Raw genomic sequence first — 127,637 nt, forward strand, 5'->3', positions numbered from 1 at the left:
GACTTACTTTAGCTTATTTGTGCAGGAATATGTATTCCATGTTCAGGTGTGTTCAACATTCAACTGTTTTTGGCTTAGATGATCTTCTGGAGCAAAACTGATGCCATTGTCCATAGATTCACCTACAACTGTAAATCCTACATTACTCTAGAAGACACTCGCCTGGGCCATATCCTAAGTGGTCTGGCCAGATGGTGTGGAAAGAAAGACAGTAATGGTAAGACTTTTGAGGGACTGTGCAATATACATGTTTATTTGCACAGCAATAAAACATAAAAGAGAAGTGACGAAACAAGATGATAAAACACAAAACCGAGAGGGCGTACATTTATTTGAGTGTACTTTACTTAGTAGTTACTAGTATTTATTGTTGTTTTCATGACTTTAACTCCACTACATAGAAAGACAAATATTGTATTTATTTCTAAGAAAGCTGTCAAATATCAAGTAACTTTCGATGAGTAACCACATGTTTTGTAACACTGCACTGTGTCCACAAATGTATACACGTTTATGTTACACTTAAACACATGTCAGGACCTGTACATAAATGTGGATGCCAGAGAAGGGAAGAAGAAGAAAGAAAAAGTAGCTGGAAAGGGCTTTGGATTCAAATGAAAATGTAGGCTAATGATTAACAGCTCACAGTTACAAAAAGTCTCATTTATGTCTCCTACCTCTACCTACCGGTCTGCTGGTCATCAAATTATTGGCTTAGGAATGCGACAAAAACTTCAAAAAGATTTCAGGTTACTAGGTTTCACTAGTTGATATGTAATTTTTAATTTGTAAAAAAAGTAATAAATAAAATTATTAAATTCTGCAGTTGCAACTGTTCATTTGCGAACATGTACACATGACAAAGGCAGCACCCCATAATAATTATAATAATGATAATAATAATAATATAACCTTTGTACACTGTAAATGTGGGATAGTACAACTTCATAATATTGTCCAAAAAGGTACATAAATTAATCATTTTGTTTTAACAAATGCATGTTGTAACCTTTTTACCAAGTCCTGAACTTGTTATTATAAAGTGTTACATCATGATCTCATCACATGCCCCTGAAACCTTTTGCGAATCTTATTTATTTTGATGTACTGTGCGTGTGTGTGTGTGTGTGTGTGTGTGTGTGTGTGTGTGTGTGTGTGTGTGTGTGTGTGTGTGTGTGTGTGTGTGTGTGTGTGTGTGTGTGCATGGCGTGTACTGCGTACGCGCATTTCCCCAGGAACATTCAACAACATTCTCCATCCACATCAATGTCCAAACCAGGACAAAGACTGTCCGAACACCCCTATGAATTCATTCTGGGACAGAGCCTCTGAAGGAGTAAGTATCTAACAACAGAAGCGCCCAGGATTACAAGTTTAGGCATTGGCACTGGGTGAAAAATGGGTTACAAAATCGTAGGATAATTACTTGTATTCTTTTTAAATAGCATTCACATTTATTCAGTGTCACTAATTTACCTATTATGTCAGCTTTACTACAGTAAGTTGTTCTGTTGTTTTATTAACTTTAGTTTATTATGCATTTATTAGTGGTTAACTATGAAGTTATTAACCTTTTAACCAGTATGTTTGCATCTATCTGGTCTAAAGTGGGAACAATGCCTTAAAAGGCTAATCCTTTCTAGGCTCTGTGCATAATTGTAGTCCTGGGTCTCTTGAATGTTTCCTGTTCCGGTTCATTTTCCCATAGCTTTATTTGATTGGCTGATTTGATTGATTGCAGTCGAGCCAATTATACGAAGTTATGGGAAAATGAACCGGAACAGCAAATTGCCAGCAAATTTGAATAAAGGATGTATTAACCTTAATAATGCATTGTTCACACTTTAGACCAGGTAGATGCAAAACGCATAGTTAACTGATAATAAGTGCATAATAAAGGATTTGTTTATAAAGGATGTGTTAACCTTAATAAGACGTTGTTCCCACTTTAGACCGGGTAGATGCTAAAATCATAGTTAACTGTCAGTAAGTGCTCTTTCCAGAAGCTGCCATATCCATTTCCTATTCCGGTAAATCTCCCCATATCTACATAAGATTGGCTCGACTGCAATCAATCAAATCAAATCAAATGAAGCTATGGGAAGATTTACCAGAACAGGAAATAGGTATGCCACCTTCCAGAAAGCCGGGACTGCATATATGCACAGAGCCTATTAAGGATTTATGAACCTTAATAAGGCATTGTTCCCACTTTAGACCAGATAGATACAAAAATCGTAATTAAACTGTTAATAAGTGCATTACAAATTACTAACCTTAAAGGGCTATTTAACTTTCAAACATGTTTGGTCTCATTTTATCGAGCAGCTTATACTCAGGATTTTGTGAGCACCCCCGACAGTTTCTAGGTTGCTTGATTCAGTATTTAGATATTTGATATAAATTAAATTAAAATAAATTGTCGCAATGGCTCAAGGGAGAATTAGTTCCTTCATTCTTAAAATATGTGAATTGTTTTCTAAATATCTTTGTCAACATAATCAAATGTTTTATGGACATAATTAACCAGGAGCTTGATTCCAGGCTCTGCCCTTAATACACAGACTTTCTGAAATGTGTATAATTCCAATGGGTGGGAAATTAATTTTTGGAATGTATGTCATTCTAAATGTCGACGGGCACCCTATTGAGGGAGATTTGTGCATACTTACAACTCATAGTGAAGATATTTCCAGGTCAGGTTTTATCCAGTTATACAGCAGTGTGTGAATCCTCTTAACATCATCTATATGTCTAGTTTGCAAGAGTTGCCTCTGGTAATGTCACTGTAATACTCAACGGGGACCATCAAACACCATTCGATCAAACCAGGTGAGTAATGCTAAATGTCAGTTATACACTGACATTACAGTAACTATTTGAAGATATGTTTTGAACATGTATATTTTTCATGTATTTATTTTATTTTATCATATAATATATGCATGGTAAGATTTGAAAAACATTTAATTGTATATCCTGTATCCTAAATTAAAATTGGCTACTGGGAGGGTTGGACGGAATACCACGACCATGTCACTTTGACTCAGAAATAACCATAAACCTGGGGATTATTATAGACTCTGAACTGAATTTTAATACACATATTAGTCATGTTATCAAGATTGCCTTCTTCCATCTGAGGAATATTGCACGAATTAGAGCATATCTGTCGCTGGATGATGCAAAAACATTGATTTTCTCTTTTGTTTTCTCTCGCCTGAATTACTGCAATGCACTTTTCTCTGGCCTGCCAAAGAAAACAACCGACAGACTACAACTCGTTCAAAATGCGGCAGCCAGAGTTTTAACAAAAACTAAGATGAGGGAACACATTACTCCAGTTTTAGCTTCACTACATTGGCTCCCAGTTGTTTTTAGGATCGATTTAAAAATTATTTTACTTGTTTATAAGGCTCTCAACGGTCTGGCACCCTCCTACCTCTATGACCTCCTCCCCAGATACGTTCCAAACCGTCCCCTCAGATCTTCTAGTGCAGGCCTACTTGAAGTGCCTGAAATGTCATATAAAAAATATGGTGAAGCAGCATTCTGCTTCTACGGGCCGACGGCCTGGAATAAGCTTCCTTTACACCTAAGACAGGCACCCTCTGTAAACAGTTTTAAAGCACAGCTCAAGACTCATTTCTTCACTCTTGCTTTTAGTTGATTCTGTTTCTTCTGAATCTCTGTGTTGTTATTTCTGTCTTTATTGTTTTGCTTGACCCACTGCCTTTTATTTTTTGCCTTTATTTTTTGCCACTGTATTTTGCCATTGCTCTATTGTTTTACTTGTTTTTGCTTGACCCACTGCCTTTTATTTGTAGCCATTATTTCTTGACATTGTTTTTTGCCATTGCTCTATTTTTGCCATTGCTCTAATGTTTTTGCTCTGTTTTTTGTTTTTATTTTTTGTCTTTCTTTCTCTGTAAAGCACTTTGAGCTGCATTTATGTCATGAAAGGTGCTATATAAATAGTTTATTATTATTATTATAAAACAAACTCAATACGCCCATATATAGGCAGGACAAAGGCCACATCAGTCTCAGACATAACCATAAAAAAACTGATATGCCCATATAGAGATCCGGTTGTCCATAGCCACAGATCCGACCGCTTTGCCCATATATGGTCATGTGCATATGGGAACGACTCGACGCGCGCATCAGCAAGGGTTCGCTGCCAAAAATGTGCATGCTAATATACAGGGTATGGGCATATACTAATGACATCAGGGATCTCCATATATGGGCATAAAAAGGACACAGGTAGACAGATATAGAGATCCATATATAGACACAAAAGTGACAGACAGACGGGTACAATGGGTACACTATATGACTCAGACATAATGGTCCGATCGGCGGTGCAACGTGGGTGTGAACTGTGAGGGCCACTACCGGCCCGAACCTCTAGTTTTATAAAAGTGTTTTTCTTTTTCAATATGTCTTCATAAAATCCATATAGGAGTTTCAGCATAGAAACCTTACCACACAAAATGTTTGGTGCTCACAGTATGCAAAACCACATATTGGCATACGACTTGATACAAATGATAATTAAGTGATTCTAAATATATGCTATTACAAAAGTAATATTATGATCAAGTAAGCAGTGTTGTGAAAAACAATGACCCACTGAGCCCTGAAGGCAAAGATCTGAGTCAGATTTCTTCAACAGGATAACCTGAAATTGGAGCACATGCTCTAGTAAGCATTTTCTCCTCGAAGAGCAGATCTGTGTGTGTGTGTGTGTGTGTGTGTGTGTGTGTGTGTGTGTGTGTGTGTGTGTGTGTGTGTGTGTGTGTGTGTGTGTGTGTGTGTGTGTGTGTGTGTGTGACCAGGGAAGCCAATGTAGGAGCCATATTATTCCAATATCCATCTTTGCATGCTGCATTATGGCAATCCAACATCAAAAGAAAACTCCACATGTCATTTCAGTTAAAGCATCATTGAACACCTCAGAACCCTCAAAGTCATGGTGTTATTTTCTTTACAGTACTTTTGGCAGAATTGAAGCCCCGAGGTTGAACCCAGAAGAGATCACCAATCTCAAAATTCTTCTAGTCTATGAGAAGAAACCTGTGTAAGATTGCATATCATACTGCATGTTTCCTATACAGAATTTTGAATTTTGAATATTAATATGTTGGTTCTCATTCATCAATGGTAATTGTTCCTGTGTAATACAGCGTTATATAGTGGTTATTAAAGAAATGGTAAAACGTGAAAAATGAATAAATAAATGTCCAAATGCTCTGTGTAATCTGCCAATGACATTTTGTTTCTTAAAACATTTATCCAGGTCAACTTGTTCTGATCCATCATTAAAAGTCTTGCGGAAGGTGCTGCAGGCAGGATTTAATAATAATAAAAAAAAGAAATACACCTGCAAGGAAATAAGGAAGTAAGTACATTTCTTTAGGACGATCAGTGCAGGTAATGAAATCGTTGGACCTTGAGCTTTCATTGTGTCATTCTGTCTGTTCCTTTAGGGCCGATGTCAATGCCTGTATCAAAGACAACTGTAATAAGGCCTGTTGGTAAACAGGGCACAGGACAGGACAACCACCCATCATGAGATGATCACATGTATAGGCTACTATAACATACAATACAACATTTATAGAAATTACGTCTATACAAAATGTTCGTCTTGTTTGTTCTACTTTCATGTTGAACTTCATGCATTCATGAAGAGCATAATACATTTTCATTAACACTGAGAGCGTCGTGCTTATTGTTATTGAAATTGATCTTTATCACTTCTTGCTTTTTGATGGAATTTCAAATATTACTGATTAAATAGCTGAAATGAGAAAAATGATCTTAGAATTGGTTTAGAAATGTTCTTTTGCCCAAGACGCACCAAAGAACAATACAAAAAAAAGTGTTTTTTGTTTGTTTTTGTATGTTTATTTTAATTTACTAATGCCAAATTAAATGAAAAAGATAAACAACTATACTATTCAAAAAATATGTATTAACAAAATAATTCAAGAATTGATTTGAAACTTTGCTAAATGACATCAAAGCATTAAAGGAGAATTTTGGACTAAGGTTTTCTTACCTTTTCTATGATGTTATGATATCTTAGGATGAATGGTACAGTAGAAAATTTTCATAACTCCATCCCGGGTCCGCCACAGCTTAAAACGTGCGCGGATAGGCCTTGTTTTTTGGACAGTGTTCTGTCACTATGAACGTCAGATCAAAAAAAAAAAAAAAAAGCTATTAAAATATGCGATCTAACGCAAGGCCTATCCGCGCACGTTTTAAGCTGTGGCGGACCCGGGATGGAGTTATGACATTTTTCTACTGTACCATTCATCCTAAGATATCACAACATCATAGAAAAGGTAAGAAAACATTAGTCCAAAATTCTCCTTTAACAAAACCCATTTGAAACCAATGGGTCACAAATTAGTCCTGTAGCAGAGGCCCTCAGATTTTGAGATACCCCCACCCGAGTTAGAACAAAACACAACCATGTTTTTTCTTATCTTTAGGGTCACCCATTAATGAAATGGATTGTTGTGAAATTTTATTTTGGGGCAAAATTAGTTTTTTGGGCTATTCTTTAGAACTACCCCAATCTCTAAAAAAGGCAAATCCGAATAGGGCAAAGGTGACCAAAAATGCTATAACTTGAGAATGCTCACTCTTATCTTCATCAAATTTGCTGAGGTACAGTATGAACCAGGTGTCTACCCTACATCACCAAAGAGTCAGAATGTAATTTACATAAAGAAATACTGAAATATAGTCCTTTAAACATACCTTTAGTTTAGGCGGAAATTGTACTTTTGTAGTGAGGACTCCTCTACTTTCCCTCATTTAGAAAAAAAACATACATTTATGTCAAATAAGCTGTTACTGCATAGCCTAAGATGCTATTAAACAATAACCAGTGGTTGTATGGAGAGATCTAGTACAGTTTTATTGCAAATGAGACTTCTTTAGACATACCCCTAATCACAGTATTCCATTTGTGTAATGCTTCTCTGTATTGAGGCCTGCAATTCTCAACAAAATGAATTAATCTATGCACCTATGCAGCAATCATGTGTGAGTGTGATTGAATATGGTGCTGTACTTTGCTCACATACATAATTGCCTCAACATTGCCTGAAATGTTGCCCCAAAATCACAAGAATAGATATTCAGGGAGGGTTAAACAATGCCAACTGAGAAGAAATTTGACTTTTAATTTGATTTGGACTTTTATTTGGTATATCTAAAGTACAAAAAGTAAAGTGTTATTCCAACATAAAAATAATAGGCGGGTGCATATATGAAAAAAAGCACTGTACCCTAAAAAAATGGAACAAAAGGTTTCTCAACAGTTTTTTGTAGTATTCGGTGTCCTAAATAACATACTAAAAGTTTACCAAAGTTTGACCACTTTTAAGGTGTTATTTTCAAGATGGCGTCCAAGATGGCCAAAAAAACATTAAAATAGCTTAATTCCTTCATTATGTATCCTAGACAAGTACGTTTTGTGTCTAATCCCATGTGATCCTGTACCTGGCCTGTAGACCTGTTTGCAATTTGGTGTTGGGGGAATTTCTCACCTGAACTGAGTCAGTGGGTCCCTAGACATGAAAAATCACGGAGGTGCTTGTCCGCCAGAGTGGCACGAATGGCGCAATGGCCAAATCAAAAATGGCCGCCATCGACTATGATGAAAATCCAATGATAAACACATGTAATACCTCCATTTAGACTAATTGTGGTGTGTGGAATTCATTTCTGATATTGTTATGACCATTTTGGGTGATTTTGACCTTGAAAGGTCATGGTCATGGTCATTTTGTTATTCTGAAGACCTTGGCCATAACTTGGCCATTGTTAGGAGTAAAAACAGGTGCAATGAGTCTTATCCAACTAATTCTGACATTTAGAATTCATTTCTGATATTGTTTTGACCATTAAGGATCATCTTGTCATTGAAATATCAATGTGAATGTCATTTTTCAATAATTAAATTACGATTTTGTACTTTACTGTCCCTTTTATTGTATTTTTTTTCATAATAATTTGTTTTATTTACAGCAAAAGACATACATGAGAAAAGTAATTCTAAACATCGCCCTTTAACTTTTATAATTGGGTGTTGAATTTAGCAAATAAGACTATGTAGGAATTAATGTCATGATCTGTGTCTGTTCTGTATTCCTGTTGTGTTTCTAGTGTTCTTTCTTAGTAGTTTTAGATAATGTTTTACTTTTTTCTTGTGTCCCTTTGATTTTGAATTATTGTGTAGTCCTTGTTTCTTAGTTGGAGTTTTACTTTACACCTGTGGCTGCAGATATTTACCTGCACGAGACAGAACAATTCAAGGATCTTTTTCTCTGCATGGGCCCTTTCCATTGGACCCGTGTTCTGTTCAGATGCCAGGGAAAACTGCTTCGAGGTTCTGGCCCGGATGACGCACTGGTTGAGTGTGCCGTGTTTGGACCTGGTGTGATAGAGTCAGTGTTAAACGGCAGCCATTATGTCCGGGCTCTCACTGGGATGCTGATTGTGGAGGATGTAATCAGGTCGCTCCAGTGGAAGATGTTCTGGCACCACAAGGACAAAGCTGCATATCCAGTGCTAGCACAGGTAGAGGCACTGCACACTACGCTAGCTGCAAATCAAAGTTGCCCAGAGCAGTTTGAGGCCCTGATTGGACAATTGGAGAAGTTGAATCAGGACTTTCTGGAGTTTGAGAAGGAGTGCGAGGCCAAGTCAGAGCTCTGACAATTCTTTGGAGTTTGGCTAGAGTTGGTGGCCGTCATCAAGAATGCTGTAGTCTCTGAAAGAGAAGGAAACTGGGATCTACATGCGGCTACTGTCGAGGACTCCATGCCAATCTTTGCAGAATGTGACTGCATAAACTACCTGCGTCATGGCTCATGGTATCTTGAACAAATCAAGGTGCTAGAGTTCACACATCCTGAGCTCTACCGGCGCTTCTCTATAGGCCAGTGGGTTGTTCAGGATCGACCAGGCTGGTTCTGCGCTGTAGGAGGTGACATTAAGGTCGAGCAGACCATTCAGCGAGTGTCGAAGGGTCCAGGAGGTCCCTATGTAGTAGGAGCCACACACAATGCAAATTCTGTGGCAGAGTTTGAGCTCTTGTTCCACGAGATTGGGTCAATCACCAATGTCCTCAACCTTCTCACCAACAACCACACCATGAAACACACAGAATGCCATCTCCAGCATGCACTGAGTACCACTCGCCGCCTTACATTCAACCGGAATGTGTCCAAGCTGCTGGACTTTGTGCTAGAGCGTCAGAATCCATACTCAATAATGGTCAATGTGCCTGTGCCACTGCACAATCTGCTCACAAAGCAAGCTGTTGACCGAGGGGTCGCTCCACGCTTGCTCAACTGTCTCACAAATGGGGAGCGTGTCTACTGCTCATACAGACAGGAAAGGTTAGTTGAGAAGACCAAGAAAATGAGCACAACCATACCAAAGCGGAAGCTACCGTAGTTCAACGAGCAACCGAAGAAGACACCAACAACCATTCTGAAGGAGCAGAAGTTAGTCTCATCCAAAGACATGGCCGAGGCACATAGGAGTATGGACATTGCTAAGGAGCGGGGCATGAACATCCGGCAGGTACTAACTCATGATGTGCTCTCAGCATCTCCCCTGTTTGAAGGTGACCTTCCAGCTCATGTCAACAAGTCAAAACTTGTCAGTGAAATTGAGCCTGAACTTGACCTCACCCAATGGAGTCCAAAGTCTACTCTTGCCACTCATGTTGTGGTAGACTTCATGTCGAAAATACGGCAGATGCCACTAGCACGATTCCCTACTTTAGGTGCTGTCATCAACGCCATCATCAGCTCAACATTATCCCTCTGTGAAGAGCCAGAGTTCATCCATCTCATACTTGATTCCTACATTGAGATGTCTCTAAAGGAAGGGGAGCGCATGCGGCCCACAGACTCAAGAACAGGAATCGACATCATTGGCATGAACAGAGACACACCTATCCCTCAGCAACTTGACAAGTTCTGGGCATCTGAGGAGAACAAGCGGAATCTCCAGCTGCTAGTTCGGGATATGGTGTGCAGTCGAGCCTGTCGCAATACTACCATCATTGTCAGCTCTGTTGTCTCTGAAGATGAGGTGCTCCCAGCAAAGGCAGCTGGTGGTGAAGAGATCCCAGACCTCTTGAACTGGATTGAGGAGGCTGATACCAGACTGGTGGTGCATGTGGAGTGGGCTGTTCGTGTGAAACAGAGCAAGAGAGTTATCATAGTCTCCAATGATACAGACACCTTCGCATTACTGCTGTACTACACCCCATACTTCCAAGCACTGGGGATGAAGGAGATCTGGCAGCAGTATGGCACTGGTGAGAAGCGGCGCATGCTTCCAGTGCATCAAGCAGTCTCTCATCTTGGAGCACCACTAGCCAAGACAGTGATCAAGGCACATATCCTGACTGGAGAAGACTGCATGACCAAACATGCAGCTATGACTTCTGACCCAGTACAATATTTAACAAACTTTGGAGAGGCAGACACCTTGACAGAACAAGACACAGCATTGGCAGAGAAGTACTTGGTACGTGTCTGGGCAGGGGCTAGGTCAAGTACAACTGCTGAGACGTTTGATGACCTCAGGGTAGAAAGCTATACCAGTGCCAGTGCTGGAATTGATGCTCTCCCTCCCACAAGTAGTGTGATCAGAGGTCACATCAAACAAGGTGCTTTTCTGGTGCATAGGGCTTGCCACCTGCTTGTGACGGCCAAGGAACCTGAGGCAAGACTAGAGGCAATGGAACATGGATGGGAGGAGCACTTTGGTACACTCCTGCCATCCAAATGTCTGAAGCCCTTACCACCGAGTCTGCTCACAGTATGCAAGTGTGCAGGCAAGTGTGACACTCTGCGATGTGGCTGCCGTGCTGCTGGAGTTCCGTGCATTATATTCTGCCATGGAAAACAGGAAAAACCTTCATGTAAAAACCCATCACACTAACCTGCATGCACACATATATGCTGCACTGTATGAGAAAAAAATTAATTTGATTTTGTCTTATGATTTTATTTGTATATCACTTTTATTTTCATGTCTTGTTTTCTAATTAAAGCACCCAATTCAAATAAAAGTCAAAGGGGAATATTTAGAATTGGAAAATGTTTCATGTTCATGTCTTTTGTTAAAAAAAAAAAAAAAAGGAAAAAGTACAATAAAAGTGTTAAAAAAAAGAATCGAGTTATTGAATAATGATATTGATATTGATATTTCAATGACAAGATGATCCTTAATGGTCAAACAATACCAGAAAGGAATTCTAAATGTCAGAATTAGTTGGATAAGACTTATTGCACCTGTTTTTACTCCTAACAATGGCCAGGTTATGGCCAAGGTCTTCAGAATAACAAAATGACCTTGACCATGACCTTTCAAGGTCAAAATCACCCAAAATGGTCATAACAATATCAGAAATGAATTCCACACACCACAATTAGTCTAAATGGAGGTATTACATGTGTTTAAACACTCAAAAACAAAAAAGTTGGATTTTCATCATAGTCGATGGCGGCCATTTTTGATTTGGCCATTGCGCCATTCGTGCCACTCTGGCGGACAAGCACCTCCGTGATTTTTCATGTCTAGGGACCCACTGACTCAGTTCAGGTGAGAAATTCCCCCAACACCAAATTGCAAACAGGTCTACAGGCCAGGTACTGGACTAATGTTTTGGGGGCCTGGGAATCCATCCATTGGACCAAATTGCAGAGATACAATTAGATCATTGTGAAATCCAATATTTTGTGACTATTAAAACACTCTGAAATTACATACACAAGAATATTTATTTTTCTCGTGGACAAGCGCAGTGTCATCTTGTAGACACAAGATTTTGAAAAACATTAAATAGATGTTTTAAAGCAAAGAGGGCTGGGGGTGGTTATGGAGGTTAGTGTAGAGCTGTCAGAACCGAGTATCTACTGGGTGCCTAGACAGAGGGGAGTATGGGGGGTGGGTCTGGTCTAGGGTTTAGTGGCCCTAGGGTTCTCCTCAGGTGGGTAGAGGGGAGTATGGGGGTCACTGGATTGCTCCCTGGGCACTTGGAGCGCAGAAGAGCAAAGTTAGGAGCCAAGGAGACCCTGAGCTTCTCCTGTCCCCCATGTCCGACGTGCAAAACCTCCAACAGAAATGATTCACCATTTCAACGAAGACAGTTTTGCAAACGATACATGAAAGATAAACTTGTATCTTTGCCAGATCTCACTCCAAGTGGCTTAGGGAGCCTGCGCTCTCCTCGTTCTCAGCTCCTCCAAAAGCAAATTAGCATTTGGGATACAAACGATTTCTAAGTCACGGCACGCTGAAGGACGGAGTGAGGAGGAGGCAGAAATTAAGGTATTGGAATTTAGCTAATGCGTGAGGCTGAGAGAAGTGTCCCTATGTCGCCTGGCTCACTGGATAGTCCCACTGGTCCCAAGTGGACCTCCACGAGCTTGTACATCGGCTATTTTCACAATGTTTGCCTCTTTCTTACCTAATATTTAGAGAATATTGAGTCTTAAGAGTAATTCAATTGTACCTTTAGAAATGTGCAGATACCCTGTATACACTTATACTGTATGTTGGTTTGTTTACTGTTGAGTGAGAAAACAATGTTGCACATCAAGCTAACCATTGTATAGATTTGTATTATATACCGGGAGCAGTATGGGTTAGCGCCCCAGGCTGTGTCTTCCGTGAGGAAGAAACCCAACAAACCCACGGTGAGGCCTTTAGGAGGGCCATTCCAGCAAACCGCAAGTGGAGCTAATACCATTAGACGGCCCAATCTAGTGGTATCGACCCAAGGAACCATCACGCCAGAAGGAAATGTTTGGATCGGGGCGGTGCACCGGATCTGGCGCAGCGCTCAGGTCCTGGACCTGGTGAGACGAAGGAGGAGCCCGGCCAGGAGACAACCCACAGAGCCTAGTCCCTCCGCATGCCAGAGCCTCCCCGTGTTCAGGCAGAGTACTTCCGGAGAAGCGGACTGAGTGGCCCTGTCTTTCCCTATAGGACTGACCGTGGGTAGCTACCTGGGATGTAAGTTGGGGCTTGATCAACCCCGGCTGGGTCACCTGGGCGAGGGTGTATGTTGCGAGACCCGAAACACCCTATGACCCCAGGCTACAACACTGATGATACATCCCAGGTGCATCCATGTGATGTATTATTTATAGCCAGTCTATCACATTGCCAGCCATGTTTTTATAAATGTCACAGTACCACCCTGTAATAATTAATTTATTCCTTATTGGTATCAAAATAAATCTTGAAAGCTTCAACAGAATGTGAATTACATATGATATATCTACTGTTGATGAATTCACCAATCCTGGGCATTATGGCATGTAGAAAAGGGAGAAATGTCAAATTACATTGTTAAATATGCTTATAACCAATTGCTTTAATATATAATTGTACTTATAATCACTTGACTATAATTTATATATGCTAATTGGATTCCTAGATCACCAAAACATGGGGTTAGGCACCAAAATTACTTGTGTAGGGCAAATAATGAAGGAGTAATGGTCTTTTAAGGAACTGGTGGCGGCCATCTTGGAAATTTGACATTTCTAATGATCAGATTTTGGTAAACTTTTGATATGTTGTTAAGTACACCTGCTACTACAATAAACCATTGAGAAACCTATTATTCTAATTATTTTTGGGTCAAACCATATTTGCACCCACCTATAATGTTTTATTTCCAGAGAAGGGGTATGTCTAAAGAAGTCTCATTTGCAATAAAACTGTACTAGATCTCTCCACACAACCACTGGTTATTGTTTAATAGCATCTTAGGCTATGCAGTAACAGCTTATTTGACATAAATGTATGTTTTTTTTCTAAATGAGGGACAGTAGAGGAGTCCTCACTACAAAAGTACAATTTCCGCCTAAACTAAAGGTATGTTTAAAGGACTATATTTCAGTATTTCTTTATGTAAATTACATTCTGACTCTTTGGTGATGTATGGTAGACACCTGGTTCATACCTCAGCAAATTTGTTGAAGATAAGAGTGAGTATTCTCAAGTTATAGCATTTTTGGTCACCTTTGCCCTATTCGGATTTGCCTTTTTTAGAGATTGGGGTAGTTCTAAAGAATAGCCCAAAAAACTAATTTTGCCCCAAAATAAAATTTCACAACAATCCATTTAATTAATGGGAGACCCTAAAGATAAGAAAAAACATGGTTGTGTTTTGTTCTAACTCGGGTGGGGGTATCTCAAAAACTAAGGGCTTTTTTGAGGCTACAGGACTAAATGGGTTAGTGCGCGTGCGTGCGTGTGCGTGTGCGTGTGTGTGTGTGTGCGTGTGTGTGTGTGTACTGCATGCACCTGACGAGATGGAGAAAAATTGAGAATGGATCATGGAATTTGGAAAGGAGAACTATTTCATATTTTTACATATTAGTATACAATATATAAAATATCATATATTATATATATATATAATATTATTACATATAACAGGTTTAAGTGCTATGAAAACGGTAAACTATCTCTGCTCCTCGTGTATGTCACTGTCCTGTCCAGTTTAGGGACAGCCCGTCTGTTGTTGTCTCCGCCAGGCCGAAAGGCATGGCAAGAGTATGTTTTAGCCCCTGTCCGTCCGTCCGTCCGTCCGTCCGTATGTCCTGTCCGTCCGTTAGCAGCTAATCTCCGGCACCGTTGGCCCGGTCGCTGCGAAACTGTGCACACACACTCCCTGGATGCCAATTCAGAACCTCTGCCCCAAATGTTTCACATGGCCCTGTTTTAGCGCCACCAGGAGGCCGATTTGTGCAAAACCCATTTTTGGATATTACTCCTACACATTTTCTCCAAACGTTATGCAAATCGTTACACAGTATCTCTATAGTCATGTGATAAACACGGATCTGTCCGATTTCCCATATTCTATCCTCATTGCCTAAGGTTGGCTTCTAAAGTTTGCAGGATTGGTCCGTTTTGAACACAATGCCTCAAATTATGCACACAGCTTGCGATTTCCGTGAAATTTCACACCCACATTCCCACTAGGCCGAGGAAGAAATGCCACCCTTTTCACATTGGCCTGTTATAGTGCCACCAGCAGGTCTAATTTAGCAAAACACATTTTTGGAACAAAATGCCTCAAATCATGAATGCAGTGTCCGATTGCCATGAAAGGCCTAAGAATAAATGGCACCCTTTTCACATTGGCCTATTATAGCGCCACCAGGAGGCCACAATAACATACCTGACCTGGCGGAGACCTGTGCTCCGAGGAGCTAGTTTATATCTGTTGTGGAAGGTATGGCATTCCCATGTCTTCAAAGCCTGATCCAACCCTCTCACTCAGATCAGCTAACCTTCCCTAAAACATCCGGGACAACGCTCCGTCCCAAACTCTTCACACTCTTCTCCCTTCTGGCTCCCAAACTGTTGAACAAACTCCCCATTGCAGTTAGAACTGCAGACTCACTCCCAATGTTCCGCCGTAATCTGTAATCCTATGATCCTAGATTATTAAGGCACTACGCATTTGATGTAGGCCTATGTGTTTACCTTGCTTCAATTAGTCGCTTGACCCTGGGTGTGGAATGTCCAGCTGTAAAGCCCAATTTTAGGATTTTGTTGCAAGAGGTTGCAACAAAGCAACATAGCGTTATCATACAAAAATATCATCTATAGGCCTGGACCGCTGGCCGTCACCTAGGCTCATTGTAGCCTAACAGCGCGTCACGGTTCGAGTCCCGAAGGCCTTTGCTGCATGTCACTCCCCATCTCTCTCCTTATTTCCTGTCAGCCTACTGTCCTGTCAATAAAGGCATAAAAGTCAAAAATAAATATTTAAAAAATATATATGTTATCTACAGATATAGAGCTTCTCAAAAATGATAAGTAACCTTTGCCACCTTGAGTGATACAGACATCTCGTCTGGCCCATGGACTATTTTGGCATAAACATGTTTCACAAATCCCCACGCACTTGACTGACCACAATGACTGACTACAATACAATGTGGGGCGGCAGTGGCTCAGGGGTAGAGTGGCCTGTAGAGTGGCCGGATGGAAGCCGTGAGGTTTCCAGTTCGATCCCGGGCTCCCCCAGAGTTCGTGTCGAAGTGTCCTTGAGCAAGACACTGAACCCCTAATTGCTCCCGATGACCAGGTTGGTGCCTTGTATGGTTTCCTCCGCCATCGGTGTATGAATGTGTGTGTGAATGGGTGAATGTAATGCACAATCTATGTAAAGCGCTTTGGATAAAAGCGCTATATAGATGCACCAATTACCATTTACAATGATGTGACTGCGCTTTCACTGTTTCCCATTGCTAGTGTTCTAACATTGCAAAAGCTTTGAAGGGATCAATTAACAGTAACACAATGCATACAAGTCCCATTTAGTATTCCAGGATCTAAGAATATGCCAATATGTTACACCTCAATATGCATGTCCTCTGCCACCACACACACACACACACACACAGGCCCCCACCTGCTTTTATTATTACAACCCAAACAGGACCATAGTGCCACTTAAAAAGACAATAAGGAGGCATAAGGCAGCAGGGAGTCAGTAATAATGGATCATGAGGCAGCAGGGAGACAACAAAATGTAACCTTAAACCATTTATTTCCATTTACTTCCCATGTCACTTCCCATTCCCATGTTGTGATTGTCATGCAAGCATGTACGAGCTCGGCTAATCAGAGGAAGTAACGTAGGATGCGCAGCTCGCCAGTCACAACGCGGGGAGGCAGGACATGGGAATTGGAGCAGAGTGTAAGAGAGAAGCTAAAGTTTTAAAAAATGATTAAAAATGTTTAACGGCAACGCCAATTTAACTCATGTTTCCGCGCTAGCCTACTGCGACGTTATATTTGCCCGAGACCAGACAGTGGTTCCCGCGGGTACCAGGGAGAGTGGATTGACTGTCAAGGGACCCTGGATACCGCCTTCCCAAATACAAAAAATTTAAACAGGGTCCCGAGAGGGGCTAGGTATACCCAATCAGCAAATAGGTCCTGCCCTATGGTCCGATACACTTTATTTATTGATACAGTTTATTCGATACACTCATTTGTTTTAGCTCTTGCTCATTTGATTTTCCTACTTTGTCTCATCTGTTTATGGTTTATGAAAGTAGTTAAAAAAAAAAAAGTAGTAAAAAATATTGCACTTTTACTTTAGCGCTAGGTATACTCTTAGTTGCTTGTCTTACTAGAGAATGCACTTAATACTTCTGGTGATTAGTAGTTTCGTTCCCTACCTATGTTGAATGCACTTATTGTAAGTCGCTTTGGATAAAAGCGTCTGCTAAATGAATGTAATGTAATGTAATGTAGGAACAGAGCAGAGAAGATATGTTTTATTCTGTCTAGCAACAGGACATGAGTGCTGGTAGCCCTAGAATGTCTGTGATATTACATACATTTCAAGTATTCCAAATACACAGTCATAGTCTATAGATCACTCTCGTCGACCCACTGTGTAGTGACGATCTGCGCGGCCATAAAAGTGCTCTAAACTCCGTCTGTACTCACCCAATAATTAATTCCTAAGACTTGGAGTCATATTTTGTCCTCTAGTTTTATATCCATGTGAAAGTTCTGCCAGAAAACGTGTGTTTAGTCAAATATCTCCACTTTTTCACGAGCTGCACACGGACGACTTTCTGTACGGAGCTAGGGGGTGCGACTTGAGTGATGGACCGACTTTACCAAACTTCCTCTCATGACCACAAACGTCATCACAAATTGACAGCTGCGGTGGCGTTTGCTCTGCACCAATCGCGACGCGCTTCTGCGTACGCTGAGTTCATAAAACAAGCACCCTCATTCACAGTCAACCTTTCTCACACCCCAAACTCACATTAGACGTAGGCTATTGTGTGTGGATGTGTGCACTGTGCATGTAATACAACTAGATCATTTATAGACCTATATTTGTAAGAATCGGTTCATTTCTTTTTCTGTCATTTTTTCTGTGTGTGTGTGTGTGTGTGTGTGTGTGTGTGTGTGTGTGTGTGTGTGTGTGCACAATGGCACTCACAGATGGAGAATTAGAACATTTGCTTTTGAGTATAAATGTTCCTTTTCACTTAAAAATAGAACAAAAGCATATTATTAAAGGCCTGTTAAAGGGTCAGGATGTTGTGGGCATTTTACCTACAGGGTTTGGGAAAAGTGCCTGTTTTGGGCTTTTTGGTCAATTAATGGACAAGGTAGGTTTATAACATGTAATAATGAGTGAGTCTCTAATTGACCTGCTATCAACATAATGTAATTATGCAACATCTAAAAGCTACATCCAGGTAGTGAGCACTACATGCTCATTATAAGCCCTCTTAAGGCACTGATGTCAGATCAGGTGACACATTGGACAGAGCTTGGGGTTCCAGCTGCAGCCATCCATAGTGACATCCCACATGACATCAAACTTGGTGAGTAAACCTTGTATACAACCTTATACCCCTGTTCTAATACAGATTGATTGGTGTGCTAATGGTAATGATACATTTTGTGACAGAGATTCAATCAATCAATCAATCAACTTTATTTAGCAGACACATGGTCCAATAAGAACAAGACATAAAAACACATAAAAGCACAAAAATAATAGACAGTACAGTCGTAAAACATCAGCTATAAATAAGGCAATCGTACCAGTGTTCCCAGAAAGGAGACTGATAACGAGTAACACTGTGGCAGGGATTGACCAATAATCCAATAATAGAGTTCTGAGACTCATTCAACCGACACATACATTTATACATTAAATTTCTCCGAAGAGCTTGAAAAGTGCTAATACCCAGGTTGCAGAACAGCTCACTAGCACTGCTCCACCTAGGTTTTCTCATCAGTAGACGCAAGCAGTCATTATAGGCAACCTGAAGTTTATACAAGCTAGCCTGCTTAAACTTAACCCATAGAGGGGCAGTATATAAGGGAGTACAGTAAGCTCTAAAGAGGTTAGCCTTTACCTCAACAGAACAGAAATTAAATTTCCTCCCCAGCATATTAGCTTGAGCATAAAGTGTTCGACGCTGCCTATACAGATCATCATCATCCGTCAACTGGTCTGTTATGACATGTCCCAAATACTTAGCTTTGCTACACACAGGTAGCACTTGCCCAGCAAGTTAGAAGGATGGAAAGGAAAGGTTTTTGTCTTCCCTTGTCCTGCATGCCATGACCACACTCTTTTTTGCATTGTATTTGACATCAAACGTTACACCATACTCTGTACAAATGTTTAGCAGCTGTTGAAACCCAGCACTGCTGGGAGAAAGTATAACCAGGTCATCCGCATACAACAGGTGGTTAATTAGGGTGTCCCCAATCTTGCAACCTGTATTACAGTGATTTAACTGGACAGAGAGATTGTTCATATATAAATTGAACAGGGCAGGAGAGAGTAACCCCCCTTGCCGGACCCCATTACTGACAGAAAAGGGAGCCGATACCCCACTACCCCATCTGACCTGCATGCTCTGGTTAGGCTTCTATATTTTTTAATGACTTCTTTCAGTGCATATATACATAGATCAGTACCATGCTTTGCCTTAAACCCATACTGATTGTCTGTAGTATTAAAAAAAGAAGAAAGTCGATCTAATAGGACTCTTTCCAGGACCTTGGACATTACACTAGCGAGAGCTATAGGTCTGTAATTGTCCAAGCTCCCCACCTTGCCCGCTTTGTCTTTTATCACGGGCACCAGGGTGACAGACAACATGGAATTTGGCAGTACCCCGTGTGTCATAAGTCCAGTAAGGCAGATAGCCAGAAGGACCGCAACCTTAGGACTGGCATGTTTAAGGTGCTCAGCAGTGATATTATCAGAGCCACTAGCTTTATTATCTTTTAACTGTTCTATAGCTTTGCGAACCTCATTAGCTGAGAAACCAATGGCAGAACTACTAATAATGTTGTCCAATTCATATGGGTCACTTTTGACACAATTAAATGCCTGGTAGTAGTGTTCCCTCCAGAGCTCTACTATATTATTCTCCCCAGAGACACCCTCCATGTTGCAAGATAAGATAGCATTATTTCTGTTTAGAGCTCTCACCTCCTTCCAAAACCCATTTACATTATGGCCAAGTAGCTTGTCAGCCATAGAATCTGCTCTCATTTTAGCCTCGTGCCTACTGATATGGCGCACAGCTGATTTAAAAAGAGTATTAGATTCTTGCTGGGAACATAAAGATGCTCTTCATCTCACCTGAGAGCCTGTTTGTGGACCCTTGGTGGGAATGGTTGAAGAGCAAAAAAACTCAAATATGTCTCATCACTGTGGATGAGGCTCACTGTATCACTTCATGGTATAGTACAGTATTTACTTAAAAGCTTATTTTTGATCAAGTAATGAAATAAGTAAACAAAACATACAAATGCCACCAAATGTTTTTATTTGCTCCAAAGACATTCCCTCTTTGAGACATATTGAGTGCACATTTTGTACACATAATGTAGCCCAGATTATTTAGGCTATTTGACATTTCAAGACACAATAAAATACATAATGTAGCCTACTTACATTCCTTACTGTTAAATTCCATTTTTGCCATTTTTATATTTGTAGGGGAGAAACATTTAGAGCGGCATATTTGAGAGTGCCAGAGGTCAGGGGTATCCTAAAATGCCCTGTATTGATGCTTACCGCCACTGCCACACAGGAGATGGTGGATGACATCATCAATCGGATGAATCTTGAGAAGGAATCTGTGTTAACTGTATCAGTCAGCTGTAACAGGTATATCTTAGTTTAATGCGTTTCCTATACTGTATGTAATATCATGATTACTACATGAAGTACAATTTACAACACACAATAAGTAAGTGGCCTTGGGAAACAACAGTTCCCGAGCCATGTGGCCCATAGGTCAGGAACATATCTCCTGTTTCTGTAGCGTGAGATAGCTTGATGTACAAGTACATCCCCTAGACATGATGATGCTAGTATATCAACAGGGACTTACTCCCAATCCACCCCTTAATGCTGAGTGCCAAGCAGGGAAGCATTGGGTACCATTTTTATAGTCTTTGGTATGACTTTGCCAGGGATTGAACCCCAACCTCCCATTCTCAGGGCGGACACATTCTAACCACAAGGCCACTGACCTGCAACACACAATATATACAAAATTTATTTCTTAGAGTTGGAGTCAGATATTGTCCTCTAGTTTCATATCCATTTTAAAGTTCTGCCAGAAAAAGTGTTTTTGTTAAATATTTCCACTTTTCTACGAGCTGTACATGGACAACATTCTGCCCCAATCCACCCCATAATGCTGAGTGCCAAGCAGGGAAGCATTGGGTACCATTTTATAGTCTTTGGTATGACTCTGCCAGGGATTGAACCCCAACCTCCCATTCTCAGGGCGGACACATTCTAACCACAAGGTCACTGACCTGCAACACACAATATATACAATATATACAACATATGACCATGTTTTTCAGGCCAAACATCCATATAACGGTCCAGGAAACCGCCAGTAAAAACATCGCTGCTGAGGTCGGATGGCTGGTGCAGGATCTGAAAGATAAAGGCACAGATGCAGAAAAGTCCATCATCTACTTCAGGTTGTGAAACAAAGTTTATCTCAGTGAATAGACAAATACTAATACAATACTAAACGAATAAACAGAAGTGTATTAGTTTAGGCTCAGGTTTCATATTGTGAATTGAGATTTAGTGTCTAGATTGGTAAAACCGCACGTAAATGATTGGTTCTGCAGAAGCTTTATGACCACAAAGTATCTTTCTTTTTTGTCTTACAGATCCATTTCAAAATTGACAGCAGCCTTTGGCATGATCAAGGAGAGCCTTGGCAGTGCCATGTGTCATGTTGACCAAGAAAAAACAACACATCTCCTTGTGGACATGTTTCACAGCCACATATCCCCTAGAAAAAAGGATGCAATCCTTTCCACATTTGCCAAACATAACAGCCCATTGAGATGTGTGCTGGCCACTGTGGCATTTGGGTTAGGGGTTGATATAGGGGATGTGAGGCATGTTGTCCACTGGGGACCATCAAATGACCTCCTGTCATACTGGCAGGAGGTAGGAAGGTGTGCACGGGATGGTTTGCCTGGAAAGGCACAAATGTACATATACCCAGGGTCAGTGATTAAGCTCTACATAAAGCCTTGTATGCGGTCCCTGGTGGATCAGTTCAGACAAAAACGCTGTCTCCGTAAGAGGGTCCTTGAGCATCTTTTTGTCGAGGGCACAGACAAGTCAGTTATACATGATGTGTGCATGATGCCAGGCTGCTGCAGTGTGTGTGACAATATGGAAACAGAGTGACAGAGAAAATGTTTAATTAAACCCCAATTCCAAAAGCTCTACAGGGCATGTTATGTTTTTTGTTTATCTGGTCCGTTAACTATTAAGAATATTTTCCATTAAGAAATTTAACTGTTGACATAGTCTATTTTTTGTTGTTTTTTCACATTACTTATGGAGTGTAAGTAAGTATCATACTCACGTTACATGTAATTCTTCTGGTCCCACAGATCCATCTCAAATGCCAGACGTTTTATTGTTTTCCCTATCTTTTCTGGCTTTGAGATGGACTGTGGATAGAGGAATTTTTCAAACTCCTTGTGGTGTCGTCCTGGTTTGTAGGAGAACAGGGCATCATTGTTATACTCTTCCACAAAGGCAGCAATGTCTGCTTCTTGTTTTTTGGACGTCTGGCTTGTGGAGAACTGGGATGAGGAGAACTGCCCTATGCCCGAGGACAGGAACAATTGGTCAAACCGTTTCCCAAACGGCCCAGATATTTCCGCACACCTAGCCACCTGCTCGGGTGTGTAGCGACCCCGGGACCACTTGAGAGTTTCTGAGAGAAAAAAACACCACAAAGTTGGCTGTGTACTTTATAATCCAAATTGTTAACTGGCTAAAAAAAGTCAGTACTATAGTACTATAGATTGAAGGCATACCTTTGAATTCATTGTTCATAAATTCATTCGCCAGATCTAAAGGTATATTTTTCCCACACCCACCAGTCATGTTGGCCACTCGACCCCACACCATCTCCATGCAGAGCCGTTCGGGCAAATAACCCTCAATTCCTAATGGATAACATATACCAAGGCATAACAAATTTACAAGACACATAAACCACTATAGATGTTATTGCATCATACTGTAATCGAATTGTTACCAATATGATAATTATACCAGTTAGCATTCTGTGGCCAAGTATAAAGTACTTGTGGTGGTTCCTTTTCCAAAAGGACAGGAGGTCATGTTTCCAGAATTGCATTAATGCTGGTCCATCCCCCTCTCTGACGCAATCCTGCCTGGCCATATGGCAAAGGCCCCTCCACATCAGTGCCTTGGTGTAAGTCAGGACCTTGTCCTGACTTTGGTCCTGATGGCACGCTGGTGAGCAGTACCATTCACCTTTTAGGGGAAATGCAAAAGATTACTCTTAAGTAAGACACATAATACGTTTTTGATAAGATCATAATGTCAGTAAACGGTTTCATTGATGATTAACTTCTATAGAGGTGAAGCAATAGACAGTTAAATACACTATAATACCTCCAGTTTTTTTACGCTCCTCAGGCCTCAAACAACGTATGTGGTACCATTCATTGTGGAGGCAACGCTCCTCAAGCTGGCACTGCACCATTTTGCCTCCTTTTTTTGTGTGGCATGTGCAGTAAATATAGCTACCACTGTCCTCACAGACTGGACTGCAGTATCAATCCTCTGTTGGTGCCGACTTGAGATTTGTACAGGCCAAGTGGGTCCAAATGTGTGGACAGCTGTAGCTACAGCACTGCAGCATCTCTCCAACTTTCTCTGTTGAGGAAACGTAACAGGCTTGGTGAATCACACACAACTTGTCCCCCATCTGAAGTTGCTGTCTTTAGTATAATATTCTGCACAATAAAGGGCAGCTACAACAACAACAACAACAATGTAAAAGAGCCTCCAAATGGGACACTTTCCAGTTTATCAAGCCATGATTTGACCAACCACAATTGCACTTTTGGTGTAACATTTTCTTTACCTTCCTGGCAATGACAGAAAGGATATATCTGTTGGCTACCATTATCCTTTTTGGCAATTGTGGCCACCAAGTCTATCTCCTCCTGTCTAGGTGCTAACCAACAGAACTGCACAACCTTTTCCGCAAGGTCATGCAGCCACTGCAGTTTGTCAGCAGCCCGGTGGAATTCTGGGACATCCTCATCTGCCCTCAGAATGCCCAGGAAGTTGGCTGCACATGCAGTGATGTATGCCGAGCAACTGAACTGAAAATTAAAGAGTGATGAATAATTAAAAACCTAACAGATGATAATACAGTACAAATATTATAAAGCTTATTCTTTTGATAGAATCTCCTACCACCATCATGTCTGCAGCACGTTGGTAGTTCTTCTTCACCTCCTTCTTCAGTGACCTGTGGTCAAATGCTATTTTCAGCTGACCAAGAGTGCCACGTGCTGCCATGCTCTTGTCACTGTACAGCAAATCAAAGTCATCCTGTAGAAGATAGAAGCATAGTATATATGTGATACAAACCAGATGTGATAACATAGATTGCATACTTGTAAATTTGATTTGGTCGCAATTGTCATGCCTTTCCTCTTGTTGATGAAATCACAAGCTTCCTCCTCTGTTTGAATACTGAAAGAATAAAAATGTCTGGAATTAAAGGGATGCTTCAGATTTTAGTTCACCCTAGGCACATTTCCTACTCATCAACTGGGGGAGTAGGATTGCACAGGGGTTCCACATTTTGGAAACATTCATTTTATGGTAGTAATTATATTCTGAATTAAATGTTGTATCATACCGTCTACATCTCAGACGTCCAACAGATCTGTGGGACCTGATGCTTTCTGGGGTAGGAAACATGGATGTAAGGCAAGCATCGCTTACTGGAGCCTTTGAGGCAAGCCATGACATGGTCTCTCCCCAGGAGAACATTTCAAGGTTCTCCATTGAGGGTTCTTTTTGCAGGGGACTATTCTTGTCCTTGACCATTGCTTTTCTCTGAAAACCAATCAAGATATAAAATAAGATTATATCACTGAAATAAATGCTTTTGGAATTTTAGTTGACCTCTTTATGAATATGAATGAGATATATAATCATGTGACCCACAACAGATCAATTGGTAAAAGTAAATAGGATTAGTTACCTCTTGGATGAGTGTTTGGCAAACCACCTTCAACATGGACTCCCTGACCTTTGTCCTAAAAAGAATCTTTACAGCTTTCAAATACTCATTCCTGTATAAGTAGGGGAGAACGGGGTAAGATGAGCCGCCGGGTAAGTTGAACCACCCCCTGTATCTTTAAAACTATACACATGAGTGGTCATGTGACCTTAAAATCAGGACACACCCATCATTTCTACCTGGCAGTGAAGGGGAGACACACATGGGCACTGTGGTAGGCATATTTTTACATAAAAAAGTGTTTTGTGCTGGTCAAAGTAAAATTTTTACTTTTCTGGTATAATGATGTTTATTTTAAAGCAAATGTACCCAGGCCTAAACTTATATATCATGCATGTTGGTGATATTCTTATGTATGAAACCATGTGAATCATTTAACTAAAGCTTAGCCTGAAGCATTAAGCTAGCCAGATTTGTCAAAATGGTGGCCATGGGGCAAGATGAACCAAATGCCTTGGGGTAAATTGAGCCAATTATCCTAATATGAATCACCATTCATATTTTTTATTATGTATTTTCTTCTCAAATGATGCTGTATGACCTTTCATTTGGATGAATACACTCATTTAAGATAAGTTTTCAATATTGTATTAACAATTGCAAATATTAAAAGGTTCTGAATAACAAACATTATTTTATTAGTTTTATATTGTTTACATACCATTAAGAACATAAATAAGACCATTTGCAAAAGGGAAATGTGTTATTAAATTATTGTTGATACGTGAATACATTATTTGTTCAAGTTTAAACTTGAAAATGCAAAATATTATATGGGTAAATTTACCCCTTGACTAGGATCAACATACCCCTTACCTGGGGCAAATTGAACCACATGACCACTTTTTTTTGAGAACCCATATTTTTACAACCATTTGTCATAGATGCACAATCATTATTTCAATTGATGGAAGACATCTTGAAGTTTTAGTAGATGCTTAGATTTTACTTCCATCTCATTTTTCCTTGCCTAGAGGTCAACATAAGTAAAAAGTGGTTCATCTTACCCCGTTCTCCCCTATGTGATGGCTTGGGCAATGGGAGATTTTCCTTTTTGAGACTTTGCCTGCACTCTCCGCTGCTTAAGGGTACTGGCAGATGTGCCAGACGATGGATAAGTTATTTTTCTCCCCTGGCCCTTTAGAACCGTTTTGCTCCTCAATGTGCGAGCGTTCACATTCATAGCAAATGTAAGTGTGGCTCCCTGGATCCAGGTCTGGGAATGTTAGCCCAACAGTCCTTGGACTGGCAAGGCATTCCAAATCTGTCCTTTTGAAACCCTTGCATTTCCTTTCATGTTTTATTTTCGTTCGTTCTAATTGTCTAATCTATTAGTTCTGTTCTGTCAATTGATCAAACCTCAAGGTCAAAGATGCGTTTGGGGTGTGAGAGAGGTTGACTGTGAATGAGGGTGCTTGTTTTATGAACTCAGCGTACGCAGAAGCGCGTCGCGATTGGTGCGGAGCAAACGCCTCCGCAGCTGTCAATTTGTGATGACGTTTGTGGTCATGAGAGGAAGTTTGGTAAAGTCGGTCCATCACTCAAGTCGCACCCCCTAGCTCCGTACAGAAAGTCGTCCGTGTGCAGCTCGTGAAAAAGTGGAGATATTTGACTAAACACACGTTTTCTGGCAGAAGCTTTGGCGGCCCCTCCTCCACACTTCCGCAAGGCGGGCAGCCTCATCAGCAGTCTTTGGATCATGCGCCCGAATCCACACTTCCATTTCTGGCTGCACCATTCTCAGGAACTGCTCAAGGATCAAAAGTTCAGCCATGTCTTTAATGGTGGTGGTTTGTTAAACAAGTCCTTCAGGCGGGCGTACAGCTCACAGGGTGTTTCACCCGACTGAATCTTCAAGGCACAAAATCTATGTCTGTAAGTTTCAGGGGTGATTTCATATTTTGCAAGAATCGCCATGTCCATGAGCACATATGCACTACGGGCCTTCCTCGCCAAGAGGGGAACCAGACGGACAGCCCACTCATCTGGAGGCCAACGGCATACACGTGCCATTCTTTCAAATGTGGTTAAAAACCATATCATCTCCGGGAGACAGTGGCAACAGTTTTGGGTCTCGATGGACAGGTGACCTGTGCCTGGGCCTTCCCTCCGGATCATCATCACCCCCACCGTCATCATCGTCGCTTCCTTCTTGCTCCTCGTCGTCCTCTCCTCTCATCTTCTGTACTCGGCCCTCGATCTGCCAAAACTGGAGCTCCAAACGTTTCCATCTCAACTCCTGGCGAGACAGTTCTTTGTCATGCTTCTGTTCTCTGGCTGCTTGAGTTTTCATGAAAGCTTTCATCATGCCATACAGCTCCTCCAGCGTGTCCCCGGTCGGGACTGCCGTGGCCCCCTGGTCAGTTTCCGACATTACTTCTCCGTCATCAGGCTGCTCCTGTTCCTCATTTCTTCTTCTTCCTCTCTTCATCTTCACCTCCTCACCAAGGTAAAAAAAAAAGAAAAAGAAATCCCACTTCCGACACCACTTGTTGGATTGACCGATCGGTCACGACCAGAAGTGAGGAGGCAGAGGCAGGAAATATATTAAATCCCACTGGTGGGCCTTTATTCCAAAAATGACAGTGTCCATAATATACTTCATAACAATAAAGTCATGTCCTCTGGTACCCTGACCAGCCCTTCTTACAGACTGGCACAGAGAGCAGCCTTTTATACTCCCCACCCTTAGGTGCTACCAACCACAGGGTTGCTCTATCATAATAATTTCCCATAAAACCCCCCCATACAAAACCCAACAATATACCTTCTATCAAAACCCCAAATTGACATCACTTAAGCTTATTCCTGTAAAAGACCATGAAAGTCGATAGCAGAATCCTTGAACTTGACCAATCATGGAGCTCAAAACCAGAGCGGCGTTCTTCTCTGTGGCTGAACAGCAGCACTGCAGCAGCTCATGGAATCATGAGCGGAAGTAAAATGTATAATAAGCAAGAAAGGAAACACGGCCGCAATAAATAGATCCAGGGAGAAAGCGTGGCAAAGTATTGCCGACAAATTAAATGCACAAGTCGTCCAAAAATATATACAATTTATATATACAGTCCATAAATATATCATTCTGTTAAGCCTGTAACTAATAATTAACTAATAATAATTTCCCCATAGCTTAATTTGAGTGGCTTATTTCAGTTGATTTGATTGATTGCAGCCGAGCCAATCATTTGAAGCCATGGAAAAATGAACCAGAACATGAAATGGCCATCTTTTGGAAATCTACGGCTCAAAACTTGAAGTGGCCTGTTGTAGCACCACCATGAGGAGATTTAAAACATTTGGGGTGGAGTTTCCCAGCAACCGGGTGCTGTATTCATGATGTGTGAAATTTTGTGCAAAAAGGCCACCATCACACACTTTGGAAGCTAATCATAGCCAATTGGAATGGAATATGTGAAATGTGACAGATATGTCTTGATCACATGATATATACATTGATATACAGATTTGAATGAGGTGTGGACAAAATCTGTAGGAGTAGTAACAAAAAAAGTGTTTAGTAAAAATCTGTCTTATCGTGGTGCTACTGGACGATTACACTAGGAATGTGCTTGCAAAGTTTCCGGCTGATGGGTCCAGCGGTGCTTGTGGCATGTAGTGCGAAACGGGCCGCTCCAGCAAACTTTGAATACCAGTCATAGTCAATCGGAGTAGAATCCGAAAAATCTGAGAGATGCATCTTGATCACATGACAACAGAGATAATGTGTACCAATTTGGGTGAGGTTTGTAGTACCGGTAGTAGTAGTACTGTAGCAAATACGTAGCTCTACACGGACAAACACACACACACACACACACACACACACACACACACACACACACACACACACACACACAGGGGCCTTCGGCCTGGCAGAACCAAATATCTTAATATTGAATCAAGGAACTTAAAAACTGTATGGGGTGCACACACAAGCCAGAGTAGATGTTAAAATGACCCCAAGTGTTTTAAAGTTAACTTCCTATTTAAATGTTAAATACATCTCAGGATGATTTGGCATTATATTGTTTACAAATAAAGAAGTAGTGGGTATTTTCAATAATACTTTACATATAGCGCAGCGTATCCAATTACTTCATTTACAAGAACAGTAGTGATTCTACTTTGTTTCATTTTTGGTACGGTGTCCATTTGGTTCCGCTTCTACACACTCAGAGTTAAAATAACGGATTGTACAGTGTAGATTGGGGTCTCAGAGTAAAAAAAAAACAATAAAACAAAATAAATATTAAATGGGGGTCTGTGGCCTAACACACACACACACACACACACACACACACACACACACACACACACACACACACACACACACACACACACACACACACACACACACACACACACACACACACACACACACACACACACACTTAAAAAGACAATAAGGGAGCATGAGGCAGCAGGGAGTCAACACAGTTGAACCACCTTGAACCATTTAAAAACAAGACATTAAAGTTGTCCTTTTTCTATCTTGGTTAGATATTAACAAGGTCCATATTACACTGTAATCGGGGAGTGTCCACACAGAAGCTGATTGCCTCATGCAGTCCACAGCCAAGTGCTGAACATTTGACTTCTATACCCTACAGCTACCTTCCAACAGTTCATGATTGTGCGTGCGTGCGTGCGTGCGTGCGTGCGTGCGTGCGTGCGTGCGTGCCTGCCTGCCTGTCTGTGTGTGTCCAGCTAATCTCGAAAACCACTCAACCGGTCTGCGTCATACTTTTAATGCACCCTCCCAGTACGCCAAGGAAGTTAGGTTTTGGCCAATTGTTTTTGAAAAGTTGTCCTTTTTCTATCTTGGTTAGATATTACAAGGTCCTTATATTACACTGTAATCGGGAAGTGTCCACACAGAAGCTGATTGTCCTGCCCAAGATAGTAACAAAAAAACAAAAAAAAACTTTGACACAACATTTGACATAAGATTAAAAGAGAGGAACACATTACCATGAAAACTGCAACAGTAGCCGGAGGTGCGTCTGGGATATGTGCTATAACTGCTATTACCTTAATCCTTGGCCTTACCTTGTGACTCATACCCCTGACCTTCCATTCAAAATTCATTGCCAAATGTCTTGGTTTCAAAAAAGAAAGGTAAACCATTCTATCACTTCTATTCTTATTTGAGGCTATATTGGGGCCTGGTATTGGGGTCACTGGCAATATGTGAGTGTTCTGTTTAATGTGACTGTATTGTTGTTGTGTTGGTTATTTATTTATTATCAGGTTTTATGCAGGGATGAATATTGTACTATGAACACCTCACTACTATGACTACTGTATCACAACTTATGTTTACTTTAGGGGTTAATTCTCACTTAAACTCTGTAGGCTACCATTCCAAATATTTGAATCTTTGTTTAAGAGTTGAAGCATTAACGACAGAAGCTATTTTGTCATGTACAGACATTGTTGCTAATTTATGTCACCTTTGACTGTTAACGAATCCTCATGCAGTCCACAGCCAAGTGCTGAACATTTGACTTCTATACCCTACAGCTACCTTCCAACAGGTCATGATTGCGCGTGCGCGCGTGCGTGCGTGCGTGCGTGCGTGCGTGCGTGCCTGCCTGCCTGTCTGTGTGTGTCCAGCTAATCTCGAGAACCACTCGACCGATCTGCGTCATAATTTTAATGAAACCTCCCAGTACGCCAAGGAAGTTAGGTTTTGGCCAGCTGTTTTTGAAAAGTTGTCCTTTTTCTATCTTGGTTAGATATTAACAAGGTCCATATATTACACTGTAATCGGGGAGTGTCCACACAGAAGCTGATTGTCCTGCCCAAGATAGTAACAAAAAAACAAACAAAAAAACTTTGACACAACATTTGACATAAGATTAAAAGAGAGGCACACATTACCATGAAAACTGCAACAGTAGCCGGAGGTGCGTCTGGGATATGTGCTATAACTGCTATTACCTTAATCCTTGGCCTTACCTTGGGACTCATACCCCTGACCTTCCATTCAAAATGCATTGCCAAATGTGTTGGTTTCAAAGAAGAAAGATCACTTCTATTCTCATTTGAGGCTATATTGGGGCCTGGTATTGGGGTCACTGGCAATATGTGAGTGTTCTGTTTAATGTGACTGTATTGTTGTTGTGTTGGTTATTTATTTATTATCAGGTTTTATGCAGGGATGAATATAGTACTATGAACACCTCACTACTGTGACTACTGTATCACAACTTATGTTTACTTTAGGGGTTAATTCTCACTTAAACTCTGTAGGCTACCATTCCAAATATTTGAATCTTTGTTTAAGAGTTGAAGCATTAACAATAGAAGCTATTTTGTCATGTACAGACATTGTTGCTAATTTATGTCACCTTTGACTGTTAACGAATCCTCATGCAGTCCACAGCCAAGTGCTGAACATTTGACTTCTATACCCTACAGCTACCTTCCAACAGGTCATGATTGCGCGTGCGTGCCTGCCTGCCTGTCTGTGTGTGTCCAGCTAATCTCGAAAACCACTCGACCGATCTACGTCATACTTTTAATGCACCCTCCCAGTACGCCAAGGAAGTTGTCCTTTTTCTATCTTGGTTAGATATGAACAAGGTCCATATATTACACTGTAATCGGGGAGTGTCCACACAGAAGCTGATTGTCCTGCCCAAGATAGTAACAAAAAAACAAAAAAAAACTTTGACACAACATTTGACATAAGATTGAAAGAGAGGAACACATTACCATGAAAACTGCAACAGTAGCCGCAGGTGCGTCTGGGATATGTGCTATAACTGCTATTACCTTAATCCTTGGCCTTACCTTGGGACTCATACCCCTGACCTTCCATTCAAAATTCATTGCCAAATGTGTTGGTTTCAAAGAAGAAAGGTAAACCATTCTATCACTTCTATTCTCATTTGAGGCTATATTGGGGCCTGGTATTGGGGTCACTGGCAATATGTGAGTGTTCTGTTTAATGTGACTGTATTGTTGTTGTGTTGGTTATTTATTTATTATCAGCTACCTTCCAACAGGTCATGATTGCGCGTGCGTGCGTGCCTGCCTGTCTGTGTGTGTCCAGCTAATCTCGAAAACGTCGTTAAACAACAAAACAGGTCTTTCCGATTTTTCATATTCCATCCTGATTGGCTAAGATTGGCTTGGCGAAGTTTGCAGGAGTGCTCCGTTTTGAACAAAATGCCTCAAATCATGAACGCAGCGTGCAATGTCCGTGAAATTTTGCACGCACATTCCCACTAGGCCAACAAAAAACTAATCAGCCTCATGGTGGCGCTATAACAGGCCGATTCACGCTTTTACCTATAACTGTCTGCACCGATCTGTGTAAAACTTTGTATGCGCACTCCCTAGAAACCAAAGAAAAACGTTTGGCCTGCATTTTTCACACCTGCCTTTTATCGATTTTTCATATCCCATCCTGATTGGCTAAGATTGTCTAAAGTTTGCAGGAGTGCATGGCCCGTTTTGAACAAAATGCCGCAAATCATGAATGCAGCGTCCGATTGCGATGAAACTTTGCACGCAGATTTGCACTATGTTGAGGAACAATTGCCACACTTTTAACATTACCCTATTATAGCGCCACCAGGAGGCCGATTATTCCACCATTTGTTTTTATATTACTCCTATAGAAATTGTGTCCAAACATCACGCAAATCAGTACACATTATCTCTATAGTGATCAAGACGGATCCGTCCGATTGTTCATATTCCATCCTGATTGGCGAATTCCGAACATTGCTAGCCCACAATAACCTACCTAACCTGGCAAAGACCTGTGCTCTGAGGAGCACTTTTTCTAGTTGTCTCCGCCAGGCCGAAAGGCATGGCGAGAGAGTATGTTTTACCCTCTGTCCGTCCGTCCGTCCGTCCGTCCGTCCGTCCGTCCGTGTGTCCGTCCGTGTGTCCGTCTGTCACCAGCTAATCTCCGCCACCGTTGGCTTGATCGCAGCGAAACTGTGCACACACACTCCCTGGATGCCAATTCCGAACTTCTGCCCCAATTTTTTCACATGGGCCTTTTATAGCGCCACCAGGAGGCCGATTGGTGCAAAACATATTTTTTGACAGTACTCCTACAGATTTTTTCCAAAAATCTTGCAAATCGTTACACAGTATCTCTATAGTCATTAAACAAAACTTTTTCATATTCCATCCTGATTGGCTAAAAATGTCTTCCAAAGTTTGCAGGAGTGCTCCATTTTCAACAAAATGCCTCAAATCATGAACACAGCATGCAATTTCGGTGAAATTTTGCACGCATATTTCCACTATACCGAGGAAGAAATGCCACTTGAAAATTTTCAAATCAGCCTCATGGTGGCGCTATAACAGGCCGATTCATGTTTTTACCTATAACTGCACCGATCTGTGTAAAACTTTGTATGCGCACTCCCTACAGGTCAAGGAAAAACCTTTGCCCTGCATTTTTCCCATCTGCCTTTTATAGCGCCACCAGGAGGCCGACTTATGTAAAACACATTTCTTTATATTACTCATTCCGATTTTATCCAAATTTCACGCAAATGGGTACACATGATCTCCATAGTCATGTGATCAAGACGGATTTGTTTGATTTTTCATATTCCATCCTCATTGGCTAAGTTTGACATCTAAAGTTTGCAGTAGTGGCTTGTTTTGAACAAAATTCCGCAAATCATGAACGCACCGTCCGATTGCGGTCAAACTTTGCACGCACATTCACACTATGTTGAGGAACAAATGCCCAGGGGTGCACATAACTGGTGCGCAGGTGCGCATGCGCACCCAAAATAAATAATGCGCGGCACATCAGACGACGCGAGGCGCTTTTGCGTACCAACAGCTGGGACAGGAATTTCCAAGCTTTTATTTTTTAGCAAAAATAAAAGCCTGGAGATCGAGGCTAGGAATTTACTTCCTGAAGCCACACTCACAGACAGGGAGAGGACGCATGCTGCACGTGATTGTGTGAGTGTCTCGCATCGCCTCGGCTCGCATTGCCTCGCTGTGCACGCAGCCAGCAGCGGCTGTTAAGAGGCACTCGTCACCGATGATGAACGCACCGTCCGTAATGGTGCAAAAATTACCGTGAACGTCCCAATCTGACGGATAAAAACAGCGCAGCACAGGGCACCAACCTTGGGGGCTTCACCAAACGGCGTGAAGCCCCCCCCGTTGACAAAACTGTCCGGTGGGCACCGTGCTGAATTCCCCCCCCCCCCCCCCCCCGTTGACAAAACGGCACGGGACCATTTATTTTGTGCGCACCAAGTCACATCTCCAGGTGCTCTTCTGAGTACTAGACCTAAAAAGTTATGTGCACCCCTGCAAATGCCACCCTTTTAACATTGTCCTGTTATAGCGCCACCAGCAGGTCTAATTTAGCAAAAAAATATGTTGCACAAAATGCCTCAAACCATGAATGCAGTGTCCGATTGCCGTGCAAGGCCTAAGAACAAATGGTACCCTTTAAACATTGGCCTATTATAGCGCCACCAGGAGGCCACAATAACCTGCCTGACCTGGCGGAGACCTGTGCTCCGAGGAGCACTTTTTCTAGTTTCTACTGGATTGTATGTGGATATATTTAGTGTTCATTTAAAATGAGATATTCCTCTAAATCCGTCTAGAAATGTAAAATAATAATAATAATAATAGGCTACCGACTGCCCTTTTGGACATTTCAGCCCCTGCCCCTCTAATATATAATAGGGTGTGTGTCAATTATTGAAGCATCACAAGGCATCACAAATGTGTTTTCTCAGACAAAAAGGCTAGTCACTTTAAATGAACCTCAAAGTAGTCTTACTGCCAGCTTTGTTTAAGATGCCATTTAACTGTGTGCCACTCTCTTTGCAGCTCTAAACTTTTGACATCTAGTGACTGTGTCAAGATATGGAATACATTTGAGCGTGCCTATGAACGCAAGGATCCATGTAATGTTACAATGAGTGCCTATGACCTTCTCTTCATTCAAGAACCCTTTGTAGCTAGACCCAACAGAGTAAGTATCTCATGACCAGATAGAGGGTTAAAGCAAAGATCATAGTCTCCCATTTGGTGTTCAGGTTGCGCAGGGTTAGAAGTAGGCCTGTACTATGGAGACGAACAGAAATGGCCATGTTCGTGGGTGGGATGTCAGCAGGGTTTTGGATTTATTTTGTTGCTGCATCAGTGGTTACTCCCTCCTGGTGAAATTCCACAGTCAAATACAAATAAAAAAGAGCTGCTGGCAACTCTGTATTAAACTGTATACAATTATTCATCAAATGCTATTTTCTTGTTGTCTTTGTGAATAAATAAGGCAAAATGTGCTAAAAAGATTATCAATGGGGATTTGTCATTGCAATGACAAATGCCGGGTGAAAATCTTATGTAGGCTATTGCCCTCTGCGTTATTCAAAAAGCAAATGCAAAACGATACAAATCCATTCAACTAACCACATCAATTGTGATGTCATAACAATGCAACAATATTCCCATTATCCTTTTTATTTAACCCAGAATCATGTCAAGTTTAATAGTCATCCAGTTGTCTGACAACTGTTGCAGAAAAATGTTAACAATAATAACAACTTTGTTATACAATAACTTAAAAAAGAAGAGTGATCACATGTCGGAGGTGTGGTAATATACTGTAGGTGTTACCCCTCCCACGGAATACAACTACTTTGCTGATTTTAAACTTATGTGTATTTCTACACAAAGTGTGGAAATGTTCACACAATCACAAGGAAATTTCCATTTTTTTCTGAGATATTCACAGATTACATAAGGCAATAATACATAAGATAAGGTATGCTTTGCCATACAATATTATGATCTCACACCAGAACAATACAATTTAGTATCAAAATCAACAACATGCTCCTTTAACATTCCATTTGGGTCCTAATGGCCCTCAAATTCTATCCATGAACCAGTCTGTGTGTATCACAGAGACATATCCTGACTTTGTAGAGAAAACTATGACTTACTTTAGCTTATAGGCGCAGGAATATGTATTCCATGTTCAGGTGTGTTCAACATTCAACTGTTTTTGGCTTAGACGATGTTCTGGAGCCAAACTAAAGAGATTGCCCATAGATTCACCAAGAAGAATGACTTCTACATTACTCTAGAAGACACTCTACTGGGCCATATCCTAAATGGTCTGGCCAGATGGTGTGGAAAGGAAGACCGTAATGGTAAGACTTTTGAGGGACTGTGCAATATACATGTTTATTTGCACAGCAATAAAACATAAAAGAGAAGTGACAAAACAAGATGATAAAACACAAAACCGAGAGGGAGTACATTTATTTGAGTGTACTTTACTTAGTAGTTACTAGTATTTATTGTTGTTTTCATGACTTTAACTCCACTACATTAGAAAGACAAATATTGTACTTATTTCTAAGAAAGCTGTCAAATATCAAGTAACTTTCGATGAGTAACCAAATGTTTTGTAACACTGCACTGTGTCCACAAATTAACAACACGTTTATGTTACACTTAAACACTTATGTCAGGACCTGTACATAAATGTGGATGCCAGAGAAGGGAAGAAGAAGAAGAAGAAGAAAGAAAAGGGCTTTGGATTCAAATGAAAATATAGGCTAATGATTAACAGCTCACAGTTACAGCTAACCCTGTTTAAATTACGGAAGGGGGAAAAAGTTTTTATAGGTGTTTCTTTAGGCTTTGTGATTTTAGCATGATGGTTCTACAAGCAAGTCAGTGCATTCATTAGGTATTCTCAGAGAGTTACATGATTCTGTAAATGCATTGTGAAAAATGCATTGATATGTACTTGAATACCTATGTGTTCTTGAAATCATGAACTCTTGAATACTTAGAGGGATAGTTCACCCCCAAAATGACTTTTTCACCCCATGGAGACCCCATGGAGATTCAAGTAGATTTTTTTGTTTTTTGTTGCATTCCTAAGCCAATAATTTGATGACCGGCAGTGGTTCCGGTGGAGACACAAAAAGTCTCCTTTGTGTCTCCTATCGCTACCTACCGGTCTGCTGGCCAAATTATTGGCTTAGGAATGCGACAAAAACGTGAAAATATCCATGGGGTGACTAATTGATTGAAAGATTTCGTTTTTGGCTGAACAGGTTTCACTAGTTGATTTGTAATTTGTAATTTGTAAAAAATAAATTAAAAAAAGAACATTATTCTGCTGTTGCAACTGTTCATTTGCAAACATTTACACATGATAAAGGCAGCACCCCATCATAATAATAATAATAATAATAATAATAATAACTTCATAATATTGTCCAAAAAGGTACATAAATTCATCATTTTGTTTTAACAAATGCATGTTGTAACCTTTTACCAAGTCCTGAACTAGTTATTATAAAGTGTTACATCATGATCTCATCACATGCCCCTGAAACCTTTTGCGAATCTTATTTATTTTGATGTACTGTGCGTGTGTGCATGCATGGTGTGTACGGCGTACACGCATTTTCCCAGGAACATTCAACAACATTCTCCATCCACATCAATGTCCAGACCAGGACAAAGACTGTCCGAAAACCCCTATGAATTCATTCTGGGACAGAGCCTCTGAAGGAGTAAGTATCTAACAACAGAAGCGCCCAGGATTACAAGTTTAGGCATTGGCACTGGGTGAAAAATGGGTTACAAAATCGTGGGATAATTATTTGTATTCTTTTTAAATAGCATTCACATTTATTCAGTGTCACTAATTTACCTATTATGTCACCTTTACTAAGTTGTTGTTGTTTTATTAACTTTTGTTTATTATGCATTTATTAGTGGTTAACTATGAAGTTATAAACCTTTTAACTAGTATGTTTGCATCTACCTGGTCTAAAGTGGGAACAATGCCTTATTAAGGCTAATCCTTTCTAGGCTATGTGCATAATTGTAGTCCTGGGTCTCTTGAAGGTGTCATGCATGTTTCCTGTTCCGGTTCATTTTCTGCTTTTTTTGCTTTATTTGATTGGCTGATTTGATTGATTCATTTGATTGATTGCAGTCGAGCCAATTATACGAAGCTATGGGAAAATTAACCGGAACAGCAAATGTATATTTTAATAAAGGATGTATTAACCTTAATAATGCATTGTTCACACTTTAGACCAGGTAGATGCAAAGCGCATAGTTAACTGATAATAAGTGCATAATAAAGGATTTGTTTATAAAGAATGTGTTAACCTTAATAAGACGTTGTTCCCACTTTAGACCGGATAGATGCTAAAATCATAGTTAACTGTCAGTAAGTGCTCTTTCCAGAAGCTGCCATATCCATTTCCTATTCCGGTAAATTTCCCCATAGCTACATAAGATTGGCTCGACTGCAATCAATTAAATCAAATCAAATGAAGCTATGGGAAAATTTACCGGAACAGGAAATAGGTATGCCACCTTCCAGAAAGCCGGGACTGCATATATGCACAGAGCCTTTTAATTTTAATTACATTTTAATTAATGTACAAACCTTAATAAGGCATTGTTCCCACTTTAGACCAGATAGATACAGAAATCGTAATTAAACTGTTAATAAGTGCATTACAAATTACTAACCCTAAAGGGCTATTTAACTTTCAAACATGTTTGGTCTCATTTTATCAAGCAGCTTATACTCAGGATTTTGGGAGCACCCCGGACAGTTTTTAGGTTGCTTGATTCAGTATTTAGATATTTGATATAAATGTTATTAGACATGCCCCATATATACAAATCCATTGTAACTTCAAACTCCATTTTAACCATGTTAGATTCATTCAAAACACGTGTTCTTCATGGCTCTGGTATCTGATATTGTCTTTCTAATATGTGAGGGGCTGTGTTTTTCTATTACTTTTTTCATTTAGTTTTTAAAAAATTTTTGGAAAATTAAAAAAATGAATAAAATAATTTAATAAAATAAAATAAATGAAAAACGTAATTGAAAAAACACGGCCCCCTCACGTATGAGAAGGACAATGTCATTCACCAGAACCGAGGATAATTTTTGACAGTTTATGACAAGATCATAAACGATAATTTGGGCTGGAATTGTTGGAAATGGCCATTGTCGCAATGGCTCATGGGAGAAGTAGTTCCTTCATTCTTAAAATATGTAAATGGTATTCTAAATATCTTTGTCAACATAATCAAATGTTTTATGGACATAATTAACCAGGAGCTAATTGGCTTGCTTCCAGGCTCTGCCCTTAATAAACAGACTTTCTGAAATGTGTATAATTCCAATGGGTGGGAAATTAATTTTCGGAATGTATGTCATTCTAAATGTTGACGGGCACTGAAGCCCTATTGAGGGAGATTTGTGCATACTTATATTTCCAGGTCAGAGTTTATCCAGTTATACAGCAGTGTGTGAATCCTCTTAACATCATCTATATCTCTAGTTTGCAAGAGCTGCCTCTGGTGATGTCACTGTAATGCTCAACGGGGACAAAACACCACCATTCAATAAAAACAGGTGAGTAATGCTAAATATCAGTTATACACTGACATTACAGTAACTATTTGATGTTTTGAACATGTATATTTTTCATTATGCAAAAATAACTTTTTATACTTTTTTGATCATAAAATATATGCATGGTAATATTTAAAAAACATTTAATTGTATATCCTGTATCCTAAATTAAAATTGGCTACTGGGAGGGCCGGCCGGCCGGATGAAATACCACAACCATGTCACTTTGATTCATAAATAACCATAAAACAAACTCAATACGCCCATATATAGGCAGGACAAAGGCCACGTCAGTCTCAGACATAACCATAAAAAACCTGATATGCCCATATATAGGTATGTATAGAGAGCCGGTTGTCCATAGCCACAGATCCGACCGCTTTGCCCATATATGGTCATGTGCATATGGGAACGACTCGACGCGCCCATCAGCAAGGGGTCGCTGCCAAATCGTTCAGATATGTGGTTGTCCAGAACTGCCAATCTGACCGATATGCCCATATATGTGCATGCTAATATACAGGGTATGGCCACATACTAATGACATCAGGGATCTCCATATATGGGCATAAAAAGGACACAGGTAGACAGACAGATATAGAGATCTCCATATATGGACACAAAAGTGACACAGACAGACGGGTACAATGGGTACTCTGACACAATATGACTCAGACTCATAATGGTCGGATCGGCGGTGCAACGTAGGTGTGAACTGTGAGGGCCACTACCGGCCCGAACCTCTAGTTTTATAAAAGTGTTTTTCTTTTTCAATATGTCTTCATAAAATCCATATAGGAGTTGCAGCATAGAAACCTTACCACACCAAATGTTTGGTGCTCACAGTATGCAAAACCACACATTGGCATACGACTAAATGAGTAAAATGAATTATACAAATGATAATTAAGTGATTCTAAATATATGCCAATACAAAAGTAATATTATGATCAAGTAAGCAGTTTTGTGAAAAACAATGACCCACTGAGCCCTGAAGGCAAAGATCTGAGTCAGATTTCAGGTAGGATGACCTACCTGAACCTGAAACTGGAGTACATGCTCTAGTAAGCATTTTCTCCTCGAAGAGCAGATCTGTGTGTGTGTGTGTGTGTGTGTGTGTGTGTGTGTGTGTGTGTGTGTGTGTGTGTGTGTGTGTGTGTGTGTGTGTGTGTGTGTGTGTGTGTGTGTGTGTGTGTGTGTGTGTGTGTGTGTGTGTGCGTGCGTGCGTGCGTGCGTGCGTGCATGTGTGTGTGCATGCACACGTTAAACATAATATTACACAACATAATTCCGTCCAAACCTCTTTTTTTAAGACAGAATATTGTTGTGCCATAAGAAACCCTAGGAGGGCTTATATGAGAACCTCACAGGTGATTCGCCCAGGTTGGCGTGGTTTTGAGGTTAGGTTTAGGCATTCTGTGATGTTAGGGTTAAGGTTAGGGTTAGGCATAGCTTTTGTGAGGTTAAGGTTAGGGTTAGGCTTAGCTTTTGAGAGGTTAAGGTTAGGGTTAGAGATAGGCATATATGCACGCCTACCAAGGCGAAACACCAACTTAAGAAGTATTGAAAACATTCAACTAAGAAGTATTGATAATAGCAGATCTACAAGTTCACAACATGTGGCAATGTGATGCGTTGTAAGATCTGCTATTTTCACTAGTTTGGGTCCTAGGGAGGATAATTCCTTTAATAGGTCCGTTCATGAAAGTCCTTGCGGTCTTGTTTCCAATGAGGGCCTGTGAGCAATTAGGGGTTAAGAGTCTTGCTCAGGGACAAATTTCATTTCATCGACACATTTGCTGGCCTGGCCTGGAATCGTACCTAGGGCAACCAGGGCCTCTGGCTCCCTAGGCGGGCTCACTAACCACTTTTGGGTCTCCTGCTAAAACGTTTGGGAATCACTGTGCTAGTCAAATATTATTAGTGTGGTTGCCCTAACAGGGCAACCAGACTATAGTACTCTTCCCACTTTATTATTCCATATAAACAATATTTCAAACTGCATCTCCTCCCACAGTTTTGACCTGGAATCGTGCGCTTGTATTTTGCTAAGAGATTGGTTAAATAGTTTAATTGATATTGATTTATTAGTGCATTACATTTCCCCATCCGCTTTAATGGAAAAGTGAAAAAACTCAAATTCAAGTATTTTCTCTCAGAAACCGTAAGAGCTAGAGTTACCAGATTTGGAGGGGAGGTTCATAATTTAGTCCGAAATTATTGAAAAAATAATTACACCAGTCGGCCTCATGGTGGCGCTATAACAGCCCCCTTTACGTTTTGGCCTATAACTCTTGAACCGTATGTCGTAAAATCAAAATGTATTTTCCCCTGGATTCCTTGGGTCACGACGCAACTTCCCATATAGGCCACGCCCATTTGCGTCAGGATAAATTTTCCGCCATTTTGAATTTTCTTCAAAACACACTTTTTGCACCTTTTCCTACAGATTTTGTCCAAATCTCACAAAAATCGGTACACGTGATCTATGGACCCATGCGATAAACATCTCCAAACGGCATTTTGATTGTCCTTACCGTTCGTCCGTAATTGGCTTCCAAAGTTAGTGGGAGGGGCCTGTTTTACAAAAAATGCCAAAAATCACGAATGAAAGGTCCAGTCAAACCCGAATTTGAATCACATGTCAAGATTGGTTTACTCAACGAATCCCCAAAACCATTTCAACTTTGACCCATAGGGGGCGCCACAAATGCACAAAACGTAACCGTTTGATGCAAAAACCTTATTTTGGGGGGATCAATCCTCTCTAAATGAAACGCAAGTGATCTCAGGAGTGACGTGACAATGTAATTGGCGCAGCCTCCGACCGTATTCCTCCCAGCGTATTCCTCAAGTCCCGGCGGGAGCGACCCGCGACCCGCGTCGGCGCAACCACACTTTGCAAATGCCCTGAATTGCGAAAATTCTAGTTGTTGTATGTTATCTGAAAAAAAAAAGAAGTCATAAATGGGCAATGCAGTAGCATAAACATGCTTCAATCAGCACTGCCACTCTCTTCCCCCCTGACGGTGTGCGAGACACAGCTCCACTTTGGGGGGTTCCAGGGGGTCCCAAGCAATATTAGTTAATATTGCATCACAATTATATTAACCACTTTATCCATATTTTACACTTTGACGCACTGTGAAATATTTGTAATCATTTTGAATGTTTTAACACAAATGGGGGTCCCTTGGGATTGTTTTTGCAGCCAATGGGCTGAATGACTGACACCTACAGTACACACTGAGGGAGCAGCCTTTGAATGTATGGTGGTTATTGTGCCTTGTATGTCCAAACAGTGGGACATCTTTCTTTGATTTTTTAGGTGTGCATCAGCCTTCCTTTAAAGGGGGTCCCTGACACAAAATATTTTCAAGTCACTGATTGATTGATTGAATACTTATTAATCAGCAATGTGCACCACGTGCTACAGTAAGACAGACATTAAGGCTAAAAGGACAACACGAAAAAGTCCTGGGGACTTGTCTCCATTGTGGTCCTATGTATTCAATTCATCAACAAAGCATTACAAAAATTAACACAATAATACATGGGAACGATTATGTACTGCAGTGAGGGCCTCCAGGGGGCACCAGGGAAGCCAATGTAGGAGCCATATTATTCCAATATCCATCTTTGCATGCTGCGTTGTGGCAACATCAAAAGAAAACTCCACATGTCATTTCAGTTAATGCATCATTGAACACCTCAGAACCCTCAAAGTCATGGTGTTATTTTCTTTACAGTACTTTTGGCAGAATTGAAGCCCCGTTGTTGGACCCAGATAATATCTCCAAGCTCAACATTCTTCTAGTCTTTGAGAGGAAACCTGTGTAAGATATGCATATCATACTGCATGTTTCCTATACAGAATTTTGAATTTTGAATATTATTATGTTGGTTCTCATTCATCAATGGTAATTGTTCCTTTGTAATGTGTAATACAGCGTTATATAGTGGTTATTAAAGAAATGGTAAAACGTGAAAAATGAATAAATAAATGTCCAAATGCTCTGTGTAATCTGCCAATGACATTTTGTTTCTTAAAACATTTATCCAGGTCAACTTGTTCTGATAAATCTTTAAAAGTCTTGAAGGAGGAAGTGCTGCAGGCAGGATTTAATAATAATAATAATAAATACACCTGCAAGGAAATAAGCAAGTAAGTACATTTCTTTAGGACGATCAGTGCAGGTAATGAAATCGTTGGACCTTGAGCTTTCATTGTGTCATTCTGTCTGTTCCTTTAGGGCCGATGTCAATGCCTGTATCAAAGCCAACTATGATGAGCCCTGTTGGTAAACAGGGCACAGGACAGGACAACCACCCATCATGAGAAGATGATCACATGTATAGGCTACTATAACATACAATACAACATTTATAGAAATTATGACTGTACAAAATGTTCGTCTTGTTTGTTCTACTTCCATGTTGAACTTCATGCATTCATGAAGAAGAACATAATACAGATTCATTAACACTGAGAGCCTCGTGCTAATTAAGGGTTCGAGGCCTATCAGGCTCGAAGCCTTATTGCATCTCTACACTTTCGCTATTCTTCTTCTGCCACTTTTTGCAGTTCTGGCCTAACTGTGCATACGCTTTTTAGGAAACTCAGCAATATGGTAGAGGCCTATGCCAAACGGCCAAGGCCCGAAACTCACAACCATTGGCCAAAGGGTGGCGCTATAGCACTCAATTAAAAATGCCAACTTTGAACAGGTACAACTCATGCCCTGTTTGACCTACAGCCATGAAACTTCGATACACACATGCGTCTCCTCATGCCTAACAACTTTCACACTCCTGACCTCTGACCTTTAGATCTCCCACCATTTTGAATTATATGAAAAACAGTCAAAATCTATCTCCTCCTGGGATCTTTGAGCAATCTGCAGGAAACTTTTTACACATGAGCTTTGGACCTATGCCGACAGACGTGAGCAAGCGGATTTTCCGTAAGTGAAAAAATGAAGCTTTTAAGAGCCAATGAATATTGCAGTTTTATGACAATTATTCATCTGCCCCAACACATACAGACTCACATTTGTTTGAAACTTTGCAGTAATGTAGAGGGTCATTCCAAGTATCACTGAAACCAATCTTACTCCAATTGGTCAAAGGGGGGCGCTATAGCAATTTTTTGAAAATGCAAACTTTAAACAGGCAAAAGTCATGCCTCGTTTGGCCGACAGCCGTGAAACTTGCTTACACATGCGCCTTGACTCATGAGGAACACATCTATCACTTTGACCAGTAAGCTCCGCCCTTAGATTTTCCGCCATATTGAGCAGTTTGAAAAAGATTTAAACCCAGGATTTCTGAGCAATTTGCGTGAAACTGTGTCATCTGTGTGAACTCCTTTTTCACCAGTTCAGGTCTGTTGGTCCAATGGCTGATTGGTAAACAATATGCCTTGCAACCACAGGTCGCAGGTTCGAGTCCCACCTCATGCAGACTTCATCTCAATTGCATTGCGCACAACATGACTGTATCAATGAATAAATGTGCAATTGTTAAGTAACATGAAATGTTTATTTGAGTAGTTATTTTCAATGTATGACGTCCTTTATCCCCCTTTTGTTTTGTTTTGTTGGATTCTCCTTTTTCTCTTACTAAGGCTGTGGATTGAATAGTTCAATCAGTAAAGTGTTAGCCTCTTGTGCTGAAGGTCCCCGGTTCAAACCCCACCCATTATAGTTTACATTTAAATTGCATTGTACAAAACATGACCCTGTTAATTCAGACATGTGTAATTTTTAAAAAATAACATGAAATGCTTTTTTGAGAGTAGTTGTTTTTTATGTATGACATACTTTCTTGTGAAAATAGCCGATCTACAATCTCACAACTTTTCAGATAGCAACGCGTTGTGAGCTTGTAGATTGACTATTTTCACTAGTTTCCATTCCGAGGAGACAAAAAAATCTTTATTGGTACAGTAAATGTTTTGTGAACCAGTGATCTAGAGTAGTTAGCAAAACAGAGGCTTGGTTCATAACGGACGGAAAAACCTATAGATATCAACAGACAACACCAGGAAGGCCATATCTCTAGCTCAATGAGAAGAGAGGCAGCCTGTGAATCCATAGGTCACTGGTTCGATCCCTGGTCCCAACAATGTGTTGAGGTGATCATCATTTGGAATTCTTAGTTTTACAAATAGTGTTTCTCGAGGTTAGGTCGTTGTTTTACTGAGGTTAAGGTTAGTGAGGGTGAGTGTAGAAAAGAGTCATCTAGTCAGCAACTTTCCCCCTATTCCCATGGATTGGATCCACCCCTCTCACCTGCTCTCACTCATCACCAATCACACCTGTCTTCACTCACAACTCATTAGTGGCCTGGTGGCTTTTTCTTTGAAATAATGTGTAGTTTTTCAAATATTTAACTTTAAGCGCCCAATGCCACGTTATTGGCCATGGCCATTTAAAGGGTAGTAACATTACCAAACACATGAGCCTATATACCTGTAACAATGCTCTATACAACAGGGAACCAGGTTACTCATATGCTGTATTGCCTTTTGCCAGGACTCGATACCATGACCTTGCGGTTGAGAGTATAGCTTTTCCAACTGAGATACCCAGACACAAGAAACAATATACATTCACATTGTATGAACGTGCAACTTTTACACTACAGATTCTTTTTTACATCACTGTCGGATTTAATAAAAAAATCTAAGCTGTGTGATATATACATTTTGAGTTAAGACCATTAATATCAACCCATGTCCCTCTGCACTCTAGCAATCAGTGCACCTGGTGATACCTAGCGTGTCAGTCATTGGCTCCTCAATGGTGCTGAAAAGTAACTATGTACATTTACTCAAATACCAATACAAATGCTTACAATGCACAGTACAATTTTGAGGTACTTTTACTTTACTTTCCATTTTTGTCACTTCTGCTCTACTAGGTCTACTAGGTCTCTACTAGGTATGATTAGTTTTGCATTGAAACTGCTTGTTTAATATACAGTAAGGCTGAAAATCAGTCCCTCAGAACATTTCCTGAATCCTTAGGGTCATGTCAGTATTCTAGTGTTTGTGTTTTATGTCTCTGATGTTTCTTGATAGCACAGGACTAAAAGAAAAAAAAATGATTTATGTGGAAACGTGTAAAAATTATGTTTGAAGAGCTCCAGTAACCATTGTACTGTCCCGCTGGACACAAACGAGCTTGAATGAAAGCTTAAAGTGTCCCCTTAAAAAGTTATTCCAAACACTATAATAAAAACATTGAAATATGTCCAGAACATGAGCCAATACCAAGATATGCACCCGCGTCTAAAATGCAATTTTTCAATGGGGGAGGGTAACTTTAGCAGCTGATAACACCAGACTAGCTGTGACTCAGGAAGAGTTATCATACAAAAATATTATCTACAGGCCTGGACCGCTGGCGTAGCGGTCCAGGCACCTAGGCTCATTGTAGCCTGACAGCGCGTCACGGTTCGAGTCCCGAAGGTCTTTGCAGCGTGTCACTCCCCATCTCTCTCCTTATTTCCTGTCAGCCTACTGTCCTGTCAATAAAGGCATGAAAGCCCTAAAGATATATATATATACAGATATAGAGCTTCTCAAAAATGATAAGTAACCTTTGCCACCTTGAGTGATACCGACATCTCGTCTGGCCCATGGACTATTTTGGCATAAACATGTTTCACAAATCCCCACGCACTTGACTGACCACAATGATTGACTTCAATGTCATGACTGACTACAATACAATGTGGCGCTTTGGATAAAAGCGCTATATAAATGCACCATTTACCATTTACAATGATGTGACTGCGCTTTCACTGTTTCCCATTGCTACTGTTCTAACATTGCAAAAGCTTTGAAGGGATCAATTAACAGTAATTTAATCACCATTTACACAATGCATACAAGTCCCATTTGGTATTCTGAATATGCCAATATGTTACACCTCAATATGCATGTCCTCTGCCACCAACACACCCCCACACACACACACACACACACACACACACACACACACACACACACACACACACACACACACACACACACACACACACACACACACACACACACACACACACACACACACACACACACACACACAGGGGCCTGACGCAGGGCAGGCCCCCACCTGCTAATTATCATTACAACCCAAACAAGACCATAGTGCCACTTAAAAAGACAATAAGGAGGCATAAGGCAGCAGGGAGTCAGTAAAAATGGATCATGAGGCAGCAGGGACTGGGAGACAACAAAATGTAACCTTAAACCTTGAACCATTTATTTCCATTTACTTCCCATGTCCCGCCTCCCCGCGTTGTGATTGTCATGCAAGCATGTACGAGCTCGGCTAATCAGAGGAAGTAACGTAGAACGTGCAGCTCGCCAGTCACAACGCGGGACATGGGAAGTGGAGCAGGGTGTAAGAGAGAAGCTAAAGTAAAAAAATATTTAAAAAAAAATAACGGCAACGCCGATCGGCACCGATTAACTCATGTTTCCGCGCTAGCCTACTGCATTTGGGGGTACCTTTGAGAAATCTCATAAGCGACGTTATATTTGCCCGAGACCAGACAGTGGTTCCCACGGGTACCAGGGAGAGTGGATTGACTGTCAAGGGACCCTGGATACCGCCTTCCCAAATACAAAAAATTTAAACAGGGTCCCGAAAGGGGCTAGCTATTACCCAATCAGCAAATAGGTCCTGCCCTATGGTCCCGCCGCGACACTGTTGGATTGACCGAGCGGTCACCATAAGACCTCTTTCCTGACTGACAGCAGTTACCCCAGTAGGTCTAGAAACATCTTTCGCCGCAGGCTGAAAACCCACCTCTTCAGAAAACACTACCCTTCCTCTTTGCCTGGCCTACTTGTTGTCAATGAGTTGTACGAGCTCTTGTCTCATTGGATCTTGTTTATTCGATACACTTATTTGTTTTAGCTCTTGCTCATTTGATTTTCCTACTTTGTCTCATCTGTTTATGAAAGTAGGTAGATGATATATTGCACTTTTACTTTAGCGCTGTATACTCTTAGTTGCTTGTTTTAGAAGAGAATGCACTTAATACTTCTGGTGATTAGTAGTTTTGTTCCCTACCTATGTTGAATTCACTTATTGTAAGTCGCTTTGGATAAAAGCGTCTGCTAAATGACTGTAATGTAATGTAATGTAGGAATAGAGCAGAGAAGATATGTTTTATTCTGTCTAGCAACAGGACATGAGTGCTGGGTGTGGCTTAACTCATCACACTGATAGCACCTCAGCTCTGGCCTATCTGGCTTTTTGGTATAGGTGGGTCTAAAGGGGGGGTCCTGTCTATTGTTGGAGTTTCTACTCTGGGCCTGACTATAACCACCCCTCTTATCCCCATAGGACTTACTTTTCCAGCCGGGGGGACCACTCTGGTTGGCGGCAAAGCTTTGGCGGCCCCTCCTCCACACTTCCGCAAGGCGGGCAGCCTCATCAGCAGTCTTTGGATCATGCTCCCGAATCCACACTTCCATTTCTGGCTGCACCATTCTCAGGAACTGCTCAAGGATCAAAAGTTCAGCCATGTCTTTAATGGTGGTGGTTTGTTAAACAAGTCCTTCAGGCGGGCGTACAGCTCACAGGGTGTTTCACCCGACTGAATCTTCGAGGCACAAAATCTCTGTCGGTAAGTTTCAGGGGTGATTTCATATTTTGCAAGAATCGCCATGTCCATGAGCACATATGCACTACGGGCCTTCCTCGCCAAGAGGGGAACCAGACGGACAGCCCACTCATCTGGAGGCCAACGGCATACACGTGCCATTCTTTCAAATGTGGTTAAAAACCATATCATCTCCGGGAGACAGTGGCAACAGTTTTGGGTCTCGATGGACAGGTGACCTGTGCCTGGGCCTCCCCTCCGGATCATCATCACCCCCACCATCATCATCATCGCTTCCTCCTCGTCGTCCTCTCCTCTCATCTCCTGTACTCGGCCCTCGATCTGCCGAAACTGGAGCTCCAAACGTTTCCATCTCAACTCCTGGCGAGACAGTTCTTTGTCATGCTTCTGTTCTCTGGCTGCTTGAGTTTTCATGAAAGCTTTCATCATGCCATACAGCTCCTCCAGCGTGTCCCCGGTCGGGACTGCCGTGGCCCCCTGGTCAGTTTCTGACATTACTTCTCCGTCATCAGGCTGCTCCTGTTCCTCATTTCTTCTTCTTCCTCTCTTCATCTTCACCAAGGTAAAAAAATCCCACTTCCGACACCACTTGTTGGATTGACCGATCGGTCACGACCAGAAGTGAGGAGGCAGAGGCAGGAAATATATTAAATCCCACTGGTGGGCCTTTATTCCAAAATGTCCATAATATACATCATAACAATAAAGTCATGTCCTCTGGTACCCTGACCAGCCCTTCTTACAGACTGGCACAGAGAGCAGCCTTTTATACTCCCCACCCTTAGGTGCTACCAACCACAGGGTTGCTCTATCATAATAATTTCCCATAAAACCCCCCCATACAAAACCCAACAATATACCTTCTATCAAAACCCCAAATTGACATCACTTAACTGATCTACATTTACTACCGTCCACAAACCCCACAATAACCAACAAACATAACTCTACAACATTTTACCCACCCCCTGCACAATCCTATCTAATGGAACCCTCCCGGAACTATAAAAGCAGCTGTTGTTTACGTGGAGACTCTTTCAGTCCTGCACCCTGGGAGTAGGAGACAGGAAAGGACAGGTAAGTGTTGAGAAACAGCAATGACATTTATATACTTAGAACTCTGTTACTATTATCATAACCTAATTTATTATACTTCAACCGACTCTGTCTGTAAAGTGACATAAAACAAACTCATAGCATAGCCCTTCTAACTGCTGTTTGTCGTTCACAGGTGGCCTCTCCTCCTCCCCTGGTGTCTGGAACACCCATGCATGCCAAACAGACTTTCAATAAAGATTATCAGTATAATCAATTACTTGTCTCATACTTATTTATCATGTGCAATATCATACCATGTTTTAGTGTGTATCCCCTGACATATGCATGTACATATCCCAAAGTCCTTTAAGTAACGGAGATTAAGAGGACCTCCTTTACAGACCGGATGAAAAAAAGAATTGAATAAATACTGTGTAAAATAAATAAATGTATTTATTTAATTCATAGCTTTTTTTTATTATATCATTATTTTATATCTATTTCATTGCGTTTTGTATACATTTTATTGTGTTATGTATTATAAATGTTTTGACCAAAGTACCTTAAGAAATAAATGAAGTAACCATGAAAATGTATCTTTTTTTAAATGTAGTAAAAATGATTTAATTGAGGATTTTATTTATTTCATTAGCGTATTTATTTTAAATTTTTGGACCTATGGACTTGATGAAAGAGCTAAATGTGGCTTCATGAAATATAGAAAACGTAATGCAATAAATAAATACATTTTATTTATTTGCATTTATTTTTCATTGTGGATTTTATCCATTTGTTTTAACCTATGGACTTCCATAGTGAACACACAGAAACCGTCTCAGCAGCTCGTCGTCACCAAACGAGGCTCTGTTGTACCCCACAGGTGATGGCATACAGGGCAATCAGACTCTTGGAACAGAGCAATGGAGGGGTAGAGGCAAAGAGTCACATGGGGTGTGTTCGGCTATAAGGTGCTGAGTGCACTGGTCCAATACAAACCAATACGTGAGTGTGCTCCCGGTGCGCATATCCGAATGCACCCATGGGCACATTGTGTGTGCACAGAGGCCGTGGTCATGACACCCTCCTCCGCAACAGTCTATTGTTGTCAGCATGAAAATTTAACTTAACTCAATTATATCTCCCCTAATGCCAATTGGTATTGTGTTTTATATCTTTTATCATTGATTAGTCACCTTTACAACGAGGTACAGCTTGTAAGGATTGGGTATTCGTGGAATGAGCAACACAGCTAAACGTGAGGGTAGCGCCTCCAAAAAATTTGCCAAAATCACCCAATATGCTTCTGTTGGTAATCGCTCTTGTTTTGAGCAACCTGCCAGCACACACCTGCTGAGAGGTGTGTGCCTGCCTCACAGGTGAGTGACTGGCACCTGAACATGGGTTCTGCAACTTTGTTGAGTTTGTTTGCTCCAAGCAGCAACACTGCCCCCATGGAAAGATGCCACGTTTGTCCCTTCAGGATAAGGCCCGTGCAATAGGGCAAGTGAAGCTGGTGTTCCGTTATGCAGAGTGACAGCATTATTTGGTGTCAGCCCTGGTACCATTTCCAAACTTAGGACCAAGTTCTGTGAGACTGGTGAAGTCAACAAGGAAGACAACAACCCAAGACCCCTTGCTTCACTGAGGAACCATAGATTTACAGGCAAGATTTGCACAACGGTACCAAAGACAGATGTCAAAGTTGCAGGGCCCATGCTCAGGTGCCAGTCACACACCTGCCTGCAAATGGCTTATCCTGAAGGGACAAACGTGGCATCTTTCCATGGGGGCAGTGTTGCTGCTTGGAGCATACACAAACTCAACAAAGTTGCAGAACCCATGTTCAGGTGCCAGTCACTCACCTGTGAGGCAGTCACACACCTGCACACACCTCTCAGCAGGTGTGTGCTGGCAGGTTGCTCAAAACAAGAGCGATTACCAACAGAAGCATATTGGGTGATTTTGGCAAATTTTTTGGAGGCGCTACCCTCACGTTTAGCTGTTACTCATTCCACGAATGCCCGACCCTTACAAGCTGTACCTCGTAAAGGTGACAAATCAACGATAAAAATTATATAAAAGACAATACCAATTGGCATTATTAAAGGGGAGGTATAATTGAGTTAAGTTAAGTTTCCAAACTTTTTTGGAGCAGTTTATATGTAGATGCTGGGGTAACAGGATAGATGGGCAGACTGGGCACCTCGGGTCCGTGTACCTGGCAGTTGGATTTTCTTTTGGAAACCAAACAGAAATCCGCCCGTTGTTTGTGGTTTCCAAAAGAAAATCCAACTGCCAGAACGTACACGGACCACCTCAGTTGGAAAATGTTTTAAAGTGAAGTATACATGCTTAAACATTCGACAATTAAGGTATAATATTTCTACAATTGCTACAAAACCTGAATATCCAGTCAATTTGGGTTATATACAAGAAGTTGGAGGATAAAATTAAGTCTGATAATGATGTACCATGCATGTTCACATCAATTTTTTTTAACATTTTGGACAAAATAGCCAATTTTACATCGAGGTGCCCAGATGTCCCTAGTGCCCACCTATCTTGTATACCTGGTGATAATGACAAATCTATAAAACAAAGAATGAAAAGTGTATATGGCCATAAGTGGTCTGTGAAGAATGTGTGAGGAGAGCAAACTGACTGTGGAAAGTAGAGTGACTAATCAAATGGCAGAATCAAGCTTAGGTAATCAATTGGCTCATTTGGGCCACAGCCAGAGCCTTTTCAGGCGGTTAAGGACAACCGCCTATCCAACTCAGCGCCAACTGCACTCCCTCGGGTCGTCTGCGACGCGTGTGGCGAATTTGAAGCCAGTCGGTCGAACGGTTCTCAAGATGCGTGGATTAGACTAATTTACGTACATCCATACAGAGATTCCCTGCATTTAATGTAAGAAGACTACTACAATAATGGTTAGATGAAGCCCTAGTGGAGGTCAGGATATGACATGTCACATAAACCTCCCATTAAATTACAGTTAATTCTAAACAATCAATTCAAAATTATTAAGCAGAGACACCAGACTAGGAACGTTTGCAAGAAAACAAAATGTTTTATTCCTTGTAAACCTCACAGAGAGCGAGAGCGCAGCAGAGGTCAGACCTGGGGGGAGACAGCAGTGACTGTGGGCATAGAAAACTGAAAAAAAAAAAAAACGAAAACACTTTTCTATACTTTCAACATCAGCTGACCAAACCAACTGACTAAAACTGTAATTGTCACAACATTTTCAAGAGCCAATGACATAGCGATCTGCGCAAAGGGAAAAAAAAAGAAGCTTCTCCATATACAGTAGGTGAAAACCACACGCACGAAAACAAAATGACCATTTCAAGATGACCGCGTCAGACTTGAGCTTTTTTTCCCCTGCAGGAAAATGACAATACCAGAAAGAGGCGTAACGGAAAGATTGACTGCTTTGAACACCCATTTCCCAGAACAGATGCAAAATACTGTAACATTCACAAAATAATTTACTATAGTCCCTTACTTTCATCTAAGTAAATAGTCTACTACAAACAGGTGACCCAATTTCTCTACCTGCTTCATACATACTTCAATTAAAGCTGCAATCCATAACTTTGTTTAGTGAATACAACTTTGTGTGTTTTTTGACCAATCTGTATGGTACAGTATGTTGATACAATATAACTCAACTGCAGTGCAGCAGTGGTTGTAGCTGGTGATCAGCTGCTTATGATCACCTGACCAAGGCAGGTAAAGTTAATATCTGCTGCCAAGCCAATCGAACGGAAAACTGAACCAAATTAGGAAACACGGTATCCCACCTTCTGGAAACCCTGGAATACAGTTATGCACAAAGACTATTTCAGCCATTAGATCCTGTGGTTGGGTGGGACACCTACTGGTTGACAAGAGGTAATGCATGAAGCTCAAAAATGCAATATATTCTCTGCCTCCCAAACAGGCTTTCTGTATTAGCTCAGTAGAAAGAAATTCAGTGCTCATGCAGCAGTCCTGGGTTCGAATCCAGGGTAGGACATGAAAGTTATGGATTGCCGCATTAAGTGATATTCAAGAACATCTGACACGTCCAATGTATCTGCAGTACATTCTTGGAGAGCACATATTACTATGAAAAAAAAAAGAACCATTCTATTCTTGGCACATGGACTGAAGTTGAAGCTTCGTAAAATAAATAATTTTTAAATTCGCGAAATTGAGTGGAACTGTGGAAACTGTGGAAATATTTCTGTCGTTTTGGCATTTCCAAAGCCTCGTTTCTTGTATACATTGCAAACTCAAAAGTCCAACTTTACAGTTTTTTTCCCTTTCAAATCAGCATGTATTGTTTTTTTTTTTACAGTGCAATTTTAAAGTGAGAATTTGAGAACAAAACATGGAGCTAGTAGCTGAACAGAGAGGGTTGTGAGATGTTCTTCTGAGGGCTGCAGGGGGAAGACCATGCAGAGAGCTTCACACCTGTGTGCAGTAGACCTTGTGGTGGCGCGCATCACTGTCAACGTACTGTGACATACTGGCAGTCAGTGTGTGACAAGCTGGAAAGGATGCTATGCTACAGCCTCTTACTAGAGAAGTGGTTCTCAAACTTTTTCATGTCAAGGACCCCCAAATTAATATGTATTTTTCACACATTTTGGAAAATAACCGATGTATAAAAGGTTTAAAGCGGTTCAACAGATTTTGATGCTATATTAGCTAATTTGGCTGGGGGACCCCCTTAACTCTTACCCTGCCAGAGTTTTTTCAAAAAGTCTGTAGCCTCTGCCAGGGTTTTGACCGATTTTGGTACCTTTTCGCATAGCCACAGAATATTTTTCTCCAGTATGATTGATCCCAGATAATTTCTAATCACAGATGAGATTCAGGTGTGGTTTCACAAATGTCAACGAGGTCAATTTGACCTTGTTGTCATGTGTTGTTTGATGTTTGAAAATAGCTCAAAACCAGTAGTTTCAAACCAAAAAACATTGTGAATTGTTTGTCCGTTTCAATTTTAACATTGAAGTGGATGGAGCAGCAAATCTTTGGGAATTGTTATCTCCTTATTCGAAAATATCGAAAAGGTGTCAATCTTAAATAATTAGAGAATCTTTTTAGAATTTTTCTTTTTTTTGAAAAAAGTTTTTTTTTTTTTTTTTTTTCAAAGACGTTTTTAAACGTCTTTGGCAGGCAATAGCTGAAGGCCCAAAGACGTTTATAAACGTCTTTGGCAGTTATAGAGTTAAGGGCCCCTGACTTTGAGAACCACTGTACCAGAGGACAACTTTGCCCATTTTTAACCTGAATCCTATCATTCTATTGTGGGGAGGACATGTGAAAATCTGACAACAGTAGCCAGCAAAAACAAGAATTCAACTTCAGGGATTGTCAAAGCGATTTTCATCAGCTTGCTGTCTGAGCACTTGCTCTTGACAGCCTGGAGCTTTGTTTTCCCCTTGTTGACGACAACTACATTCTTGGAGATGTGCTGCATGAATCAACAATGTGATAAATAATAATTATCAAGTCCCCTTTAGCTGTTGTTGGGGTATTGGCCACGCACATCCTCTGCATTTATTCACTAGGTACTGGAGATTTCCTAATGCTCTAAACCAGGGGTGTCAAACTCGCGGCCCGCGGGCATTTTGCGGCCCGCGGAAAGGTCCAGTGCGGCCCGCGAAATACTTTTACAAATAGTGAATTGATACTACCTCTAACAGACAGAGTCGGAGTTTACACGGTGCCTTGCTGAGCGTCCAAGCAGCTCTCCCCCCTCCCCCACTGGCTGCAGCAAGTACCTCTGATGGCCCGGTAGTCAGCCAACATTCCACAGCCAGCTGTGGACTGTTCTGGCTGATTGGCTCGTTAACCGTCTATTCAACTAGCTAGTATTCTCTCTCTCTCTCTCTCTCTCTGACAGACACACACACACACACACTCTCTCTCTCTCTCTCTCTCTGTCAGTCAGACAGACACACACACACACACACACACACACACTCTCTCTCTCTCTCTCTCTCTCTCTCTCTCTCTCTCTCTCTCTGTCAGACAGACACACACACACACACACACACACACTCTCTCTCTCTCTCTGTCAGACAGACACACACACACACACACACACTCTCTCTCTGTCAGACAGACAGACAGACAGACAGACAGACAGACAGACAGACAGACACACACACACACACACACACACACGAAGAAAGGAAAGGAGGAGCTCGCACTATGAGCTTGTAGATCTGCTATTTTTGAAAAATCATGGAAATCTTTACAAATGTCTCCTAAATCCTAACAGTTTTCTGAAACACATGTTGCTATAATATGTGGTTCTCTAACTTTTTTATGTCTATATATATATATATATATATATATATATATATATAATATAGTTTCCTTGTTGAAGGTATGCCTGCATAAAAAGAATGTTGTGTACAGTGATCTATAGCTGAAACCTGAGAACAATGGGCACACATTAGCTAACAGAAACAAAAAATGTAAATGTTATTGGCCGTTCTGATGAGAACATTATCATAACCACACACATTACCTCACACATTACCAGGTAATGAATTTAATTGTTGTATTTCAAATGGATGGGCTCATTACAAATTGCATTGTTTGATTTTAATGTAAATAATTAAAGTAGCTAATCTTCATAAAACATTTTTTAAAGTGATATACTGTAGTTATAGCAGTGACTGAGATGTAGTGGAGTAGAAGTAAAAGTTCTGGAAATTGGAAATACTCTAGTAAAGTAAAACTCAAATCTTTAGGTACAGTACTTGAGTAAATGTAATTAGTTACTTTACACCACTGTTCTATAAATGTAATTATTTAACCACCCACACACATTACCAGGTATTGTTTAACTTCAAATTGAATTATTGTACTTAAAATGGTTTATAATAATAATAATAATAATAACAAGACAAGACAACAGATTGAAAAACAATGCTGTATAACTGAATGCGTGTGAGCGCGCATGTGCGTCCGCAACTGGTTCCTGCCCACCTCAAGTCACCATTTGACCAATCTTGCCCGGACACCAAAATGAGTTCGACACCCCTGCTCTAAACGTATCCTCCTCACATTAGAACAATAGGATTAGTTAAAAAAAATCTCTTTAACCTCAGCTGGTCAATGTCACTGGTGGTAAGAATGAAGTTGCCCCTGAACACTGAACTGGGTTCAGGGGCAATTAGCGGGGATAATGTCGTACCGACATTAGATAACGTTCTCAATGGTTGCTGCCAAATTGTTCCTTTCCAGCTTGGCCAAATGCTTGACATTCAGTAGAGAAGGGCTGAGATCAGGCTGGGTCGTATGGTCTCGTTTAATCCTCTAATTAAAGTCCTGTCTCAAGGCACTGTGAACATGACAATGAGTGAAAACTATGCAGAACTTTGAGAAGGCATATTATTAGACACTAATTTGTCTTAGTGACATCTTTGCACAACTTTAAACCTATTTTGGACGTCATTGAGGGAAGTACAGACAGGGAAACCAAATCACTTTGTCTTAATGCTGAACTTGCAGAGCAGACTGGATTTGCTCACTCAAACTCTGGGCTAATTTAACGTAAAACCACTGCTCTATTTACATCTCGGGCCGTTTTCCAGAGGACAGTGTTAACTTTGCAAAACTGAACAATGAAGAGATATACCAAAAAAAATCACTTTCCAAAAGGCAGAACAAACCATTGACCACAAAAGAACAGCTGAGAAGCAGGATGCAATTTGGTCTCTGATTTTGGACTGTTAAAAAAAGAAAAACTTGAACACATCAGGACGAGAGTCTGTGCCAACTTTGCACTATACATTCCTCTGATTGTACACCTGTTAACATCCTACCTTGAGGTGGGGATTGGGTGAGGGGTGGGATTATATCGGTCAGATCTTCTGATGGAGAAATATGAGGGACGCATTCTGTTAATCAGAACTCTGTGTTCCAACTTGATGATGAGAAACCAAACCTAAGAAAGTAAACTAGCCATTCATCCCCGAGGCCAACGAGAGCAGGTGGTTTAAGTGCTGGTGGTGGTGGTGGTGGGCGGTGAGCAGTAACGCTCTTTGGATGAAGATAAAGGCCCGATTCTGTGAGGTTTCACTAGACACTTACAAGAAGAAAAAAATAAAAATAAAACGGAGGGGAGGGGCAAGGGTCCTAGTTGACGTAATGTCCCTTAAAAGTCTTTTACTTTTTTGTCTTTTGTTTTAACTACAACAAATACAGTCACACGATAACGACATCCTTCTGACCTGGTGAAGAGGGGAGGGAAAACCAAACAAAACCACCTTCTCGGCCGCAGACACGCCGAGCGGATCTCGGAGGTGGTGGGTTGGTTGGGTGGGAGGGCGGTCTGCGGAAAAGAAAGATCTTTTGATGGGAGGATGGATGGAGGGGAAGTAGTGGGGGTCTGAGGGCCGGGGGATCCGGTGGTGGGTCACTTTTTGAGGGGCTGGTAGACGGAGGCGTTGGGGTCCAGGCCAGAAGGACTGGTGTCCATGAACTTGGAGGAGTAGTGGGGCGTCACGGGGCTCATGCTGCTGGTGTCGGCTGTGTAGGAGATGCTGGGCATGACGGCCATCACCTCGGCTATCTTCTGCTTCAGGTCTTTTATCTCCTGGTCTTTCTGCAGGATTTGACCTGCAGAGCGGATGAGACGGCCCGAAAACATGGGACACAGGTGAGTCGGTGACATCGAGATCAGACGTGTGAGGATATTATATTACTCAAGTCCTCAAGAAACATCAGATAAATATTGGTATAGATTGGGGTGCAACAGTTAATCAAACAAATACATTTAATAATAATTTTAAAATTTGCAAAAATAGCAGATCTACAACCTAACATGTTGCCTGTGAGCTTGTAGATTGCCTACTTTCGCAAAAAAAAAAAACGCTCCATGAAGTAATAATTATAAAGTAAATAATAGTAATTGATTTAGTAGTCAATTATTAAAAAGAATCATTGATTAAAAAACTAAATCGCATATCAAGATTATTCGATTAATCAAAAACTAGAATAATTGCCAAGAAACAAATCGATAGTTGCAGCCATGGCCAGACAGTAACGAAAGATGGAGATTATACTTCATACAGTAACACTGCAACATTAAAACCCTGAGTGTTAGGTTAAGTGTACAAATGGAACCAAATGGAACCAAATGGACCCTTAAGGGTCACTCCTTCATATAGGCAATACATCCCACCTTTCACACATTCACATTACACAACATCCTGCTTATTACACACCCACATTGCAGAACAGAACAGAAAAATGCTATATGCAACAGAAATAGGAAAGCGCGAAATCGGCAAAATCTAATATTTTCACCCTTTTCTTTTTTACCAAATGGATTCCCATGTTGCCAGACCACTGACTTAGTCAACCCCCATCTGAGGATGACGATTTTGATATCATATGGATTTAATAAGCATGATTTATCCTGCCCTTAGTGATATACAGGATATGTTACAGTAGGACTATTTTGTATAGTCTCTTGACTCTAGACTCTATGTCACCCCCCTGTGGTAGGCTCTATATTTGTTTTTGTATAACTGTTTATGCATAATGTTGGGGTGAGTGATTTTTCTTTCCTTTGCCTTGCTCCTATACTGTAGAGGCCGGCTCACATGCTCACCCCCCCCCCCCCCCCTCCTTACTTTGTCTCCTCTTTATGTGCAAAGGTATGGCACCAATATTTCAGTTCTAACTGCCAGAGGATGACCTGAGCGGTTGCATTTTTGTGCCCGTTTGCTCACATTGTCACTTTGAAGATGTTTCTATGTTGCTAAATTATAAATGTAGAGAATTCTTTAGTAAAAGAAGGCCAGTTGAGCCCCTTTGTCTACCTTTTTGGAAGTTAATCCAAATATAGTACAAAGCATAACGGTTGATACCAATACAAATATTAGTAACAACTGTCGATTGTTATATAAAAACTTTATTAAACAACCAGAGTTCACTGGACATAAGATTGAGTACTTGAAAATGTTTCTCCACTCATGTGGGAGTCTGCTTAGTAGAACCACTTTCTGGTGTCCCTATTTTGGGACACCAGAAGATTTTCGAAGATTTTCAAAAGTTTAAAAAAATAGCGACACCAGCCTATCTACAAGCTCACATCATGTCACGATGCGACACGTTGCGAGCTTACAGATCTGCTATTTTCACTATATGCCGAGTGACTAAGCATACAGGGGCTTAACTGGTTAACTTCCGTGTGTGGTTCACACCACACGTCACGTGAGAGTCATTTACACGTCACATGACACTAATTGTGTGAAATTGATGACGTTTAATAGGACACCAAGCAGCGATCAACCACAGAAAAGAGCTCTTGCGATAATTGACTGAATGCTGAATCACTGGAGAAGATTAGCATTAAAAGAACTGGGGGAAGCACAGAACTAATTATTTTCAGAGCCATTAATCCAGCTGTATGACGTACATTCACTCCTGACTTTAGGGATGAGGAGATGAGGCTTACATTGGGTCATAAGATAAGTAAGATGGAACAGTGTCTAATGTCTGCGGCAGAAGAAAAGAAAGAAAATCGGCACTGCATTTAACCTAACTAAAACAAGCGTCCCTATTCTGGGCATGTCATAATAGGTCAAAAATATCCTTGGATAGATCGTCTATTTCTGGTGAAGAGGTATGGTGTAGAGGGGGGGGAAATTAAGGGACCAAGTATACAAACCCCTGGGGGACCTCGGTCAACAAAGTGTAAAGGGTTTAATTGGTTAATGTCATAGCTATGTCTGTAAGTATGATTATCAACTTGTACGCATATCAACTTGTAATGCTATAGCTGTAAAACAGCACAAGTGCATAGTCATATACGGTAGAAGCTTCTTTTAAGTGCTTTGGACTTTTGTTTAGTGACAGAATAGTGGTTGCAGAATTGCTCCGTTTCAAAAGGTCTTTACACACCACGAAGCATGGCGACTAAACAATACGAAAATCAACAGCAAGTATTTTGCATGAAAACTATTCATATAATTGATGCCTCATTCATACAGGTTGATGCTGGTTTCGAATACAAGCTGCATCACTTTATCACCACGTAATATTCATATTCAGTGAGGATGTACTGAAACAAACAGTTTGGAAAAAATATATTTCCTGGCGAAATAATTGCAGGGAGAAAACGCTCCCGGCAGGGTCAGCCATCCTATTAGCATATGGTGAGATTCAGATCTGTAATGGAGGGTGACGTTTTGTAACAGTAAGGGGCCTACTGGATTACCTAAGCAGCAGGGTTATCAGCCATCCTGCTTGCGCCAGGTGTGGTTACTTCAACAAAAAAACATATTAACAAAGAGCCTTCTGCTGTAGCACAAATTACCTCTAAGTATTGGTTCTGTTGATTCCAATTAAACTATGGATGACGTTGCTGATGAGCTTTTATTTTTATTTTACTAGAAGTCCCGATCCACTCTGTACGTTTTTACAGTCTAATTACAGACATGTACCGTTCCAGAAGCAAGCAAAAACAGGTTTCGGATGATTTAGTGATTTAAAATGAAAAATGCAGTCCAACAACCATTTCAGTGCGTTTCGAGAGGCGTCAAGCATCTTTCCTAAAATTGACTGGTTTTGGTAACTTTTATATATTTGGAAGTGTGCACTGTGCAGCTATCTAGGAAAATGTAAAGATTAGATCGGGACTCGGGTGGGTGGGGGGACACAATCTGTCTAATGATTTGCATTTGTATTTGTAAGAAACAGAGGAAGTTAAAAATGAATAAACCATTAAAATAACTGGCTGTACTGTAAGGATCACATTCTTTGCTTTATGGGACATCACACCCAAGGGACCACTTTATCGTTTCCTCGAAATTTCACCAAACCAAGAATCCTAACTAGGTCATGTTCTATGCTTCCTTCTGTCAGGAGACATTCCTAAGTGGCGATATTTCCTAAAAATGCTACCTAACAAGGAAACTTCCTGGCGAGTAATTGTGTGCGCTTGTTTTACCGCTGGTGCGTAGCAGAAATGGGTGGACGCTCACCTTGTGCGATCTCCTTCTCCCTCTTGGCGTCGCCCAGTGCCGAGAAGAGGTCCAATTTGATCCTGGTCTCTGCACTCAGGCTGTTCTCCAGGTGCTGGGTTTTATCCTGCATGGCTGACAGCGCTGACATCAACACCTCTGTGTCCTTCTCGTTCTCTTTATATTTATGGAGCTCCTGACAGACAGACAGTTCAGTCAGTTATCCAGTTAGATCATAGATGTCCAGCAGAGCAGCCTGGCTGTCATCATTACATGACAGGTAGATGGTAGACACAAGCTGTCTCTTGGAGTTGGAGGACATGAACTCTTTTGACTGCCAGAGTATTTTCATAATATACTCACCCAGTGCCAACGATTTTCGTGTTTTATAACCTTGCGCGTATTTCACCCCATGGAGACTTGAATTACATTACATTACATTACAGTCATTTAGCAGACGCTTTTATCCAAAGAGACTTACAATAAGTGCATTCAACATAGGTAGGGAACAAAACTACTAATCACCAGAAGCATTTAAGTGCATTCTTTTCTAAAACAAGCAACCAAGAGTATACCTAGCACTAAAGTAAAAGTGCAGTATATCAGCTACCTACTTTCATAAACAGATGAGACAAAATAGGAAAATCAACTGAGCAAGAGCTAAAACAAATAAATGTATCGAATTCTTGGATATTTTTGTTTTTGTCGCATTCCTAAGCCAATAATTTGATGACCAGTGGACCGGTAGGCAGCAGTTCCGGTAGGAGACACAAAGAAGACTCTTTGTGTCTCCTACCGGAACCGCTGCCGGTCATCAAATTATTGGCTAAGGAATGCGACAAAAACAAAAAAATATCCATGAATTCAAGTCTCCATGGGGTGAGTAATCAATAGGAAAAAAAATATTTTGGGGGTGAACTATCTCTTTAGGTTTCAATTCCTTCCTTGCACTAATTTTAGATCGGTACAACAGGGACTCCTTCGTTCCTTCAGCTATCCCCATTTTAAATATAGTGAGGAGGTAGTAGTCAGAGTAGGGCTGCCGGGAAACAAATTTCGATAGTCAAATATAATTTGAATGAGATTTCTTTTTTTAAATTGCCATTTGAATGTTGTTGGTTTTTTTCCCTCCATAAATGTACCGAATCTGATGATGCTTCCTGACCTACCGATGTGAAAACAAATGCTTTTATCATGTGAAACATGATCAACAATAAATGTTGGTGTGCATGCACTGCACACTAGCAAGTTAATAGCAAGTTGTGCACACATGGCCGTGCGCCTGTGTGTGTCTGCGCTGAGACCGTGACAGACAGCTGGTTCAGCGCAGCAGGCAAGACTCCTCCCTTTCCCCCAATAAACTTCACTTGAAAGTTACGTTTAAAAAACAACAGCAAAATGAGCCTATATTAAAGCCATAACCCTTAACTAATATAGTTGGTTTCACTATTTTGTTTAGCCCGTTATTATTGCATTTGTATGCGCGCACGTGCATGTGTATTATTTTATAACTATACATTATTTTATACAATTACATAAAATATTTGAATATATTCTAATTAAAACATTCAGAACTGACAGCACCAAGTCAGAGATAAAACCATAAAGGTGGCATTCCTGTTCTCAACTTGCTGGAGAAAGGGGCTTATGTTGACTTTATAATCCTTGTTTTTCTAGCAAAACATCTAAGTTTTTACTATAAGACAAAGTTGTGCCTGCCTAGAATTAACACAAAGAAAGTCACAAAAATGTTATAGCTCCAAAAGGATGTTTCGTTTTTGGCTAAATGACCTCTGAAAACTAACTTCCCTTATAGATATGGTGACATTCAATGTAAGAAATAAACATTGTGCTCCAGGCCTGGTCTCCAGGACACAAATTACAGTCACATCAGTGAACAGACTGTAGATATTCTCAAACAGTGAAAATGACTTCACCTGCACTTTAATTTCCAGTTCTCGGATCTGGTCTTCTTTGAGCTTGATGTCCATTGTGAGTTTCTTACACTCCGTCTCTAACTCAGTGATCCTCCTCCGTAGCGTTTCTGTGCATTCCCCTCTGAGGACAACAAAACAAGACGGATTCTAATGATTAGTTTACACTCCATCGCGGAAGTGGGTTGCGTGCCAAAGAGAACAGATCTACAAGCTAGCTACGGAGTATAAATTAGGCTTAATGGTGTGGCTTCCCTGTGCACTTTAAAAGGCTTTGAGACAGTTTGTTAAATTAATTAGCAGTTATCTGGCTGACTGGCTTGAATCCCCCTACTTATCGTATATTAGTCTACACTGAATTGAACACATTTCTTCAGTTATACTCTAGTCTAGTGGGAGTATTATGGTCTTGAGAACTTCTGGAGACCTTTACAGTGAATTATGGGCAGTGTAGGGATCAGACAGTTAAACCATACAGCAGGAGACGGAAATAATTGTGTTTTCTCAGCCAGCATCACAAGTAATCACAATCTTTCAAAGTCCACATCACAAATTGTCTAAAGCAGGGGTGTTCAACGTTTTTCAGGCCAAGGACCCCTTAGCTGAGAGAGAGATGAAGCAGGGACCGCCCCCCCCACACCCACTACATAATGTATAACATTGTGTTGCAGATTAGATTATTCACTTTTTCATAGATTTCATAGAAAGCTTCTTAGACTTGTTTGCTGTTGGATTCATGTTAATGTGTATTTTCAGACATTTAACCACTCCAGCCCTTAGTACTAAGTAAACTTGACCTTTCAACTCTGTACTTGGTCTGCTCTTTTTTCCCTCTACACCAATTTTTTTTTTAGCCGATCTACAAGCTCACAACGCCTCGCACACCCTATACCCTCAGAAAAGGGTATAGGCTTCAAGTGGTTAATGTAAAAACAAATATCCTATCACAGAAAGATTTGGCGGCCCCCCTGTAGTAACTCTGAGACCCCCCCCCCTCCAAGGAACCCTCAGGGTCCCTGGACCCCACTTTGAGAACCACTGGTCTAAAAGTCGACAAGTACTTCCATGTGTGTGTACTGTGTACCTGGATGCTGCTGCCAGGGCTATAGCCCTGGCTGCTGTGGCCTCCTCCAGCTTCTTGCGTTTTTTCTCGTCTGCGAGCTGCTTCTCGGCGGTGGCACGTGCGTCCTGCTCGGCCTTCAGCCTCTTCTCCAGCTGGCCCACCGCCTGCTTGTCCTTCTGCTTGGCCTGCACGGCATTATGGAGCCTGTGTACACACACACACACACACACACACACACACACACACACACACACACACACACACACACACACACACACACACACACACACACACACACACACACACACACACACACACACACACACACACACACACACACACACACACACACACACACACACACACACACACACACACACACACACACGCTTGTTAGCTAGCTAGCAGACAATGACCAGAGCAAGGAGGATTTGTCACACTTGTCTGTGTGTCTGTGTGTGTGTGTGTGTGTGTGTGTGTGTGTGTGTGTGTGTGTGTGTGTGTGTGTGTGTGTGTGTGTGTGTGTGTGTGTGTGTGTGTGTGTGTGTGTCATTACTTCGAACTGAGTGTTGAATGAAATGAGATCTGACTGTGATAGGAACACAAGCACCTAGAGATTCTCAAATTTGGTATAAAATGAACAAACACGAACTAAGTCTTGCATGTCTAAAGGCCAGTCCACAGTCCACACCAATGCAATTGGTCTCAACACCTTGCAACAAAACCGTTGCATGCAACTACTTGCAACCTATCGCCAATGGCAGTTGCAAGTAGTTGCATTGGTGTGACATGGCCTTAAAACTGTTGCAAGGAGTTGTGACTAGTTGCAAGGAGTTGCATTGGTGTGGACTGGCCTTTATATGATAGTCGCCCCAACAAAGCTGATTTAGAGTAGTATCCAATACAGTACAGTACGGTGTTCCATTAGTCTAAGGATCTGGTCAACACACAGCTAGGACAGTTACAGTAACAATTGTCATTCATGTAATGCCCCAGAACAGCTGAGCAACAGTTGTATAGCAGTTGTATAGCGGTGATTTCAAACTTTTCTCTCAAATTCAATAAATGCAATAAATGTATTTCAGAGAATCCATTGTCTTTCAGCAACACATCCATAACCACCTTCAACCTGGCGCCCTATTTTGGGCATTATAGGGCAACATTTTCAAAACTTAAGAAGTAGTACTAGATCTACAAGCTCACAAGCTTGTAGCTCTGCTATGTTCAGGGGTGCACTGGTCGCTTCACGCGACACCACGGCGTTCCGCCAGTTTTCTTTTTGCAGGATCACCCGCACGCACATGCACGGATGTGCACGCTAGACCGTTCCCCTCGATTCATGAGCCAAGTTCCCAAATAGCTTTGCGTAAAAGTTTTACAGGTGAGTGTGCAGTGTCCTCACTCCTCACATACACAGCATTTTGGCTAGCCTACTGCTGCCCAGTGCGGCCAGTAGTATCCTAAATGCACGCAACAAGAATGCCTCAGCCACCTTCGAAGAAGAGAAAGATACTTAATTCAAAGCATTACTTCATTAGTTTCAGCTCCTATAATTCAAGGCATTCCTTGAGAAGATTTACAAAGACTAAAACTAAGCTAAAAACTAGTCATTTCCTATACAAACTTGTTTCCTACTATTCATACACCCGTAAAGTAAAGTAAAAATGTATCACACATTAAGGCAAAATAAAATGCGTGCGACGTCATTAAAATAGCGTTCCGCCAGTAAAAAAGAAAATCACCATTACACCCCTGGCTATGGTTGAAAATGTTCGCCTATTATATATGACATGCCAAAAATAGGGAGACTAGGTTGAAATTTGTACACATCTGCTGTATAATTACCATTACAGATAATGGTTTGACCGATACTGATATATATCGGTTGGGTCTGGCTTGCAGCAAGACAACCACCACTCACTTGTTTTGTAGAAGCTCGTTCTCCTGGCGTAGCTGGCTCAGCTCGGAGCGGATGGAGCGCTCTGCGCTGCCCAGCGAGCCAATCTGACTGCGAAGATCCTGCTCCACCTGCCGGCTGGCCTGCAGGTCCGCCTTCAGCTTCTTAACGTCCTGCTCCAGCCTGGCGGGAAGGGAACAGAAGGGCTCTTTGATGCACGTTTAGAACAGTGGTTCTCAAACTTCTTCATGTCAGGGACCCCCAAAATGTGTATGCATTAGGCCCCCATTTTAAAAGATTTTGTGCCAGGGAGCCCCATAAGAGAAGACTTGGGTAGTTAGGCTTGGAAGAATTTGGAATAACAATTTCTAAGCATGAATTCAATTTTCAATTTTAGCTGGGGACCCGCTGGAACCCCCTTAAGAACCACTGGGGGTCCTGGACCCCTCACTAAGAACCACTGGTTTGGAATATCAGTCGAAAACGGCTTAAAAAGACCATACGGGTGGTCTGGTATGTTTGGACCGTTGAATATGACTGACGGAATACCGACCATTTTCCAAAACATACCGTTCCATCCATTTCAACACAAAATCAACTTGCAGAGACTTTCTTGAGATGGGTAATCCAACTTTTCATCTAAGTTACATCCAAGCTGTAAATAGAATTTTTCTAACACAGATTGATGAATTGAAAGATTCAAACATTGCTCACTTATAATATTAACCAAGCCACAATTAGTCAAGTAAGTTCAGTAACATTTGATGATAATGGAGAAAAATTTAACAAATGGAAATCTAAAATTAAAGTAGTTAGTGGTAAAATAGTCTAGCTTTATGCATAACATATGACACAAGTTGCAAATAGACATTGAAATAAGACACGCTATAAATAAAGAGCATGCAGCTTGACCCGTTAAAAGTGTCATGAGAAAACATTTGTTGCAATTTGGAGCTAACAAATTAACACTTTTTTTTACTTCCCTCGGATTGACTCATGCTCTGGCTGGCATGGTGCAACTAGTTATGCCTGATTCATACATGGTTCGCGCCGTGTCACAAATTGTAAATAGCTGATCTAGGAGCTCAAAGCTCCTCACTCATTGTGAGCGTGTTGATCTGCTATTTTGTTGTGCGACATCAGCGTGCAACTACTGTATGTATGAATCAGGAATTAGAAAAACACACCCATCTTGCGACACCAGGAAGTCTGGGCGTGTTGACACGAGTCTGTATTAAGCCCAAATTGGGTAAACAAGTTTAGTCAGCTTTGCTCGAGTGCCAAAACGGAACTCAAATCATGCTGACACAATCCAAACTCAGAACTGGGCTGGTCTTCATCACAGGTCACCACAGGTTTAGTTTTTACGATTTATTTGGGGGATTTTTATGTTTTTGTCCAGTTGTTTGAGTGCTGAATCTTTAATGGGCCACAGTGGAAACAAGTCTTAAACTTTTTTGTCAATAAAATACTCAATCAATGAAACTAACTGGCTAAGCGAACAGGCAGGCACCCGTGTTACGGGTCACCTTTTAATCCCAGTTGAGGTTGCGCATCGTCTCAACACCAAATAGTCCTTGTTCATTTGAGAAAAGAGAAATGTCTGGTGAAACATCGTATAGAGAATTTAAGTGACTTCAAAGAATGGTGCTTTTTGACACATGAAAGCAGCTTGTTTTAACATGACAAAAAGCCTTGTAAGTTATGAGCACCAGTGTGATGAAAACATCATGGTCAGCCAATTAGATTCAGTCCATCATCAGCTTGATCAAATTGATGTTGATACTAGCTCCTTTTCACACTCCTTTTAACAGCCACAACAAAACAGCCCTTGTGGCAGTTACTACGGACACAACTCAGTTGTAATGAAAGATCAATGTGTGAACAGAAAGTGGTCTAGGAAGTAAAGAGTTACCTTCTAAAAAGAAACCCTTTAGAAGAGAATAGTGGTTTGAATTGGCTACAGGTTAAACACATTTGAACACCCAAAGTGTAACAAATGCATTACAAACAGTTGGCTAGAATTGTACAGGTGTGATCTGTTAGGTTTTCAAGTGCTTCTTAGTGACCCTGATATCTGCAACATATAGAAACATAGAAACTACTACAATACATACAAAATTTAAAATAATGCATAATTTATACTTCAATGTGCGACAGTGTCACTCGCCAAAACCTGTACGATAACATATACAGTAAATTATGCTCACAGCACAGCTGCATGCATCAAGCATGGGTGCATGCGATCGAGTACAATCCAGACACATCCGCAATATTATATAATAAATATAATAAATTGTGCTGTTAACCAAGTGTTAACAAACGTATAAAACCCACAGCCCAATTAAACGACACAATCATGACATGGGTTTTATGGGCCATCTGCAACATGCACAGCATGGTTTCGGTCTAGAGGAATTTATACTTGGTTGCATGGCCGGCGTTGCTCGCCTAACATAGCCGATCTACAAGCTCACAACGCGTCACGCCGAGACGCGTTGTGAGCTTGAAGGTCGGCTACTTTTGGTGCTCGACGTGGCACGCAACCAAAGTATGAACCAGGCGTCAGGCGTCACGGGTGGCCTCCGCACATATCTCGGAGAACAAAATTTCACGCAGCCATCGTGGTCCAGCCAAGTAGGCCAACTGACACTTGAGAATAGCTTGAGAATATGATCAGTGTGACATCCAAGCTTGAAGCTCTGTCTGTCTTGACATGTTTTGTGTGTGAAGTTCTATGAACTTTTAGGGCGACGCAAGCCTGGAGCGTGGATGCCTGTGTCAGTGGAACTCGTCTCTCTCGTGTGTGTGTGTGTGTGGGGGGGCGTACAGTTCTTTGTTAGCACTGCGTTTCAACTGCATAACTATTGTTGCTAGGAGATGGGTGAAGCTCTCGTCAGCATCCTATCGGCTGCTTACACTACTGCTAAAATAGCCGATTTACAAACTCAAAAATTGTGTTGTGAGATTTTATGTCTGCTACTTAAAAAAACGTCATGAGAAATCTTTTATGGGGGTCCCCCCCAAGCACATTATCTTTTCAAATGGGCGTCCGTGGCCAAATACATCAGTCTAGGGGTCCCTGACTGAAAATGTTTGAGAAGCACTGGTTTACAGAACGAACCAGTCTATAAGTGTTCGGTGGTTCTGACTGTGCTGACTCACCGTTGTTCATGTGTGTGCGTGTGCGTGTGCGTGTGCATGTGTGTATGTGTATGTTCAACAGCGCTCTCACCGTACGAGCGCCTCTGGCTTGCTCAGCTGGTTGTTGGGGATACAGTTATCCGTGGGGTCCCTGTGGGCGGAGCCCCCCGACGTCCCCTTACCCGCCGCCACCTTCTGCTTCTTCTCGTTCTTCCCCGACGACGAGGGCGCCGGCGGTGCGGTCGAGGACGGCACGCTGCCGTTGGTGGCGCTGTGGCCGCGGGGCGACGAGTTGAGCGCGGCGGCGGCGGCTACCGCGTTCCCGCCGCTAGCGTTCTTGTAGTTTTTGGACGAGGAGGAGGAGGACGACGACGACGAGCAGGAGGAGTTGTTGTCCTCCTTCAGCAGCAGGTTCTCCATGCTGCCCAGCTGCTCTGAGGTCAGTCTCTTGTTGTTCACATGGTTTTCCATGTACTCCATTTCCTGGAGTTTAGAGTCCCCCGCCGACGGCAGGATGCTGCTGCTGCTACTGCTGTTGTGTTGCTTCTTGGCTTCGCCTCCACCGCGGCTCTCTTTCCCTTTTTCTCTGTATTCTAGCTCCGGCAGCGAGGCGGCGGATGCTTTTTTATTAGCCAGAGCGCCGTTCTGTGAGGCCGGCGGCGGTGCGTCCACCTCGGATATCCCTTTAGCTGCTGCTGCTGCTGCTGAAAGAGAAGAGATCAAAATATGCATAGGTGGGAGTGCAATAGATAATTCAACTAATCGATTTAAACGATTATACATTAATTTTGCCTAGTACACTGAATTTTGGTTGAATAGTTTTGACTGCAACTTACATAGGAAATAATTTGTTTCCACCCAAACTGAGTGTAAACAATATGTGAAATAAAAAAATAACTGCATTGCGGAACCAATGCAAAGACTCTTGGGTGGTCTTTCATATTGGGACTGTGATACGATTTATTTTCAGAGCAGTGATCGTGCGTGTTTGTTAGCGGCTGTTCTCGCCGCTGTTCGAGCTCATATATTACATTTAGATGTCACCAGACCAGATGTCATCATCAGTAGGGGGAGATCTCCGTTTGTCTGGCTACACGGCATAACGAGCATGTAACAAGGAATTACCCCTTGCATGGTTGGTGCTAGTACACTAGGGCTGCCCTTTCAAAGCCGGCAATTCAAATCATCTGTCAGAGACCCCTCAGTGGACGGAGATTCCTTGAGTCCCTTCAGGCCCGATAGCTCTGAGGGAGAGATAGCGTAGCTTTCTCTGACATCTTATTTAATGCTTCAGTGATGTTGAAAAGAGAGCTGTCACCAAAACTCTTGAATAGAGTGCTGTGCATCGGTCAGGGATGCATTGGTCTTGGGACGCGGTAACACGCCGTGCAACTCCTTTTTTGAGCAGGAGCACGCGCATGCATAGATATAAAACAACCTTAAATTCACTCCTCAACTAAGTTAACGACGGCTGCCGACTGCCGGTTGTCAGACCAGCATGAATTGCATATCAATTGTCCATTGTGTGACCTGTAGTGTAGGTGTTAAGCGACGTGCGCGTGATGTCATTAAAATAGCGTCCCACCACCACTAACAAAATCACCAATACAACACTGGCGTCGGTCCTTTAATGTTTAGTAACTTAATTTGCTAAATGTTTTGCGTTAGCACCATTGGTCGGCATTGATCTGTAGAATCACTTCTGTAAGTGCTTGCTGGTACGTATCCTTTGCCTTCTGAAAAAGAGCATTTCAATCAAAACTGGTCGCGGAGGCTTTTACCATAATCAAGCCAACACTGTGACAAGCTCCGCACACTATTTTCTAGTGACGTGGAGGAGAGGAGAACAGAGCGAGAGCACTGTGGGAGTGGGAAGATGCGGGGCGTGCCGAAAATAGCTGATCTACAAGCTCACAACAGGTTGTAGATCCGCTATTTTCACCTAATGAATAGGGATGCTAGGGTTCAAGTGGTTCATGTAAAAAAAAAAGTTGATATCACACAAAGATTTGGCCCCCTGGAGTAGCTCTGAGGACCCTCCTAGGGGTCCCGGACCCCTGGTTGAAGAACCCTGATGTAGACCGTCATATATAGCACACAGATATCGGACTGCCGAATCAGATGCAACTAGCAAAGATTCATAGTCGGGCACAGCCCTATAGGATGTAGTTACAAAACAACCCACACCCTCAGCAACTATGGCATAAGCAGTGTGGTCTAGTATGGGTGTATGTCTGCTGGCAACCGTTAATAGCGTACATACCACATATGTGGGTCACATAGTTCCCACACTGGGTGTGTCACTGTACATGGTGTGTGTACATGGTGTGTACATGCACGTTATGTTGGTCTCTTACCTTCCTCTGCCTCTCTCTCCTGTCTCTGCAGCATCTGTTGCTCTGGAGGCAGAGCCTGTTGCAGGAGCTGCATGTAGAACTCGTTCTCCTTCTGAACCTCCTTCTGTTTCCGGAGGCGCATCTTATAGCTGACATAACTCTTAAAGCCAAAGCCCAGCGTGACCACTGGATAGCCGATGCTGGGGGGGGGGGGGGGGACAAAAAAATATGCATTTACAAAATGCCTACGAATTCACAGACATTACTTAAAAATGCTGACATTAATCTATCGTAAAATAATAATTACTCATTACACTCAATTACAGGTTAGATTAGGCCCAGGGTTATAAACGTCCGATACAGTGGACCTCCCTTCATACCCATGTGTATTTAAATGGACTCTATTGCCCAAATGTAATACATGTAACTGCCAAGATGCAGGAAGCTACAGTTCAACATTAAGTGAACATCAGTGTAAAAAATCTTAATTATCATACAAATGCAGGCAACATTTAATGGCACTAATTTTGAGTCCTGTTTATCTTCCTCCTATCTATGCCAGACAATTTGCACACACAGAGACAGAGAGAGAGAGAGAGAGAGAGAGAGAGAGAGAGAGAGAGATCCACCAAGGTCTCTTCCCCATGAACAAACAATTGCTACTTTCAATTGATAATTCCAGTAATAGTTTGCTATGCTGCACAGAGTTGTCCCACAGCCAAGTTGACGTTTACGCACACATGATGTTGCAGATGAACGAGTGCCAAGGCCTGCAGTAGGAGTGGTAATAACTTAAGTTACTCTGCATTCGTCCCATCCTAACAACTTAGTGAAGCCACAGTGCAGCACCTGCCGACCAACTGGTCTGGTGTGGTATTACAACTAGTAGTAATACCACAACTAGTTGTAATACCACATGCCAGTACCTTGGTTAAGGGCAATGACAGGAGTAGAGTATGTATATAACATGCATGTCTTTGGGGCTCTCGGGTGGCGCTGTGGTAAAGTATCTGCCCACCACCGCGGAGTCTAGGGGTTCCGCCGTAGTGCATCCAGCTTTGTCGAGCGTCTATCTATATGAACACAACACAACTGCCCGTGCTCCGGGAGGGAAGCCGGACGGGGATGGTGATATTTGTCACTGCACACACTCCTCCGGGCCGGGTTGGACGGGTGGAGTAGGACGGTGCCGCTGCGTACTCCCGGTGGGGGCTCCTCACTGGCAAGGTGAGCCAGTAGGAAACAACAGCAGTGACAATACACAGAAATGTGTGTGGGGAGGAATTCATTGGTATAACGACTAAATTGTGGAGAAAACGGCGGGGTGCCTGTCTTTCAGTAAATAGAAACTGAAAGTAAGAATCGTTCCTCGTTTCACTATTTGTATGATGGATTTAGGCAACTAATAGATTAGATCATATCAAATGTTGCAACCTTTGTTGCGTGCATCTGTGGGCATAACTACAGTAACTTCCTTTTGATCATCCTGACCATCCTGAACAGCTGTTCCTTTCAGATTAGTCTTCAGTGGCCTGTATACTGGAAGCATGCCTTTAGGGCAGAGGGCAGCCAGTGTTGTGAAATGGTACCACTGTCACTATCTGAGAGAGAGAGAGAGAGAAGCGTTAGCTCACCAGTGTGCAGCGAAAGGGCGACACAAATCCACATGGAAGTTCTTCAGGTCTTTGAATCTGATGGCCGCCTCTATGTACACAAACAGTATCCATAGAGACACTGTGGGTAGACACACCCCTCTCTCTGTGGACACAGGAGGAAGACACGGCAGTTAGAATACGACACACACCACGATGACAACACACAAAAGTTACTTCTACGACAGCTCTTCTTGCCCTGGCCACATGCATGTGTGGCAGGGAATTGCAATCGGACCCGTCTGTGTGTTATGTCTGTGAACAAAATGACTTGAGAACAGATGATCAGATTTTCATGAAACTTGGTGGGAGTGATCATTAAGCTGCCCCGAACAGATACTCAATTTTAGGTCAAAAAGGTTGACGGTCAAGGTAACAATCAATGTCGCGTAAATGACAATCACTCACATATCTTAGGAAAGGAGAGACATAAAACAAGGTGTTGGTTCGGCAGGGTTGGCTTCCAAGTGTTTTATTTTTATTTACACTGTGGACTTACTGCCTGTTATGAAAGCCAAGTAGTAGTAAAACAATTAATAATAATAAATAAGTCAATCGACAGAAAATGTAACAAATTACATTTTAGTGATAAAATATTCCCATAAACATTTCTAATACTAATACTAATACTCTAAATGTCACAATGAAAGAGTAGGGAGACCACATCTAACCACATGTGCTAGTTAAAATAACATTTTATGAATTATAATAAGTTCCACATTGCAGCTTTACTTGAATAATAGAAAATAATAATAATCAATCAATTCAATTAATAAATAAATAACAGGCCCACATCCAAAGCATAAGCTACATTTTATGCTGTGATAAGCATGATGTACTGCAAAGAAAAGTTGACTGACGGACTTCATTCTAGCACTCAACGACTCAGTATCTCTCTCGCACACAAACAAAATGTGAATCCCAGGTTGGACTTTTATTCTGTACAATCTCTAAATAATGTCCCACGCCCTACAAACTATCATCTGTCGTCTGCTAGACTAGACCACCACCACCAACAGAGAGATGAGACAGACAGTTAGAACACAGACCCTGTCCATTGTCGAAATAATCTCGCCCACATACACCAGCAGGCGGTGGAGTAATAAGAGATATTAATACTCTAATGACATGCCATAGATGTGAACGCTTCCAGGCGTCGGGGAGATACTGGGATCTCCTCAGTGCCACTGGGAACTCAATCTGACTCCTGGCCTTTGGTCATGTGGGGCCTACCTCTAAATTATCCTGACACCTGATCCATACCGCGCTGCTCGCTTAATGTGGAACATGGAACACGGAATTCTGAATATGAAACATGGAATTCTGAGAAGTACGTTTGCTCCTTGTAAATAGCATGACACAATGAACGTGGGTATTGCGCAATACTTCCAGCACCTGCTCAGACCCAGTAAGAGTGCTGCCTTTTATAAGTGGGGTTGCCACTCAACCTTATCAATCAAAGCAAACAAGGATTCACTTTCTCCCACTCACTTTCAACTAATGTGCTTGCTGTGCGTGAGCTGAAATTTTCATACTCCCCACGCCTGCGCGTCGATAGTCCCCCTCACCAGGAGTGTTGCTGTGATGTAAATAGAAATAAAAACTCGCCAAAAGACAAACCAAACCAATTCATTTTCAGTTCAACAACAGCTCTTTTCTCTGGAAGGAGAAATGTGTGGTTTATTGCTTTAAAAGTACAAAGAAAGGCCAACTATACTACACAAAAGCAACAGGGTGAATTGTCTTTGCTTGAGTGTGTGTCTCTCTACAGATGTAGCTGTACTATGTATCATTCACATCATTTGTGATAGCAGCATTGATGTAAATATGTCATTTCTTCTAATTTCTCCATTTTAAAATACATCCACTGAATATAACCACAATGTTTATCTTTTCTTTCAGACAATCATTGCCAAGCCATGGCCACTTTGTTGAGCCGATGGGGACGTGTTGACGTCACCAATGGGGGTGTCACGAGAATCAATCAAAATCATTTTTTTTAAATCAATCGATCAAAATGAGTGAAAATGTTATTGTGACCACATAAGAAATCTAATTGCTACCAAGGGCTTGAATGGCACCTGCACACTGCAGTCAAAAGATTGTGACCTTAACATTAAGACCTGGAACGCATCTGTGTCACTTTAGATTTCTTTGGCTATTCAAAAATAGCAGATATACAAGCTCATAGCCCGGCACCGAGTGCCGCGCTATGAGCTTGTAGATCTGCTATTTTTGAAAAATCGTGAACATTTTTTTTTAGATATTTTTTTCCGATTTTTTTTTTAGGATTTTGAAAATGTTTAGAAGCGGCCTCAGGTCTTAATGGGTTAAAATCAAAAGAGAATTTAGAGAATCATGACACCCCTAGTCACCACACCTCCTACCACCTAGGTTCATTGATTGCCCGTGTGTGAGACCAGCGGTCAAAGAGGATGTGGATGGAAGTCACACGCTGGTGAAAGCAAGCGCGCAGGGGAAGCGTGACTCAGGTCTTACCTGTGTGCCAGACATACTGCACCCACACGTAGGTACTGGCAGCAAAGAACAGCCATTGCACAGGGATGAAGAGCAGGCATATGATGTCAGAGGTGAACGCCACACACACAAAGAACACCGAGAAAGCCTGTAGGGGAAGAGGTAACGTACATTAAATGTGGTTGTGGAAAACAAACATGGATACAAAAACACATTCAGCAAAACAAGCTGCTGGCTGTGTATCCCAGTTACCGTTTCATTTTCCTATGCTGATTAATCACAAGTTCAGCGCAACAAAAGTCAACAGCAGACATCAAAGCCGATCAGTGATTTACAAGTCTGCTCTAGAGAATTAAAAGCTGGGAAGGCTGGGATAAACAGAATGTAAAACACTCAGATACTACACTGCTTGAAACTAAATAAACCCCCTTGATTAAAAGCAGTCTAATTCCCTTTATCTTTTTTAGCAGGCAACATCAATTTATTCATAGCAAACCCCCTAGTGACTATTATTTATAAGGACCATTTGGCAATGATTCCAACGCATATACAGCAGTATGGATGGCAGAGCATGTTCAAGGAAGTTATCTATTTTTTTATAAATATATATATATATATATATATATATATATATATATATATATATATATATATATATATATATATATATATATATATATATATATATATATATATATATATATATATATATATATATATATATATATATAAATCATAGCGTGCATTTGCTGGAGCTCAGGTAACTATACAGGCAAAAGGTTACAAATGTAGACCAAACAAAAAGCTGGCCATAGGCATGGAAAAGCGTTCTTATAGAAAAGTAGAGTTCACACACTGGATCAGGCTCCCATAGTTATATTATCGCCACTGTGAGGTTTCGAGGATCTCATCTCATCCTCAGATGAGGAAGAGCTAAGACACTCGAAACGTCACCTTGATATTAATATACTAAATTAACTATGGGAGCCTGATCCAGTTTGCAAACTCTACTTTTCTATGTCAATATGATCTTCTGTCCAGCACCTTGGAAGTGCATGCTTTATGTATTTTTTTAAAGGACCACCTTTCTCCCTGCTTTCTAAAAGGGAACAGTGGTGCGGTGCCGACAGACACTCACCAGGCCTTGGTATCTGAAAGAGTCGTACACACTCCGGATGAAGAGCCAGAACGGCCAGAGATACTCAAACCTGAACTCCAGCACAAAGTCTGCCAGCAACACCAGTGCCCAGACCACCAGGAACTTCAGGTAAAGGAAGGTACTGGACAGATGGGAGAAATGAGAACACACACATCATCAGAACACAGAAGAACATGATGTTTTAGAACACAAATTATTCTTCAACCACTTGCAACTTGGCTTCCCTCTTTTGAGAATGTCATACTGTAGCTGAAAATGTGTCAGAATCAGAACATGTCAAAAATAGCAGATCTACAAGCTCACACTGCATCGCAAAGTAATGCATTGTGAGCTCGTAGATGTAGATCTGATATTTTGACTTTGTTGTACGATGAAGTTATAGTGCTTAGGTGGTTAGAAAGTAATACTATTAGTTTGAACAGGACAACATGTCAATTTATTTCACCCAATTAACCTCTGGACCACCATGAGTGGATAATTAAATCAATCAATGTAGAGAATTGACAGTGTGAGCATGAGGATGTATGTGCAGCCTAGCACTGCTGTTAGGAGATTAGATGTGCATGCACCTTGTCTGTCTAAGCAGCTTACGCTAGAAGACGCAACTGGACACTTGTACTGTACATTGAGGGTGTATTCTAGAATAGAGGATGCCAAAGCTGGCATCTTTAAATGAGTGACATACCATAAACACACTAGGGTAAGCAACAACATTGTGTCATCTTAATAATTTGGGCCCAAGCTTCTATGCATTCTGCTTGTGACATGATTGCAAAGCAAAACAACAAAGTGAAAACATGGTGATGTCTTGATAATTGGGGGGGAAAGTTTCTATGCGTTTTTCTTGTGACATGACTGCAAATAAACCAGTGTTGTTTTATAAACGTTCTATTAAAGCAGGTAATTGAATGCATTCACAATGTCTCACGTCTGGAATCCAGCAGTACAGTCTGCAGGTTACAGTGCTTTTGAACTGTAGTTTTTTGCTTTAGAGTTGGCAACACTGTGTGTGTGACTTGAGGACAAGGCAGTAGACCTGTCATTTTAGTCATCACTCCAAACAAAACCAGCAATATCTCAAGAGGTATGTGTCACACATAATGTGTGATTGTTGGCACCATCAAGCAGACACCTCCAACACTTGCCTCACATCTAGTATTAGGTGCCACGTGTGGGAGAAGGTGGCTGTTTTGCATTTGCAGTAGCTGGTATGTAGGAAGTCAAATGCAGGTTGACAGCCTGACTTCCTACATACCAGCTACTCCAGATGCAAAACAGCAGCAGCACAGTTGACTAATGACTTTTAAGCGAGTAACTTTAAGCTCTGCAGCATGTTGACTAGCATTAACTTCGTGTTGCAGTGTTTGTTGTTGTTGGCTGAGAAAAGTGCCAGTATTTTAAGCTGGTATGTCTGTGCAGAACTAAACAACTAGCTAGCTTATCCCATTGCTTACAAAAGTACCAAAATTGTAACGTGAACACGCACAACGACAGCTGACTGACACCGTTGAACGAGTCAGTGTCTGTGATATCAGAACCCATTCAAGTATCTATGGATCTATCAGGGCATTGAGGAGAGAGAGTGGTACATGATGTGATTCGACATGAGGCCTAGCTAACGCTCTGACAGCTGAGCTAACATTACCTGCTAAAGATGCGTCAAGGCTGACAAAAATAAACTAAATTAACGCCGGAAATGCATAGATTCTGCTTTCAAAATACAAGTTTGATTTCATATCCACATAAGTGTCGCGACCCCGCAAAAGACCCCGGTCGTAACTCGCTTCTTAACGTTGTTGTTACCTGCCTGCCCCGGGGTCTGCCGAACTGGGACAGACTGGGGTTCGATTCCAGCTTTTTAACTTTCAATTGCATTTCCATACATAACCTGACTCTACATAATCATAGCAATAACAACGTCGGGGTTGTTGTTTATATTTGTCATTTTGTCTACAAAACGATCTATAAAATATAATCGCAAAATATTAGTCAACCGCTGGTCTTATTTTGAAGCCCACCTAACGGAAGACCAATGTTTATTTGCGTTAACTTGACGCGGGTACCTGCTAAATAACACAACACAACACAACACAGAGCTAATGGAAGCTATATGTCAGTAGCTGCTGGTACTTTAAAAGGCTAGGGGTATGTTATGTATAGCTAACGGGCTATAGCTGGCACTTGCATCCAGGTGACACCACCGGCTGTGTAGGTGTGTGTGTGTGTGCGTGCGTGCCGCGGCCCCGGAGCGGCGGCCCCGTCCCCGTCCCCGTCCCGTCCGCTCCGCTCCGGGTCTCCGCGGTGCCGTCACCGTACCTGCCGTAGATGCCCTCGGTGATTCGGTTCCGTTTCAACGGCCGCCGGAGTTTGCTGCAGTCCGCATTGCGCCGCTTCATCCTCCTCCCCTTCGCGTTGGCCTTAGAATAATACCCACTGTAATCTTAATATCCAGCTTCCCTGCTGTGTGTCCCACGGAACAAAGATGTAATAATTGTGATAAAAAAATGAAGTGGCTTTCTGGTGATGAAACGTCGCTGTTATTATTATTATTTGTCTCTTCCCCCGCGCCGCCGCCGCCGCTAAACAAAGAAATAAATAAAGGGGGACTTTCTCTGAGCATCAGGATCCTCCTCTTTTTGCTTTCAGCGCAGCCTCACTGAGGGGCAGCGCAAACAGCGTTGCCAGGTTTTGCGAGAGAAACAAGCAACCAGGTATATGAAAACAAGCGACTATTATATTAAGGCGGCCACATGAGCACTTTGAACCTATTATACACAGGGCTATACATCAGCTATTTAAAAAAAAAAGTATTCAATCAATCAATCACTCAACACAAATCTGGTATGGTGGTCCCTGGCACAAAAAAAAATCTGATGGGGGTTAGGCCCTAACCACCATCTGAAAATGTTTTGTGCCAGGGTTTTGTTAGGGACAAATACATAATACATTTAGTACATGAAATTTAGTACATTAATACATGAAAATGTTTGAGAACCACTGGCTTAAACAACTTTTAGGAAACAAGCCCCAATAAGAAACTACACTTTGGAAACAAGCCCAAATAAGCAACTACACTTTGGAAACAAGCCTGCAACTACCAATATTTACAAGCGACTTTACAGAAAAACAAGTCGCTTATAATAAGCGGACATGGCAACACTGAGCGCAAAAGTGCGCTGTTATTGACGCACGTCACGCTCCTCCAATTTGTGCTCTGTCGTACGACGGTGTCGCGCGGTGAACATAACAGACCTACAAGCTCACGACGCGTCACCGATGCGACGTGTCGTATGCTTGTAGAGCTGTTAATTTCACCACGCGGCACCGTCGTACGGCGAGGTGTAAACCGTGCTTCGGCGCGCACGTGATTGACGGACGGTCCGTCCATTGGGACAGGATTTTCCACTTTGATGGACGCACGCAGGAGCCAGTCATGTTCCTTCCTAGCTCCATTGAAGACAAAAGGGGCGGAGGGAAAGACAACAACCTGCTTGTCAACCAATCAGCTCCTTTGTGGACAAATCAGTCCTTCTCTTTGTCCAATGATGAGCCGCAGGGGCGGGGCTATTGAGCACATAAACATTGTGCTGTAATAATGATAATATGAGGTTTATTATTTTCAATGTGCAGAAAACAACATGCAGAGTTTGGAGAAAATCCTTTTGGGTTGAATGAGAAAAGAAAAACGAGCTTAAAGCTGATAGTTATTATATCTGGTCCCTGGATGTGTGTGTGTCGTGTGTGTGCGTGTGTGTGTGTGTGTGTGTGTGTGTGTGTGTGTGTGTGTGTGTGTGTGTGTGTGTGCGCGCACGCGCGCATGCATGCGTGTGTGCAGCGAGCGCTTGTGTATGCCCACGTGTGAGAGGAAGAGTCATGATGAGAAGTGAACAGGATCTTGTTTACATTGCTTTGTTTGTTTGTTTGTTTATTTGTTTATTAATTACATATTTGTGCATGGTAAGCCTTAGCCTGGTAACCCCCCCCCCCCCCCCTTCCGGAAAATACAAATGAGATTTCCAGAGGGAGGGGTTTACCAGGCTAGGTAAGCCTTGCCCAAGATCTATAATAAGGAGTATATAGATCTATTTTCAGTAAGAATATTCAAGCAAAGTTCTATACCTTTCCAAATGAATAATAATATGTTCAATTCAAATGGCCAAAGCCAACATGAAAAGTGAGGGGTTAGTGGGTTGAGTAGATATACTACAACTCCTACTACTACTACTACTACTACTACTACTACTAATAATAATAATAATAATAATAATAATAATAATAATAATAATAATAATAATAATAATAATAATGAATTGATTGAATTTTACATTGGCCATTCTTATCATAAAAGTGTCCGATAGAGCACCTAAAGCTACAACTTTTTTTTATGAATAAGATGATAGATTTCTTTCTTCCAGTTCCAAAGAGTGATGGTACGAAAATGTCTGGCAAAATATTTCTGGCAGCAACAGGATCAGATAAGAGCAGGCCTTGCAGTGGGTTGCGCCTCCTTTTTCAAAGGACTTCAGTGTGAGAACTGCGTAGAAAACTACATTTATGTTATGGCTCCTCAGTATGCACCAAGTCTGCGTTCGCGTCTGGCTCCCCTCCTTTTGTTTTTGCAGACAGGATTTATTGTGATATACGGCTTTTACGCTGAGCTCGAACACACGAGTGACAAAGATGAGACTTTCAGCGACCTTTATCCAGGTGAGAAGTTTAGAGGAAAGGGAAAGATAGAGCTAACACATATTATGAATGTTTTTTATTATTGATTATATTTTTCCACTATATGTCCCCACATGGCACTCAGTTTACACACACATTTGCAGTCAGGACCACAGTGGAAATAAGCTCTAGAGCTAATGGAAATAAGCTCTCCAGTTTGTTTTGCGTTCTATCCTTTTGACATATACAAATATATGCATTTTTGTCAATAAAAACATCAATCAATCAATAAATCAATCAAAAAAACATTCTCATCTGCAGATATATAGATGCATCTACTGTATACTACAGTGAAATCCTCAGTGTCAGTCCTTCAGTCAATAAGCATTTCACATTCTGATTTAAATGGAGTCTTTAATTTTTTTAAATGCAGACCTTGCTGTAGAATGGGGAGGGGCCGCTATAACTGTTTGCTGATGATAAGCTCATGGTCGGTTGACTTGGACACTGAGAGAGGAGAGTCAGCAATGGCTCCAGTTGAGATGGATAAGGCTTTCCAAGCCTCTTTTCTATGGCAGCCCGAGACAACATTTAAATGATAGAACTGGTGCAAATTCAAGTATATTAAGCATTATTACCTGTTGTCTGTGTTTGTGACTCTCAGTGTTCCAGGATGTGAACGTGGCAGTGATTTTTGGTTTTGGATTCCTCGGCACGTTTCTAGTGAGGTATGGCTTCAGCAGCTCCGGATTCAACCTCCTTGTGGCAGTCATAGCCACTCAGTGGGCAGTCATCCTCAATGGAATTCAATCCTGGTCGTCTCTTAGAGGAAAGTTCACGGTCGGTCTGAGAAGGTAGGATATTGTCTAAAAACCAAGCATGAAAAATGGATCAAATATTCAAATATATGTACCTGTCTTGTTGGACCTAACTGGACCCTTTTTATCCACCTGTGCACACATTAATGTCACATACATGTCTGAATAATTACAGACATGATGTGATCATATTCACATAAGCTCACTGTGTTTCTCCATAGCTTGGTTGTTGCAGAGATATGTGCTGCTTCCGCCCTCATTTCGATGGGCGCAGTGCTTGGTAAGACAAACCCCGTCCAGCTTCTTGTTGTTGCATTGCTGGAGGTGTCAGGGTTCATCCTCAATGGATGGCTCCTCCAGACTTTCCTGAAGGTAGGGGTTTCCTCCTGTTCTTGTTTCTGCCTTCTTCATATTCATCATGGTGCGCATACTATAGCATTATAACACAGTAAAATCCCACACATTCTTATGTCTGACATTGACACTGACATTGTTAACACAATAACATCAGGCAAGTTGATAAATGTTTTGCTTGCATACGAATACTGATGTTTTGTAACTGCAGCCCCCAATTTTTTTCCCGATGAATTGAGTACAAAGGACCCCAATGGAAACAAGCCATAGTGCTTTCTTGGGTTTAAAATCCTCTTAACAGACCTTGTGTTGATCTGTACTTCCATGTGCTTGTCTTTGCAAACTGTTAATAAAGTATTCAATCAATCAATCAATCAATCAATCAATCAATCAATCAATCCTTGTATACCAATATGAATATCATGATGTTTATATGAACAAATCTTGGCTGATGATGATGTTTTGTAACTGTAGCTCCGGCATCTGAACAGCATGATGATGCTTCACGTCTTCGGGTCCTTCTTTGGACTGACACTGGCACGGGCCCTGTACCGCAAAGAATCACAGCATCCATATGAGAAGGAGAAGTTTGACCGTAAAACAGGACTGTTCTCCATGCTGGGTGTGTACCAGACCGGGGAGGGGGGTAAAAAGTAACAAGAGCATCGCAAACAGGTGAGGTCGGATCCCATTAGAATTAATCTCTTCTGCTGCCTCCACTCTCCAGGGACACTGTTTCTGTGGATGTTCTGGCCCAGTTTTAACTCTGAGTTGGTGGACCACGACCGTCCTGGAAGCAAGCTGGCAGCGGTCTGCAGCACCTACCTGGCCCTGGCAGTCAGCGCAGTGACAGCAGCCGCTGTGTCTGTGCTCACAAGCCCCAAAGGCAGACTCAACCCGGTATGATTCCATTTTATTTTTAATTATTTTTAAACTGTATTCTATTCCAATGGCCAAAGCCAACATGGAAAGGGGATCAGTCACGTCAAGTGGTTATAAGTGGGTTGAGCGGATATACTACTACTACTAGCACTAATAAAGTGATGTGATGCAATGACACTACTACTACTAATAATAATAATAATAATAATAATAATAATAATAATAATAAAACAAACAAAAGAACTGTCTTTACATAGAACTGAAGATTTAATGAGCAACAGAATAAAAACCTGATGACATGTGTAAAATATAAAGTACAGTGAGAAATAAGAACTTTAATCTCATTTATAATTTTTAATTGTGGCCTTTTGATCAAAGTTTTAAGAAGTGATTTAAAAGAAGACAGTGAATTTATCTTGCCCTGAACTGTACAGGCAGGTCGTTCCAGAGTTGAGGAGCCCTGGCAGCAAAGAAACGGTCACCAGGTGTCACCCTTTGTTTTCAGCCTCCACTCAGGAACTGCCAGCATGTTGCCTCAGGCTGCGCACTGGCTCATAAGGGGTTCATAACTCAAAAATGTCATTGGGGACCAGGCCATGAAGTGCCTTAAAAGTAATCAGAAAATATCTTAAATTACACTGTTTTAGTGCAAATACAAATTAATACTAAAAGAGGCAGACAACCATTTTAGCCAAGTTAAAATATCTTCTGTTTCAGTTTAATGTCATTAGTGTCATTACGTTGCATTTACAGTAGTCTATCAGGTGACCGTGAGGCTTCAAATCCTGGTTCATATTTTTGATAAAGCTCCCAATTCTACTGGAACTCTTCATAAAAAGTTTGAGGGAGGACTACAATACACACGTTACACGTTAATATTATTGAGGATTTTGTGCTAAATTGTTCATGTCTCTATTTCCCCATCAGGGCCACTTACTGAGATGCACGCTTGCCGGTGGTGTTGCTATCGGGGTTTCCATGTCTGCGGTTCATCTACCGTGGGTCGCCATGGCAATTGGGTTTACTGCTGCTGTGATATCAACCCTGGGATTCCGTTACTTAAAGGTTTGGATCACCAGATGAACACATTCCCCTGAATTGAATTTATCCACCAACCTGGCATCCCTATTTTGGGAACATTTAAAAAACAAGTTTGTCATCTTATTTTTTTTTAAATAGAAAAAATTGCAGATCTACAAGCTCACAACAGATTGTAGATCTGCTATTTTGGTTAAAAATACGAGTTGACACCTCCTGTGTCTTGTAGCTCCACATGCTGCTTGGCTTCGAGTGCCATGACACCTGTGGTGTCTTCAGTACACACGGACTGCCTGGACTCCTGGGATGGCTAGCACATCTCATCCTGCAGCTAGCTGACTCTGGAGACATGACAACGTAGGAGAATATTTATACCTAAACACACACACACACACACACACACACACACACACACACACACACACACACACACACACACACACACACACACACACACACACACACACACACACACACACACACACACATATATGGTCTGACTTGCATGTCCTTCTCTCAGGGCAATCCGGTTTGCTGTGTTTCATATTTGCACTCTCCTCATCACCTTAAGTCTGAGTATGACCATGGGAATCCTAACAGGTGAGCTTTCTTTTCTTTTCATCCTTGTCATTTTCCAATTAAAAAGAAGGCATGCAGGAAGTGTATTAAATAGAATATATTATATATAATATTTTATTTTTATATTTTATTTTATTCATGAAATGTTTTCACTTCATGAATTGAAAAAGTTTCCCAGAACTCAGCTCAGGTAGGTTCACCATGGCAGTGTTGTTAATAATTGTGAAGTACTACATTACCCATCAGCCACTCTGATCAACCTTTTGTGTGTTCTTCAAGGGCTCCTTCTTAAATGGAATTTCTGGAGACCACCACAAGACAAGAAATGTTTTGATGATCAGGCTTTCTGGGAGGTAAATGATAAAGAGCATTGAGTGGACTGATTATCTGATGAGATATTTGACCCATAAGGTGGCAAAGGAAATATCGCAAGCAAAACATATAGCAGTTAAAATCAGCTGTTGAAAATCACTGATCTTTTAAATCATGTATAAAACTTATTTTATCAGTGTTGACTCCTATTTGTATTTCATGTAATATTATTTCTCCTCATCATAGCAGTAATAGTAATAAACAGTAGTTACTTCACTATATAAATTACTATACTGTACACGTCAAAAGAAAATAAACTCCAACAAAGCAGCAAAAAGTACAACAAAATGTATTGATGACATAATAATCAGTGCTTTCATGTTTTGCAGTTTCCCCATCTTGCAGTGCGGAAGTAAGAAGCTGGTGATGGGACGCTTGGTTAAAGTCTTGTATTGGAAGCAAGCATTGTATGGAATTGCATACAATTGTTACTTTTCATGAATAGTAATTACATTTTTGTGGTTGATGAGGACAACGAGTAATAAACTGTAAGTGTGCAAAAGACCTATACTTCGTTGCATGTTGAAAATAGCAGCTCTAAAAGCTTGGAGCGCATAGCGTCCTGTTGTGAGATTGAAGATCTGCTATTTTCACTTTTAATTTTTTGGTGAACATTTTTAAATCTTTGGAAAAATATAAATAAAATTTGAACGCCATGGTTATTGCTGCCATGGCTGTTGATAATACCGCATTGTCTGTGTGTGATAGGCACATGTAGAAGCATTGCAGATGCATACCTGGAGGACACACACAAATAATGTAGTACAACTGTCAAACATTCCTTTTATGATCTCAGCTCAGCAGTACATTTTATCAACCATCAACAATACATCTTTATGACTGCAAGCCAAGGTTGAAGATCCCACACTGTTATCTCAGAGAGAGAGAAATAAAAACAGCCTCATCCCATATTGTTACATTCAGTAAATATATAATTTTCATACAGTATTATTTATGACACATTTCTCTCACTGAAAGCTTGTACTGTTACTGTAACTCAATGACTTAGACTATTCCCATTCAAGCGCAGTTTCAATTGATGGAGTAACATTACTCAGTACTCATTACGCAGTAAGTATGGCCAAAAGAAGGGTGAACAGTTCACGGTATATGCCAGAGTTGAAATGTGTTGAACTTTTTTTCTGCAGACATCTTACGTAGGAAAGACCTCTAGATTCCCAAGACACACAATTCAAAGATGTAAACCATTCTAACCAGATACAGATTCACTTATTTGGAGTGGTTAACTCTGGAGTGAGAAGAGACATACGGCAAGCTGTGTCATATTTGGAAAAGTTCGTAAAAAAGGAAATGTGGCTTTCAAGGAATCAATAATGGTAAATTGTGCTTCGAATGTTCTGAATTTAGCCTTTGTAGAGCCAGATATATAAATAAAATTTACATATGCGTTAATCTGAAAGCTAAAAACAAAAGTCATTATATAAAGTAAATAAACACTAAAGCATAATGTCTTATACAGTATAGAAAGCAGAGAGTATAACAATGGACAGGCAAACACACGAAAAGTCCATTACTGCCACAGGTCCTCTGTCCTTCCAAACTTGAACACCAAACCCCTAAAGGAGAAAAGTGTATGTCCCGTTATATAATGAAGCACCATACAGGTTTTAATTACAGCAACGACTTGTTCGGATATGTCAGATGTGGGTGGCAAATATGAACGCTTTGAGAAGCATCAACTTACCCGAAGAAAATGAAAGCGTTTTGGAAGAAAATAGCAATACCAGGGTACACGACAGGTTTTTCTGTAAGAGATGTAGAAAGGGATCTGTGTATTACACTTTTTCATTCTGTAAAATCTCTAACCACATGAAACCTAGCGCCAATAGTGTGGGGTGACCAATGTGGCGAAAATAGTAGATCTGCAAGCTAAAATGAATCACGTAGATTAATTGAATACAAACATATGAATTGACTATGTAAATAATGTTTAGTTGCAGCCCTAAAATAGACACGCAGGACTTACGAGGCACTACGAAACCTCCAAACAGGATCCACATGGAGGCGATGAGGGAGCCAAAAGCCAGCATGAAGCCGATGAACAGCCAAATACGAGCACCTGCACACATTACAACAGTATAATAAGCAAACTGTCTGAAGTTAGTCAGAAGAGGTATTCTGACTTTTAAAATGCTACAATTAAAGGATTCGTTATTGATGCATTATCCATTCACATCCCTCATAGCTTATTAAATCTAATTTATTCAATGTTAATGTTCCTATATTTGTGTATGAGCTTGACAACAAAGTTGACTGTAGATACATACCTGTCTGTCCAATGCAGCCTTCGCTGTAGCTGTCTCCTCTTACTTGGCCATTCGATACAGCATTTATCCTAGACAGATCCACAAGAGAACAATTACACAAAACCATAAAAATCTCACAAGCTATTTGGCACAGTAGTGGTCAGTTTTACATTGACTGATCTTATTACATTTGTTGGTAACAAATCCACAAGAGTAACAGATATACAAGCCAGGGCTGCCGGATTGATAAACGACGTGGGGGGACATTATGGTGGGGGCGTGGCCACATAATGACGTCACGATGTTCTCCATCAAGTCCATGGTTACATTAAACTCTTCCTTCTGAGTTTAATTAACAAAGCACTTTAATATGTTGTTACTTGACAGTTATAAGTTGATCTGATGCAGACCAAGAATGGCTAGATTGTAAATGTATATGTAATTTTCTGACTGTCTATTTTAGGGAAAATCAAGTTGAGTTAGAAGAACTCCATGGAACATTGCATTTGTTTATAAAATAGAGCTTGAGAGAGACGCTACTTCAGTTGTGCCAAGTTACAAAGAGATGGAGATTTTGCACCTCTAGGAGTGCAGCGTTATAAAGATACCTTGATGTATTTGCACTTGAACACCTGAAGCACTCCTTTCTAGTCTAAACATCAGTAACGTCATCACTTTGCAATGGTGCGTGTAAATAGCCTAAACATGGGCGAAACTTGTTTCTATTATTTTAAACCCAAAATTTAACATTTCAATAACCTTTACCCATTCAGAGAGATGTGGTAACCTACTTGAGGGTGTCAAATCCCAAGAATGTTCTTTAAATTCCCAGTCACACTGCCATGAAACTAAAAATGTTGCTTTTAAAAAAAACACTTGCTTTGGCTCATAAATTTTTCGCCAACTCCTCTCTGGTTTCTCTGTATGCGTAGCAGCTACACAATGGAGTTGGTGCAAGTGTGTCTATGCAAAACGGGTAGTTGTCTTCCATTGTTCTGTAGCCTACACACACCAATCAGCAGTTGATGGGTTTCACCTGGTGTTGTTGTGGCGTTCAGCGTGAAAGGTAGTGCCGTTCACACAGTCGGACACAGAGCAGACAGAGAGATGGTACTCAGAGTGGCCAATACCCAATACACAAATGTGTAGGCTAGGTAACGATCGTGTGTGTGTGTGTGTGTGTGTGTGTGTGGGGGGCAGTAATGACTTGCCCAAAATGCAGGATTAAAGATGTTAATACTGTAAATTACTCACATGAGAAAGGCCACCGTAGCGATGACTCCACATGTGTGATAAGCATGATGGAATATCGCCTCATCTGGGTATTTCACCGCTGCATCAATGATGATCCACCACCCAGTGAAGAACTGAAATGACATGATGCGTTCATTATACATCAACGTTGACATGATGAATCAATGTTAATCGACGCTCATTACTCCAGATACCCCTAATTTAATTAAGGTCAAAACATCTATTGTTTATTAAGTACCACACCCAGGGAGTGGGACCACACCCAGTGCATTTATCACCTGAATACTAGATCGACTCATAGTAGCTATTCATTACCTGAGAACCAGCAATCTGGAGATCGGACGACTCTATTGTATTGCTAAATGCTTACTGATGTCCTCTGGAAATGTGACGCGACAGCAGCTGCGTGTCTGGCCTTTTTTAACACATCGGGTGCCAAACACGGTCTGAACCGTGTTTGCGCAGAGTAGCGGTCCGGTGCCGAACACGGTCCAGACCGTGAAATATGTCTTTTTGTTTTTTTCGTTTTTCTCCACACGGGCGGGGCTAGAGCAGCTCTGGGAGTACCCATTGTGATCTTGAGAAGGATAGGCCAGATAGATCACCGGAAAAACAAAAACATGGCTGCCATCCACTTCCTGTCTATTTCCTTCTTTAAAACACCTATATCTCCGAATCTGTTTCCGGTGGGGAAAACCGGTCATGCGCGATGCGCGATCCCCCCCCATTGTAACTCGCGAGTGAAATGTTATCGTTCCAGGCTGTAGCCAGGGTCATCGCGCAACATGAATGGATGTTTTTTTTTACATGGATTTGCTCCTCGTGGAGTCTAGAGCTTTAAACAGCAAAGCGCAGTCAATGGGGAGAATGCTGGCACCCAACGTAAGTTGTTATGAAAAAATGCTGGCACCCAATGTGTTAAGACAATTTTTACTTTTTTGTCTTTTTAAATAAATACATGTAATAACTTTGTAACAATTGAATACTATCGCAGACACCCTGATGTGTAAAACTTCAGCAAGAAGTAAACAGGTAAACACGCAGTCCGAAAACACACTTCTTCGGTCTCCACCTCACCCCCTAGCACTCCTCTTTGAATCCCTTCTTGTTGCCTATTGTTCCATAGATACTATACTTGTCTGTGCTACGGTATTACTAATTATGAGTTTTATTGAATTTGTAGCTAGTTGTACAATTCATTTGATATTTTTAACCTGTGTTTTAATGCATCTGGACGTACTCACGACTTCCTTTAGCCTCACTGTTTTTATTTCGAATTTCTAGAAATCTCTTAATTTCACTAAAGCCCTTCATTGTAAATTAGATTCCACTATGATACATGCATTGGATATCTGTTCTCAGACTGTATATGCGTAAGCTTGTACACCGTATCTGTCCCTATCAAATGATGTATGTTTGTTACTTGTTCACGTTATTTAGTTACACATAATACTGTTTGCTTAACCACAAATTCTAAGAATGTTATTTAGATAGCATGTTGTTAAGACAGATGCTAGGTTTGATAGTACATGGCATACCTAGTTACTTTGTAGCACTTGATTATTTTCTTTGGACTCTACTTACATGACCATGGCATTTACCATAGCCTGTAATTTGTTGACTAGGCTAGTAGGCTTCATGTCATTTACTCGAATCTTGCACTTGTAATGCTGCGTTCACGCTGGCAGATACAAAAGATAAGATACAAAGCCACACAGCACAGCTTTCACTTTGTTTCTGAAGTTGAAGCCAGCTCAACTGGCTTTGTAGCTGTTGTAGGCTTTGTAGCTGCTGGCTTCCATTGGAAATTAATGGTAGACTATATAGCTGCCGGTGTGTGAACGCAGCACGATTCTCTGTGAATAAGCGTACCTGTTAGATGCCTAAATTGTACATTGTAAAATTGCTACAAATGGTTAATAAATGCTCATTAGAGGTAAAGAACCCTCAAATGGGACTTATATATATAATTGACAAGCTCAAAACTAAGTGAGGTAACATTATAATCACAAGTTCACAACATACCAGAACTCCAGCTGCTATAGATGCGATGGTGTTTCTTCTCTCGCCCCAGTCCACATTGCACTCACAATCTCCACACCGTATTCCGTCCAGGAATCCAGACATGACTGATAAAAGAGGACAGAGACAGGGTTCGGTTAGCATAAACACATTGACACTATGAAAAACATATAATGCAAATAGCAAATACTACATTTCTGGTCATAGATACTGCATGCAGTAGTGGAAAAAGTACTCAAATGATTTACTTAAGTAAAAGTATCAATACTGCAATGTAGAAACACCCTGTTACAAGTAAACGTTTGGTAATCAAAATATACTAAAAAGTACAAGTAAAAGTACTCAAATCTACAAAGTAACTAGTAACTTAAGTTTTCAAATAATTGTAGTGCCTCTGCGATGTAGTGGAGTAGAAGTAAAAGTACTGAAAATTGGGAATACTTCATTAAAGTAAAAAAAAATACCTCAAAATTGTACTTCAATACTTGAGTGAATGTACTTAGTTATTTCCACCACTGGACAGAGACAGGGTTCAGTTAACATAACACTGACACGATTAAACAAATATGATGCAAATACTATTAGCATTTGCATCATATTTGCCATCATATATATATTCTCGTATTTAAAATACGAGAATTAATCTCGGGTCATAGATACTGCATGCAATTCTCCCATTAACAACAACCAATAACCAACAAGTTATAATATTAATTAACATCCAAGCCAAGTAAAAAACCTGTTTCGATGTTTGTTGGTATATCCTTATGCGTAAATGTGGTGTAACAATGAGGCCGATGAAACACTCTCTGGCTCATACACAAACCAACAACAATCGTGTAAAAATTATATTTTTAAGAGTAAATAACGCCTCTATTTAGCTTTCCTTTCATAACAAAGTCTTTAAAGTATTCATCTTATGAGTGTCACAACAAACGACAGACTCACGCTTTATTAAAAGAGTGCTTTAAACGCCGGAGTCTTTTGTTCCAGGGCTTTGGCATCATCAAGCAGTGTTGCCAGATTTTGTGAGAGAAATAAGCAACTAGGTCCAGGCAAACAAGCGGCCACTTTATTTGAAAATAGCAGATCTACAAGCTCACAACACGTTGTGAGTTTGTAGATATGCTTTTTTCAATAAATGTTTGAGAAGAAGAATCACTAGTTCAAACAACCTTAGGAAACAATTAAGACCCGAATAAGCATCTACACTTTAGAAACAAGCCCAACAAAACGCAACCCCAATAAACTACCAACATTTTACAAGCAACTTTACAGAAAATCAAGCCCAAATTCGCTTATAATAAGCAGACATGGCAACACGGTTAACGAGCATTTCCTTGAGGTTCCTTCATGTTGCGTATATCGCATCAAATCATGATTTAACTCAAAAGACAACTTCGTTAACACACGACAGTGTCCATCTCGACATTATTACAGTAATGACATTTCATATTGTAGGGTAACGTTACCTTTTCTTTAGGGTTTTTTGATGTAGACCCCCTGGACGCTCTACTTTGCTTCCGAGAGAGAGCTCTGTTGGTCACACACATGCGCAATCGATCCACACCCAGTTGATGTTGGGAGGTCAGTTGCAACGACATTAGTGGCCTATCGATTTCAGTAACTCCAAATTTCACTGTTTAGTTCATGGGTCCATAGAATGAGAATACATTTTTGTCATTGTCTTTATAGTGCTGAACTCCGAATATGTGTGAAGCCTGACATCTAATGCAGATAATGTGACAGCCAGTGTAACATTAAGTAACAAAGTAGACCAACCAAGTCTTTTCAGCGTAAATTTGCGTCATCTGGCGTCAAATAAATCTACGAGTCACCAATTTCGGTGTAACAGCGTTTGTGGTTGAACGTTGAAAGCACATAATCTCGGGTCATCTTTACTTGTTGACATTTTATGGAACTTATAGAATGTTAACAGAGTGACAAAAGTTACTATAAAAACAGCCACTCTTTATTTTGTTTTACACTTTCTTCGGTGAATTGAGTACAAAGGACCCCAATGGAAACAATAAAGCCATAGAGGCTTTCTTGGGTTTAAAATCCTCTTAGCAGTGCAGACCTTGTATTGCTACTCTTTTTTTTAGTTGCAAACTGCTATTTTTTTAAATAAACAAGGAGTAAACACAATTCCATGATTGTGACCGTTTATAATCAGGTTGTACATGAAAATATGAGTCACATACTTGGAAGATATTGATCAAGATTTTATTGTATTTTGTACATGATGAGTCAGAGTCAAGCCATTTGGTATAGGCTTAACAGATTTGCCAGAGCTCATGTGTGAGTCACATGGTACTTGATGCTGCTACTGGAATGCTTACAATCACTCTGTAGGCTAGAGCTCTGTTCATAAACGTGAATATTCAATCAATTGGGTACATGGGTAAATGGCCACTCCTTGTTTATTGCAATTTATCAAATGGTGGTTGTTTCACTGGAATGGAAGATTACAACAAACATTGCAAAACAGAAAGACACATCAAAGTTAGTGGTCATCAACAAGCAAGAGTAGCAACTCTCTAAATACATTCTGCGTCACATTTGTATGATATAAAAAGAATTTACAGACTTGTACAGCTCTAGTGGTTCAATGTTACATGACTGGGGAAACGGGACATATATCTGCCAGAACAGATCAATACATTCCTAAATGTTTATTGTTATGTATTATAGGATTTATTACCATAGCATTATTCCTTGTAAAATATATATTGGACATTGTTAGCACAGTCTGATGGCGTCTGCCTCAACATTTCACTGCACATACACGTAAGAGCATCATGCCACAAATACAATCTTTGAATCTTGAAGCTCAATTTTGAGGTTTATATGTGATATGAGGTTTTATGAGGTTTCTACCCAACAGAGACGATATGTAGAATTGGCCTCAGTGGTTAAAAGACTCCAAGCAACTGCAGGGCCACACGGATGGAGACACAGATGACTCCTAAGTATCCAATGTACCCGTAGGCACCGTTCATCCTCTTGGCTGGCTCTGGGAAGGAAAAAACAAAACAAAACAAAAAACTTAATAAGACTAACTTCCAACAAAACACAATATCAAGCTGTTTCATATACAGCCATAGTGTATTCATTCACAAAGAATAACTGTTTATTAATCTTACTTCTTGTTCAATAACTTTTTTTCTAAAACATAAAATGTCAGTTCTCTCTTATGAAATACATAATAACAATGTCAGGAAATACATGATCTGCCACCATCATGGCATAATAGCACAGTTTGTTACATTTGAACATACTCATATAACTTTTAATCAATCTGAGACAAATGATTCCTTAAATCATGGACTGTTTAACAAACCAGTGAATATGTGTGTTTGTGTAGGTCCAAATAAACAAATAAATAAAGTGATATTTCATTCTATGTTCCATGAAAAAAGTGATAAAGCCATAAGTTACTATATCACTAATAAAACTCCTGATGTTTGAGTAATGACGTTACCTCCTGTATAGTAGCCCCAGGCATACGAGAACCTACTGGTCACCCAGATGGCCCCCAGTACAGCTGCTGTTAACTGAGATGGTCAAAACATAAGAATAATAATAATAATAATTAATTTAAGTTAAATATTTCAAAAAGCATAAAACATTATGTGAAAAACATGTGTGGAAGTACTTCTGTGGCCTACTGGCAGTGTGTACAAGAAATGTAGCACTGATAGTCCAGTGGTTCGCAAGATTAGCTCTGGACACACTGACCCTCTTAGAGATATTCCCAAACAGTGGGTCGGGACCCTTGTTTGGGATCAATTTGTATGGGTCGCGTGTAAATAACCCTTTTTTTCTGTTTCCTACATTCAAAAAAATATCATTTCAAAAGATGTAAAAAACAAAAAAAACGTTTAAACTTATTTTTTTACAACTTTTCATCAATTTAAAACAATGCCAACATTATTCGTTCAAGAAGTAGTGAAAATAGCAGATATACAAGCTCGCGACGCATTGTGAGCTTGCAGATCTGCTATTTTGGGTCTTGAGCTAAAAAGTTTGGGAACCACTGTTATAGAGAGCTAGACTCCTGCAGAGCCATGCCGGAATACAATTGATTTATATAGCACTTTTCATACAAAAGACATGTAGATCAAAGTAGAATAGAATAGAATGCTTTATTGGCTAGATAATTTATGCAAATAAAGATGAAAGACACACACACAATAAAGACAAATGATGAAGTAAAGGGCATGGTCACCCATCTGCATCAAATGCAACGCAAGCCATGTCAATACCCCAAGGTTGTTTTGCGGTGTGGGCAGTGCCGGTGTAGTTTGTTTGACTTACGTTGGAGTGGTTGACTCTCTGTAAAAGCAACTATCAATGCCGTTTTTATTTTCTTTTGGGCTTGTTTTCATAGACCTGGTTGCTTGTTTTTATCTCGAAATCTGGCAACGCTGGCTGGACAACATAGCAGCCCTGTAATTCCTGTACTTCTGAGTCCTGACACTTTGAAGAAGATTTCCTCATGAGATGAAGATAAAACTGGTAACAAGGTTACCATTTACTGTGATCTTGCACTTAAGCTCTGAGTCTGGATAGGAGAATCTGCTAAATTCTTACGATTGGTTGAAAAGCTGCCATGTCACTGTGACGCTGCTTTCCAAGCTTGACCTTTGACCTGTTGTTATCTGTTATCTGTTTAAGTATTTATGCCAAAGATCATGGCTTACCCTCCCACATTCTTTAAAATATCGTCGCTGTCGGGCAGAAATCTCAAACGTTCAACTTTTTTTTTAAATAAATCAGTGCTATTGAACACCCTTTACGTCTGTGTGTGGGTTTTACTAATATTGAACCAATGAAAAGTATTCAAAAGCGGTCTGACGATACCACTAAACCACTTAACTCCAACTTAGGCTTTCTAATCAATGATGGACAAAACAACTATCTCCAGATTAATGGTCAAAAACCTCCTAACTCCACTTGAGCTGTAGTTGGGCAAAGTGATGATAATATAAGGACACATTCAAGTATCTGATAATGTATAAAGTCACCATACCAACTGTGATGAGGCAGTATAGTGTTGTTTTAAAAACCTTTCTTTTCTCCTCCATTTCCTGAAAATCTCCCGACAGCAGAGATTTACTTTAACAAATTATGTATGAAACAGCAAACTTTACTATTTAAAATGACAGCAAAATGACAGCAAAATCCTGAATGTGTATTTAACCATGAGAATTTAAAAAATAAAGGAAAAAAGTGTAACTCTCAGATATCGATTTGTACACTCTCATAATTAAATGAACACATCACATCATGTATTCACCCGTTTCCTAGGCTGTGTGTTTTCCACTTCCTGTCGATTTCATTGGATATCATTGGTCATCTGACCAGTTTCATTGGATTTCATTGGATCAAATCGACAGGAAGTGGAAAACACACAGCCTAGGAAACAGGTGAATAGCCTACATCAGTGGTTCTCAAAGTGGGGTCCGGGGACTCTCAAGGTTCCTTGAGGGAGTTCTAAATTGACCCTTACAAGTCTGTAACACTGGCCTACATCACGATACAGTACATACCGGATAGGCAAGAGCTGCAATGGTTTGAAAGACCAGCCACTGTGGGTAGACCTCCAGGGTGTTCTGGTGTGCTCTCTGGATGCAGTTGAACACCTGATCCTTGTCACTGTACATATCAGGATACTGCAAAGACAACGGATACATAGAAAGCGATCAGTGGCACTGGTGATTGATTCGACAACACAGGACATGATGTTAAAGATCCACGGTGGGACTCTGCATGGCAGGGGCATCCTACTCCCTGAGCCAGGCTTGCACTTGACCGCAAACCTTAAGTGGAAAGTAACTAAGTACATTTACTCAGTACTTTTACTTCTACTCCACTACATCTCAGAGACAAACGTTGCACTTTTACTCCACTAAAATTATTTGAAAACTTTAGTAGTTACTTTGTAGATTTTTATTATTATTACAAAACATACATTAATCACTTCAGCCCTATTTGAACTTTGGCTATTTGAAAATAGCCGATCTACAAGCTCGCAACGTGTTGTGAGCTTGTAGATCTGCTATTTTCAAAATATTTTTAAATAAATGTTATACATATATGATAACTTGTGAAAAGTGACATTCTGCATAATGAGTGATGCAAATTTTGAATGCTGGACTTTTACTGACTATTTCTACATTGCAGCATTGATACTTTTACTCAAGTACAACATTTTTGTACTTTTTCCACCACTGGATACATATAGAAACCAATTCATCTAAGGCTAAGCTCTTCCTGTATTCTGAATTCACCGCAGCCAGAATGCCATAAATAAACCACATTAATGAAACTGCAACGAGCAAAATAATCAAACTTATACTCTGTAGTTGAATAAGTAAATAAGAATAATATAATCCAACTGAATAAATAAACTGATGTCTGATGGCTTACCTTGACATCGTACTTCTTTCTAGCAGCCCCGACCTTAATGCCAAGATAGCTTAACATGATCCAGCTGTACAGATAAGTTAATATGACATATCCGAAGCTGGATGGCAAAACTGTTAGAACATCCATCATTACAATTCGATGTGGAAGCAGAAGAAATGTGAATGTAAGAAGCTTCCTACGAGAGCAGTAGTGCACTGCAATCTATTGAATAATAAAGAGGGCAGGGGTTATATTATGATCTCGCGATATCTCCGACAACGTTTTTAAAGGGCAATACCACTACACAGCGTTGCCATGTCTACTTATTATAAGCGACTTTGGGCTTGTTTTTCCTGCATAGTTGCTTGTAAATATTGGTAGTTGCAATGTGAGCTTGTAGATCGGCTATTTTCAAATAGCCAATGCAAAGCCCAGTCGCTTCTTTTGGGCTTGTTTTCATAGACCTGGTTGCTTATTTCTCTCGAAAAATCTGGCAAAACTGCTACCGTCTTAAGGTAGTAGCAAGAATTCTTGCTATATAATTATAGTGTTGATTATGTCTTATTATTGTATATTGTATGTCTTTAAATGTCTCGATGAATTGAATACAGGATCACAATGGAAACAAGCCCTGCAGGGCTTTTGTGTTATCCTTTTAACAATCATTGTAAAATCGATTTGTACTAGCCTAGGCCTATTTGCAAACTGTTAATAACGTTATTCAATTAATCAATCAATGGAACAATCCAGTCTGATTGATTGAATTGATTGAAGTACTTTATTTAGAAAGACATGGAAAAGGTACATGGAAGTACAATACATAAGGTCCTATAAACTGGATCGCCCATAAAAGCCACAATGGCTTATTTCAAATGATCCCGCACTCATGACATTTATAGAAAACAGACAAATATACACGTTATCTGTAAATGTACATGTATTTTCCTGACAATTGTCAAATACAAACTATACTACTACTACTACTACTACTACAACTAATAACAGTTACCTGTGGTGGGAAAAGTACTCACATTTTTTAATTAAGTAAAAGTATCAAATGTAAAAAATACTCTAATATAATATAAGTATTAATACCTCTAAATTGTACTTAAGTACAGTACTTCAGTACATGTACTTAATTACTTTCCACCACTGGTAATTACACAATCATTACACCGAAACCAACGCTACCAACAAGTGGCATCATGCGCAAACGTTACGCCAGTGTGAACCTCGTGAACAGCCAGGTTGTGTTTTAAAGCCAGTGGAATTTTCCACAGTGACGCAGATAAGAACCAACGTCCGCCTCGAGGTGACTTCATCATTTCCACGACGAACACAGACAGAAGAACACGTACGCCTCGCATCTTGAAGAACGTTTCGCTGTGAAACCTAACGACTTAAACCGTTCAGTTTAATATTCTTTCGATCGCGCTTGTTCTGGCATACATTCCTCTTTCAGAAGAATTCCAATATTCCAGCTGAATCAACGTTGGTTGTTTTGTTACACGGGTAAGTAACGACGTTATTACGGTTGTAATGCAGTTATTATAGGAAATAGGCAGTGGTTAATGTATATGCTCAAATGCTAATCTATATCTGGTTGATTTGTAGTATTACAAATATCGTATTACGTACGGTTTTCTGGTAAATAATGCAGTGTTTATACATTCGATTCGTCGAACGTTTTAAATTTGAGGCCTAGTGCTACTTCCTCATCCAGCCAGACCTGAAATTTCCTTTCCAGTCTGAACCGGTTTCAGCAGCTGTAGTTACACTAAGCTGCCGCGGCCCCGAGTGGGCGCAGCATTGTTTATGTAAGAGCAGCCGTTATCTTATGCCGGCTTTTATACTTATAGAAGAATATCACTTAAGGAAAATGTCACTTTTAAATAAAATTCCAAATGCCTCGATATTATGGAGATTACTATTTATGCTTTCACCACAATATCTCAATACGCCATTTAAGGTTGGTTCTCTCTCTCTCTCTCTCTCTCTCTCTCTCTATTGTGAGCTTGTAGATCGGCTATTTTCAAATGTCCGAAACGTATAACGGGCTCAAATAGTTAAATGCATATTTTATAATAATCATCAAAATATACTGAGTAACTAAAGTTTTCAAATAATCATAGTGAAGTAAAAGTATAATATTTGCCTCTGAGATGCAGTGCAGTAAAAATACTGAAAATTGGAAATATTCCAGTAAAGTAAAATGAGTAAATGTACTTAGTTACTTTACACCACTGCATTTAACACAGCTTTATGTTGTAACGTAATCTGAAATTCTAATGTGATTTTCTTTCCCCCCCCTTTAGTTGACCAAGATGACGACTGACATGGCCCATGCTCGTCTGACCGACGGCATCAAGGTGATCTTTGACCAGGACTCTCGGTCCAGCTTCCAGGACACCCAGTCCCAGTCCAGCATCGCCGGCCGCAGCCGCTCCAGAAGCAGTGGCCGTTCCTCCGGCTCCGGGGGGAGAACTCGCTCCACCCGCCGGGCCCACAGGAGGCACCGCCACAGGTCTTCATCCTCTTCGCCTTCGGCCGGCAGCATCTCTCGCGCCGATCGTCCCAGGTCCCGCTCTCACCCGCGCTGCCACAGGCCGGCTGACCGATGCCGCTGTGACGACCACTACAGGTCAGTGTTCATTTCGTTGACTAAAACAATGGCTTTTTTTCACTGACAAAAACGAAATAAAAACTAAGCTATGATGACCAAAACTATGACTAAATTTACTGACAATTTCGTCAAGTGTCACACTCCGATCTTATGGTAGTCGACTAAAATCTCATATATGTATTATGTAGTCTAAAACTAGACTAAAAGTAAAACATTTCAGATGACCAAAATGTGACAAACTAAATGGAATTTTATTCAAAAGACTGACTAAAGCTAAATGGAATTTTATTCAAAAGACTACGCCTGAAACTAAAATCAAAATTTGCTCAATCAACACTGCTACAGGTCCAGCCGACGACATGCTGGACACCGGCGCTCTCCGCCACGTCATTACAGGGCCCGCTCCCGCTCATACAGCCCCTCACAGGAGGACCGGTCCACGCGCAGGTCCGGCAGCCAGAAGAGAAAACACAACAGGAGGGTTGTGGAAGTCAAGATTTCCTCATCATCTGCTTCCAGAAACAACCGCTCCAGGTCCAGATCTTCAGGCCGCTCCGTCAGCTTGAGTGTAGATGGTAAGAACTGATGGGATTAATCATTATTCACAGTGTCACTGACTGACCTCCAGTCTGTTGACGTAGCCCTGTTTACAGGTTGTCACGATTAAAGAATTAAAAGCCCTTAGGGCATGTGGTGACTGACTATATTTTTAACGTTTTTTTTAAAATAAATCTTTCTTCAGCAAAGAGGGAACTCCTCAGAACTGCGGAAGCCAACGCTGTAAAGATCCTTGGGGTGGAGAAGGTGGAGCTCCCAGAGAGTGTCAAACCCATACTGGAGGAGCAGGACTCCCGATCGTCCTCACCAATCCTGGAGGAGCAGGACTCCCGATCGTCCTCACCAGAACCTGAGGAGCGGGTGAGACCAGAGCCTGTCCATGAAAGGAGTCAGTCACAGGTGGGTGTCATTAGAGTCAACATTAACGCACCATACAGCTACATCAGGTCTTCTTCTAATCATAAAATGCCATATTTTTTTTAAAGGATTGGAAGTAAGTACATTTTTGTTTTGGGGGAGTTTACTTCCATCATCAGATTAAAGTGAATTCAGGAACAACATAGTTGTTTCTGAAATCCAGTTTTTCCTTATGAGAGAAAGATTTCCATTATTAAAGAAACAGGCCTTAAACTCTTACTTTAACAGGGTCTTTTCTAAACTTTATATATTTTAGTATAAGCTTTACCAACAAGGTGTTTTCTAACTTTAAAAAAATGAATTTTGTAATTGGTTTGTTTTACACAACCATAACACTCGGTAGCACTTTGAGAGTTACTTTGAATGAAAAGTACATTAAAATTTCCATTTAATCAAAGTGTCTCCCAGCTGTCTAGGACTATTCTAGAAACTGAAGCACAACACAATCTAGGTCACATACCCCTGCTGTCTGTAACTGTCTGCTGATATCAGCCTCTTGATAAGGTCTTGCGTTCTGTATGCATTTGCTTGTGTTGAGTGAACCCTTGGACCCCCTGAGGGAACACATGCTCTGTTTTGTATCTATATCTTGTCTTCTTAGATCTCTCATCGGCACCTGGGATTAGGAGAATAAGAGTGCAGTCATGTGACATGGGTGAAGCCATTGTTTGCGCGAAAGGTCAATCTGATGAATCTTGTCAATCTTGTCAATGTTCACAATGCCTTTAGTTTTCATGAGGTAGATTGCTTTTCAAACACAAGAACATTCATCTCAAAACATTCTCACTCAGTTTTAACGTCAAACATTTCTTGTTATCAATGCTATATATTCATCATATAGAAGTAGGCCACATGTTTGCCATTCATATATTCTGTATCACATTGGTAACACACCTCACATGGTCCCTTGACATACATAGACATAATTGAGAAATTTGGTGTTGAGTGAACCCTTGGACCCCCTGAGGGAACACATGCTCTGTTTTGTATCTATATCTTGTCTTCTTAGATCTCTCATCGGCACCTGGGATTAGGAGAATAAGAGTGCAGTCATGTGACATGGGTGAAGCCATTGTTTGCGCGAAAGGTCAATCTGATGAATCTTGTCAATGTTCACAATGCCTTTTAGTTTTCATGAGGTAGATTGCTTTTCAAACACAAGAACATTCATCTCAAAACATTCTCACTCAGTTTTAATGTCAAACATTTCTTGTTATCAATGCTATATATTCATCATATAGAAGTAGGCCACATGTTTGCCATTCATATATTCTGTATCACATTGGTAACACACCTCACATGGTCCCTTGACATACATAGACATAATTGAGAAATTTGACCAATAGGAAAATGTATGTGTGCTTGCCGTAATGCCGTTGCAATGGGTCGTTGTTATTTAGCAGAATCTTCCACTCGCTGAAGGATTGCAGCCGCAGGTGTGTGGACTGCATTATAGTGACTGAGAGCTAAAACCGATGAAGAAGTCCTTCTCTCCGTCCGTATGCCAAAGATAAGTTGGTACACAAGGCGTGTGCTGCTGAAAACCTGCGTCAACATCATGCTGCTACTCAGAGAAGAGATCATTTTTATTTTCATACTTTTGGTTGTTCCAAAGTTGTACCCCTCTCTCATGTACTCGTATGATGAGTGGGGGTTTTTAGGCATGAGAGCTGCCGTTTGTGGAAGCTAACACTTGTAGAGAACTATGGATTGCCCTATACCTACTTTTCTCATTAGTCTAACCATGCTTCACAAACTGCTAAAGCTCAGTCCGTCTCGAGTTTTCTGCTCTTCTAACTGGTTCTGGTTGCTGTCTTTTTGAAACAGAGCAGTGACGAGTCTGACGAGGACGATGCCAGCCCAAGACTGTCCCTAAAACGGAGTATCATCACTTTCAGCATTCATGTGAGTACCATTGCTGTGGAAGACACGTTCAGAATGTTGGCAAACGGACACATTTTTATTAAATGCTTGATTCTCATACGTTTTCTCCCTCTTTTTTTCCCCTCAGAACTCTGTGGCTAAGCCGACCGTGGCTCCAAATTGTCCAAAGACAACGTCCAGAATGGACATTGTGGATGTCGGAAGCAGGAAGCCTTACGGCGGCTGGGTTCAAGTCAGAACGACGGGCAAAATCTCTCTGTCACACAAACGCCCACTCACTACATCAAGATAGTGTGGCAAGAGGGTAAATGTTCTGCAGTTCAATAGCGCCTTTATCCAAAGCGCTTTACAGTGTGCGTTCCATTCGCACACACAGACACACGCCGACAGGCTGCTCATCGGGGCCAACCTGCTCATCGGAGCAGTTAAAGGTTAAGTTTGGGCTTCTGTGAAGGGGTTTAAGGACACTTCAACACGAAGCCAGGAGGAGCCGGGTATCGAACGCTCAGGCAACCACTCTTACCTCTTGAACCACTGCCGAGATTACATGGACACTAAATATTGTAATATAGCTTGTATATACATATACCAGAGTCGGGAGGATTATCTGAATTCAGGGTAGGTGTTTTTTTTTTCAGATGTAAAAGACTTAGTGAGAAGACGACTTGAAGGTTTTTGCTCAGGTGGGATGTTTTTTTATTTCCCCTCTTTGTACACGTTCCTGAGATTTTAATAAAAGTTATTTATATGACGCTTGTTTCTGTCTAATTTGTAACCTGCTGAACAAACATACTCAGGAGAATTGTTGGCATAATGCAATATATGTTAAATTCCAACATCAAATGTATTACATTGTAATGTGTATGTGCTCAATCAATGCAGTCAACTCAACCCTATTTATTTTTTTCTAGTAATGGTATGAAAACCTGATTGCAATTTCACACATGAAATTAATCTATAATTGAGTTGGCTCAGCTATGTACACTACAGCTATATTTAGCAATTGGCAAGATTGTAAGACAAACCCTCTCAACAAACCCCTCTGCCAAGTCAGAGAATAAAATTGAACAAAAAAAAAACACTTACACTATTGCTGTGCTGATATCAGCCATATGTTCATGGACAAATGGAATGTTACTAATTATACAAACTTAATAAACAAACATAAGAGCCAATATACTCCATACATGTAACCACAGAGTGGATAGTGCTATGACAATGAGCTGCCTTCTCCACAGTGACCACATGGTGTCATCATTGTATCAAAGTTAGGTTTTTATCACTCATAGCTATTGCAACATTGCAGGCAATGAAATTCTCATCCATAGCACTTACTCATTGTGTATAAAATTGAATTAAAATAAAATTAAGTACAGAGAATCAACAATGGTGTACAATTAAAATACTGCACCTATTTGATGCAAGAATAGTAATGAATTGGAATAGCGTCTGTACCACTGAAGATTATGTAATTTTGTACAGAATGTAAATAGCTCAGTCTGTGGCTGTAATGACAGCAAAGTGAACAGTATAGTATGATGGTAAATACTGTGGATGTTCATGTGTGTACAGAGATGAGGCCTTCACCCCTACTCCTCCTGTAGAGGTCATGTGTCCATGAGCATCAACAGAAGGTGTTTGGATTAGTGTAAAAGAGTCTAGTATTTTCTAGGTGTAGTGAGTAAAATGTTTCACATATGATGGCATGCCCAAAATAGCGACACATGACATCACAGGTGGGAGAAAATAGCCAAAAAGTAATAAAAAAAAAAAAGCTGATCTACAAGCTCACGAGTCGCGATGAGCTTGTAGATCAGCTTTCACCATCCTGCTAAACCATCATATGATATACAAAGAATAAAATAGGGCTCATGTGATTAATAACTATAAGATAGCTGGTCCCATATTTGTTCCCAATGGCAATATTGTAGCTTTATTTCTGCTATCTCAATAGCTATGCAGCTGCACTTAAGATACTCATTATTTGTCAAATTTTCCCCTTTCCTCATGAATGCAAATGGAATAGTATTATTCACTAACCCTAATGGATCCAGGGGGTCTGTATCCAACACAACCGTCCCGTCCCAAGAACCATAACCAACGTTTGTGTCTCCCAACCAAACCCAATACAAATATGCACCCACACCTAACATTATCTACATACACTTTCACACAAATGCTCTCCAACTGAGGGTAAGTGTTGAGACCAAATTAAGGGACATGAAAAGTCAATGTCAGTCTAATAATTTTAAATGCCTACAACGTAAAGATGAATTCTAAATAATACAAATAGTCGAACAGCTCTTGTTAATACTCATGAGGGGTACTGCCGTAAGTTTCCCCACCTCCAATCCAATTTAACTGAGTTTACTAATGGAACCAAACGGACCCTGGGCCTGTCCCACATGATTATGTCATCATGACAACCTCAAACCCCGCAACAGTGGTGCAACAAGGTTTCTCGTGTTCTGTGGTTTTAAACGAAGCTATTTACTCCACTCCTTGTATCATGTTTCATGCTGGTTAACAAACACACCATACATCATCCAGGATTCACAGACACGCACTAGTCGCACTAACTCTTTTCATGCAGCCAGTGGGTCGGGCAGGTGCACTGAGAACTGCCTTTGTTCTGAGAGTAAACTCAGACGAAAGCCAAGCGTCTGCCAACAGAGGAGACTACGATTCTTTGAACATGTTTCTTCCTGAGTCACCTGATATAACCTGATAGGTGCCATCAAGGCTGCTTCTGGTACTATTCACCAACGTTAATTTTGACACCTTCTTGGCCTCCGGCACAAAATGCTTATGATTGATTGTGCTCGATTGATTTGCGTTGCTCCGATGACTAATAAATTATACTGATCCCAAGATGTTTGAGTGTGATACTTAAATGCCATGTCACAGGGAAAAGTATCAAATGACACCGTTTCAAAACACGTGCCAGACTTTGCGTCTCCAAGATATAAATCACATACACAATTAATCAGCTTGATTGATGAGACTAGTATAGCCACTTTCACCGAAATGACAATGTAGTTGCTTTCATATCCAACTATAACTACTGTAAAATAACTCAAACACTTCCCAGCACTGTCTTAAAGCACTATTTCCTCATAGTAGTTCCATCAGAACAGCCAGAAGACAGACAGGTCCGTCTCATCACCCTCAACGAGACAAATATGTAATATATACTATGACGAATGGGAGGGCAGAAATTATTTTCTTGTTCAAATTGCTTTCATAAGCATTCATTAGTGCATCCCCAGCAGGCTTTGGGGCAGGCGTAATGTAATCAGTCACACCTCGGGCCACAAATTCTCACTCTGGAGTCTTGCCTCTACATGGTGTGATAGCATTTCCCTCCCGTGTGTAATTTTATCAGAAGGGGGATGAGTGTGCGCGCAGCCCCTAAAAAAAGGACAGTTCTGGAAATAACACACAAGGATTCCATTGTTTAAAGACACAAAACGTCTTTTCAGATTGACTTGAGAAAAATGCAACAAGTCGCTCCTCAGAGGCAAACTTTATTTGATGTTTCATTCTCTCTTTATGCCATGGAGACCATCTATTTGAGCTCATCACATGAATTGTATTTTAAAATCAAAGGGCCTGACCTTTACAATTTAACAACAATAATTGTGTCTATCAAAGGAAGAAGTTGCAAGTTGACACGTTCTTATCAAATCATCATTATTTTTCTTTAAGGTGCAACATGACTGAAACCCAGTAATCTGGTTAACTGATCAGTTTCTCATCACCTTTATTGAATAAAAAAAAGCTCTTTCATGTGTATTTTAAACAAGGCAAACAGTAGCAAGCAACTACAGTAGAAACACTTTGTGGTGAACAGTACCAGGCGCCCTATAGGAACAAGATTGAGTGTTCTGGATCTTCTAATAATGAAAGCCAACATGCCAAAACCCCCAGGCTCATAAGATAAAACTACAAAAGCAAACAATCATGAACCTGAAAAGTTAATCCACTCATCTGCCAACAGTGCCAGAGAAGAATCATATATCAAAGGCATTATTTGACACGCCACCCCTCCACCATATCAGGAAAACATAAACAACTTGTGTCACCACTAGCCTTTGAAGTTAAACTGTCCCAGCTTATTCCCATATTCCATGAGGCTTATCCATAACACATTCTTTAATCTAGAGACAAACATAACGGGTCCAATTCAAATTAGGACACCATCATTCAGTTTGCACATTCCACAGACCATAATTCTTTTTTTGGTGTGGCAGATCCCCACGCCCACGTTATGAGAAAAGGTGTGTATGCCACTCCATCCTGCAGAGGGCACCATACTGCTGTAGTATGGACAGCTAGCAGTACTGTAAGTGAATATAAAAAGATGGCATGGGAATCTGTTGTCTCTCTCTTTGATCTGTCTCAGGTCACAAGCCTCCCCTGCTCATGTAGCAGCTTGGGGCATGTTGGCTGAAGACAGATGTGGGCGATAACAAATAAATTGAATTGCTTAATTGTTGTGTCTTATCTCCGCATGCACCTACACTAATCCATTCTTCAGTTGGTATTTTCTGCTCGACATGCCACATGCCCTAGAGGTTAATGATAGCTGTGTGTTTTATTCTCACGCTTAGTGTGTCGGTCGGCCGCACGCAGCGATCCCACAGCAACGTCAATAAGTCTGCAAGATAACCGCATTGGTTAAAGTGGTTTTATTTGAGAGAGGGGGGAGGGTTTCTTGGACTCATATCAAGGATGTTGGGGTGACTGCTGTTTTGTACACAAATCTTGGGACAGAAAGGAAGGGCCACCAATCTATGGACATCTTCAAACAGCTCTGCACACACAAACACTAACCTCTGCATTGATCAAAATGATCAGAAAAAACATTAAAATATTCAAATATAGAAAATACAATTTAACCACTTGAAGCCTGGCGCCGTATTTTGTCATTATTTGGGGGGGGGGGGGGGGGGGGGGGGTTAAAAAAAAAATCATGACGCACTGAGCTTGCAGATCTATTTTCAAAAATCTTTTGAAAATGTTTGAAAATAGGGCTTAAGTGGTTAAAGATAACTACCTCATAATAAGTCCTTGATATTTCAGTATCATTCAGTTGTTACTCTATCAAGCATCACAATGAGGAACTGTATACTTTAAAAAAGAGAAAAGAAAAAAAGAAAAGTATGTCTACATGAAATCCGATGTTTCTCCAATTTTAGAGGCACTGAATTGACTAGAGCGTGCTCTAGAACTGTGGTTCTCAACCTTTTCAGGCCACGACCCCCCAAAATAATATTTGAACTGGGGACCCCCCACCCTGACAAGCACGTAGAATTGTAGGAGTCGAGGCATTACATTTAGTTTGACTCTGTTCCAGATAAATATTGTGAAAATAGAGCTTGTAGATCCGCTATATAAAAAAATGTTGCCTCTGCTCTTTCTTATATTATTTGAAAATGTGGCCAATGTTTGACCAGTTTTTATAGTATTGTTATACTTTTGATATAGTAATGGATTTTTTTCTGTCATTTCTTTCTTTTAGGAATTAAAAAGGCTTAAATTGGTAATTTTACTGTCATCTAGGGAGCCCCCCAAAATCATGGGGGGACCCCCCTGGGGGTCCCGACCCACAGGTTGAGAACCACTGCTCTAGAACACATGACTTGAGTTGCAACACGCTCTAGTCATGTACATAGAACACATGACTACAACTACAGTAGCATGCTCTAGTCATGCACGCATAATACATAACCCTAACCCATGTACATAGAATGCATGACTAGAGCAATGGCCAATACGTTTAATGCCTCCAAACTTTCTAAATGGAGACAAAACATACAATTTACATTGAGCGTGTCCATTGAGACTGCCGGTCCCACTAGACAGCTGTGCCTCTTTCCAGGTTCTGTTTGATCTCGGCGGTGTATTTGCCATAGAAGCGCTCCGCTTTCTTGTTGAACTTGGCGTTCCTCTCGTTGATGTAGTCGATGTCTGAGTCGTCGTTGTAGGCCCTGCGTCGGCTATACTTGAGGCGCTTCTCAATCCTGCAAATGGCGAACAAAGAGGGGAGGATTTTACAAAACGATAAGCCTAGTGGCTCATCCAATCAAAATACTTCACCATCAGCACAGGCAATAACTTTGTGGTAGTCATTTTAATTGGAACAACAGGCGTGGCAATGGAAAGAAAAAAACCTAATGGGGAAACTAACGGCAGAATGAACACACACAGAGGAAAATAGTTAATTTGTGAGCTCCCAGTCTCAATTCACTGTGTCTTCAAAGCAGTGTTGTGCGTCATACCCTGGCAGCAGAAGCCTTTCCTACAGTCACATCTCAACATACAACTTAAGACGGTCTTAAATATAACAAATCTCATAGAAAGGCAAGGGAAATTAAAGGTGTAATTAATTTAGCTACGACAAATACTTCTATACAAGCGCTGCTTGCTTTTCTTTTACTATGGTATAATGATTTTCAAACCATCTACCACACATTTTGACCTGGCTAGTGTCCTTGTGCCACTGATAACCAGTGTTTTCGCTTATCTTGAATTACTGTATACATTGTCTTTCCTTTCCTTGTTGGGAGGCTGTCGATGACCGGGAGGTGTTCCCTTTGATCATGTTCTTGCTTCATCTTTATACACTTTTCAATTTATTTTATGAATGTAGTGTCTGTACTGTTTTGTTGTTTTATTATTTGTTGTTTGTTTATATGTTTGTATTTTGTATGTCCATTGAAAAAGCAATAAACATATATAGCAAAAAAAACATCTACCACACAAGCCAATTTTCTTTGTGGTAACTCATGTAGGAATACAATGATAAGGTATCATTTACTCCCATTAAGACAGTAGAGACAGAAAAGAAGTGTTCTAGCACCAATAGATGCTAGCGGATCCATTATCATCTAGTTCCATCTGGGCTTCCATACCAGGGGCATAATTAGTGGGATCAGATAGGCCTTGTTGTCGCCAAGTGCACAAAACGTCTGCCTGTCACTGTCTGTGGTCCAGACTCTACTGTACCATTAATGGAACTCATTTAGGACTGGGATGAATCGAACGGGAGGTGGTGAGAGAAGAAGATCTATCTCCCTCTGTCTCTCGTTGTGTGTGTTGAGCTGTACTTACTGTTTCTCCACGTCCTCCACCATGCGGTCGATGCCCTCCTTGGTGGGGACGTGACTGCCGTGGATCAAGCTGTTGGATGTGGGGTGGAAGTCTTCCCCACTGTGGCGTTTCAAAAGAAATTAGAGGCATCAATAAATCACCGGTTCGATTACCATTATTCACATTTAGTCGGACATCCGATCCCGTCACTGTGCCCACGGTCATCGTGACGAGAGAGAGGCAGGATTATGTGGCTTTCACAGTTCTACGTATGGCATCCATTAAATGCTCAAAACCTGCGGGCTCAAAACCCGTCTTTGGCTGATGTGAGCAAAACCGCTGTAACTATGACCATCTTTGCTCATCTGAGCGCATGCCTTGCATTAACGCTCTGAAAAACATTAAATGATTTGGGGGACTGGGGAGAGGGGGCAACTATGTCAAAACCAAGCCACGGGCAGGGGATGGGGCAAACCACTAAAAACACATAGGGAATGCTTTGTGCGCATGTGATGGGCGATTACAGCAAGCTAACGCTCACAGCTCATTTGACTCAATTAAAAATGTCACGGTAATATGCTTTATGGCACCAATGTCTACACAGATCATCTTTAAAAGGCCTCTTTGCTGAGGATTCACAAGTTTCTACAAATGCCCACAGGGGAACATTAGTTCCTCCTATTTAGTTAAGTTTTGTGACCCGGCTAAAGAGAATATCAAAGAGAGGGTGATACTGTTACTGTACAGTCATGGAAGAGGGGACAGTCTTTGTATTGGGGGCAGGGGGGGCTCATCGCTTACCACACTTCTCTCTGCTTCTCGTACCCATCCATGTCTGGTTTAATCTGCTTGGTGAGTCTCTGGTACTGTCGCAGCTGGGCCTCGGCGTAACCTGCAACCCAGCGGAGGACAGAGGTTGTAATTAGCGGAACAAACAGCAAGCAGACACAAGGCTCTGCCATGCAACCTGCGTCTGGTTAGGAAAGGATGAAGAGGCACCCCACCACCCCTCTCTTCAAGCCGCTCTGGTGATAATTTTCCCCCCAGAGGGTTAAATTCACAGAGGGGTTTTGATTCAACAGATGGCAGCCATATTTAGGGAAACGCTGCAATCCTTTTTTTTTTCAGCAGATTAAATTGGCGGTGGTTGAAAATGATTAATATCCCTAGGGCTTCTTACACGCAACCAGTATTCTTCTGTGCATGGCTGCTTTTGTAGGAAAGTGACGGTACCATCTCTCCACTGTGTACTGCCATGGCAGGCCTTCAAGCGCCCTATTAACCAATCAGGTACCAAGGCATAGCATAATCCAATCACTTTACACCACTCGTTTCCTCAAAACTAAATTGTATTAGATTACAGTTTGCTAAACTGAAGGACTGAACTTCTAAAGCATTACAGCGGTGTTATCCATGCCCGAAATAGAGGAGCCCTGATCTAATAGTGATTTGTCCAAACCGTTATTTCCTGTTGTGTCTACACAATTGTGTAAAAAGGATTTCAGAAGTCCATACCAACGGTGCATGGAAAATCTCATTGAACGGCAAAAAAGGTGATTATAGAGCACTGTTTCCCAAACAGTGGGTCGGGACCCATTTGTGGGTCACGAGTGAATATCCCTTTATTTTTTGTTTGCTAAATGTTTTCATTAATTATTCTTTTAAAAGATTTTCTAAAGATTTCCAACATATCAAAGTCAAAAAAATAAAATAAAAATAATCAAAGAAATTCCCTAAATTAGAAAACAAATGTTAAAATAAGTAGTGAAAATAGCAGATCTGCAAGCTCGCAATGCGTCGCTTCACGGTGCGTTGTGAGCTTGTAGATCTGCTATTTTCACTAGTTCGGGTCCCGGGCAAACGTCAGATTTCTTTTTTGGGTCTTGAGCTAAAAAGTTTGGGAACCACTGCCATAGAGAACCATCGATCACATAAGGTGATGACCGGAACATGACACCATCAGTGTGGGTGAACAAGTCATCATTTTGTTTTTTATGTTTATAAAATAATTATAATAGAATAAGCCATAACTGTGTCAACCACAACGGTGGTCTGGCTACGAGACACAGAATACTTGATATTACTGCTGACAATTTTCCAAAGCATTCTGTTTCAGGAAGCCATTGGTTTACATCATTTCAGTAAGTTGTGTAAAACAAATTATAGAAACTTAAAGATCCACTCATGTGTAAGCTTTTTAGTTTATTGTAGGGCTGTGCAATTAAATCAAACTTTCGATTCAATTAGAATTTTGGCTTCCAATGATTATGACAAGATAATCCAGAATTCCAGATGAAACGATTATTGTTTCAATGGCGCATTTTGTTTCGTAATGACCCTATTGGCACTCGTGTGGTCTATGAATCCAACGCACACCTTTCCTTTAAAGCGTTGTGCGTTCTGCCCTCCATAAAATGGAGGGCAGAAGTCAGGCACTCCAGTTCCTAACATAGGCCATACTATACAGCATGAACAAATTATTAAAAGTTGAAAGCTTCACGCCTCAAATATTAGTTTGCTGTGTTTTTGTGGCCATTGTTTTTTATCTCTGCCCTGCTGATGCGGCTCTACTTTGAACGTTACATTTACAACACGCAGTAAAGTAGATTTTCAAAGTCAAGAAGAATCTGCTTTACTAGGCTCAAACAGACCATCATCTAGTCACTAGATTCTAGTGATTTTTTTTTTACAGAAGGAACATATTTAAAGGACGACTTCACCGCTTTTCAACCTATCTTCATATAATTGGTCCTCACTAATACTCATGATAAAATGGTAAAAAAAAATTCTACTCGGCCTGTGTCTCATAGGAGGACTGTGGACAGTCCAGAAACCGTCTACCAGTGACATCATTGTTAGGCATGATTTTTTTTTTCCAACAATATTTCACATTTTTTATTTAGATTTTTATTAACACGAGAACACTGGCTTCTTTTATTGCATTGCAACTTTCCAGGAATAGAAAGCCTGCAGTTTCTATTAGCTTGGATTCCCCATTGATGATGTCACTGGTAGACAGGACTCTGAACTGTCCACAGCCCTCCTCTGAGACACAGACCGAGTAGAAAAAAATGGTACCATTTTATCATGAGTATTAGTGAGGACCAATTATATGAAGATAGGTTGAAAAGCGGTGAAGTCGTCCTTTAAGTTCTTACTCTGCTGAATAAGAACTAAGCCTGCTGCCACTGCACAGACTAAACTGAACTGTGTTTTTAACTGTCTTTTGCTGTTTTTTTTGCATGTGTATGGAAGCAGTACAGTAAGTAACTAAATGAGTGTGTGTGTGTGTGTGTGTGTGTGTGTGTGTGTGTGTGTGTGCACCCAAGGAGCTGTACAGTTTATGCCCCTAATTAATTTGATAATCTCACAATGGTTATCATTTTTTGCCATAATCGTGCAGCTCTAGCTGGAGCCAAGATGATGGAAAGAGAGCCTTTGGTCAGACACGGTGGTTTCTGCACCACAAGGCAATCTGACCAATTTGTTTAATCATCTGAAATTCAAATACAAAGTGGTCTATGACCAAACAATAAAGTAGCAAAAAACTGAGAAAAGCTCAAGATAATCCACTAAAGACCCTTGTTTAGTTCATTGATGTTTCCAGAGTCAATGAGTAATTGTATTAAATAATCGTGATCTCAATATTGTGATTATGTTTTTTGCCATTATCAAGCAGGCAACTATATTTTGATGGCAATACTTGTGCTTTTACTCAAGCACATTTTGATTAAAGGACTTTTACTTTAAAAAGTAAAACAAGGTATTTCTACATTGCAGTATTGATACTTTTACATAAGTTTTAAAAAAAATATATAGTGCTTTTCCAACCACTGAATACCACTGGTGGTACGGTACGCTGATCCACTGCATTGTCCTCTTTATAGAAGACACCAGGATGATGCTCACCTGAGAATCCAGGGTCAGGGTTCCTCTTCTTCTTCTTCCTCTCCCACCGTTCAGCATCTTCAGCGCTGATCTCCAGCAGCTTCACTCTGTCGTAGTTCTCGCCTTTAGCTGCACAGTCCTAAATGCACAGAAAGGGCGTCTAAAAGTTTACACATGTCTGTGTAATGTGTATTTTCTTTTTATTATTTCGTCGTTCTCCCAATGTTTTCAGTTGTTGTGCCAATTCCCAATATCCCCGCACACTAGTGTAGTGAAAGCAAACGGGGGGACGTAGCACAAGTGAAGATACACCCCATTCCTCAAAGTTCAACACCCCAGCTGACAGGAAACATGTAAGAGTTGCTAGTGCAGCGTCAAAGACCGCTCGACGCCTCGGGTGTCCGTATCACCCGGCTAAGCCACTAGTCTCTGCTGCGTACTACGACACATTAACCCTTTAAGACCTGAGGCCGATTCTACAAATGTCTTCTAAATCCCAACAGTAAACTGAATGTTTCTATATCAGTGGTGCTCAAACGTTTTCATGTCAAGGACCCCCAAAATTATATGTATTTGGCCACAGACCCCTATCTCAAAACATTTTGTTCCAGGGACCCCCAGAAGCAAAGATTTGAGTTAAAAGTGTTCGCTTTAAAAAAATATACATTCAAAGATTTTCACGAAGTTTTAAAAATAGCAGATCTACAAGCTCGTAGCGCACATAATGCTTTTAAGCTCAACTCAAAAAGTGACACAGATGCGTTCCAGGTCTTAAAGGGTTAAGTGACAGAAAGTAAGGCATAAAAAAAACAGTGATCATAATGTATTTTTGACGCCACATTTCAAGGTGGTTAACTAAGAGTACATTTTGATGAGGATCTCGCAGTCAGAATGTGCATATATTAGCAATAGAGAGATCTGAAACAGTGTGGTAATATACTGCACATATGGTTTTTTGAAAAAACAAACACTGGAGACATATGTGCCCTGCTTTTCCACACTGTCTGAAAGGGGAGAGTCTAATAAAGCAAGTATTGTTGTATTTGACAGATAGTTCAACTGTCACCAGATGAGAAAAGGCATCAAAGTTTTTGACGCAACAGTTAGGAGGAGTTGGACACAGTGCTCATTCAAAGCAGCTCACATGGTTTACATTTAACATGTTTTCCATTTCCTCCTCAGTTATTTATTAAATCACTTTTGTGCTAAAACATCATGACAACCTTAAGACCAAGTAGGAAAAAAGTTTCTACAAGTTATGACAAACCCAAGAATTTGTCTTATTGTAATCCAATGTTAACATAAACAAATTAGTTTTGAGTTTAGTTGAGCTGGTCCGCCATTTCAGTGCTCATGGACTAGCAGACTTCTATAAATATGTCAGTTAAAACAACAAAACCACTAAATTAACATTTTCCATCTTTTAAGTATCATCTATTAGCATGATACTTCAATGATTCAAAGTTTACCTGGTATCCTAGTTTCTTTGAGGCACTACATTGCACTCTATTTATGTGACTATACTGTTAAAATATGTTGTTTTATGACTAGTGTCTCACACTTGTAAATCGCTCTGGGCAAGAGCCTCGGCTAAATACCTAAATTGTATGTTCTCTGTTTTTTTGTACTTGTATCTACTTGTACATGTAATATTGAAGAAGATTAACAATAATTAATTTAGATAAGGACCCTATGGAGCACTCTCATGGACAGAGTTGCATTCTAAGTTCTTCATTTATTTAGCAGAGGCATTACACCTTAGAGCCCGACCGATGCCAGATTCCTGGGTCCGATGCCGACGATTACCGATGTCTTGACCAATGTGTTGTCAAATTTGCTAAATTTCGTATCAGTTTGAAAAACTGAATTGAATTGATTTAAAGTTTCTATTTGAGAACATTTAACTTATTCGCAAGGAAATGCATAAAAACAATAAGCTTGACACGTTTTGAGCTTGTAGATCTGCAATTTCCGAAATCTTCTGACATTTGAAATATTTCTCCTATAATAACAAGGCCAAAATAGGGATGGCAGGTTTGAAGTGGTGAACAACCAGCTGCATAATTAATTACCGATACCGATGTTGCCCAAAAGGTCCAATAATGGCCGATATATTAGCCAAACCAATAATAATAAGATCGGAAATATCGTTCTGGCTCGAATACACATTAATTAACATCACTATTCTGTGATGTAAATGTTCCAGATGGGAATGCCCCGATTGATTGTCCGAACCTCGGTATCGGCTGATACTCGCCTTGTTGACTGCCACCAGTGTATGGGCAAATAAGATGACAATCATAAATAACAGTGGCCTATTTCTGTTGTCTCATAAATCTATATGACTGGATTTGTGCTTATTCAAAGATAGTGGGATGAAGGACTTAAATAATTTAAAACAGTGCTCTTCTATTGAGACATTTAGTCTCATGTCTCACCTAGACACAGGATCTGACGCGAATTTTGACCTGAAGGTCAAGATTAAATTTATCCCCTGAGCAAGCAGGCAGGCTCTATTAACACATTGGCTGCCAAAGACGCATATCTGCGTTCTAATTAATTTCTCGCCTGGCTGCCAAAGACGCAGATCTGCGTTCTAAAAAAAAAAAAGACCAAGGAGATATGATTTATCGAAGATTTAAAGGGATACTTCACTCTCGGGCCGGGGACACATTTAAAAAAAATATTAAAAATAAATGAAAAAAGTTATGGAAAATTCATGGCCCCCTCACACATTAGTAGGACACTGCGTGTCGTGAAGGGGCCATGAATTTTCCATAACTTTTTTCATTTATTTTTAATATTTTTTTTAAATGTGTCCCCGGCCCGAGAGTGAAGTATCCCTTTAAACTCCTATCCACTTCCTTGTTAACTTAAAAAGTCTGTATCTCGGCTCCTAAGTACTTTTTTTTTCAATGAAAAATCTCTGGCAGTCTACAGCAAAAAATCTGAAATAATTCTGGCAGATTAGGTGTTAACTCAATGGTAAAAAATTCTGCCCGAACCGGGTTGAAATCCGGGTAGAAGAGTTACATAGTGCAGCTTTAAGTCACAACAAGGCAAATTTTCATCTGCTATCCCTGGACATAATAAAAAGGTTATACTAGAGAAGAAACAGAAAGAAAATCAAAATAAGCACCTTTTTCTTTTCATCCACAGCGAGTTCCCACTCCAGTCGAGCCTTCTTCGCCTCCCAGTTGGCCGGAAGTTTCAGTCTCTTGTCCTCCTCTGCGACCTCCTTGTGATTCAGATTACGTGCTTCATTCTACAATTTAAAAAAAATGACAGAGAGGACACACAGGACACAGAGGAGGACACAGATAATAAATGGTTAAAGGTAGTGTAAGTGATTTGCAAAGTTTCAAATAATTGCAAAATGGGTATATGTTCTGATAGTACTCGTTACTATAGGGTGTCCTGTCCATATAAAGAGTCTCCATGTTTCTCCAGCTCTTTATAAAACAGAAAATGTATTTTGTAGTTTTTTTTTTTTGTAGTTCTTTTCATTTCCAATTGTATCCAACCAGGACAGAGAACTCAATCAGGATACAGATTAAACAAGTGAAATTGGAAGTGATGACACTAAGAAATGAGCATGCAAAATTGGAACTGAAAACTATACAAATTAAGCTTAAAAATGGGTACTTTCTCCTGATTGGCTGAGATTTTGACACCTACCGAAAAATGTATTTTCTGTTTATTAAAGAGCTGGAGAGACGGGGAGACTCCTGTTACTGAACAAACACTCTATAGCAATGATTACGATCAGAATATAGTATTTTAACCTTTAAAAAAAATACTTTTTGTTTTAACCAAAAAATATCACTTACCCTACCTTTAAGTATATTCCTCCTTTGTTGAAAACAGTGCTCTGGTGCATTTTTATTAACTGGATTTCTAACCAGTGAATTCAAGTCTGTCGATTTTTGCACATGGACTACTGGGGGGCAGACTGAAACATGACAGAAACCTGTCACGGAAAACTACTGTAACCATTTCATTGTTGATAGATTGTGACTATACTTATCACTGTTCATATATTACCCAGAAACTCAAGGCTGGCTGACACTGTAAAAATATAAGTATATCAGGCTTATATCCACTGTTGATAGTGTGTTTGTATGTATATTCCTGAGATAGATTTATTCACATTCAAACGGCCATAGCTCTGGAGTGCCTTTTTCCCCCCTCTAATGAACCGATATCCGTGAGGAAGGAGGTCACAGGGAATATTCCATGAATTTTCTAAAGGTACAGTAAAATCGCTGTTTTCGCTGGCAAGGGGGGGCGGTAAACGGAGGAATTACTTAATTAATTCCGTGGCAGTGAATGAGTCAGTTAACTGTATCTATCCTGTGTTTCATGCTTACTTCTGTTGCTGCTACAACACCTGAATTTCATTGAGAAGGTACATCTATCTACACCATGTTGCTTCCCACTGAGGTCTAATCTAGTTTAATCAGTCTAATCTAGTCTAATCAGTAATAAAACAATGGTATAATGAGTTTGTATCAGTGATACATCTGGAGAGGCTGCGTTGCAACGAACAAGACTGTTTATAACAACATTCATGAGTACATCTGGGGTCCTATCACAGGTCATCTTGACTCTGCTGTGTGACTGCTCTGCTTTGAATAGGCCTAAAAAAAAACATATATATAAATATAGGTAGATGCTGGCAGTCGGATAAGATGCAGACATAAGACTCACTCGTTTGAAGTGCAGCTCGCGAAATTTTCTGAGTCTTGCTTCTCTCTTCTCAGACGCCAGACTTCCTGTTGGTCCCTCATCAGCAACAGAGACAGACTCCTGAGTACAACATAAATATATCATAAGTAAATGTACTTATTAGTCAGTGTATAACAGCAGTAGTTCTCAAACCTTTTCAAGTCAAGGACCCCCAAATTGATATGTATTGGGCCGCGGACCCCCCATCTGAAAAGATTTTGTGCCAGGGAACCCCCAAATATTTTTTTGATTTATGTTAAAGTTTTCCAAACATTTTCTATATTAAAAAAATAAATAAAAAATAAAAAATAGCACAAAGTAAGAAGCTGCGAGCTTGTAGATATGCTATTTTAGATTAGCCAACATATAAATGAATAGTGGTTCAAATGATTTTGTTCACTTTTGCTGGGGACCCCCTGGAACTTTTATGAAGAGCAAGTATCTTGGCTGGCTAAATTATATCTTTTGATAATGTTCTTTTAATTTAATTATGGGGGGGGGATCATAAAACTAATATTCCATGACCCAGTGAGAGGCAAAACATAAATACCACAATATCTCAACACAACAGTGGTGGAAAGTAACTGAGTAAATATACTTAAGTACTGTACTTTTTGAAGGTACTTTTACTTTACTGGGAGTATTTCAAAATGTCAATACTTTTACTACTACTCCACTACATCTCAATCAAATATTGTACTTTTTACTCCACTACAACTTTAGTTACTTTGTAGATTTTGATTATTACAAAACATACATTAACCACTTCAGCCCTATATAAACTTTGGCTATTTTCGAAATATTTTTGTACATTTGAAACCTATAAAATTGAAAAACTTGACTGCATAATGGGTACATATAGTATATTTTGATGCCAATACTTTTGTACTTTTACTCAAGTAAATTGTGAATTCTGGACTTTTACATTACATTACATTTTACTTTACTAGTATTTTTACTATTATTTCTACATTGCAGTATTGATACTTTTATTTAAGTACAAAATGTGACTACTTAAACCACCACTGCTAAATAAACAAAAATCGCGTGTAATCATAACTACTAAAGAAGAAGCTACTACATGTAGCTACGTTAGCTTAGCACAATAATAAACAAACACGAGTCACGACAAGAACTACAACTACAACCAGTGTTTCCCTCAGCTATGCGAAAGGGTTTCGGCCATACGAGTCATATTTGGTGAGGACAAGTTTCCAATATCCCCAAATAAGTGGATTTATTCCTACTTTACGAATGGTTAAAATCTACGAACCTCAACGCAGGACGCCATTGTTGACTAAAGATCAGTGTTGCCAGGAATTGCGAGACAAATAAGCAACCCAGGTCTATGAAAACAAGCACAAAAGAAGCAACTAGGCTAATTGAAAATAGCCAATCTACAAGCTCACAACGCGTCACTCACGTTGTGAACTTGTAGATCTGCCATTAAAAAAAAATCTTGTAGAAAATGTAAAATTGTGGAATATTTTTAAAACATTTTAGCAACACAAATCTTGTGTCCAGGGTTCCCTGATTGATTGATTGGTGTACTTTATTTAGTAAGGTATGAGAACAACAGTACATGGAAGTACAAATTCCCTGGCATAAATACAAATTAATTTAGGGGTCCTTGACGCGCAAATACGTGGTTTAAACAACAGTAGGAAACAAGCCCAAATAAGCAACTGCACTTTAGAAACAAGCCCAAAAACAGCAACCCGCAACTAGCAATTATTTACAAGCTTACTTTACAGAAAAACAAGCCTAAAGTCGCTTATAATAAGCGGACATGGCAACGCTAGCGGAAGTTCAAGCAATGACGAGCGTCATCTACTTCTTCTTCTTTAGGGCCTACTGGCGATTGGCAAACCAGCTTAGAGGTATATTACCGCCACTATCTGGACTGGGGAGTAGAACAGGAGATTGTTATTTCATGCAGAGAGAGAAAAAACAACTAGATAGGCTACTAAATCATTTTATGGTTGTTGTTAAATTAATTCTAATGAGGTTGTATCATTTTTTTCTAGACATCCTATTTGGGTTTGCTTGTAAAATTAGCTTGAGACATGATGTAGAAGTAGCTAACTAATATATTATAATTAATCAATTAAGATAGACGGACCAAATCAGCACTGAGTACCATACATTTAAAATGACAGGATAACACAATGAAGTTCTATAAAGGCTCGTTTCCTTTGTGGTTCATGCAAAGGAGGGAGGGTTTCCTTGCATTGATAATAATATACAGTATATTTGAATGAAGTATCTGTGGCACATCTTCAAATGTCGTAAAATAAAAAGGAGTGAGAAATGAAAGGAAAAACCAACATACAGTTGTCTCCAAAGGCCAGTGTTAGGAGACCACAAGCCACCAGAACAGCTTCAGTGGACGTTGGCATAGTTGGCATACAAGTCTCTGGAACTCTACTGGAAGGATGAAACACCATTCTAATCAAATATATTACTGATTTGGTGTTTAGATCAAGAGTTCCCAAACATTTCAGGCCACGACCACCCAAAATACAAGCAGTTGGAATTGTAGGCATTACATTTAGTTAGACTCTGTTCCACAGATAAATATTGTGAAAATAGCCGATCTACAAGCTCACAACGCCTCGGAGTGCGAGGCGTTGTGGGCTATTTTCACAATGTTTGCCTCTTTTTTATGTAATACTTGACAATTTGGCCAATTTGGTATTAAAAAGGTCTTAAAAGTAATTAAATTGTAACTTTAGAAATGCCATGTATACACTTATACTATATGTTGGTTTGTTTACTGTTGAGTGAGAAAACAATGTTGTACATTAAGCTAATCATCTGGGGACCCCCCAAAATAATTTTGGGACCCCCAGTTTGGGAACCACTGGTTTAGATGATGGTGCAGCATGGTGATGGAGAAGATTGTTTAACATGACAGTCCATTACCCGTAGTTATTGAGTTGAGATCTGGTGGTGACTGTAAAAGGCCACAGCATATGATTCACTTCATTTTTATAATCATCAAACCATTGAGTGACCCTGTGGATGCATGGGGACATTGTCATCCTGGAAGAGACCACTCTCATCATGATAGGAATGTTTCATCTTATAATAAAGGTGATCGCTCAAATAACTTTGTATTCATTTGCAGCGACCCTTCCCTCAAACAGTAGTAGCTAGATCTGAATAAACAATAAACAATGGTGAAGGAAGACTCATCTGACGATATCACTGTTTTCCACATCTGTGTAGAAATGTGCCTATATATGTTTTTTACACCACTGAACTCTCTTCTGAGGAGTTTACATTACAACTCTACTATCATAACATCCCTCTGAATGTAGCTGTCCATGGACTGTATTCTTGCTGACACAGTTTGATCACATCCTGCATTGACGTTCTCAGTCACATGAGGAAGAGTGGCTCTTCTGTATTTGCTTACATATCACACTATTAATGCACGAGCGTCAGGGTCATTGAATGTGGGTTTCGACCACAATTTCCGACCCTATTTACTGATGTCTTTCCCATGGATCTCAATGCAGATGTCACTTTATAGTCACTGTTACTGTTGAAACACTAGCCAGTTGAGCAGTCTGTCTGAAGCTACTGCCATCTGTGCCCCAACAACGAACCCACTTTCAGAGTCACGATTCCTTTAATTTGTCACCTGTGCGTGCGTGCGTGCGTGTGTGCGTGCGTGCGTGCGTGCGTGCGTATGGACTTCAATTACTATACTTGTGAGGGCCAAATGCTCATACGCAAGTATAGTAGAGTTTGAGAAATACACATTGTGAGGACAATTGTCCTTGTCCACACAAGAGTTAGGCTCACATGCACGTGCACATGCATGACCCTGTGCTTTTTAATAGAGTTTATGTATGTGTTCTGGGCCACCCAGATCTGTGACACCCAAATGTCTGCCACTTTGAAAGGAAGGAGACAGATTGTTATGGGGATTTCATCTTTGATGTTCTGGTGTACCTTCTCTGGTAGCTACACAGCCAGTTGTGTCATTCAAGTTTACAAATTCTAGGCCTAAAAAAAATCTGTTCAGTTATGGACGGATTATGTCAAAATGCACTGCAACATTACGTCAGTTGTTTCCAGGCCGAATCTTTTATCATGACACCATGGCAAAAAGCTCTTGCCTGGCATTGTGTTTCATAACAATGTCTTTGTATAAAGATTTAAACCAGACCATCCTGCTCGCTTTTGAAGGTTTTAACCCATTAAGACCGGGAATGCATCTGTGTCATTTTTAGATTTCTCTGGCTATTCAAAAATAGCAGATATACAAGGTCATAGCGCGGCACAGAGGGCCGCGCTATGAGCTTGTAGATCTGCAATTTTTCAATAGATTTTTTGGGCAAATCTTTGAATATATATATATATAAAGTTTTAACTCAAATCTTTGCTTCTGGGGGATTCTACAAATGTCTTCTAAATCCTAACCATCCTTTATTTTATTTTTTTTACTCATGTTGCTATATATATCAGTGGTTCTCAAACCTTTTCATGTCAAGGACCCCCAAAATTATATGTATTTGGCCGCAGACCCCCATCTGAAAATATTTTGTTCCAGGGACCCCCAGAAGCAAAGATTTTAGTTAAAAATGTATATATATATTCAAAGATTTGCACACATTTTCACGACTTTCTTAAAAAAAATAGCCAAAGAAACTCAAGTGACACGATGATGCGTTCCCGTTCTTAATGGGTTAATCATAAAAAAAAAAATACATCAAGACCGAGTTAAACTGGCACCATCCACGCAGACGTTGATTATGGATTTGACTGGAGGTAATAGAGTGAAAAGCATGAAAGGTCAAGCATAAAGTCATCAGCGTGCCACACAGAGAGTCTGTTTAGAGTTCCCTCAACTCACTCGTTATGGTCTTTTTTTGCTGTTCAGAGAGTGCATCCCTTCCCCATTAACAACGCATCTTATTTTTCTCCCCACAAAAAAACACAAGTACTGAATCCAAACCTATGCGAGAGATCTACAGAATATGATTCTAAGATTTGATTGTGAGACGAAAAGCAAACATTTTCAAGAGCCACTTTCGCGTGTTTGACGTGCCAAAATGGATGTGCTCCCTGTTTGATTGCGTTATACTAATAGAGGTCTTTTGGAGGATGTAATTAAGTGGAGTTTATAGTCTTAGATTAAAGCATCCTCTAGATCACAGGCAATGTTAATGGAGTGATGCATTTTCACTGGAAACCAGATGGGAGCACATCGCAGCAGAACAAAACAAAACTGGCTCCAGTAATGGGCTGGGCAATGCTATTGCCATGCTCTGGAGAAAATATCGAAGGAAAACAACTTCTCACTAAATGTCTGCTAAGTAAGAGAGGGAGAGAGAGAGAGAGAGAGAGAGAGAGAGAGAGAGAGAGAGAGAGAGAGAGAGAGGAAGAGGAAGAGCAACACAAAGTGACAAAAACAACATGAGAGGAGCAGAGGTGTGGAAAATCAGTTGCACTGAACTTCATAAGCAGTGGCAGTTCAAACATTTTATTTTGGCTAGGACACAGGTTTTCCAAGTGGGGGTCCGCCAGGGGGGCCAGTTGGAAAGGAGAGGAAAATCAAAAAACGGTCACACTGCCGTCCCTATATGTCATTATGTCAAACATTTTCAAACAATAAAAAAATTAATTAAAAAAATAGCTGATCTACAAGCTGATGTGTTGTGACCTTGTTTTAGTTTTTTCCCCTTTCTTTCTTTAAAAGAAAAATCGATTTCACAATAGGGGGGCCACAGGATATTTGGGGGGGGTCTTGGCAAGGAAAGGTTTGGAAACCCCTGGTCTAGGAGACGTGTGAAACCCTTGTCATCAACCTATCAGCTACTTACACCACAAGCTAATTTAAAACAACTAGATTCGGCCTCACACCCATCACTACATCTATCACCGGATCGATGTTCACCACCAATCCGACCGATATGACCGATATGTCATATAGTGTCAGAGGCTTTGTCAGAGACCCGTTCCTGTCTGTGTTCCTTTTGTGCCCAACTGCCCATATATGGAGATCTCTGTATCTGTCTGTCTACCTGTGTCCCTTTTATCCGCATATGGAGATCCCTGGGGTCATTAGTATATGCCCATACCCTCTATATTGGCATATATGGGCATATCGGTTGGATCAGTGGTTCTGGACATGGATATATGCCCATATATGGACTTATCAGTCGGATCAGTGGTTCTGGACAACCGCATATCCAACCATATAACAACTCGACGGCGGGCACCGCACTCCCTTGAGTCCTTGCCGATGCACAAGCCGAGTTTGAAGTCGGTCAGTCACATATATGCACATGACCATATATGTGCATAGAGGTTGGATCTGTGGCTCTGGACAACCGGATCTCCACATATGCCTATATATGGGCATATCGGGTTTGTTTATGTCTGAGTCATAGTGACATGCCTATATACAGTATGGGCGTATTGGGTTTGTTTATGGTTATTTCTAAGGCCGTGTTCCTGCCTATATGTGGGCGTATGGGGTTGGTTAATAAAAATAACAAAAAATGTCTGAGTCAGAGTGACGTGGACGTGGTCCGCTGGGCCGGCCCTTGAGCTAATTTGAATAAAGGATAATAACTTGAAAATGTGCTCAGAGCACAGACCTCCACCAAGGTGTTAGTTTGCCTATAAGGTGTTACAGTGCTTCTGGCGCCAAGCCGCCAACATCCCCTTTTGGCCAAAAGAACTTCATGATGCATGTGATCTAGATGGGTCCAGGTTGATAAACCTTTTTTCTAAGTATTGTTATGTTAATCTGTTCAGAAATTATGTACCTGTTTGTGGCAAGCCACGCCAACTACCATGCTTTGGTCAATAAGCGTTAAAAAGTGATCAGTTATGCCAGGCTTTCCACAAAGGTTGGTGCTAATCCGTTTAAAAACATTGTAGACATTTTTGCAGGCTATCTTGGCTAACTAACAGCTGTTTCTCTGATATTTGGTTCAATTTGTACACTCTCAGACTGAAATCAACGCTGATTTTTTTTTTAACAGTGTAGATTGGGGTCCCAGAGATTAAAAAATAAATTAAAAAAAGGTATTAAATGGGGATCAGTGGCCTCATGCATATCAAACTGGGAATCCTTAAAATTAAAGAGGTTGAAAATCATTGGTCTTTTCAAACAGAAAATATTGTATGACAGCTATATCAAAAACCAGTGATGGAGGCGTTTAGAGCGGCTGCTGAAGACACCAGTAACTTAACTACGTGAGAATATGTGGTATGTGTGCTGCTGGGATCCTTTGTTGCTATCCAAATGCGATTAATCTCTCTCCAAGTGTCATCTGCACATCTTTCAAGGTTCTGGAGTATTCTCATATGTGAAGCAAAATGTCTCCTAGGGGGTCTTCCTTTATGAATCACTGGTGGCAGGAAGATACTGTGGATAACAGAGCCTTCCTCACTCTATCATTTGGGTCTTTGGCCCCTTTTGAATAAAGTAACATCTCCCACAGAGCCAATTAAAGGAAAAAAACACTGTCAATACATGTTATTATCCAAGGCCATGCACAGACTTTTGGGACCTTTTGGCCCTAATGTAGCCCCACTCCCCCCCCCCCCCCCCCCCACACACACACAAAAATAAAAATAAAAATAAATGGTCGGACTTAAGAAAACTGAATACAAAATTAATTTAGAAGAAGAAGAATAAACAGCCTATTCATTACCGGGGGACAGTAGCAAATTTAGAAATCAGCAAAGCTAACAAACATAACCTAGACCTAGTCAAGCCAAAGTGTATCAATGGGACCTAGCAAGATCACACTTTTGGGGC

The 127,637-nt window shown here is 40.7% G+C and overlaps 6 protein-coding genes across 17 annotated transcripts; 2 read left to right on the top strand and 4 right to left on the bottom strand.

The window, feature by feature from the left end:
- Window positions 1-56,740: 56,740 nt before the first annotated feature.
- Window positions 56,741-80,576, bottom strand: maco1b (macoilin 1b). Of its 2 annotated transcripts, none has more exons than XM_080415069.1 (11): window positions 80,307-80,576; window positions 77,970-78,111; window positions 76,853-76,979; window positions 74,336-74,459; window positions 72,723-72,901; window positions 70,457-71,066; window positions 67,246-67,404; window positions 65,346-65,528; window positions 64,265-64,385; window positions 62,349-62,523; window positions 56,741-58,974 (listed from the first exon to the last, which is right to left on the bottom strand). In XM_080415069.1, exons 1-11 carry the CDS (start codon window positions 80,384-80,386, stop codon window positions 58,772-58,774), a joined length of 2,103 nt encoding a protein of 700 aa, XP_080271195.1. In that variant the 5' UTR covers window positions 80,387-80,576; the 3' UTR covers window positions 56,741-58,771. The 2 variants fall into 2 exon arrangements, with proteins under 2 accessions (XP_080271195.1, XP_080271194.1); XM_080415068.1 differs by having other exon boundaries at window positions 70,457-71,069.
- A 1,973-nt stretch (window positions 80,577-82,549) lies between these two features.
- Window positions 82,550-87,311, top strand: rhd (Rh blood group, D antigen; the record flags this gene model as incomplete). The annotated part of the gene is made up of 10 exons (XM_080413284.1): window positions 82,550-82,697; window positions 83,320-83,509; window positions 83,695-83,845; window positions 84,302-84,449; window positions 84,555-84,727; window positions 85,637-85,774; window positions 85,977-86,104; window positions 86,268-86,347; window positions 86,606-86,679; window positions 87,028-87,311. The coding sequence occupies 10 exons, from the start codon at window positions 82,550-82,552 to the stop codon at window positions 87,052-87,054; spliced, it is 1,257 nt and encodes a 418-aa protein (XP_080269410.1). The 3' UTR covers window positions 87,055-87,311.
- A 153-nt stretch (window positions 87,312-87,464) lies between these two features.
- On the bottom strand, window positions 87,465-93,818 carry tmem50a (transmembrane protein 50A). The gene is made up of 7 exons (XM_080413285.1): window positions 93,714-93,818; window positions 92,245-92,348; window positions 90,220-90,332; window positions 88,987-89,054; window positions 88,686-88,778; window positions 88,404-88,464; window positions 87,465-88,275 (listed from the first exon to the last, which is right to left on the bottom strand). Exons 2-7 carry the CDS (start codon window positions 92,344-92,346, stop codon window positions 88,230-88,232), a joined length of 483 nt encoding a protein of 160 aa, XP_080269411.1. The 5' UTR covers window positions 92,347-92,348; window positions 93,714-93,818; the 3' UTR covers window positions 87,465-88,229.
- A 637-nt stretch (window positions 93,819-94,455) lies between these two features.
- On the bottom strand, window positions 94,456-98,887 carry mgst3b (microsomal glutathione S-transferase 3b). Its single transcript, XM_080413545.1, has 4 exons — window positions 98,677-98,887; window positions 97,797-97,919; window positions 95,726-95,798; window positions 94,456-95,257 (listed from the first exon to the last, which is right to left on the bottom strand). The coding sequence occupies exons 1-4, from the start codon at window positions 98,803-98,805 to the stop codon at window positions 95,157-95,159; spliced, it is 426 nt and encodes a 141-aa protein (XP_080269671.1). The 5' UTR covers window positions 98,806-98,887; the 3' UTR covers window positions 94,456-95,156.
- A 1,063-nt stretch (window positions 98,888-99,950) lies between these two features.
- Window positions 99,951-104,888, top strand: rsrp1 (arginine/serine-rich protein 1). 11 transcript variants are annotated; one of them, XR_013932121.1, is made up of 7 exons: window positions 99,951-100,167; window positions 100,971-101,296; window positions 101,624-101,853; window positions 102,021-102,235; window positions 102,855-102,992; window positions 103,263-104,158; window positions 104,265-104,335. XR_013932121.1 is itself a non-coding variant. In XM_080413994.1 (7 exons), the coding sequence occupies exons 2-7, from the start codon at window positions 100,980-100,982 to the stop codon at window positions 104,427-104,429; spliced, it is 969 nt and encodes a 322-aa protein (XP_080270120.1). In that variant the 5' UTR covers window positions 99,951-100,167; window positions 100,971-100,979; the 3' UTR covers window positions 104,430-104,888. The 11 variants fall into 11 exon arrangements, 3 of the variants coding, with proteins under 3 accessions (XP_080270120.1, XP_080270121.1, XP_080270119.1); XR_013932122.1 differs by having other exon boundaries at window positions 102,021-102,112; window positions 102,149-102,235; window positions 102,855-104,158; XR_013932123.1 differs by having other exon boundaries at window positions 102,021-102,109; window positions 102,146-102,235; window positions 102,855-104,158.
- Window positions 104,889-107,632: 2,744 nt separating this feature from the next.
- Window positions 107,633-121,143, bottom strand: syf2 (SYF2 pre-mRNA-splicing factor). The gene is made up of 7 exons (XM_080413997.1): window positions 121,122-121,143; window positions 119,831-119,929; window positions 118,260-118,385; window positions 115,142-115,259; window positions 112,034-112,124; window positions 111,254-111,352; window positions 107,633-110,163 (listed from the first exon to the last, which is right to left on the bottom strand). The coding sequence occupies exons 1-7, from the start codon at window positions 121,137-121,139 to the stop codon at window positions 109,998-110,000; spliced, it is 717 nt and encodes a 238-aa protein (XP_080270123.1). The 5' UTR covers window positions 121,140-121,143; the 3' UTR covers window positions 107,633-109,997.
- Between the last annotated feature and the right edge of the window lie 6,494 nt (window positions 121,144-127,637).

This window comes from Gymnoscopelus braueri (assembly GCF_963280865.1).
Source record: "Gymnoscopelus braueri genome assembly, chromosome: 19".
Classification (NCBI taxonomy): Eukaryota; Metazoa; Chordata; class Actinopteri; order Myctophiformes; family Myctophidae; genus Gymnoscopelus; species Gymnoscopelus braueri.

What these genes read in the sequence shown, in the direction of transcription:
- tmem50a (XM_080413285.1), bottom strand. Translation starts at nt 92,346, where the DNA reads ATGTCTGGATTCCTGGACGGAATACGGTGTGGAGATTGTGAGTGCAAT. An exon ending in CTATAGCAGCTGGAGTTCTG is followed by an intron (nt 90,333 to 92,244) that starts GTATGTTGTGAA and finishes ATGTCATTTCAG; the next exon opens with TTCTTCACTGGGTGGTGGAT. An exon ending in GCTACGGTGGCCTTTCTCAT is followed by an intron (nt 89,055 to 90,219) that starts GTGAGTAATTTA and finishes GGATCTGTCTAG; the next exon opens with GATAAATGCTGTATCGAATG.
- mgst3b (XM_080413545.1), bottom strand. Translation starts at nt 98,805, where the DNA reads ATGATGGATGTTCTAACAGTTTTGCCATCCAGCTTCGGATATGTCATA. An exon ending in GAAAGAAGTACGATGTCAAG is followed by an intron (nt 97,920 to 98,676) that starts GTAAGCCATCAG and finishes TTGTCTTTGCAG; the next exon opens with TATCCTGATATGTACAGTGA. An exon ending in TTGCAGCTCTTGCCTATCCG is followed by an intron (nt 95,799 to 97,796) that starts GTATGTACTGTA and finishes TGACCATCTCAG; the next exon opens with TTAACAGCAGCTGTACTGGG.
- syf2 (XM_080413997.1), bottom strand. An exon ending in GCGAGCTGCACTTCAAACGA is followed by an intron (nt 118,386 to 119,830) that starts GTGAGTCTTATG and finishes TTTAAATTGTAG; the next exon opens with AATGAAGCACGTAATCTGAA. An exon ending in CCCTGACCCTGGATTCTCAG is followed by an intron (nt 112,125 to 115,141) that starts GTGAGCATCATC and finishes GCTGGGTTGCAG; the next exon opens with GTTACGCCGAGGCCCAGCTG.
- maco1b (XM_080415068.1), bottom strand. Translation starts at nt 80,386, where the DNA reads ATGAAGCGGCGCAATGCGGACTGCAGCAAACTCCGGCGGCCGTTGAAA. An exon ending in AAGCCAGAGGCGCTCGTACG is followed by an intron (nt 67,405 to 70,456) that starts GTGAGAGCGCTG and finishes CCTTCCCGCCAG; the next exon opens with GCTGGAGCAGGACGTTAAGA. An exon ending in AACTGGAAATTAAAGTGCAG is followed by an intron (nt 62,524 to 64,264) that starts GTGAAGTCATTT and finishes TCTGTCTGTCAG; the next exon opens with GAGCTCCATAAATATAAAGA.
- rsrp1 (XM_080413993.1), top strand. Translation starts at nt 100,980, where the DNA reads ATGACGACTGACATGGCCCATGCTCGTCTGACCGACGGCATCAAGGTG. An exon ending in CGCTGTGACGACCACTACAG is followed by an intron (nt 101,297 to 101,623) that starts GTCAGTGTTCAT and finishes ACACTGCTACAG; the next exon opens with GTCCAGCCGACGACATGCTG. An exon ending in CGTCAGCTTGAGTGTAGATG is followed by an intron (nt 101,854 to 102,020) that starts GTAAGAACTGAT and finishes ATCTTTCTTCAG; the next exon opens with CAAAGAGGGAACTCCTCAGA.